Source organism: Coregonus lavaretus, assembly GCF_964263955.1.
Source record: "Coregonus lavaretus genome assembly, chromosome: 30".
In the NCBI taxonomy this organism is placed as follows: Eukaryota; Metazoa; Chordata; class Actinopteri; order Salmoniformes; family Salmonidae; genus Coregonus; species Coregonus lavaretus.
The window spans coordinates 27919066-28063244 of NC_140017.1; the positions used below are offsets into that span (position 1 = coordinate 27919066).

At 43.9% G+C, this 144179-nt stretch overlaps 1 protein-coding gene across 1 annotated transcript; it reads right to left on the reverse strand.

Annotated features, from left to right (window-relative positions):
* Positions 1-43842: 43842 nt before the first annotated feature.
* On the reverse strand, positions 43843-107230 carry LOC311105697 (kin of IRRE-like protein 3; the record flags this gene model as incomplete). Its single annotated transcript, XM_084147916.1, has 14 exons — positions 43843-44313; positions 47791-47877; positions 48565-48674; positions 49299-49406; positions 51832-52030; positions 52905-53005; positions 57634-57760; positions 58376-58503; positions 58671-58819; positions 64848-64953; positions 73509-73659; positions 81595-81752; positions 100849-100998; positions 107092-107230. 14 exons carry the CDS (start codon positions 107228-107230, stop codon positions 43843-43845), a joined length of 2184 nt encoding a protein of 727 aa, XP_084004042.1.
* Positions 107231-144179: the final 36949 nt, after the last annotated feature.

Sequence of the window (144179 nt, forward strand, 5' to 3'; positions counted from 1 at the left end):
TGATATGCCCTAATTTGTTTTAGAGGCTTTCTTTCACTTAATTCAGAGCAACCCTTGCCAAGGCTTAGAGATGCCTTTTATGGCTTAGCTTTTTTCTTTCTTACTCCTCTGTTACTCCTCTGTTAATAGCTCCCTCTCACTCAGACAGTCAATAATTCAGGGTTTCCTAGTGAAGTGATAAGAGTACATGGCTTTCTATGTGCCAGGTACATCCCCAACACTCTCGCCTCTAGTATGTGTTAAATAATTGGTAATGCATATTCCTTCTTAATGCTTTTATCGTTACAATTTTCTACTATAGTGGAGTAAGGTGCTTTCACAAATCTCCCATTCACAGGTTGACAGCTATAGAACATGGCAGAGGATGTGAAAGCAACAGACCCAGCATCCTTTTGCGAAGCGTCCACTGCCAAAGTACAGTAGTTACAACGTATCTAGCAGGGACATTATTGTCATGAAGTATGAGGATCTAGAGTTATTCAGTGAGTCCCTTGGCAAGATGGCTCTTTTTATGGGCGCTACCAAAGCACAAGGTGATGACACGGCATTTGTGTATGGCACCATTTAAGTGCTTTAGCCGAGATGTGTTCTCTGAGTTTAATACCGTGGCGTGGATTGTAAAGTCTATAGAGTAAAGGGTATGAGTTTAATTTCTTAAGCAAAGCCTTGAGAAGGGGGAGTTTTTTTTCCTTTATCTCTCTCTCTCTCTCTCTCTCTCTCTCTCTCTCTCTCTCTCTCTCTCTCTCTCTCTCTCTCTCTCTCTCTCTCTCTCTCTCTCTCTCTCTCTCTCTCTCTCTCTCTCTCTCTCTCTCTCTGTTGTTTGAATAGTGCAGCCTAATGAGCCATGCAAGGTAATTAGCAGCAACAGCAGCCTCCACCAACATTCTCTCCTCGTCCCCCTCTCCTCTCCTCTCCTCTCCTCTCCTCTCCTCTCCTCTCCTCTCCTCTCCTCTCCTCTCCTCTCCTCTCCTCTCCTCTCCTCTCCTCTCCTCTCCTCTCCTCTCCTCTCCTCTCCTCTCCTCTCCTCTCCTCTCCTCGTCCCCCCTTCCCTCTCTTGTCTCATCTTCTCTCCTCTTCTCATCCCCCTCTTCCCTCTCCTCTCCTCTCCTCTCCTCGTCCCCCCCTTCCCTCTCTTCTCTCCTATCCTCTCATACCTGCCATGGAGGTCTTAACTGCTAGTGACGAGAGAGGGCAGTAGGGCCATTCTCAGCAAACAGGCATATGGACAGCATCTAAACAATAATGCCAGCCAGCCAGGCAGATAGATAGAAAGACAGACACATGAGATGATAGACAGACAGACATTTTTACAGCTGATTAACTGCAGGAGGGATCTCTCTTTCCCGAGGGACCTTCCACTAAAAGTGAATGGTAGGAAAATGTGGGGTCTTCACCTGAGGGGTATTGGTATTGGCGAATGTCCTTTGTGGAGAGCAAATCTATTCAACCATGTATTTTCTCATTTTGAAGGCGCATTAGGTTTACATGAAAGATACCCTCCATAGGTGGACCATAAAGAGATTGGCAGGGGAAATGGGGATATAAAAGTGTCCTCTGCACATGGGTGCTCCTCTCCTCCAGTGTATCCTCCAGATAACAAGAGGCCTGGTCTACAGGCGGAGCTAACCAGCCATGCGGATGGATAGACAGGGGTTCAGGACGGGGGTGGGGTGGTGCTGGTGGGGGTGGTGCTGGTGGAGGGTGTTGGAAGTCAAACTGGCTTACAGGGCTGATCCAAAATAAGCCGGGGAGCTGGCCCTGTCCACTGTTCCCACTCCTGCTTACAATTCAGCTATTGATTCCTTGGATCGTAATGACTTCTTCAGGATATGTGGGATTCCCGTCTGGCTGCCTTCCACTCGTTGTGTTTGACTTTTCTTGATGAGACTAAGGGTTGTTTTTTTGTTTATTAGTGTTCGGCCACCCTTCGCCCCGCCATACACTCCATGGACAAGGTTGCTTATGACAGTTTGATAGAATTAGCATTACTCCTCCCATGTCCCTTCTTTTCTTTCCCGTTCTAAGTCTTATTGCTTTTATGACATGTTCACCTCAGCCTCATGCCTAAATCAATATAGATTTCTAACTTTGGATTTATTAGAATCGTCACCCTGCAGCTAGATGGATGCACTGCAGATGCTTAGTATGAGATCTGCAGTACTTATCTAAATCCTCCTATTCTAAAGGTTTGACATCACACAGTCCCTAACATACATTAACATATGTAAGACCACAGGTCTCTTTTAATCTGCCCTTAATGTATGTAGCTCAGGATCTATCATCGTGCCGCTGGCATCACTCTGAAAAGCATTGCAACGAATCATTGCTGAAACCTTTTGGCAGTGGCATATGATTAAGACACCAAAGTAATTTAATCGTGTGCACTGTGAGGGTCCTATGTATGTGAGGGTCCTAGGCAGGGGCACAACTTTGGTTTTAGAAGTGGGGGGGGGGAACATAAATATATATATATATATATATATATATATATATATATATATATATATATTGTTGTATCCAGTTGGATAAACACTCCAAACAGCCTACCCGACTGCTCGGAGGCGTCCGCATGGTCCTAAAGCACACCGTTGCCTCGTTTTGTATCACATTCCATTGATAAAAATGGGGTGGACAAAAATGCAATTTCACAATGTCCCCAGTGAAAGTTACGCCCCTGGTCCTACGTATGTTGAAGGACCGTAACACAGCACAGGGATGTTGGTGGAATTTTAGGAAATGAGGCAGAGGAAGGAAGTATATGTCACTCTGACCAGAGGCTGAGGAGGCATTCCACTGAGATGAGCTAATGTTATTCATATCTAGACGTGTCAGTACACTTTGTCATAGGATTCATGATTTATGGATGGGATGTTTTGGCACCTCTTTTTGGCACCAAGTGTATACAGTTGAAGTCGGAAGTTTACATACAATTAGGTTGGAGTCATTAAAACTCGTTTTTCAACCACTCCACACATTTCTTGTTAACAAACTATAGTTTTGGCAAGTCGGTTAGGACATCTACTTTGTGCATGACACAAGTAACTTTTCCAACAATTGTTTACAGACAGATTATTTCACTTGTAATTCACTGTATCACAATTCCAGTGGGTCAGAAGTTTACATACACTAAGTTGACTGTGCATTTAAACAGCTTGGAAAATTCCAGAAGCTTCTGATAGGCTAATTGACATAATTTGAGTCAATTGGAGTAAAGGGTATGAGTTTAATTTCTTAAGCAAAGAGAGAGAGAGAGTACCTGGGGATGTATTTCAAGGCCTACCTTCACACTTAGTGCTTGACATCATGGGAAAATGAAAAGAAATCAGCCAAGACCTCAGAAAAAGAATTGTAGTCCTCCACAAGTCTGGTTCATCCTTGGGAGCAACTTCCAAATGCCTGAAGGTACCACGTTCATCTGTACAAACAATAGTACGTAACTATAAACACCATGGGACCACGCGGCCATCATACCGCTCAGGAAGGAGACGCGTTCTGTCTCCTAGAGATGAACGTACCTTGGTGCGAAAAAGTGCAAATCAATCCCAGAACAACAGCAAAGGACCTTGTGAAGATGCTGGAGGAAACAGGTACAAAAGTATCTATATCCACAGTAAAACGAGCCCTATATTGACATAACCTGAAAGATCGCTCAGCAAGGAAGAAGCCACTGTTTCAAAACCGCCATAAAAAAGCCAGACTACGGTTTGCAACTGCACATGGGGACAAAGATCATACTTTTTGGAGAAATGTCCTCTGGTCTGATTAAACAAAAATAGAACTGTTTGGCCATAATGACCATCTTTATGTTTGGAGGAAAAAGGGGGTTGCTTGCAAGCTGAAGAACACCATCCCAACCGTGAAGCACGGGGGTGGCAGCATCATGCTGTGGGGGTGCTTTGCTGCAGGAGGGACTGGTGCACTTCACAACATAGATGGCATCATGAGGAAGGAAAATTATGTGGATATTTTGAAGCAACATCTCAAGACATCAGTCAGGAAGTTAAAGCTTGGTCGCAAATGGTCTTCCAAATGGACAATGACCCCAAGCATACTTCCAAAGTTGTAGCAAAATGGCTTAAGGACAACAAAGTCAAGGTATTGGAGTGGCCATCACAAAGCCCTGACCTCAATCCCATAGAACATTTGCGGGCAGAACTGAAAAAGTGTGTGCGAGCAAAGAGGCCTACAAACCTGACTCAGTTACACCAGCTCTGTCAGGAGGAATGGCCCAAAATTCACACAACTTATTGTGGGAAGCTTGTGGAAGGCTACCGAAATGTTTGACCCAAGTAAAACAATTTAAAGGCAATGCTACCAAATACTAATTGAGTGTATGTAAACTTCTGACCCACTGGGAATGTGATGAAAGAAATAAAAGCTGAAATAAATAATTCTCTCTACTATTATTCTGACATTTCACATTCTTAAAATAAAGTGGTGATCCTAACTGACCTAAGACAGGGAATTTTTACTAGGATTAAATGTCAGGAATTGTGAAAAACTGAGGTTAATGTATTTGGCTAAGATGTATGTAAACGTCCGACTTCAACTGTAGCTGTAATGTTATAAATGTAAGGCCAGATAACCCCACCATTAGAGGGTGAAGGAGTTGCCCATCCCTGAGCTACAGGGTACAAGTTATTAAGTCTTCTGGAATGCAACACATCAAGGATTTCCTTTTTGAGGAAAGATTCAGCCAAGTCAAGTACAGTACAATGCAATGAACATACAAATACCTAGACATAGTAAGTCATCAAAACACAAAGCAAGCACATTGTTAAGTACTCTGTGGAATGTGTCCAAAGTTTTTTATTTAATCCCCCTGGCTGTTTTTATTCCACACTGTAAGAAGCCATTGCCAATTTCCTGTTTTGTTTGTGTTCATAATAAAATAAAAGCGTCCTCAGGTCTCCCCTCTAGCTTCCCTTGATGACATATAATTCCTTGGGTAAACAGCATTATTCTCAAGTGGGAATATCATAGATTAATTCTGCAGCACACACATCTGTCTGTGACTAGTTTGTGTTTGATGCCATTTGCCTGTCTGTCTGTCTGCATGTCTGTCTGTTTGTCCCTGGTGACCCTCAAACTCAGATTACCTGCTCCCTCCCTCCCTCCCTTCCTTCCCTCCCTCCCTCCGCCTGTGGCCGGGCTGTTGCCATGGGAGACAGAGGCCCAGCTTTTAGACGTTCCTGTCAGACAGGAACAGCGCAAATCCCCTCCATCGTCCCACAGAGAGGATTTCTAATGTTTCTACTGACATTGCTCCTTTCCTCCCCTGTTATATCCCTCTGTATCATGCTATGAGACCACTGCAGCAGCAGGACATGAGAGGCACGTCAGCCTGTCTGGCTCCCTGGTGCCTGGCTGGCCTTGAACACGGCATCCTCTGCGCCTGGTATGTGTCATCGTGGCTGGAGACACCACGCGGCTGTCTACAAGCCCTGTGTGCTTGAACCGTGTAGTGAAGGCGGCGGTTCGTGGGCACTGTCGAAGCTGTGGTGAGAGGTGGGGGGGCTGGAGCGCAGGGACGCCCCAGCAGTCCCTGACATGGTACCCTACCTGGTGTTTTGACAGCTCCTAGCAGAGCAGTCAATCCTCTATCTGTGTCACTGCGTTCTCTGACCTGGGGCACTCTCAGGCCTGTAAGGATGCACCTAGCTGCACCTAGCTGCACCTAGCTGTATCTAACTGCACCTAGCTGCACCTAACTGCACCTAGCTGCACCTAACTGCACCTAGCTGCACCTAGCTGCACCTAGCTGCATCTAACTGCACCTAGCTGCACCTAGCTGCACCTAGCTGCATCTAACTGCACCTAGCTGCACCTAACTGCACCTAGCTGCACCTAGCTGCCACTGATCCACTCATGCCATGAACATGATTAGGGTTGTTTGTTCTTTCCTTCTCTGGTTGGAAGAAGACTCTCCTTTCCTTTTTCACTTCCTCTCTGGCTTTTTCCTCTCTTCTCCGCATGGTTAGGTTTTTCTGTACAACTACTACCCTTCCACCCTTGTAGACCTAGGATAGTTTTATACACAGTGCTATTTTAATTGCTGCAGTTCATGTATGTAGTCAACTAATGGCTGAGGCATTACTGTACTATAACAACACCAGCTACTTATTGCACAAGTTGACAAGTTGTTTCTGAAGGAAAAGGTGAAACTTTGAAGAATTGGTCAGGCGAGTGCCACACAGTTTAGACTTGTTTGAGAGTTTAACCACTTATTTCTCCAGGGAGTGGGATCAGAGTAATTGGAGAGTTGGACTGTGCAGACAAAGTAGACGTTTTGCTCTCTTTCTGGTGTCTCAGTGAAGAGCCAGGGAAACAACAAACTGCATCGCTCAACCATCTCACTGTAACATCCAGCCACTGGTGGGTTTGGTTCTCTGCTAATGAGACCTGTTTGTGACTGCACTCTTCAATCTTGTGTTTGTGTGCGTGTGTGCGTGCAAGTTTCTAAAAAGAAAGCTGGCAGGGGGGGTATTCTCTGTCATCCGGTGATCTTTACGTCTCTACGACTCTGCCTTCACAAACAAATCCCACTGTGAAGCTATTTTTAACACACACACACATACACACACACTTTTGTGCCTGGGAGGAATTAGAGAGGAGAGCAGAGGAGAGCAGAGGAGAGCAGAGGAGAGCAGAGGAGAGCAGAGGAGAGCAGAGGAGAGCAGAGGAGAGCAGAGCAGAGGAGAGCAGAGGAGAGCACGGTCAATATCAACTCCAACTACTGTACGTCTACATCTCTAAGTCACCTCCCACCACAATACAACAAGTAGCAGTATGGTTTTTGACAAATATAATTTAGATGTGCAACTAACTTTTCCTTTATTGTATCATATCAATGGCGATGAATATGGCAGTTTTTCACTGGAAAGGGGAAAGTAGGATTATTATTTTGTCTTTTCAGCTCAAGTAGGATCCAAACCGAAAGACACTGATCCTAGTATTTGATACTTGATCTCTAATATCACCTGTTATGTTCCCACGAAGACAAACTCAAAATGTCAGAACTAACAAAGAAAAATACTTTGACAACCAAAACAGGTTTTGTTTTTAAAGGGTTCTGAAAGACACACATGGGTGTCCATAAAAAGTTGACAAGCAACTTGAAAATGGGTCCTAAAAGACACCCTCCATGGATGTCTACTAAATTTGCCTAAGAAAATACAAACTAAAAGAAAACCCCACACCAACTTAGGATAGGGAGAAAACAGAAAGTGAAGCAAACCAAACAGGGGAGAACAAACGTTTCAGGCTTTGTCTGACAACTTAAAGTGGAAGAGCTAACCAAAGAATTGCTCTCCCATAATCTATTTTGCCAACAGAAGCACTGGGCCAGCAGCTCTTAAATATCATCTGGGCCAGCACAAGTAAAACACCTTCTGGCTAACGAGGACGACAGGTGCAACACATCCTGCCCGACAAGGATGATTCTGTTGAGTGAGCACCATGCCCAAACAGAACCAACCCTGAAAACGAGAGAAAAAACCAAAGCCTGTAACAAACCACTGACATCCAGACAAGAGATAGGAAGTCTAACAGGAGTCAGTTGGGAGGGAGGCTTGGCTGTAGGCCATAGGACAGAGCCGTGAGGAGCCATGAAGAGCCCCAAGGCCCCTCTGCCTGGCTAACGAGTCTCAGTAGCCCTAATTAGGTCTGTTGTTGCCCAGGCACCCTAGCTTGATCTGCTGTGGCATCCTCCCTGATCTGTTAGGATGACAAGCTGTTTGAAGAGAAGCTCCCTAATGAAAGCACAGAGGAGAGATGGAGGTAAAGCAGAGGATGCAGTCTTCAGACAGAGTTTCTACACTGGTTCATGAATGTGTTCTGGGTCATTCGCCATCGTGGGGTTTCTGGTCAGCCCAAGCTCACGTCTCCGTGACAACCACTCAAAGCGATGTTGACAAACCGAGGGGATATAAGTTCTGTAGGAATGGGAAAAGTGAGTTAACAGGCCTGGATACAAACTGCTGCAGCGGAAAGCAACATGTTTGGTGGGTGGAGGATTATTTGGCCTACATTTCACTGTCAGACCCAAATACTGTATAACCGAAAATACTGCAGCATGGACATAGTCACATCTTTGGGCATGGATGTTAAAGATTTTTATCAACCCACTTCAGAAGAATCAGAGACACCCGTGCTGTAGTTTTGTAAGAATCACATCATCCATCAGGTTGAATAGGTAGGCGTTGCTGTACCTGTAAGTGAGACATTTCCTGGCCTAGCGAGCGTCCCTGTTGTGTGCGCTCACATCGAGAGGGGAACGGCAGAGTGAGGAGTAATGGGAGCTGAAGGAGGAAGTGTTGATTTGATAAATCATTTTTACGGTGCCCAGACGACTCTGGCTCTGCTAAACAACGCTGACCCCTTACTGTGACGGCACGCACTAATAAAATGCGCCGCGAGACACCCTGACCATCCTAATCCTCCTGTGTCAGGCTCGATGAGCAGCCTCTTTAAAGTTGAAGAGGAGGTGTACGGCGTGTGTGTACATGCATGTGAGTTGCTTGGTGTGTGTGTGCGTGAGTTTCTTTTTTTTTGTAAAACAATTTTTAGGGGGTAGATCAGCCTTAATATTGCAGATAGATTGTAACTTCCATCAATGTAATTGTCTGCATCACTTCCAATCCTCCATATGTTTTTTTTTTTCTTGCAATATATATATATATACACATACATATACACAGACCCGTCGCCAGACCTCAGTCTTAAGGGGGGCATATGAAATGCATGGGAGGGCAGGGCACAATTATTATTAGCCTACAGTACGTATATTTAATTATAAATTCGCTCAAGTGGGGGGGCACAAGCATTTTTGGGGGCGGGCCCGGCCCCCTATGGCCCGCCCATAGCGACGGGTGTGCATATACATTTCCTTTTTAAAAATATATTTCCCTTTATTACTTTCCAACCCCACTACCCCTTCCCTAATTGGAGTAAACTAGTGAACAACAATGCATAGGCCTCTACTTCCAGCTTATACATACTATATACATTTTATGGACACAGTCAATTTTACAATAATTCTATTTTGATTGTTTTTCCTCCTGAACTTCCTCTACCCTCAACCTCTCCGATCATTTTCATGATGTCCATCCGGTTTGCTTCTATATGCCATATCTTTCTAACTGTGCTCTTTCACAAAAGCTCTCAACCTATAACCTATATACTTATTATGGACACAGTATGCTTACATTATTAGTTATCTTGTTGTTATTAGTTGTTGTTAGTTGTTATTAGTCCCATCCTTCAATTCCATTCAACACCACCAATCTATCTCTTATATTTTTCAACTGTACTGTGATGTTTTACAAAAGTTCTGAACCTTTCTATTCTCATTGTTTCTACACTGCGCGTGAGTTTCTTTGAGTGTGTGTGTGTTAAATCTGTGCATGCAGGGGGTGGTGACAGGCACAGTGCAGTGGGTTCGATTCCCACGGGGGGCCAGTATGAAAAAATATAATGTATGCACACACTAACTGTAAGTTGCTCTGGATAAGAGCATCTGCTAAATTACTGAAATGAATACAGCCCTCATTCCAGTGATGATGATAAGAATGATCTGTTCTCCAGTGAGGAGATGACAGGTTCCACTGTGTTCTGTCACTTTGTGTCAGTGACGCTAGACACTGATAGGATGACACCATAGCAGCCCACCATGATGTGACCCATGACCCACCTCTGTTGAGAGTAGTGATAATGGCACAAAATGGCAGTTGTTTCAGTATATTGCGACATGGTACACTACATGGCCAAAAGCTTGTTGAACATCTCATTCCAAAATCATGGGCTTTAATATGGAGTTGGTCCCCCCTTTGCTGCTGTAACAGCCTCCTCTTCCATCTGGCAAGGCTTTCCACTAGATGTTGGAACATTGCTGCGGGGACTTGCTTCCATTCAGCCACAAGACCATTAGTGAGGTCGGGCACAGATGTTGGGCGATTATGCCTGGCTCGCTGTCGGCGTTCCAATTCATCCCAAAGGTGTTAGATGGGGTTGATGTCAGGGCTCTGTGCAGGCCAGTCAATTTTTTCCAGACCGATCTCGACAAAACATTTTGCATTGTGCATGGGGGCATTGTCATGCTGAAACAGGAAAGGGCCTTCCCCAAACTGTTGGCACAAAGTTGGAAGCACAGAATTGTCTAGAATGTTATTGTATGCTGTAGCATTAAGATTTCCCTTCACTGGCCTAGCCCAAATCATGAAAAACAGCTCCAGACCATTATTCCTCCTCCACCATACTTTACAGTTGGCACTGTGCATTGGGGCAGGTAGCGTTCTAACTGTCATCCGCCACACCCAGATGGTGAGGCGCTCTTCATCACTCCAGTGAACGCGTTTCCACTGCTCCAGAGTCCAAAGGCGGCGAGCTTTACACCACTCCAGCCGGCGCTTGGCATTGAGCATGGTGATCTTAGGCTTGTGTGCGGCTGCTCGCCCATGGAAACCCATTTCATAAAGCTCCCGATGAACAGTTCTAGTGCTGATGTTGCTTTCAGAGGCAGTTTGGAACTCAGTAGTGAGTGTTGCAACCGAGGACAGATTATTTTTATGCGCTATGCGCTTCAGCGCTCTGTGAGCTTGTGTGGCCTATCACTTAGCAGCTGAGCCATTGTTGCTCCTAGACGTTTCCACTTCACAATAACAGCACTTACAGTTAACCGGTGGTGCTCTAGCAGGGAAGAAATTTGACGAACTGACTTGTTGGAAAGCTGGCATCCTATGACAGTGCCATGTTGAAAGTCACTGAGCTCTTCAGTACAGGCCATTCTACTGTCAATGTTTGTCTATGGAGATTGCATGGCTGTGTGCTCAATTCTATATACCTGTCAGCAACGGGTGTGGCAGAAATAGCCGAATCCACTAATTTCAAGGGTTGTCCACATACTTTGGCCATGTAATATATGTGTTAATTGTGTGGTCATGGTGTGTTTTGAGGTAGCAAAACATGATATTGTTGATGTCCTGCAAATTCCTGCTCTTAGTGGGAAGCTTTGCTACACTATAAGGACATGCTTGTGCCCTTAGAGGTTAATCCAATGGGACAAAAGTTAGGGAGGTGTCTCACTGAGCCACCAGTCAAAAAGTACTCAATGAAGATGGTTATACATTAAACTGACTGGTACTGTTTGCTGTCACTTTATGATGGATGACCAGTGTCAAAATGATCTGTCTAAAATACCAAGGGCATATCCCCCCAAAAACACAAAAACACCACGAATCCTACAAAGTGACATACTGTACGAGTAATATCTTTATAAAACACTGAACTATATCGTAGGGCTGTGACAATACCAGTATCGCAATGTGTTTTCCATGGCAAAAATGAAAACATGAAGCAGACCAAACTCTTTAAAAACCTGCTGTGTGTAAAATATTGTGTGGTATAGCTTGGAATATACATACATGTGACTATGGATGACAACATAAGGATGTTTGCTTTCCTAAATATCCAGTGGGGACCCCCATTGGGATTTGTCCTTTACGTCCATGGCCGCCCTGGGTATGTCATAACTTCTATCTGTCACACTCGAGGTAATACAGTGACATGGTAGAATTGATTGTACTTGCCTTTCCCATTTACAGTCATTGTTATTGACGTGTCATTAACCAGACATAAACACCTCTCCTATTTGCTGATAAGATGCATTTTTACAATGGTATAATGGTAAACCTTTCACCTTGCAGAAATAGCAGGACATTCAGGTAAAGACAGTGAAAGGATAACATATTAAGCTATGTATCCATCCACAGTGCTACTGTTTACTTGTACTACACTCTGAGCTTCCACTCCACTTGACCTGATCTCGTGGAGATGCTAGCAGACAGCCTGCATTAAAAAAGATCCCAATCATGTTGGAGTAAGGCTGCAGCCAGCTTCCCTTTTCCCTACAGAGGTAACTATGTTCTCTGCCTCTGTTTAACCTCTTTGGTGGAGCCGCAGCCTCTCACAGAGAAAGGGCTACAAATGGGATTGAACAGGTGTCACTTTAATTATGGTCCCTCTCAGGCAGGCAGGGAGGCGGTGGCTGCCTTGATTAACCCCGCCGCTATTGAATCACATTGACAGCCCTACGCTGGGTGGGCACAGACAGGTAGACAATATGTCCGCCAGTATATACAACTCTCCAGCTTTTAATTTCAAGTGCCTGGGGAGCACGCTGGCTTGTCTTCCCCTCTCACCTCTCCCTCCTCCCCCCTCCCCCCCATCCCCCTAGATCACTGCTTATGGTCACATCAGTTTCACATCTCTCTCACACACTGCCCTCAGGCCACTCCACTAACTCCACACACCAGTCTAACCCAGACCTTCTACCTGTCGTACATCTTTCCCAGTCTACTCCACTACCTCTAAACAGTGAACAGTGAGTCCCTCGCACTTCCATGAAACCAACCCGCTGTACTTTTCAATGGTATAGTAAAACAGTTATAGCCAATATCACATCCTATCTAATCTTTTGTGATTATGGACTACAAAACTTTCTTCTCAAGAGACGATGCTGGGTGACAGTCTTTCAGTAGCTCCTGACTGACATTATCATCCAATTATAGTGCTCATTATCATACTAGATACAGATGTTCCACCTTGCACGTCTTTCAAAGTTGGTGAGAAATATGTTGTGGATCAAAGCTTACCTCCATGCAACTCCATCTTACAAGCCTTCCATCTAGCTTCCTGCTTTGTTGTTTTTCACAGTCCAGGAGCATGTGTGCTCAGCGTTTTGTTATTCCACTCCACCACTGTACATCAAAAGACAGTATATTTCTGGAGTTAGGGGTCAGGTCGGCTCTCAGGGCACTAAGTAGACTGCTACATATACACAGCTCTGGGTATTGATTGTTTTCTGCTAGCTGGGGAGACATCTCCAGCTCTGTGATGGTGATTCTTAAGGAGGAGGCAGTATTATTTTTCTTCATTTGGCAAGTGAGAGTGGGCAGAGAAAATGTTTAATTTGGAGCTGTTCTGTGTGTTAATACAAAGCTACAAGGTCAGAGTAAATTACTGCTCAACAGGCAGAGGCACGATGTGTGGCTTTTCCAGACATGGTCCCTTGAAATGTAATTTCCACATTCCTAAATACCAAGGCTGAATAATTTATGAAATATTGTTGGATGTCAGTCTCCTAGCAAGAGATAAGCATTTCAATAACATGTTAAAGAATATATCTATAGCGATAAAGAACAAACAAGCCTACACACACACACACACACACACAGTCCCAGAAACACAATAGCCTCCAGCAAGAGGACTCCCTGTGATTCTGGAAAGAGAATGAGCGAGAGAGAGAATGAGAGGGGGAAAGTTAGAGAGAGAGAAAAGTTAGGAGATATGGAAACAGAGGATGCAACCAAAAAGTGGGCTGCAGATTGAATAGAAATCCAAGTGTTTTGAGTGTGCACGCGTGTATGTGTGTGTGTGTGTGTGTGTGTGTACGTATTAAGGTTTCCGTTAGGAAAATGTGGCACTGGACAACATGACCAGCAATATTTTAATTACCGGCCATTTGAGAAATGTAACGGCCCCATATTTATTGGGTGTGTAAACCATTAGGGCGTCCAAACAGGATCGCCATTCTGTGTGTGTGCGTGTGCATGCTTCTGTGTGTCTATCATTTAGCTTGTTCATGTTACACAATGTCGATACCCAGCATCATATATTCATGCATATAATTTGTATTCTACATTTGTTCAGATCACGTCGACATCAAGTCTAGTTTCCAGCAGCTGGAGTTCACTGTCAATACATTTACATTTTAGTCATTTAGCAGACGCTCTTATCCAGAGCGACTTACAGTTAGTGATTACATATTTTTTTTTTATACTGGCCCCCCGTGGGAAACAAACCCACAACCCTGGCGTTGCAAACGCCATGCTCTATCAACTGAGCTATATCCCTGCCGGCCATTCCCTCCCCTACCCTGGACGATGCTGGGGTAGGGGAGGGAATGGCCGGCAGGGATATAGCTCAGTTGGCCGGCTGCAAACAGAGCCTGGATTCGAACCAGGATCCCTAGTGGCACAGTTAGCACTGCGATGCAGTGCCTTAGACCACTGCGCCACTCAGGAGTACAATAATGCCATTCTCCAACAACATCCAATTTGCCAGATTTAAACAGCTCAGAAGTGGATACTAATATATTTTGAGTCAACAGGACATTTCATCATTGTACCTTTGTGTTCAGTAATTGAAGAATGTAGCCTTTCTCTTATCAACACATCTCCTGTCTCCTCTACTGGAGTTATTGAGCTATGGAGGTGATTGTCAGCTGCAGCACACAGGAAACTCATCTTCAAAAGGTCAACAGGCTAAAGAATGTTCAGAAACGGGGTAACACGTTTAATGGTCCATCATGTACAAGGTCATGCCTTTCTTTGAGCTTTGAGCACTGCACATGTGTGTTGGGTATTCAAAACTGCTGATAGTTCTCTATAGTGAGTTTGCCCAAAGTACTGATGATAAGCTAGGTAATGTGTAGAGAATGGAAGACCTTAGAAGACTGTTTTCTGGGAAACTGTTGCTGAGACTGAATAGTAGGGTAGCACAACATTATGTGTGGTGTTGGATGCCTCTCCAATACGCAATAAAACCCTGATTTCCAAGTGTGTTGCTTTTATAAAAGCAGTCATTTTTAGCTGATCACAATGATCAAAGCTTGCTTTTTACTCAATGCTATAGGCCTACTTCCCTGATTTAACAAGATAAACCAGCAGCATACCACGCTGCATCCCACTGCTGGCGTGCCTCTGAAGTTAAGCAGGGTTGGTCCTGGTTGATCTCTGGATGGGAGGCCAGATGCTGCAGGAAGGGATATTGGAGGGCCAGTAGGAGGCACTCCTTCCTCTGATCCAAATAAAAAAATCCCAGGGCAGTGATTGGGGACATTGCCCTGTGTAGGGTACTGTCTTTCGGATGGGACGTTACACGGTGTCCTGACTCACTAAGGTCACTAAAAATCCCATGGTACTTATTGTAAGAGTAGGGGTGTTAACCCTGGTGTCCTGGCTAAATTCACAATCTGGACCTCATACCATCATGGCCATCCCCAGCTTCCAACTGGTTCCCCTCTTCTCCCCTGTAACTATTCCCCAGGTCATCGCAGTAAATGAAAATGTGTATTCAGGCAACATACCTGGTAAAATAAGGGTTAAAAATAAATCAAAGGCACACAAATGTAAACTCAAATCAGATCAGTAAACCCTTTGGTTGTAAGACGTTTGCTGTACTTCTAATCACTCATCAGCACTGTCTGAACAGGTGCACACACTCTCATTTGAATATGATAATTGGTCTCTCTCAATGCACCAGACTGAGGTGGTTTTAAGGTGGAATGGCATCTTGAAATCTTAAGGAGGACTCGATGACAATAACTTCATATTTATTATGTTGATGTAACTTATTTTTTCCCTCTTATCTTCTTTGCCCTGTCTACTGGGACCACACATACATAAAATGTATGGATGTATGAGTGTAAGTGGCTTTGGATAAAAGTGTCTGCTAAATGGCATATGTTACTGTTATTACTGAGCCACTTTCTGTGTGAGTGGCTCTAACAATGTGCATGTGCTCTATAGTCTAAATGCTCACTTCACAAAAGGGAAATCTGGACAGGAAAGCAGTGGGCCCAATATAGACAGTTTTTCTCTCTTGGTTAATTCGTTAACACAGTTTGATGAATTACACGCTGGCGAAACAAAAGGTTAATGCAATTATATATCATCAAACAAATGGATCCTTGCGTGATTTTTTTTTTTACCTCAACAAAGTGAAACCCCATTGATCCTTTCAAGCGTCTTCTCTCTTCTTCTCTTGTAATTACTTCTCAATTAGAGGTGTTTCTTAAATTGCCTAATTAGCTACACTGACTAGGCTTGACATATCATTCTGGATTGCAATACATTTTCCTAAGTTATGCAAACATAATCGCTAGCATTTCAGGTGCTGTGGACTGTTGGAGGACCATTGTGAAAAATAAATAACTTGTGACAAATAACTTGTAAGACAAGTAATAAGATGTTCACATTTTGATTAGAACAGCAGCAAAGGGCAAAGCAGTTACATATTCTCAAATGTGTTGTTATTTCTACACTAAATTCATACAGTGTGTTTGCATTTCTTACTTCAAAGTCTATCAAGACATCCTATATTTGAGTCTGAGATGACCCATTGGCTGTGTTTACACAGGCAGCCCTATACTGATCTTTTTCCACTAATTGGTCTTTTGACCAATCAGATCAAATATTTTGCCAATAATTGGCCAAAAGATCAAAACTGGGCTCCCTGTGTAAATGCAGCCATTGTGCTCTCCATAGGCAGTTATGTCAAACTCATTCCACGGAGGGCCTAGAGTCTGCTGGTTTTTGTTTTTTTACTTTCAATTAAGACCTAGACAACCAGGTGAGGGGATTTCCTTACTAATTAGTGACCTTAGTTCATCAATCAAGTACAAGGGAGGAGCAAAAATCTGCAGACACTCGGCCCTCCGTGGAATGAGTTTAACAGTGCCTTTGACCATACAAAGATACATGTCATAATGTAGTTACACCACACGGGGGCAGTAGGGATTCACTGTGTTGGAAGTGACACAAACACACCATCAACATGTTAATGACCTGCACATAGTCATACACATTTGTACAGAGTTAAGAGTTCTTAGAAGTCTTGGATAGGGAAAGGGTGTTTGATCAAAGCTGAGTTTTACAATCTTTCTCTTGCCTGTCATCCCCACTGCAACAAATCAGATACCTTCTATATCCTCCAACCCAATACCTCTTTCGCTAATAGCACTCACACTTCAATGACGACAAGTTCTATCATCCCTAATACTTCACAATCCACAACCACATGCAGCCACTGTAATAATAGGCTACATCTACAACAACTACATATGTTTCTAGGACTGAAACCGGTTGGTCATAGTTAATATAATGTTGCCAAAGCAAATGCTCTCTAATATGATCGGTTCACGTCTGACTGCACATGGAGCTGTTTTAAAGACAGTATGCTCATTCTCGTTAGGGGATGACTCATTGTTCCCAGAGCCCAGGCTTCTTGACCGCTGGCTTAGCTGCCTCACCCCATGCCCCCGTGTCAATAACTCAATAACTCCCATCTGTGGCACAATTAAGACATTATTAAACCGTCTGTTGGACCTCGAGCTCCAGGCTCAACCAGAGGTGCCTTCCCCTCCACACTCCCCTCCTTCCCATCGTCCACCCTCTCCATCCCCACATGTGAAACCCTGGCAACCCCCTCCTCATCTCTGACCCATTTTGCCCCACTTCCTCTTCCTCCCCCAGCGGGCAGAGCCATGGCATTGTGAGTCATGTCAGTGCCAAAAGCTGTGCAGTGGCTGTCCATGTGGGCAGTCCTCATCTGCCAGAGCGGCGGGGGTGTGCGTTGCCTGATGCGCCACAGTGACATGTCACAAAAAACCCTTCCCCCTCTCCTCTGCCTTCCCTCCTCCCCTTTGCCCCTGTCACAGTGGTCTGTGTGAGTGAAGGTATCTGTCTTAGCCAGTAGCGGTGAGTGGGTAAAATCACAGAGGATGCCAGGCGAGGGAAAAAAAGCGATATTACAACCTATGTGTTGTGATAATTGCGTTGTTTACTCTATAACCTGTTAGTTCATATGCTTTGACACCGTGATATATAGGCCTAAAGGCCGAGACAATAAGAAGACACAGTGGCAGAATAAATTCAACCACACCTTTGTTTTATCACAAAACCGGAGAGCAACATCTGTTCAGTGAAGTCCACAAAGCATATTGCATGTAACAAACAGTTACATGACCTACAGCATGGTCAAGCAAGTTAATGTTTCTGACCTTTTCGGGCTACTAAACAACTATTGATTTAGAACCACGGAGAGCTATTGCAGGTCGCAAAGAAAATAGGAGCTGCCTCCACTATTCCAGCACCATTTCAACTTCAACATTTCAACATCATCAAATCACCTATGATTAGTCTAATACAGTGACAACTAAGATACCAAAAACTATTTAGTCCAATCAACATAAGCTATGTATGATGTAGCTGTCCATGGTTACTGATTTATGTGTGTGTGTGTGTGTGTGTGTGTGTGTGTGTGTGTGTGTGTGTGTGTGTGTGTGTGTGTGTGTGTGTGTGTGTGTGTGTGTGTGTGTGTGAGTACAAGTAGAAAAACATTTTGACTTACCCTACTTGTAGAGAAATAATATCCTCCTCTCTTTTATGACCCTGTCATACAGTATACACTTTTAGTTGTTGTTGTCCTAGGCTACCTGGCTAAAATGCTTGCTAGCTAGCCTAACTTCCTTTCATGTGCAACGATGCGCCAGGCCAGCTAGTTAACATTAGCCTATTACATCTAGCTACATATTGAACTTCCATCCTCTTAGACCAGGGGCACAATGTATGAATTTAAGGCCAGTATGGAGAATTAAGTAAAACCACAAGTCCAAATCCCCATTCATGGCTAATTCAGGAAATTATCAAGGGAAGCCAAATGCTCTCTGGCTGCCCTTGCATTCAATGCTATGGGTGGCAACAAAGTCATACTCTTTTTGACCAGACAGATTCAGATAGATGGCCTACACATACTGAAACAGAGGGGCGTTGTTTCGCTCGCTTGGATGCTTTCGCCAGTGAGATACATTCAGCCTCTTGCGAATTGAAGGAAAATTATGAAACACAGAGAGACAAACAATATATACACTATCCGGTCAAAAGTTTTAGAACACCTACTCATTCAAGGGTTTTTCTATATTTTTACTATTTTCTACATTGTTGAATAATAGTGAAGACATCAAAACTATGAAATAACACATATGGAATCATGTAGTAACCAAAAAAGTGTTAAACAAATCAAAATATATTTTATATTTGACATTCTTCAAATAACCACCCTTGCTTTGATGAAAGCTTTGCACACTCTTGGGATTCTCTCAACCAGCTTCATGAGGTAGTCACCTGGAATGCATTTCAATTAACAGGTGTGCCATCTTAAAAGTTAATTTGAGGAATTGATTTCCTTCTTAATGCATTTGAGCCAATCAGTTGTGTTGTGACAAGGTATGGGGGGTATACAGAAGATGGCCCTATTTGGTAAAATATCAAGTCCGTATTATGGCAAGAACAGCTCAAATAAGCAAGGAGAAACGACAGTCCATCATTACTTTAAGACATGAAGGTCAGTCAATACGGAACATTTCAAGAACTTTGAAAGTTTCTTCAAGTGCAGTCGCAAAAACCATCAAGCGCTATCATGAAACTGGCTCTCATGAGGACCGCCACAGGAATGGAAGACCCAGAGTTACCTCTGCTGCAGAGGATAAGTTCATTAGAGTTACCAGCCTCAGAAATTGCAGCCCAAGTAAATGCTTCACATAGTTCAAGTAACAGACATATCTCAACCTCAACTGTTCAGAGGAGACTGTGTGAATCAGGCCTTTATGGTCAAATTTCTGCAAAGAAACCACTACTAAAGGACACCAATAGGAAGAAGAGACTTGCTTGGGCCAAGAAACATGAGCAAGGGACATTGGACTGTTGGAAATATGTCCTTTGGTCTGGAGTCCAAATTTGAGATTTTTGGTTCCAACCGCCGTGTCTTTGTGAGACGTGGTGTGGGTGAACGGATGATCTCCGCATGTGTATTTCCCACCGTAAAGCATGGAGGAGGAGGTGTTATGGTGTGGGGGTGCTTTGCTGGTGACACTGTCTTTGATTTATTTAGAATTCAAGGCACACTTAACCAGCATGGCTGCCACAGCATTCTGCAGCGATACGCCATCCCATCTGGTTTAGTGGGACTATCATTTGTTTTTCAACAGGACAATGACCCAACACACCTCCAGGCTGTGTAAGGGCTATTTTACCAAGATGGAGAGTGATGGAGTGCTGCATCAGATGACCTGGCCTCCATAATCCCCCGACCTCAACCAAATTGAGATGGTTTGGGATGAGTCAGACCGCAGAGTGGTAAAGCAGCTAACAAGCGTTCAGCATATGTGGGAACTCCTTCAAGACTGTTGGAAAAGCATTCCAGGTGAAGCTGGTTGAGAGAATGCCAAGAGTGTGCAAAGCTGTCATCAAGGCAAAGGGTGAATATTTGAAGAATCTCAAATATAAAATATATTTTGATTTGTTTAACACTTTTTTGGTTACTACATGATTCCATATGTTTTATTTAATAGTGTTGGTGTCTTCACTATTATTCTACAATGTAGAAAATAGTAAAAATAAAGAAAACCCTTAAATGAGTAGGTGTTGTAAAACTTTTGACCGGTAGTATATATATATTTTTTTATTCTTGGTACATTTTTGAGGAATCCAGGCTTCCCTTGGCATCCATGAATACACACAACTGGTCTTAGCTCAGCACGCTGCCTCGGTAGTAGACCGACTTCAACTCTCAAGATTTGTGGTGAAATAGGATGCACTCTGTACCATAACCCCTCTGTCAACAGCAATCACCTCTGTCCATCTGCTTTAATCATCTATTTGTGACTACTGCGTGGGTTCACCCACTCACTCTGTCCCATAAGAGACCCTTTTCAGAGTACTAAACACATTTTACATCTCTTACCTCAACATAAGTATGAGCCAACATATTTGGTTTTGTCATGATGTTTGTTAGATTCTCCTTGGAATGTTGTTCTTTGTTATGGCTTGATCAGTCCTGAGGGGTGTACTACATACTGAGTTTGAGGAGTTAGCTAGGTAACTTTCGTCAACTCTGAGATCAACTCGGGATAACTTGTCATACGAAAGTGGCTCACCTTTTAGCCAGGTACATTTCTATGGCAACAAATCCTTCAGAACTAACCTGCTCCGGGGCAGGCTAACTCATGGCTAACTCCATTTATCCTGGATGAAGTGTCTGAGCTACGAGTTGAGGACCAATGAGATCAGATAACCGACTGATTAAACTGGCCCTCCTGTAGCTCAGTTGGTGGAGCATGGTGCTTGCAATGCCAGTGTTGTGGGTTCAGTTACCACGGGGGGGGGCAGTATGAAAAATGTATGCACTCACTAACTGTAAGTCGCTCTGGATAAGAGCGTCTGCTAAAATGTTTATTTTTTATTTTTACATATTTTATTAATAAAATGTTTTTTGGTGTGCAAAAAAAAAGTAATGTTAAAATACCTATCACATGACACGTTTAGTAAAGACAGCATTTGCTTTCCAAACTGTACATTTTATGCGCAATTGTATTTAGAAATTTGTAAAGGCAAACTAACAGCTGCAAACGACCATAGACATACAATCCATAGATGGCAGTTCCCACTCAAATCAAGACTTGCAGCCATTGTTAGTGTACCCATTAATTTAACAGTGAAATTGCCAGGGTTAGAGGTTCCGAAACCGTTCCATGGATTATATGGCTATGACCACGACGCAACAAGTTGTTCCACAGATAGAAGAAGGAGCGTGAAAAACGTGCTCGTGCATGCATTGATAAGCACACCAAAGCACACCTAGGACTGAATGAACACTAAGTAATAGAATAAAGACTGCACTTCTAAAATAAAGACGCCAATAATTAAAATGTGGCACTGACTCGCCCATGTATTGATGTTTCAGTATTGTTTCAGTGAAGAGTTCGGCGTTCTTTGGATACCCCTATGGCTTTGGTGCCTCAGCTGTCATATTCTCCTCTCAAAGAGCTGTTTGCAATGTCTTCACAACCTTCAATAGGAAATGATGGATTGTGAAGACTTCAGTTATATTCAAGACTGTTTCAATGGTGTACAATGTCTGGCATTACATCTCCAATCGAGAGCTTTGAATTCAGCTCTAAAGAATGTTAAGTTATATATATATTTTTTTTTTGAAGACTGTTGATGCTACCGAGATGTGATGTAACATCCTCAACTCGATTTAGATCTAGAAAGTTGATCTATTTTGGTGTGTCATGAGCAACTCTCTGGTAATATAATGACTTCCTTCCAAATTGAGCAGTATGCAAGTCCGACAAATGGATTGGTGAAAGGAGAGGGGACACTTCAAATGCCACGTCTGCTTGCTACTCCATTTGTTTTGAATGCACTCCAACTGAAAAGCAATTTGAGAGTGCCAACCTTTAGAAAGAGCCCTAGCTGTTGAAGTGCAAAGGCAAACTTAATTTGGAAAATGATAATTGTGCATTGCGCAGTTTCCTTTACATTTGGCTCAGCAACTTTTTCACCACTTCCTCATGCAAATTAAGCGATGCCGCACGTCAACATTTACAAAATGTCAATACATCAGTAGACATTAATATATAAGCAATACTCTGTCAAGAAGCTGCATCTGTCACATCAATACCAGAAGTTGATTTACTGGTTGACACTTCTCTTCTCTTGCTGGCAGAGTGTGTAGACTTTAATGTATGTCCAACGGGAACAATAAGGCCTGAACTACCCTGCTCCCGTCCGCAAGCCCTGTCGAATGCACAACGCATGATGGGAAATGTAATTAAGTTGAAAATCTGCCACGCTTCTGTAATTGCTATTGCTTTTTCCCCAAAAAAGTGTATTGATTTAATTTTGTTTTCTAATTCCACATGTCGACGACAATGTGTTATTAGACTACTTTGTTCAAAATATCCCCCAAATCAATATACACTCTTAGAAAAAAAGGTGCTATCTGGAACCTAAAAGGGTTCTCCGGCTGTCCCCATAGGAGAACCCTTTGAATAACCTTTTTTGGTTCCAGGTAAAACCCTATTGGGTTCCATGTAGAACCCTTTACCCAGAGGTTTCTACATGGAACCCAAAAGAGTTCTACATGTAACCAAAAAGGGTTCTAATATGGGGACAGGCGAAGACCCCTTTTGGAACCCTTTTTTCTAAAGATGTAGCAATAAATCACGCATCAGAATGAGATTAGTGGAATACAGCTTTCTCCAACTTCGGAGAAACCATTATAATGATGATGATGTGCATTAATGCAGGGTAATGTTATACTTAAGCTCTTTAATGACATTTATTTTTGTGGCTTACATTTATTTTGTATATACACTATCTATACAAAAGTATGTGGACACCCCTTTAAATTAGTGGATTTGGCTATTTCAGCAACACCCGTTGCTGACAGGTATATAAAATCGAGCACACATCCATGCAATCTCCATAGACAAACATTGGCAGTAGAATGGCCTTACTGAAGAGCTCAGTGACTTTCAACGTGGCACCGTCATAGGATGCCACCTTTCCAAAAAGTCAGTTCGTCAAATTTTTGCCCTACTAGAGCTGCCCCGGTCAACTGTAAGTGCTGTTATTGTGAAGTGGAAACATCTAGGAGCAACAACGAAGTGGTAGGCCCCACAAGCTCACAGAACGGACCCGCCGAGTGCTGAGGCGTGTAGTGCGTAAAAATTGTCTGTCCTCAGTTGCAACACTCACTACCGAGTGGTGTAAAGCTCGTTGCCATTGGACTTTGGAGCAGTGGAAACTCGTTCTCTGGAGTGATGAATCACGCTTCACCATCTGGCAGTCCGACGGACTAATCGTGGTTTGGTGGATGCCAGGAGAACGCTACCTGCCCCAATGCACAGTGCCAACTGTAAAGTTTGGTAGAGGAGGAATAATGGTCTGGGGCTGTTTTTCATGGTTCGGGATAGGCCCCTTAGTTGCAGTGAAGCCGAAATCTTAACGCTACAGCATACAATGACATTCTAGATGATTCTGTGCTTCCAACTTTATTTATTTATTTATTTATTTAACCTTTATTTAACTAGTGTCACGCCCTGACTCATGGGACTCTTGTATGTTGAGTCAGGGTGTGGATAGTCTATGTTAGTTTTTCTATGTTTACGTTCTAGGTGTTGTAGTTCTATGTTTGGCCGGGTGTGATTCACAATCAGAGACAGCTGTCGCTCGTTGTCTCTGATTGGGGATCATACTTAGGCAGCCTATTGGCATTCATTAGTTGTGGGATCTTGTTCCGTGTTAGAGGCTTGTATTGTGTTTAGCCTTAGGACTTCACGTTTTGTTGTTTTGTTAGTGTGTTTAGTGTGTTTTGCCTTGGTCTGACCCATCCTTAAACGAACGTGACAACTAGAGAAGTCAGTTAAGAACAAATTCTTATTTACAGTGACGACCTACCAAAAGGCAAAAGGCCTCCTGCTGGGACGGGGGCTGGGATTAAAAATTAAAATATTAGACAAAACACACATCATAACAAGAGAGACACCACAACACGACATAAAGAGAGACCTAAGACAACAACACAGCATGGCAGCAACACATGACAACACAGCATGGTAGCAACACAACATGACAGCAGCACAACATGGTAACAGCACAAAACATGGTACGAACATTATTGGGCACAGACAACAGCACAAAGGGCAAGAAGGTAGAGACAACAATACATCACGCGAATCAGCCACAAGTGTCAGTAAGATTGTCCATGATTGAGTCTTTTAAAGAAGAGATGGAGATAAAACTTTCCAGTTTGTGTGTTTTTTGCAGCTCGTTCCAGTCGCTAGCTGCAGCGAACTGAAAAGAGGAGCGACCCAGGGTTGTGTGTGCTTTGGGGACCTTTAACAGAATGTGACTGGCAGAACGGGTGTTGTATGTGGAGGATGAGGGCTGCAGTAGGTATCTCAGATAGGAGGGAGTGAGGCCTAAGAGGGTTTTATAAAAAAGCATCAACCAGTTGGTCTTGCAACGGGTATACAGAGATGACCAGTTTACAGAGGAGTATAGAGTGCAGTGATATGGCAACAGTTTGGGGATGGCCCTTTCCTGTTTCAGCATGACAATGCCCCCGTGCACAAAGCGAGGTCCACACAGAAATGGTTTGTCGAGATCGGTGTGGAAGAACTTGACTGGCCTGCACAGTCAACTGTAAACTTCTGACCCACTGGAATTGTGATACAGTGAATTATAAGTGAAATAATCGGTCTGTAAACAATTGTTGGAAAAATTACTTGTGTCATGCACAAAGTAGATGTCCTAACCAACTTGCCAAAACTATAGTTTGTTAACAATACATTTGTGGAGTGGTTGAAAAACAAGTTTTAATGACTCCAACCTAAGTTTATGTAAACTTCCGTATTCAACTGTACCTCGTACCACTGCACATCGACTCGGTGCTGGTACTCCCTCTATATAGCCATGTTATTTTTACTCATTATTGTTATTCGTTATTCACAGTGGTGGAAAAAGTACCCAATTGTCATACATGAGTAAAAGTAAAGATACCTTAATAGAAAATTACTCAAGTAAATGTGAAAGTCACCCAGTAAAATACTACTTGAGTAAAAGTCTAAAAGTATTTGGTTGTAAATATAATTAAGTATCAAAAGTAAAGTAAAAGTATAAATCATTTCACATTCCTTATATTAAGCAAACCAGACAGCACGATCTTCTTGATTTTGTTATTTACAGATAGTCAGGGGCATACTCCAACACTCAGACATTATTTACAAACAAAGCATTTGTGTTTAGTGAGTCCGCCAGATCAGAGGCAGTAGGGATGACCAAATATATTATCTTTGATAATTGCGTCAATTGGACCATTTTCCTGTCCTGCTAAGCATTCGAAATGTAAAGAGTACTTTGGGGTGTCAGAGAAAATGTATGGAGTATAAAGTACATTATTTTCTTTAGGAATGTAGGGGAGTAAAAGTTGTCAAAAATAGAAATAGTAAAGTACAGATAACCATAAAAACTACTTACAGTAGGTTGTACTTTACACCACTGGTTATTCAATGTGTATTTATTCCTATATTTTTTTGTGTTTTTTATCTTTATCGTTAACTCTGCATTGTTCACATGTTATGAAACATGTGAAAAAAATATTAGATTTGATTTCAGACTATCCCTTGGCCTTGCCAGGGCACTGAAAATCAACTGCCGTAGGACTTTTGGCTTTGTTTTTACCAGGGAATCTGGATTAAATGTTAGGAATAGATAAATAAATCTCCCCTCTTGATTACAAGTAGAGTTAAGAGCAGAATCCCTGTCAACATCTTAAATTGATTATTGATCCTGTGACCTTTCTCTGGTTTAAGGTTTTCTCTTGTTTGTTCCAGCGGTGTTGACTTAACTCACACTATAGACAGTGTTGATTCATCAAACATTAATTTCCATATTAGACTGTCAATTACCCACGCCTATGTTTGCACACAATTTAAACAGGTGACACGTGACAAAGAGGAGTCGCTCTCTCGTAACGCTATCACCTGCTTCTCAGCCTGTTTGGACATGGTTGTACTCTAGTATTGAATTGAATTACTTTTATTTTTCCAGAAGGAACTTCAGCTGTTGGACAAGATAAAGATACAGATATACTGTATAGTAAACATATAAACAGCAACATTCACATATGACCAATACAAATGCTTACATGGTACACTACATGACTCGTTTTTCAACCACTCCACAAATGTCTTGTTAACAAACTATAGTTTTGACAAGTTGGTTAGGACATCTACTTTGTGCATGACACAAGTAAGTTTTCCAACAATTGTTTACAGACAGATTATTTCACCTATAATTCACTGTATCACAATTCCAGTGGGTCAGAAGTTTATATACACTAAGTTGACTGTGCCTTTAAACAGCTTGTAAAATTCCAGAAAATGATGTCATGGCTTTAGAAGTTTCTGATAGGCTAATTGACATAATTTGAGTCAATTGGAGGTGTACCTGTGGATGTATTTCAAGGCCTACCTTCAAACCCAGTGCCTCTTTGCTTGACATCATGGGAAAATCAAAAGAAATCAGCCAAGACCTCAGAAAAATAATTGTAGACCTCCACAAGTCTGGTTCATCCTTAGGAGCAATTTCCAAACGCCTGAAGGTACCACGTTCATCTGTACAAACAATAGTACGCAAGTATAAACACCATGGGACCACACAGCCGTCATACCACTCAGGAAGGAGACGCGTTCTGTCTCCTATAGATGAACGTACCTTGGTGCGAAAAGTGAAAATCAATCCCAGAACAACAGCAAAGGACCTTGTGAAGATGCTGGAGGAAACAGGTACAAAAGTATCTATATCCACAGTAAAATTAGTCCTATATCGACATAACCTGAAAGGCAGCTCAGAAAGGAAGAAGCCACTGCTCCTAAACCGCCATAAAACAGCCAGACTACGGTTTGCAACTGCACATGGGGACAAAGATCGTACTTTTTGGAGAAATGTCCTCTGGTCTGATGAAACAAAAATAGAACTGTTTGGCCATAATGACCATCTTTATGTTTGGAGGAAAAAGGGGGTGGCTTGCAAGCTGAAGAACATCATCCCAACCGTGAAGCACGGGGTGGCAGCATCATGCTGTGGGGGTGCTTTCCTGCAGGAGGGATTGGTGCACTTCACAAAATAGATGGTATCATGAGGAAGGAAAATTATGTGGATATATTGAAGCAACATCTCAAGACATCAGTCAGGAAGTTAAAGCTTGATTGCAAATGGGTCTTCCAAATGGACAATGACCCCAAGCATACTTCCAAAGTTGTGGCAAAATGGCTTAAGGACAACAAAGTCAAGGTATTGGAGTGACCATCACAAAGCCCTGACCTCAATCCTATAGAAAATGTGTGGGCAGAACGGAAAAAGCCTGTGCAAGCAAGGATGCCTACAAACCTGACTCAGTTACATCAGATTCTGTCAGGAGGAATGGGCCAAAATTCACCCAACTTATTGTGGGAAGCTTGTGGAAGGCTACCGGAAACGTTTGACCCAAGTTAAACAATTGAAAGGCAATGCTACCAAATACTAGTTGAGTGTATGTAAACTTCTGACCCGCTGGGAATGTGATGAAAGAAATAAAAGCTGAAATAAATCATTCTCTCTACTATTATTCTGACATTTCACATTCTTAAATTAAAGTGGTGATCCTAACTGACCTAAGACAGGGAATTTAGGATTAAATGTCAGGAATTGTGAAAAACTGAGTTTAAATGTATAAGGTGTATGTAAACTTCTGACTTCAACTGTAAATGATGTAGCAATGTAGGCCTACATACTGTATAAAGCATCTTAACACACCACAACACACACATACATTTTTTTGCACTAACTCTCCTGCCTGATTCTATGCACACATATTGATGCCACACACACACACGCATGCACACGCACACATAACATGCACACACATGCACACTGACACCACACACACTCACACATACAATTTCACACACCACATATACTTCTGCTACTGTCTAATAACAGGATAGATAATAGACAGTAGCAGCAGGGTATGTGGTATGTGAAAGTGTGTGTGTGTGTGAATGTGTGTGGCATCAGCGTGCATGTGTGCGCGTGTTATGTGTGTGTGGGCGTATGTAGTGAGTGTGTGGGTAGAGTCCAGTGTGTATGCATAGAGTTAATGCAAAAAAGGGTCAATGCAGGTAGTCTGGGTAGCCATTTGATTAGCTATTTAGCAGTCTTGTTTAGCAGTCTTATGGCTTTGGGGAAGAAGCTGTTCAGGGTCCTGTTGGTTCCTGACTTGGTGCACTGGTACCGCTTGCTGTGCGGAAGCAGAGATAACAGTCTACGGCTTGGGTGGCTGGAGTCTTTGACAATTTTTAGGCCTTCCTCTGACACTGCCTAGTATAGAGTTCCTGGATGACAGGTAGCTCGGCCCCAGTGATGTACTGGGCCGTACTCACCACCCTCTGTAGTGCCGTTCGGTCAGGTGGCTTGCAGTTGCCGTACCAAGCGGTGATGCAGCCAGTCAAGATGCTCTCAATGGTGCAGCTGTAGATCATTCTGAGGATCTGAGGGCCCATGCCAAATCTTTTCAGCCTCCTGAGGGGGAAGAGGCACTGTCGTGCCGTCTTCACAACTGTGTTGGTGTGTGTGTGGACCATGTCAATTCCTTAGTGATGTGGACACAGAGGAACTTGAAGCCCTCCACCTGTTCCATTACAGCCCCATCAATGTAGATGGGGGCATGCTCATCCCTTCATTTTTCTGTAGTCCACGATTAGCTCCTTTGTCTTGCTGTCGTTGAGGGAGAGGTTGTTGTCCTTGCACCACACTGCCAAGTCTCTGACCTCCTCCCTATAGGCTGCCTCATCATCATCTGTGTTCAGTCCTACCACCGTCGTGTCATCAGCAGACTTCATGATGGTGTTGGAGTTGTGCTCGGCCACGCAGTAGTGGGTGAACAGGGAGTACAGGAGGGGACTAAGCACACACCCTTGAGGGGCCCCCATGTTGATGATCAGCATGGCGGATGTGTTGTTGCCTACCCTCACAGCCTGGGGGCGGCCCATCAGGAAGTCTAGGAGGTGTTCAGTCCCAGGGTCCTGAGCTTGGTGATGAGCTTGGAGGGGATTATGGTGTTGAATACTGAGCTGTAGTCAATGAACAGCATTCTTACATAGGTTTTGCTTTTGTCCAGGTGGGTGAGGGCAGTGTGGAGAGCAATAGAGATTGCGTAATCTGAGGATCTGTTGGGGCGGTATGCGAATTAGAGTGGGTCCAGGGTGTCTGGGATGATGATGTTGATGTGAGCCATGACCAGCCTTTCAAAGCATTTCATGGCTACAGATGTGAGTGCAACCAGGAGACAGTCATTTAGGCAGGTTACCTTGGCATTCTTGGGCATGGGGACTATGGGACTATGGTGATCTGCTTGAAACAAGTTGTCAGGATAGGTTAAAAATGTCAGTGAATACACTTGCCAGCTGGTCAGCGCATGCTCTGAGTTCACATCCTGGTATTCCGTCTGGCCTGCAGCCTTACAAATGTTAACCTGTTTAAAGGTCTTACTCACATCATCTACGGGGAGCGAGATCACACAGTCATCTGGAACAGCTGGTGCTCTCATGCATGGTTCAGTGTTGCTTGCCTCGAAGCGAGCATAAGCTCGTCTGGTAGGCTCACGTCGCTGGGCAGCTCGCGGCTGGGATTCCATTATTTACAAGCCATGCCACACCAATCGAGCGTCAGAGCCGGAATAGTAGGATTCGATCTTAGTCCTTAATGTTGACGTTTTGCCTGTTTGATGGCTCATCGGAGGTTGTACTGGGATTTCTTATAAGAGTCCGGATTAGTGTCCTGCTCCTTGAAAGCGTGTCAGCTCTTGCCTTTAACTCAGTGCGGATGTTGCCTGTAATCCATGGTTTCTGGTTGGAGTATGTACGTATGGTCACTGTGGGGACGACGTCGTCGATGCACTTATTAAGCCGGTGACTGATGTGGTAAACTCCACTATGTTATCGGATGAATCCAGGAACATACAGTCTGTGCTAGAGAAAGAGTAGCTTAGCATCCTCTTCATCCGACTACTTCCGTATTGTGATGGGTGATTTGAAGGAGTCAGGCGCAGGAGGGTAAATCACAGAATACAGAGTTAATTCTGGAATACAGAGTTACGCAGGAATAGCGTCAAACAGTCCAGTGCGCAAAACAGCCGCACTGGAACAAAACAGGCACACGGGGAAAATATACCGCGGCAATACAAAAAACATGCAACCGAGCTACTCTCTCCTCACATTAAACAATCACCCACAAGGACAAGGGGGCAGAGGAAACACTTATACACGTACTAATGAGGGGATATGAACCAGGTGTGTGTAATAGACAAGACAAAACAAATGGAATGATGAGATGTGATGCGGCAATGGCTAGAAGGCCGGTGAAGACGAACGCCAAAGCCTGCCCGAACAAGGAGAGGAGGCAGCTTCGGAGGAAGTCGTGACAGTTAACCACCCCCCCCACCCCCCCGCAACAGGGAGGGATTGAGGATATCTCTCACCGGGACCCAGCACCGTTCTCCGGACCGTACCCCTCCCACTCCACAAGGTACTAAAGGCCCCCCACCAGACGCCTTAAATCCAGGATGGAACGGACGGAGTACGCCGGGGCCCCCTCGATGTCCAGAGGAAGCGGAGGGACCTCCAGCACCTCAGACTCCTGGAGTGGACCAGCCACCACTGGCCTGAGGAGAGACACATGAAACGAGGGGTTAATACGATAATCATGGGGAAGTAGTAACCTATAAGTAACCTCGTTGATCCTCCTCAGGACTTTGAACGGCCCCACGAACCGCGGGCTCAGCTTCCGGCAGGGCAGGGTCGAGAGCCAGACCCAATCACCTGGTACGAAGACCGGGGCCTCACTGTGGTGGCGGTCAGCGTTGGCCTTCTGACGAAGCACGGCACATTGGAGGTGGAAGTGAGCAGTGTTCTGCGTCTCCTCCATGCGCAGAAACCAGTCATCCACCGCAGGAGCCTCGGACTGGCTCTGGTGCCACGGTGCCAGAACCGGTTGGTAACCTAAAATACATTGGAATGGCGTTAGTTTAGTGGAGAAGTGACGGAAAGAGTTCTGGGCATATTCGGCCCATGGCAAGAACACCGACCACTCCCCCGGCCGGTCCTTGCAGTAGGACCGCAGGAACCTACCCACATCCTGATTTACCCGTTCCACCTGCCCATTAGACTCGGGGTGGAAACCAGAGGTCAGGCTGACCGAGACCCCCAGATGTTCCATGAACACCTTCCCGACCTTGGATGTGAACTGGGGACTCCGGTCAGACATTATGTCCTCTGGTACCCCGTAGTGCCGGAAGACATGTGTAAACAGGGCCTCCACAATCTGCAGGGCCGTGGGGAGACCGGGCAGAGGAAGGAGGCAGCAGGCCTTGGAAAAGCGGTCCACAACGACCAGGATGGGTGTGTTACCTTGAGAGAGGGGCAGATCAGTCAGGATATCAATACTTAGGTGAGACCATGGCCGTTGTGGAACTGGTTAAGGCTGTAACTTACCCGCTGGGAGGTGCCTAGGTGCCTTACTCTGGGCGCACACCGAGCAGGAGGAGACATACACCCTCACGTCCTTAACCAAGGTAGGCCACCAGTACTTTCCGGTCAAGCGGCGCACTGTATGACCGATACCTGGGTGACCAGAGGAGGGGGACGTGTGTGCCCAGTAGATCAGACGGTCACGGACAAGAGCAGGCACGTACTGCAGCCCAGCTGGACACTGAGGTGGAGATGGCTCTTTGCGTAATGCCTGCTCTATATCCGCATCCATCGCCCATACTACCAGCACCAGAATGCAGGAGGCCGGGAGTATGGGGGTGTTGTCTCTGGGCCTCTCCTCTGTGTCGTACAGCCGTGACAGTGCGTCTGCCTTCACGTTCTTCGTACCCGGGATGTATGATAGAGTGAAGTCAATCCGGGTGAAGAATAAGGCCCACCTGGCCTGGTGAGGGTTCAGCCTGCCCGGATGTACTCCAGGTTACGGTGGTCCGTCCAGCTGAGGAAAGGGTGTTTCGCCCCTTCGAGCCAGTGCCTCCACATGGTCAGGGCTCGGACAACAGCCAACAGCTCCCGATCACCAACGTCGTAGTTCTGCTCCGCCGGGCTGAGCTTCTTGGAGAAGAAGGCACAGGGGCGGAGCTTGGGTGGCATGCCCGAGCGTTGAGATAGGACAACGCCTATCCCTACCTCGGACGCATCCACCTCCACAATGAACGGTAGTGATGGATCGGGGTGGGCCAGTACCGGTGCTGAGATGAACAGGCCCCTCAGAATACTGAAGGCCCTGTCAACCTCAGCAGACCAGCAGAGCCGGGACGGCCCACCCTTCAACAGAGATGTGATGGGAGATGCGACCTTGCCAAAGTCCCAGATAAACCTCCAATAGTGGTTGGCAAAGCCAATAAAGCGCTGCACCTCCTTTACCGTGGTTGGAGTCGGCCAATTATGCACGGCTGAAATGCGGTCTCCCTCCATCGCCACACCTGAGGTGGTAATGCAGTATCCGAGGAAGGAGACGGACTGTTGGAAAAACAGACACTTTTCTGCCTTGGCATGAAGTTCATTTTCCAATAGTCGGGCCAGCACTTTGCGAACCAGGGACATGATCGGTGCGCATAACAGAATACACCAGAATGTCATCGATATAGACCACTACACCGCGACCAAACATGTCCCTAAACACCACGTTCACAAAGGACTGGAAGACGGATGGAGCATTCATCAAACCGTAAGGCATCACCAGGTATTCGTAATGCCCTGTGGTTGTGCTGAATGCTGTCTTCCACTCATCCCCTTCTCGGACACCTACCAGGTTGTATGCACTCCGGAGATCTAATTTGGTAAAGAAGCTCGCCACATGCATTGACTCAATCACCGAATGAATGAGTGGGAGAGAATAACTCAATCGTGTCGTCTCCTTGTTCAGTGATCGATAATCAATGCACGGGTGCAGACCGCCGTCTTTCTTCTTCACAAAAAAGAAACTAGAGGAGGCGGGTGAAGTGGAGGAACGTATAAACCCCTGGGGCAGGGACTCGTGACATATGTCTCCATAGCCTCCGTTGATACACATGACTCCTGGGAGGCACAGCGTCTACCTGGAGGTTTATCATGCAATCCCCCGCCCAATGAGGTGATAACTTGGTCGCCTGCGTTTTGGAAAACTTGTGCGCCAAATCGAGGTATTCGGGGGGAATGTGCACGGTGGAGGCACTGTCGGGACTTTCCACCGTGGTTGCACCAACGGAAACACCGAGACACCTACCCTGACACTCTCACGACCACCGCGTAGGAACCCCCTTGCGGCCATGAGAAGGTGGGGTTGTGGAGTGCTAACCAAGAAATTCCTAATACAACAGGGAAAGCAGGAGATTCAATAATAAAAACAAGTGACTTGCTCGCGATGAGTCTCGTGGGTAACCATAGTGACTGGTGCAGTAACTTCCCTAACAAACCCGGACCCAAATGGTCGACTGGCAGGTGCTCTGATGGGGAGTGGAATGGATAGGGGAACCAATGAAATGCCTAGACTGTGTGAGAATGACCTGTCCATAAAGTTCCCAGCTGCGCCTGAATCGACTAGCGCCTTACACTGGGGAACTACAACGTAAACAGGAAAGTGGATGGGTAGGGTACAGTGCGCAGCAGAGGGCTCTGAACGAGTGTGGGTGTTTGGTACCTGGGGTGACGCGAGAGTGCCCTGCCTGCCGCCTCCAGACTCAAAAGAACGCTGACGAAATCGTGTGGTGATACAGTGGGGAAAAAAAGTATTTAGTCAGCCACCAATTGTGCAAGTTCTCCCACTTAAAAAGATGAGAGAGGCCTGTAATTTTCATCATAGGTACACGTCAACTATGACAGACAAATTGAGGAAAAAAAATCCAGAAAATCACATTGTAGGATTTTTTATGAATTTATTTGCAAATGATGGTGGAAAATAAGTATTTGGTCACCTACAAACAAGCAAGATTTCTGGCTCTCACAGACCTGTAACGTCTTCTTTAAGAGGCTCCTCTGTCCTCCACTCGTTACCTGTATTAATGGCACCTGTTTGAACTTGTTATCAGTATAAAAGACACCTGTCCACAACCTCAAACAGTCACACTCCAAACTCCACTATGGCCAAGACCAAAGAGCTGTCAAAGGACACCAGAAACAAAATTGTAGACCTGCACAAGGCTGGGAAGACTAAATCTGCAATAGGTAAGCAGCTTGGTTTGAAGAAATCAACTGTGGGAGCAATTATTAGGAAATGGAAGACATACAAGACCACTGATAATCTCCCTCGATCTGGGGCTCCACGCAAGATCTCACCCCGTGGGGTCAAAATGATCACAAGAACGGTGAGCAAAAATCCCAGAACCACACGGGGGGACCTAGTGAATGACCTGCAGAGAGCTGGGACCAAAGTAACAAAGCCTACCATCAGTAACACACTACGCCGCCAGGGACTCAAATCCTGCAGTGCAAGATGTGTCCCCCTGCTTAAGCCAGTACATGTCCAGGCCCGTCTGAAGTTTGCTAGAGTGCATTTGGATGATCCAGAAGAGGATTGGGAGAATGTCATATGGTCATATGAAACAAAAATAGAAAATGTTGGTAAAAACTCAACTTGTCGTGTTTGGAGGACAAAGAATGCTGAGTTGCATCCAAAGAACACCATACCTACTGTGAAGCATGGGGGTGGAAACATCATGCTTTGGGGTTGTTTTTTTGCAAAGGGACCAGGACAACTGATCCGTGTAAAGGAAAGAATGAATGGGGCTATATATCATGAGATTTTGAGTGAAAGCCTCCTTCCATCAGCAAGGGCATTGAAGATGAAACGTGGCTGGGTCTTTCAGCATGACAATGATCCCAAACACACTGCCCGGGCAACGAAGGAGTGGCTTCGTAAGAAGCATTTCAAGGTCCTGGAGTGGCCTAGCCAGTCTCCAGATCTCAACCCTATAGAAAATCTTTGGAGGGAGTTGAAAGTCCGTGTTGCACAGCGACAGCCCCAAAACATCACTGCTCTAGAGGAGATCTGCATGGAGGAATGGGGCAAAATACCAGCAACAGTGTGTGAAAACCTTGTGAAGACTTACAGAAAACGTTTGACCTGTGTCATTGCCAATAAAGGGTATATAACAAAGTATTGAGAAACTTTTGTTATTGACCAAATACTTATTTTCCACCACAATTTGCAAATAAATTCATTAAAAATCCTACAATGTGATTTTCTGGACAAGTTTTTCTCATTTTGTCTGTCATAGTTGACGTGTACCTATGATGAAAATTACAGGCCTCTCTCATCTTTTTAAGTGGGAGAACTTGCACAATTGGTGGCTGACTAAATACTTTTTTTCCCCACTGTATGTCCTCTAGTGCCACCAGAGGGACACTGGCGCTGTCGTCGTTCGCTCTCTCGGATCGCCGCTCCACCCAGCTCCATCAGCTCGTGATCCGAGTCGGGCAGGGTTGGAACGGGCAGACCCCCTCCAGGACGTCCTCTGGCTGCCAGCAGGTTGTCCAAGCGGATGGCCATGTCCACCAGTTGAGTGAAGGACAACATGGTGTCCCGGTAGGCTAGCTCCCTTCGGATGTCCTCCCGCAGATGGCACTGGAAGGGGTCGATGAGGGCCCGCTCGTTCCACCCGGACCCAGCTGCTAGAGTCCGGAACTCCAGGGCGAAGTCCTGCGCGGTCCTCGTCCCCTGCCTCAGGTGGACCAGCCGCTCGCCCGCCTCTCAACCCTCAGCCGGATGATCGAAGACAGCCCGAAAGAGGCGAGAGAACTCCCTGTAGTTGTCCAACGCGGCTCCTCCTTCATTCCAGACCGCGTTGGCCCACTCCAGGGCTTTCCCCGAGAGACAGGAGACGAGGGCAGACACCTTCTCCTGCTCCGATGGGGCCGGGCTGATGCTGGAATTAATAGAGCTCCAGTTGGAGGAGGAATCCCTGGCAGAGAGCAGCTGTCCTGTCGAAATCCCTTGGTCGGGATATATGGATCCCTCTGGGTGCTGGGGTGTGGGTGGCTGGATCCGGTCACCAAGCTGGTCTCGACAGATCGGGTCCTCTCCTCTACAGGCGTTGGACGACCTGGAGAACCCGATCCATCGCTTCTCCCAAGCTGGCAAGCATTGTCGAATGCTCCTGGACCCGTGCCACAACTCCAGGCATGCGCTCCTCTCCCGCTGACTCCATAGCAGGTGGGTGATTCTGTGAGGGGTTATTTGAAGGAGTCAGGTGCAGGAGGGTAAATCACAGAAATTCACAGAGTTAATTCCGGAATACAGAGTTACGCAGGAATAGCGTCAAACAGTCCAGTGCGCAAAAAAGGCGCACTGGAACCAAACAGGCACACAGGGAAAATATACCCCGGCAATACAAAATACACGGAGCTCAACCGAGCTACTCTCTCCTCACATGGGCTCCCGAGTGGCGCAGCGTTCTAAGGCACTGCATCTCAGTGCTTGAGGCGTCACTACAGACCCCCTGGTTCGATTCCAGGCTGTATCACAACCGGCCGTGACTGGGAGTCCCATAGGGCGGAGCACAATTGGCCCAGTGTCGTCCGGGTTTGGCCGGTGTAGGCCGTCATTGTAAATAAGAATTTGTTCTTAACTGACTTGCCTAGTTAAATAAAGGACAAGGGTGCAGAGGGAACACATATACATGTACTAATGAGGGGATATGAACTAGGTGTGTGTAATAGACAAAACAAATGGAATGATGAGATGTGATGCGGCAGTGGCTAGAAGGCCTGTGACGACGAGCGCTGAAGCCTCCCCGAACAAGGAGAGGAGGCAGTCGTGACACGTATTGAGCGCATCACTGGGACTTCCTGTTTGAGTTTTTGCATGTAAGGAGGAATCAGGAAGATAGAGTTATGGTCTGATTTGCCAAAATTAGGGCGAGGGAGGGCCTTGTATGCATTCTTGTGTGTGGAGTAAAGGTGATGTAGAGTTTTGTCGCATAGGTGACATGCTGAGAAAAAAGAGGTAAAATGGATTTCAGTTTCCCTGCATTAAAATCACCAGCCAAGGTGAGTCCGGAACTATGCCGGTTTGTCCTCCTTTTGCCAGTATGTGGTAAATCAAAAAAGTAATTACCATTGTCAAAAGTTTTCGTTTGGTTTGAACTTTGAACATGTTGAAAACTTTTTGGTTCAAAGAGAGAGAAGACACAGGACACCTATAAATGAGTCATTTTATGCCAGCTTTAGTTGGGGGCTTTAGTTAGAGGATCCATAATATACTAAAAGACAGATGTTGGTATAATGAGCTTTCCACTGCAACATCTGTCCTTAAACAAATGACAGTAAGGGAGGGAGTTTACAGGCAATTGCATTGAGGCTACAGCAGCATAGGACTTTGCCAAGTATTGACGTGTTACTCAACTCTATTCAATATCCCATAAAGACACCAGGAGGAAACATTTAGATGAATATTAGTCTGGCATATGCCTACAAGAATAGAATAGATATTGTCACGATCGCTGACTGATGAAACGGACCAAGGCGCAGCATGATAAGCGTACATACTTTATTATACTTAACACACGATCAAAACAATAAACAAACGATACGTGAAGTCCTAGGTTACAACACAAACCCTTTCGGAACAAGATCCCACAAAATACTAGTGCCAAAAGGCTTCCTAAGTATGGTCCCCAATCAGAGACAACGAGCTACAGCTGTCTCTGATTGGGAACCACCCTGGCCAACATAGAAACTAAATGATCTAGAACAAAAACCAATGAAAACTAAACATAGAAAATCCACACCCTGGCTCAACAACTAAGAGTCCCCAGAGCCAGGGCGTGACAGATATATAACATTATTTCCAGAGAACCAAGGTAAGAGGCAGATTTGAGAGAAGTTCAATTAATATTACTGGGTACATCCATTAAGGTTACTGGTATGGACTTAAGAGAGGGAGCACCTTTGTTTGTGTGTATATTTCCGATAAAGAAATGATTGCAGACATAATTTGCATGTCTTCCATGTCAATATCTTTTTGTAGCATGTTACTGAAAGACTAACAAGATATTGATTGGTAGAAAAGAAAATGGAGGGTGTTGTAGCATTTACACCGTAACTGTAGAGATTTACTGTCAGTTTTTCCAGTTTGGTTGGCATCTTCTCATGTGCACTCTCTCAGTGATGGTAAAGATTTGAGAGAAGTTCAATTAATATTACTGGGTACATCCATTAAGGTTACTGGTATGGACTTAAGAGAGGGAGCACCTTTGTTTGTGTGTATATTTCCGATAAAGAAATGATTGCAGACATAATTTGCATGTCGGGCCTCACTACGCAGGCCATCGTTGTACAGTTCCCTCCCTCTTTCCCTCTTTCCATCTCTCTCTGCCACCTCTCATATGCCATGTAATAGCTGTCTGTAGATAATTCTGTAATGGAGTGCTTCAGTGCATCAAATGCTGATTCTGCCATCCGCACCAATTTTGGGCCTTTTGTCAAATTGGATTTCAAATCCAATTATCAGGCAAGGTAATTCACAACATAATAACCTGCTGTAATCACTCATTTGGGAGGATGCAGAGTCATTTGGGAGTTGTTTCGGGAACAATCCTGCATCTGTGGGAATAGGTGATGATGCCCGGGGAGGGTTTGGGGAGGGAGTTGAGGAAGCCCCCTACTTTGTCTGGAAATGTAATAATTAGAGGTCAGTCAGGAATATGTGTTTCAAATGTATTGGTGAGGTGGATGTGGATGACTTTACTGTAATGTTGTTATGCACCGTCTGGGTTGTATTGAATTAGTTTCTTGATGATTTTACTGGTCCAATTCATGTTGTATTTTCCGTACTATGCAGATGCTGTGTTTATCATCAAATATATTTCATGACACATTTTCAATGACAGGTAAGTGTTACATTTTAAGACCACAAGAGAACTTGTCGTGGCATTGGCTTTGAAGAAACTTTCTTTACATGCAGGAACAACAAGTGCACCGTCTGTCTGGTTACCTGTTTGATGTAGAGAAAAAAATGTCTTATTTTTCATAGGCTTTCAGGGCTCACAAAGAGAGATAATGCTGTCTGAGACAGGATTTCAAGACTGCAGCTAACACTGTGAGAAGGAGAATTCTTTGGAACACAAGTGTTCTGTCTCAGTCGCCTCTTTCTTTCCCTTCACACATATTTGATCCTCAATGGGAATTCTCCATCTGATCAGATGGTGAGCTGATTATAGTTTCAAAGACTAAGAAGAGCATTTTTTTCTCAACTGTATAATAATTCTATAGCTATGTAGACAAGCACCCACACATCTTTTTAGTATTATGTTATTTGTTTTTACCCCTTTTTCTCCCCAATTTCGTGGTATCCAATTGGTAGTTACAGTCTTGTCCCATCGCTGCAACTCCCGTACGGACTCAGGAGAGGCAAAGGTCGAGAGCCGTGCGTCCTCTGAAACCCAACCCAACCGAGCCGCACTGCTTCTTGACACAATACCCGCACAACCCGGAAGCCAGCCACACCAATGTGTCATAGGAAACATCGTACACCTGGCGACCATGTCAACGTGCAAGGCGCCCAGCCCGCCACAGGAGTCGCTAGTGTGCGATGGGACAAGAACATCCCTGCCGGCCAAACCATCCCCTAACCTTGACGACGCTGGGTCAATTTTGCGCCGCCCCATGGGTCTCCCGTTCACGGCTGGCTGCGACAAAGCCTGGACTTTCACCAGGATCTCTAGTGGCACAGCTAGCACTGCGATGCAGTGCCTTAGACCACTGCGCCACTCGGGAGGCAAGCACTCACACATCTGACTCATACATAAACACTCACTCTTCTCTCAATGACAAACAAACAAGCACTCTTGAAGGTGAAATCAAGACACGTTCAGAATTTTGTTTTAAATCTTTTATATTTTTTCTTCAACCAATATACAGAGCAAAAGCATCATAGATTCACAGACCAGTACGGGTAAAATACATTAGTTTCGTATTTTTTAAAATTTGTTTTAAATACAGAGGGCCACTGCGTGAAAATAGTGGTTTACCCAGTACAATGTTCACTTTCTCTTTACATTACAGTATATACGTTGAGGATTATTTATATTGACTTTTAAAACTTCCATGTCAATATCTTTTTGTAGCATGTTACTGAAAGACTAACAAGATATTGATTGGTAGAAAAGAAAATGGAGGGTGTTGTAGCATTTACACCGTAACTGTAGAGATTTACTGTCCGTTTTTCCAGTTTGGTTGGCATCTTCTCATGTGCACTCTCTCAGTGATGGTAAAGCCATCATTCGGTGAGAGAAACTACACATAACCTAGTGAAAACCACAATTTTCAGGCAGAGCTACATTATGACAGTATCAGTGTTTGGCATGATATATTTCTTCATATATTTTTTTCTACTATTTAATTCAGACCAAGCAAAAGGTTCTGCAGGGCACAAGTCACTGATGCAATATAGCCACTGGGCACAGAAATCATTACAAAGAGAAATATCTACTAATCTGAGACTAGCTCACCGCTCTCTCCCCTACCCAGAAACAGCCTTGTGGGATGGGGAAAATGTGGACCAAACAGTGGTCTTCAACACCACTGAAAAATAGAGGATTTACCTCCCTGGCTCGATGACCCTGGAAATAGATGTTGTGTTTTATCAGGGAAGGGCAGCAACCCCGTGTTATCGTTGTAGGCATATTTATTCATCTGTTTGGCCAAGGCATATTTCTACAACATGGCAAACAGCACCAGCTGGTGCCAAACAAACACCCATTCTCAGGTCAAACATGCAGACTGGTGTACGTGTACCCACATGGGCTTTGATTCCCACAGCAGTACATGTGATGAGCATGGCACAGGTGATATACAGACTCCCACGGTAGCAAGTTGGCGGTGGGAGGTTGGTAGAGTAGCATTTCATTTATTAATCCATGAAGTTTGCTGGTCACACAAAGAGAGATGTTATTAAACCTTACAAACGTTGTGTGTCTGGAGTTGCTGCACCACAGCCCAAGTCAGTTGGTACCATTCTAACCCATCAGTAAGACAGAGCTGTATCTGGGAAGGGAAACAAGTGAAAGAGAGTCTCTTTTCTCTAGGGACATTCTAGCTCCCATCTCACCCCATGAAGAGTTCCGGTGCCACACCCAAGAGCCAAACAGCTTTGACCGTGTAACTGTGTGAGAGAGACTGCCACAAAGAGATTAAAAACTGCTCACACAAACAACTCGTTTGCAAAGACAAGCTTGGTTGGAGATGTCAATGAATGCTGAGAGAAAAAAAAAGGAACGGAAAATTGATTGTCTGTCTGTACAATATTGATGGTATAGGGATTTGTTTTGCACTAATATACTGAAAACTGACTGAGAAAATAAATAACTGCTAAATTATATACAGAGCGCATTGGAGATTTATATACAGTGTTCTAAGAGCCAAGCTGAATTATCAGCATTGAAACAGACCTTTTTGTGTTTAAGCCGTACAATGGGCACCAATCCATTTGTAAAATTAGTCAAACCACCACCACTCAAGTAGAAAAGCCCATTGAAATGCCTTGAATATAATCACATGTAAAGTGCTTACAGCAACAACTTTCTCATTTGTCGAAGGTACAGTCTAACTCTTACAAAGGATAGTCAATTTTCAGCAAGACAACAAAAGTGAAGGACTAGTTCGTACATTTATCTATTCCATTGGCAGAGTATTCCCGCAGAAGAAGACTCATGTAAAATGATCAGATACGAGAGGACTGTTTAAGATTTGAAAAACAGGAAATTACATCATCATTACAACTCAGTGTCTACTGTATTGCGGTAAAACTGGAATATGTTGTTTTCCTGGCATTAGGCTACATTTTACCCTTCTCTAATATATATCTAATACCAATCAAACTGATGTTAGAAAGCAGGGCCTGTCTGTACAGACCTAGAAGCCACCCACAGGAAAACATATTTTACAGGCTTTTGAAAGCTAACTGATGATGTAACCTATTATATAATTGTGAGGGTGAATTGCAGACGAGTAATATACTGTAACTAACTGACACTCCAAGAACTGCCCTTGATAATTACTGTAATTCTGCCCCACCCTACTTAAGACCTCTACAATGGAGGACTCATAAGTATTGTACTGTATGGTAGCTCAGGCCTGACTATATGGTATGTGGTGATATGTAGTGTGGTGGCAAAATGATGTACTGTATATTTTAGTAATTATCACCAACACAACCACATTGATTATCTCCTCCAATACAGTGTGCTGTACTGGATTAACATTATGGTGATTGGTCTTGCCTGGTGTTATACTACTTGTCCTGTACGTGACATGCCCTGTGTTTCATGTGACCGTGTGGCCCTCCACAGCAGGCTAGCTAGCAGAGAGGAGGAATTGTGGATCTACCATACAAGTCCTTTTGTATTAATCAGTGATGTGGTTTGTTTCTGTGTTTCCCTAATCTCTCGACTAAAATGACAACAATGATAATGGTAAAAAAAGTGAACTTTCATATCTGGTATGAATAATACGCTCACTTAAAACAGTCAGCGTATATACAGTAGTCTCACAGCAGCCAAATGAACAAAATACAGGAAATCAAAACAACAATTTACATCATATATTCCTATCCATTGACATTGATGAGCAGCTAGATCACAGTAGGTATCCAGTCTGGATTGACTGAGCTCCAGTGTTAACATGGTATTGGGAAAGCAACATGATGAGAAGCTCTGATACACAAGAAGAAAAAAGGGGAACAAACTCTACTCTCATTTTCCAGTCCGAGTCCTCAAAACAAGTAAAATCAAACAGCCGAGTAAAAATAAAGAATGCCGAATAAAAGATGCATAATGTACACTGATATTATTCCTTTATCTCAGAGTGGCAAACTGTGAAACGACGACTCAGGCTTTCCGGTTGAGATCACGGGCCTCCTTATCTGCAGAGTTCTGAGGGCCGGGAGCCCGGGGAAAAGACTGGCATCAGTTAATTGTTTGGCAAGTCTGGGCAAATGTTGAGAGTTTTACTCCACCCACACACGGGATGAAGTTAGATCAGCCAAGCTTAACATACAGTGTGTGTGAGGGGAGGCTGGGGGGAGAGGGGATAAGAGAGAGGAAAAGCTTTGACAATTAACACACATTCACAGTTGTGCTTAGAACTATAAGAAAGCAGCAGAATATTGGCTTACACGTACCAAGTGATGGGTTACTTTTGCCACCCATAAGAGAGTGGTCTCGCTTTGTTTGAAAGAGAACTTGCTGTAGACCAAGACTCCTAGCCCCAAGCCACAGCGTTATTTTGCTGTCTTATATGGGATCCTATTTCCACTGAAATCAGTGCAACAACCACCTCCACACTTGAGTTGTGTCCATATTGGCAAAATAATTATCTGTGGCACAACTACTGTATGTTTATGGGTTAGTGAAAAACTGGGCAACAGGAGGTGGTTTCTGATGAGCTTAGGATGGGACGTGGGGGGAACGCAAGGCTTCTTGATCCACTGGTTGGAACACAGAGAAGTCTGAACAAGTCCAATGTGAATTAAAGCCACCTATTTCAAGGCTTCCCACAAACACACAATAAACTTTCAAACGTAGTTCCCTTCTCTGTCTCTGGAAGCTGTGTTTCCCATAGCCCCAACCCATGGCTGGATACCCCAGGACAGGTCAGACGTGGGTCTGCATGCGCTTCTGGAGGGGCCGTGTAAGGTCTGAGTTCTGGGAGGAGGACTGGGAGTAGTGGGATGAGGAGGAGGCGGAGGCCTTGCTGTCCTTGTCGAATTGCACGTAGCCGTCCTGCTTGCTGTAGCTGCTGACACTGCTGTCGCACTGCGTGTCGATGAAGGAACTGGAGTCGCTGAGTGATCCTCTCTGGAACTCCCTCTCGCACAGCTCGATGGAGCTGCTGCCCATGCCCAGCACGAAGCGTTGGCTGTAGTCATACAGGCGGTTTGGCCCGGCACCTAGGGTGGAGTAGATGTTGGTGAAGGACATGCCCGTGGGTACCCGCTGCTTGCCCCCAGTGGTGGCAGCGTTGGGATTCCGCATCTCTGTAGTCTGGTTACCTTGCAGGGTGATGGTGGGGGTGGAGTGGTGCTCCTTGAAGGTGTTGACACTGTAGTATCCATTGGTGGGGTCCTTTTGGAGACATTATGGGAGAGGAGAGGAGAGGAGAGGAGAGGAGAGGAGAGGAGAGGAGAGGAGAGGAGAGGAGAGGAGAGGAGAGGAGAGGAGAGGAGAGGAGAGGAGAGGAGAGGAGAGGAGAGGAGAGGAGAGGAGAGGAGAGGAGAGGAGAGGAGAGGAGAGGAGAGGAGAGGAGAGGAGAAAGTTAAAGTAGTTTAATTTGTTTTATCATTGTCAAGTTTGAAAAAATTACCTGACTGGGTATGCCTTGTTGGCAATGCACAATAGATGAGGCAAAAAGTCTGAAAACCAGTACATCTTTGGAGGGAAACAGAGAAAAGTAAGCAATCCCCTCGTTTATATGTATTTATTATTCTCAAAGCTTAACCTGTGTTAAGGTCAAACTGGCTTTAATTACCTTTCAAATTGGCAAATAAATAAGGAAACAGGCTGCTGCTGCTGCATGTGTCAGGTCTGAACCGGAATGTTTTTTTAGCTAAAGCTCAATATTATGATTAAGTCTTCTTCTGCATAAACCTCTACAATCATGTTACTTTCTAATTAACAAGCCTTGATGATTCACAGTTTGGAATTCAACAAGTCCTCCCAAAGTTCACTAATACCCCAGTTTTAATTGGTCCAAAATGGTTTGTGAAAACAAAGTCTTGAATTTGATATATGCAAAATAAATGACTTGTGTGGAGCCATGGTTGCTGTTGTCACACAGCTCCTGGCTCTTGCCTCGGCGATTGCTGTTGCTAAGAAGCAGACGTGACAAGGCTGTGAGAATGAACGTGAATGTCAAGACCAACGAGCACAATGCTGCCATTGCTGCAGTGCAGAGGTTGAGGTTGTCACACAGCTCCTGGCTCCTGCCTCAACGATGCTGTTGCTAAGAACGTAAATGTCAAGCCCAACGAGAACAATACTGGATCCCAGAAGAGCCATTCTAATCATGGGGAAATGACACAACTATGACAACCTGAGAAAATCCTCATCATTATCCGACTTTGTGTCCCCTTATCTTGTGTCTGGTCCCAGGCGATCTCCTCCCATACACAGACTCATCAATGTGGATCAAAAGAGTCAGGTCCAATGGGAACAGACAGAACACCAGATGAATACTCTCGGGTACTGGGGGAACAATCGTCTGTACAATGGCATAAATAAACAGGACCACCATTTTGTTTTCAACTCCTGATTGGCTTAGGCGTTCTGTGTGTTGAGTCTGCATTGGATATTATTCATAGTGAATTGCTTGTTCCATAGTCTAATGATATTATCTGTGCGTCTTGTTTGAAGGAGGTTTTTATTTCAATATAAAAAATGTTAGAAGTATAACGCCATATCTCCCACACTGTAGATGTGCTAAACTGTGCATGCAGAGTGAGGTAATGGTGCTGTCAGCACAGTGCTTGTCAAATTGAGGAATTTGCATATCTGAGAACCAGGGGGTCTCTTGTTAAAAGACCCCATACTGACTCTTTGCCTGTCTGTTTTAACTATAGCTTCCTCAACTGCCTTATATACCACTCCAAGTGAGAGTGTTTATGTAGAAATAACAAGAATTGGTGTCATGTGTGAGAAGGATTTGGAAAAAAAAGCTTACTGCTCTCCTCATTATCAACATAGAAAGGTACAGGATATCCACCTTTATATTATACAGAGGGAACGTTGTTTAATACTTGTAGCTTGTACAGTAAGTCCAGACAGGTATAGTGCGCTGGATTTTGTGAGTTTGTTATAGTGCTATTAACTTACAGTAATATATCTGTTGTCAGAGTGTTGGCAAATTAAAAGCATCTCCCTTGCGATGCACAGACTCACCAAGTCCTCCAAACCGTATCTAAAGTAGCAGTAATGTGGCTTCTCTGGCATAACAAGTATTGTTGACTGAGCATACTGCAATTCTAGCACACTAACCTTTCACAAAATGTTTATCACATTAAGAGCTCTTTCATTACAGTGAAAATATGAGGAAGGCAATCACCGCACTGATTGATAAATTATTGGTTTTGGTTGAAAATAATGGCTCTAGAAATTTGTTTCCACTTTTTAAGTGATTTGATTGCAGAAATGGTTTAACACTAATTCTGCTTTGCCGAAGTGTGACTATATATTACAATGCATCATACAATTCTCTATCTGGTAACTAATAACTTTATGCATTTATTTTTCCAAACCATCCATCAATGTTTACAAATATAATTTTGCCATACACATACTTTATACTGGTTTTCTTTCTAAGTCATTGGTAACTGGAAATGTCAATGTATTCTACATTCTACAGCATGGCTCCTTCACTTTGAACCTCCAGGGCCAGACACATCCTGATTCCTTATACACCACCTTTGATGACCAACTAATTAATCAAATTAAACCTTAATTGGATACATTTGACCCCTGGTCTTATCCACTCCAAAGCCAAGGTGGACAGAAAATGGTCCTGATTTGAAGATCAATTGGCCCAGTGTCGTCCGGGTTTGGCCGGTGTTGGCCGTCATTGTAAATAAGAATTTGTTCTTAACTGACTTGCCTAGTTAAATAAAGGTAAAATAAAAAATAAATAAAACATTTGATCCCTCTTGCCTGCTTCCTCCCCTCTTACTCCTTCTCCACCTCTATCTCCTTCTGTCCTCCCTCCATCCTCCATGCTCCTGGACCTACCTTGATATGCTGGTACTCCTTCTCCACCTCTATCTCCTTCTGTCCTCCCTCCATCCTCCATGCTCCTGGACCTACCTTGATATGCTGGTACTCCTTCTCCACCTCTATCTCCTTCTGTCCTCCCTCCATCCTCCATGCTCCTGGACCTACCTTGATATGCTGGTACTCCTTCTCCACCTCTATCTCCTTCTGTCCTCCCTCCATCCTCCATGCTCCTGGACCTACCTTGATATGCTGGTACTCCTTCTCCACCTCTATCTCCTTCTGTCCTCCCTCCATCCTCCATGCTCCTGGACCTACCTTGATATGCTGGTACTCCTTCTCTACCTCCATCTCCTTCTGTCCTCCCTCCATCCTCCATGCTCCTGGACCTACCTTGATATGCTGGTACTCCTTCTCCACCTCTATCTCCTTCTGTCCTCCCTCCATCCTCCATGCTCCTGGACCTACCTTGATATGCTGGTACTCCTTCTCCACCTCTATCTCCTTCTGTCCTCCCTCCATCCTCCATGCTCCTGAACCTACCTTGATATGCTGGTACTCCTTCTCCACCTCTATCTCCTTCTGTCCTCCCTCCATCCTCCATGCTCCTGAACCTACCTTGATATGCTGGTACTCCTTCTCCACCTCTATCTCCTTCTGTCCTCCCTCCATCCTCCATGCTCCTGGACCTACCTTGATATGCTGGTACTCCTTCTCCACCTCTATCTCCTTCTGTCCTCCCTCCATCCTCCATGCTCCTGAACCTACCTTGATATGCTGGTACTCCTTCTCCACCTCTATCTCCTTCTGTCCTCCCTCCATCCTCCATGCTCCTGGACCTACCTTGATATGCTGGTACTCTTTCTCCTCCTCTTGCAGCACCTCTAGCTGCTTCAGCACTGACTCCTGCTGGAACTCCCCACGTTCTACCTGCACATAGGCAAAGTACGTTTAGAAATATGAAAATAAGTGTTGGGCTCTCAGCTTCTTTGGTCTCCCTGACGTTATCAAAACAGTCAGAACACAGGAATTTTGCTTTCGAAAAATTCTGTAATAATATTCGGACACATTTCAACTTCAGTGAATCTCCAATTAATCTCATTAGAGAAATGCTGATATGTAAGGTATCACATGCAGACACATTAACTCCCATGAAATGTTACGGAGCATAATATTATCAAAGTCCCCTTGCTGAAACCATAGCCCTGCCCCTTTGCCCTTTCAAAGTACTTATGTAATTCCCCAAAATGATGCAGGTTTTTTTAATAGGCATACAGAGGGCACAATTAAAAATGCCTGCGTCCCCATACGAGTTTCAACATCTCCATAGATACGTCTTACAGCGGCCTTTTCCCTCACAGGGAGAAAGAACGTGGGCCTGTTCTCTAAATATAGGCCAACACAGTGCCTTGATCACAGTGCATACAGCTACACACCTCAGTCCTGTTCCATTATTCAGCAGGTCGCTTTTGTGTCCTAGAACAGTGCTATTAATGCTATCCTAGAGATAATTAACATGAATTATCTGTGAGTATGAAGAGGGCTGGAGGGGATAGGGCTTTCTGTTGTTTTTACGTTGGGTACAGGTGGAAATGGTGGCAGGACACTCACACTCACCATCAGTTGCTTCATGGCGGTGTGCTCCTCGTTTTCCCGGGCCGCGTTGTGGTCTTTGTGGACAATCTCCACTCGGATGTCGTTCTTGGCCGACACCACCCCTTTTAGATCTGGTGGAAACAACAGTAAATTACAGCTCAAGATGCTGAGAAACACAATATTCACAAAGACATTGCACTTCCCCCAATATATTCAATACACTGTACTTAAAATTCCCTTGGCATGGCTATTGAGAGTAGAGTCCCCTTCCTCAACAATACTGAGCAAGAGATGCAGTTTATTTTGTTTTGTTGTCAAGATAAGATTATTTTCTGCGTACATAAACACATCTCAAACTGGCCTGACGGTGGCTCATTTAGGACAATGCAGTTCATACTGTCGTATAACAAAGTCTTACTTTCTGTCTTAATTTTGCTTGCAAGTTCTCTCTGGTGAGCACAGATGGAGACGGGTAGTGAGGGCATAACCAGGTGTGCTTCCTCTGTGGTATACAACAACAACATGCTGAACGCTAGTAAAGGGTCCCACACAGGAACTCACGCACGCAGCAGCACAGTTTTAGAAAAGCGCAATGCCTGACTGTTTCTAACCTGAGGCACTATTATGGATGGAATATGAGAAAGGATGGAAGTAACTGTAGCTAGCAATTAATAGTGAGGTAAGTTATACTGCTCAATTATGAGACATGAGCCCTCACACCCTGCACTGGGTGACACAGGTACAAGGATACGTACTTCTCTGAGAGCGGGTACAACAGAAAGCTCCGATGGTCCCCATGAGGACGATGAAAGCCACCAAGGCCCCGACTGCCACCCCGATGATGACCGCCACCGGGAGAGACTCTGTGGATGACAAAACATTCCCTTCTACAATAACACATTGCAAATTCAACCAGCACACTACACATATATCAATTATACATAAATACAAACATGTAAAATGATGACCAAAGTACAAACAATTCCATTTTAAAATAATAAAGACATCACTTCGTTTTACAAATACCCACATCTCAATAACATATTAATCATGAATATTTTCCCAAATGTTTTGGGGGCCAACATAAGAAAAATCTATGTAAGGTTGATAGAAAACATGATTTGTGAACCGTCTTTGTATTTTTTTTTACCAAAATCAATTTTAACAGACAGTACATGACCAAAAGTATGTGGACACCTGCTCATCGAACATCTCATTCAAGAATCATGGGGATTAATATGGAGTTGGTCCCCCCTTTGCTGCTATAACAGCCTCCACTCTTCTGGGAAGGCTTTCAACTAGATGTTGAAACATTGCTGCGTGGACTTGCTTCCATTCAGCCACAAGATCATTAGTGAGGTCGGGCACTGATGTTGGGCGATTAGGCCTGGCACGGAGTCGGCTTTCCAATTCACCCCAAAGGTGTTAGATGGGGTTGAGGTCAGGGCTCTGTGCAGGCCAGTCAAGTTCTTCCACACCGATCTCAACAAACCATTTATTTGTGCACAGGGGCTTTATCATGCTGAAACAGGAAAGGGCCTTCCCCAAACTGTTGCCACATTGTTGGAAGCATAGAATCGTCTAGAATGTCATTGTATGCTGTAGCGTTAAGATTTCTCTTCACTTGAAGTAAGGGGCCTAGCCAGAACCATGAAAAACAGCCCCAGACCATTATTCTTCCTCCACCATACTTTACAGTTGGCACTGTGCATTGGGGCAGGTAGTGTTCTCCTGTCATCCGCCAAACCCAGATTGTCCGTCGTACTGCCAGGTGGTGAGGCGTGATTCATCACTCCAGAGAACCCGTTTCCACTGCTCCAGAGTCCAATGGCGGCGAGCTTTACACCACTCCAGCAGACGCTTGGCAGTGCGAATGGTAATCTTAGGCTTGTGTGCAGCTGCTCATATATATAGTGTATTTCTTATTACAGTGATGATTCCTTCCATTCACATTTAATGTATAGTCACTTACAGAAGCAGCTGACTGTTGTTTCATTGAGTGGTTAAATAGCAACAGGGCTGTGATTTGAATCAGCCTTAAAGGGATACTTTGAGATTTTGGCAGTGAAGCCCATTATCTAGTTCCCCAGAGTCAGATGAACTCGTGGATACCTTCGTATTGTCTCTGTGTGCAGTTTGAAGAAAGTAGCGCAATTACTAACTTGGCGTTAGTGCAATGACTGGAAATCTATGGGAACAGCTAGCATGCTCCTGTAGACGTTCAGTCATTTCGCTAACGCTACAGTAGTTATCATTGGCTTGCGAAACTACCTCTAACTTCCTTCATACTGGACAGAGACATTAAAACGTTATGTTAGAGTTCATCTGACTGGGGAATTACAGTAGATAAAGGGCTTGATTGCCAACATCTTGAAGTATCCCTTTAAAATATCTATGAGTGTCCCGATTTCACTGCTATAATGACGACTTAGTCACCCACCTACATTAATTACCTCCCCGCACTTTAAACAAATGCAACACAACAGAGTGCCTTTTCCCCAGCATTAACGTCTATTTAATGCGTTCATTAATCAATGTCCCTTTCAAATAAGCCAGCAATACATTATAATTTATGGGGAGTGAATAAAAACAAATCTTCCCCATTGAAGAGACAGAGCCACATGTCCAGCTATGAAGCCCAGCCAAACAAATAAAGGCTTTTAATAATAAAGCATTGGTTTAAATAAAGCCATAGTTATATTTGTGTTGTCGTGTGGTATGACTACTGATGTGGTATGACTACGTGACTCTGCACTTGAGTTGCATCTTTTCTCAACTAGCTAATTAATTGCCTACAAATTAATCACACTGTCATTGAATATATAAAATGAGTGCATTAACTACAAATGCATTGGCTGTTTATTTAATATCTGTCCGATTTCAACAGTCTGGGTCATCCTATTGTCCTAAAGCGAAATAATGTGAAGTGTTGATAAAACAGACACAATAAAAATGTCCCACCCAAATGAGATAGGTGTTGTCAACTCCTAAACACTGAATGGTGCATGTGGGTTTCATTGTGGTTTGTGACTGATAATGATATAATGGTTGGTTCAACACTTGTAAACCCATCAAATCCATTGACATTCATACTGTCTAGTTCTTTTACACGCACGCACGCACACACACACACACACACACACACACACACACACACACAAACACACACACACACACAAACCAAAACACAGCACTACTCTATTTGACACTACTCTACACTACACTAGAACCACGGCCACCACAGTGTTAAAGTAGAGAAGGTGGAACCTGTCGATCCTTGGCTCCCACCTTGTTCCTTGAGGCGGATGATCTCTGTGTCAGACCCAAAGCTGTTCCAGGCTGTGCAGTTGTAGATGGTCTGGAAGTCTGCAGGGACGATGTTACTCATGGTCAGAGTAGATATGACCCCTTCCTCGGTGCTGACCGTCTCCACCGTGTAACGGCCAGATGTCCCTGACTCCAGCACTGTCTCCTTCCATGACCAGGCCTGTAAGGGGATCACAAGTTAAACATGAGGGGGGAGGAGTTCCCCATATTTCACTGGGTGATCTGGAGCAATTGACAACAATTGATTGCAGACGAAGAAGATTAATTGTAAGCACTTTTCTGGTTGTTAAAGCATATTCATAAGCATGAAAGCAAATTACTTTCACATTTATCCTGGATAAATATACCTCTTTAGAACCTGCCATCAAATCAACAGCATAGTAATTATGCAGCAAGGTAATGGCCAGCATCAATACACAAAACACTAATTAGTAGATTACAATTATGCAAAAACACACACACTCACATGTGAACTCACATGTGTACGCATGCACGCACGCACGCACGCACGCACGCACGCACGCACGCACGCACGCACACACACACACACACACACACACACACACACACACACACACACACACACACACACACACACACACACACACACACACACACACACACACACACACACACACACACACACACACACACACACATACACAGTTAATGGAACAAGAGAGGGCTCTGAGAGTAAGCTGTTTATCTAAGGGCCATAAATCTTAATGGGATCTGTGCTAAAAGAGCATCAGCATGCATTCAATTACAAATGAAGTGTCTAAGCTTGCCATGCTTCATACCTTCTCATTCATTCAACAATAAACAGTTAGAATACTATTATAATCATTAAACTGATATCTTTCTCAGTTGTATTGCATGTGTTCTTAGATGGTTTAATCAAATGCTAATAACGCAACAGGAGCCCTGTCAGGTCACCATGGCCGTAATGCAACCCATATACCATGCAATGCTGTGGCCAGTAGAGATAAGTAGAAGAGATAGATATTGAAGGAAGTGGTGTTGGTGTTACTCACGATGCGGTCTGGAGGTGGAGTGCTCCGGATGAAGCACTTGATCTCTCCCTTCTCCCCGTGGAGAGCCTGATGTGTCTGGGTACTGGAGATGGTGGGCGGGCCTGTGGAGAGGGCACAGACGATAACATATCAACACTGTACCATGAAGGCCTGTGGAGAGGGCACAGAGGAGAACATATCAACACTGTACCATGAAGGCCTGTGGAGAGGGCACAGAGGAGAACATATCAACACTGTACCATGAAGGCCAATCACAAACCCACACATTACCACAATCAACCACTTCCAGATTCCTGTGGGTTCACATTCATGCCATGTAACACTGATGCAATCAAGTTGTGCTGCAGTCAATTAAGCGGTATACCCCTAACAGCATTCTTTCACAGTAAACCCTACTTCCAATTTCCAACCGACTCGACATGCCGGCAGTAAACAGTCATTTTGGACTCCCGGCGCTGAGGATTGCATTGTGGTTCGATACGAACATCGCATCTAACCTCCACAATATCACCAAGGGCATGTTAGGGCTGTATGAAGGGCATTCATGTGGGCCCAGCCTTCATTCTGAATTGTGAAAAAGTGGATTTATGGTGCTCTTGATTTCTCCCACTAAGATAAGGGTCATGGTGGCGAGAAGAGAGGCATTTCTATGGGCGTAATCATGATGAAGAAATGTCATTGCGGAGAGATAACACTCCTCCCTGTGTCTCTGCACATTCAATTTAGCTCTCCAGAGCCTTGCACTTTGACCCGCAGCGATGCCATCAATTGGATAACCTCCAGTCCTCCCTCACGACAACAGAGGAAGCAGTCTATCTGCTTAAACAACCAGTAAAAACATTGGAAAAACAATTTATAGTGATTTAAGAGGTTTAAGTATAGAGTAGTGGGGAAACAACTTCATTAGTAAGAAGGTGAGCTTCCTACCAACTCCCCTCCAACCCGTTCCTGTTCTCTCTGCCGATACATAATTGCAGTTTATTACCTGTCTCTTATTAAAATAAATTAGCATTTTAATTCGATTCTGGCAGATGGTGTCTTGGTATGCCACTGCATGCAGGAGACTGGGAGCTAGGCTGCTGCTGCTGTGGAATGATTGCTGCAAACTAACAGCACCGCATTGAGCACTATATGTTGTGAAATTGTTAGATATCCCTTGTTAGATATTACTGCACGGTCGGAGCTAGAAGCACAAGCATTTTGCTACACCTGCAATAACATCTGCTAAACACGTGTATGTGACAAATAAAATGTTATTTTATTTTATTTTATTTATGCCGCAACACCACTGTCTTAGTAGCCTATGGTGGACTGGCATGGGCGGTCCGGTCTATGTGGTTGCATGCATAAGAATGTGTGTGTGTGTGGGAGTGTGTGGGTGTGTGTGGCTGGAATGGGCTCATGTGGTAAACACACTCAGATCTATTCCTCCCGGGCTGCCCAAGGCGAGCGCTGGTGGCTCAGGAGAATCTGCTCTGTGGATCAGGGCTGCAAATGAGGAATATAATTAGATGGTTTTATCTCCCTGCCTCAGACTGCTGGGGTGTGGTGGCTCCTCCAGAGGATAGGGAGGAGTGTGTGTGTGTGTGTGTGTGTGTGTGTGTGTGTGTGTGTGTGTGTGTGTGTGTGTGTGTGTGTGTGTGTGTGTGTGTGTGTGTGTGTGTGTGCGTGCGTGCGTGCGTGCGTGCGTGCGTGCGTGCGTGCGTGCGTGCGTGCGTGCGTGCGTGCGTGCGTGCGTGCGTGCGTGCGTGTGTGTGCGCGTGCACAAACTGTGTGATCAGAGCAAGAGGGAGTTGGTGGGTGGTGTGAATGGCACAACTACACTGCTCCAACTGTCAGTAGACACAGTCGATATGGTAGGAGACATGTTTTTTTTAGAGAGGCGGGGAGGCTATGGAGTGGGCCGCCTCACAATCTGATTCTTTGTTATCGTTTATTCATCACCTTGTCGAAAGAGCCTACGTCAAAGACCGGGCCTTGCATTTCCAAACAGAGTTGGAAGTATAGTCTGAGCTTTGAAAAGATGTGTCACTTTGTGCTTCCTTGCAGCAGCTCATTTCAAAGCACCTCAGAGCTGTTGTACTCTATTAGTTTCTCTGTCACATCCATTTGAATGGCATTTCTCCGCTGAATTATTCATTTGCGCTGGTTTCTTTAAGCTCTGTCTTGGCACTTGGAGAAGGAATTAAATTCTATTTTATTGAGCATATAAAGACTATGTCTGGGAGAGAAAAAAATAACTACAACAACAAGATGCCCTGTGGGGGACAAGAAGGCACATCGGCCCACTTTCTCCATTAATGTGTTAATGTACTCCCTCTCCCTGGGCTGCCTGACATCTGATTAGACACACATGCAGACAGACATACAGGACAGGAACACCAAGAGATACACATGTGGAAAGATGAAAAGACTCATACCTCTACGAACAAACAGACACACAAATATAATATATTCATGTTCATCGATAGGGACACAAACACATGCAGGCTGCAAATCTCATGCATAAATTCAGTCATATACCTACTAGTTTTCTGTGTGCGTACAATGCTTCAGGATGCATTGAACATACAATCAAAAGAACAAGCACCATACAATAGCTTCACTGAAACAAATATTGAAGCTCAGACTGACTGTGAGGATGTAAACTAGGGTGAGCAATATGTATCCAATAGTGACTCCAACATAAACTGCCTCGCCTGATAGCTATTTGACTATAATTAAATTACACCAGTCCCCAGGGAAGGAGAGGATTCTCTTGTCTGTGTTGCTGCGCAGTGGGAGTCGTTGACATGCAACAGAGGAAAGAACATATTGACATATTCTAAACACGTGCATTTTAATTGTTTGGGTAAAATGATCCAGTCATAAGCGATGGGAAGCAAATAACAAAACATCAAACACATACACACACACTCCCCCATACTGTGCATATACTCTTGAGTATTCCTCAGTCTTTCTCACACATGATCAAGGCAGTCTCCCAAAATGCACGGTCATCTGTCATGACTTTCCCTCACTGTCAGAGCCAATTGGATTCTATTGGATGTCAAAGACTGCAGGTTGATGAGGGCTGAGGAGGATGACGCTTCATCTGCCATAAAGACGACAACTTAAAACAATCAAGAAGCAAACCGCGAGTCCTCTCCACGTGCTGCCACTTCAAAGACTCTGTTTGTACTTTCTCGGCTTGACAGTCTGATTCACAGAGAGGACTTGGTAGGGTAGATATGTGAACATTTTGACTGAGGACCCCTTGTGTGGTTTTCAGAAAGCGTGGATTTAAATTATTCAAAAGGTAAAAAATGATGTGGCTTTTTAATGTCAGAGACAGATCCAGGCCGTGAGGCAAGAGAGGTAGAAGAACAGGCTAACATAAACAAATTAAAGAGAAGTCAAAGACCAATAAAGAACTGAACTCTGCAGAGACCAAGTAAACATTTTCCGCTTTGTGTTATTTTTCACGATGATTGTCCTATGAGTTCTGCTATCATATCGTCTTCATTAAAACAATGCATCTTCTCTTTGTATTGTGTTATATACAGAAGTAATGCAATCCCCATAGATAGTTGTACATAAAAGAAAGAACACATCAATTGGAAAAATAAACTTCAACAGAGATTTTGTTTACTAGTCCAGACAGTAAAAATGATGCTGGGATGAAACAAAACTGTTAAGATGTGAATTAGGAATGACTTTGCTCCATAGTATTGGAGCGCTGATCTTGAACAGAACTAGGCTATTGATAGAACAGGGCCTCATAGCACACACTAGTGGTTGTAATCCAATGTCGAAGGGGGCATTTGGATGCTATTCTCTCTGATAAACAGCTACTGTACAAGTTTGAAAATAAGCTCTTGACAAGCAATGTTTGGTACTTGATGTATATTCAGTCCCAAACTAGCAACAACGCTGCTAACGACAGACATTGTACGGTCGCATTCAAGATATCCAATATATTGTTGAGGACAATACCTCATGAAAACATTCATCTCAACATCTTATCTTCTTTTCTTCTATCTACCACCCATGCAAACGGACATGGTGACAAAAAGTCCTTTAAAGAACATGTACATTCTGTGAATGAAAGCTGCTGCAAGTGTAAATGCATGCTCTGTGAATACCAAGTGGTGGTAATGAAGTCATTTGTCTGAGAGTTGCCGGGTCTCCCACTATTCCATTCCCCGACATTCATTAGTCAGTCACTGCCTGAAAACGTCAACCTCCCTCTCCTCAACTCCTTCAGAATCTAATCGGCATGAAAGCACATTTTCCTGTGTTTAAGGAACGTAAGGCTACATGTGTGCTAGCTATATTTATCCATCCATCCCTGTGTCTTTCTAATAAGGACTGATGAAGCGTAATGGAAAATCAAGTGTAAAGGAAATTAATTGTATCTAATCTGTTACTGTGCGTGCTGTTTCAATAAGGCTGTTAATCTCTCTGCTGTAGTCTACTACACTGAAGCAGAGATGTCTGCAGAGTTGAATTTGAACCCTTTTTCTATTGTAAATGCATTGAGAGATGGCCTCACCAAAAACATTTATTCAGAGCTTAAAGACATGGACAGACTGAGGCCCAATAGCAAACCTTCTCCTTTCACTGTTTTGTTGGAGTGTCCTTGGGGTGAAGATGTGTTTTTGTGTGTAAACCAATGACAAATTGCTTTCTTCTTAGCAGATGTGACCCCCAAACCACCCAAAACATTCCTGACCAGTGTGACACTTACCGTTGACGGTGAGAGAAACCTCCTTCTCCCCAGCGCCTACTCGTGGGACCACGGCACGGCACACATATTTCCCAGCATCTTCCTGTTTCACAGCCTTGAGTGTCAGGATGTTCTCGTTACTTAGTACCTGCCACACAGAGGTCAAGGGTCACTGAATTAGCAGCGAGAGGTCACCTTCACATTTGAGGCAGCACAAAGCAGCCCGTGCTCCTCTTAACGACTTAAAGGCCACCCCTCTTCTATTATTAAAATCCAATTTGGGACCAGGCTCATATGAGAGATGGGCGGTTTTGGTCTCCATCTCCAGGCTCTGATGGTTGATGTATACGGAGTTGAGGAATGAGCCTGGCAGATCAATTGCATGCCCCTCTGCTCACCTCAACACATCTCCAGCCAGGAGTCAGGGAGCAGGGGCACTAACGAGCCCAAACCGCTAGCTGCCTCAGGATGTTTGGATTAATGAGACTTTGAAAACAACTGATTTGAGCTCAAAGGGCACTGCTTGGTCACATGAATCCTGAATGACCTCTACAGTTAGATTTTTTTGGTTTTCAAATAGAATAATTAATGAAGTTACTGCTGTGGCCAGCATGATATGGGGGTGGTTGTGGAAAATATATCACTATAAAGTACATGAAATTGAAAGTATCGGCTAAACTGATTGGAACAATCTACAGTGTATTGCACCTACTCAAAACAAATACCAGAAATGATGAAAGACATTGAATATGGGAATACATACCACTCCAGAGCCCCTCTTCATCCAGACGATGGTGAGGGAGGGGTTTCCCGTCCAGGCACAGTTGAACACAGCATCAGACCCCAGATCCACCTGTAAGGACTGGGGCTCTGCAGCCATGCGTGGACCAACTGCAGGAACACAGAGAGACACCCAGTCAGCATCTAATCAATACAACACCACCAGCACCTCAGAAGACTCTATAAATGGTCAGATACAGAATGTCTATAATCTAAATAGGATGCATAACGTTGGCTGGATATCACCACAGAAAGAGCAACACATTAGTAGCACTCACAGTAGACGTCGACATTGCGGCTGATGTTGGTGCTGCCCAGAGGGTTGGTGACCTCACAGGAGACAGGTTCAGTGTAGAAGGAGTGGTCCACAATGACCTCATAAGTGTCCCCAGAGACCTCCTTGATCACGTTGCCTCCTTTGGCCCACCTGTAGTGAAGGGCAATACACAGAGAGAGAGAGAGAGAGAGAGAGAGAGAGAGAGAGAGAGAGAGAGAGAGAGAGAGAGAGAGAGAGAGAGAGAGAGAGAGAGAGAGAGAGAGAGAGAGAGAGAGAGAGAGAGGAGACCTTGCATGAGAGGGGTGATCTGATAAGAAGCTGTTATTCGCAACTTGCTTTGACCTTAACATTGACCTATGGTCACCTGGCCTATGGTGGTAAGGAAATACTCTGCTGATGGCCCGGAATACCTGCAGTAGAAATACATTTTGAACACAAGTTAGCACCAGACCAATATGAAGAATGGGTTGCTTTTGATTTATAACGTTTCAGTCCTGGTCATCAGTGAGGGATGATGGCACCTGTCTGAAGGATGGTAGGATGTGAGGATGAGGGGAGAGGAAGGTGGGATGAAACATTAAGACCGTTTCTCTCCTTCCCTGTCCATGTCACATTGTTCTCAGAATAAATCATTCCTGTGCAGGTTCTCTGCTGGCTTCAGCATGTTTTTGTGGCAGCCATTCATGCTGTGACATCACAAGCGTCTCAGTGACTGGGGGAGCAGACAGCACGTTCCTCATTACGACAAGCGGAGCGGCGCAGAGCGCAGAGTGGCTAAGAAAAATGTATCACTAAATGACAAACAGGTAGAGTCCCCCCCTGATGATGCCGGATGAAACGTACTGTATGCACATAAAGGCACCTGACGTTAATCAATTTACACAGGTTTGCATGAAGAACATCCGTTTGTGTTGGAGCCATGCCTTCTGTCAGAGGGATGCTTTCTCCCAACTGCTGGGTTAATACTTTTCTGATGTCACCGCTTCTGTCTTGCTCGGCACGCCATACTGGATGGTTCCCTGTTGCTGTGGGAGACAGGGACCATTTATTAAAGCGAGCCAGGGCATGAGTGGATATATTGGGCTTTTTCTCTGGAACATTTACAAGGTATTTTGGGACATTCAACTCTATATACTCCTAAACCTCTCCACTTGCTCAGAAAGAGATGTGTTTGCATGCTGATATGGGCGAAGATAACCTTTCAACTTCTAGCTGTCACAAAACATGGATCTATTTTCTCACCCAAGAGCACAGGGAGCACTGTGCAGTATTCCAGGAATAGGGGACTCGCAGTATTCCAGGGATAGGGGACTCATTTGCTATCCATGAGTGAAGCCTTGGTCTATGCTTGACTCAAATAGTATAATTTAAATGAGAATAGACCTCAATCATTCAGAAAGTGAAGTGAAGCACCTTTCTAATTGGCTCCAGTAGATTATTCTCTGCTGCACATTGTGCTGCTGAGGAGACTATGTTTCCACACTATAAGAGCTAGTTCACTGTGTGCAAAATGAAGTCGCTGAGAGCACTGTCAGCTTAATATGCACAGGGACACTTGGGTTTCCAAAAATATTATAATTAGGACAGATGGGTGTGTTTGGCTCATCTGTCCCTTCCTTACATATTTGGTCCAGGAGGAGAATGTGCTGGATTTGGGAAAACATATTATTACCATTGCAGTAAGCTACACACAGCTACACACACACTGTCTGTATTGTCCCTCAAGAAAACAATTCTGTACACAAACTGTTCAATAAAAGATTACGATAATGACTACGATAATGATGATGATGATGATGGTTTCTAAATCTCACAACACACTGTCTATGAATATTAGATAAGAATTCCCTAGACAATGTCAATAAATCCGCTGATGATGACAGCAATCATCAATGCCCTCTGAATCTCAGTGTCGGATGATGAATGACTCCACAGGCTGTGACTGAGAGTGTATGGTTGATAGAGTACTGGAGGAGTTACAGTGAGTTAAGCACAGAAGTTTGGCCAGCAGGTCTCTCCCAATTGGAGTGTGAGGCTGCCAGGGCTGGGAGGTCCACAGTGTAGCGAGAGCAGAGACAGAATGCTAGTGCCTGCAGGGAGTGTGAGAGCTCGGCTGATGTGCTGGTCCCCATCCAAGAGAGTCTAAACATAGCCAGCTCTGCATCCATCAGACACCTGCATCTCCTCTGGGAGGGCAGAGGGGCCAGCGAAAACTTACTCAACAGCTCACTTACCACCCGGACCTATTCAGGGTTTAGGTCACACAATGAGGTGCAAGTCAGGTGTATGCCTCAGGGTGTTTGTGTACGTGTGTGTGTGTGTGTGTGCGCGCGTGGCAATATCAGTGAAATCAGTGTGTAGCAGGGAAAGAACAACCTTGTTCTCTCCCACTGATATGATTAAGGGGATAGCAATGGTAAACTGAATTATATTAAATTCAACAGCTATCTATGTCATTAGCATATAAAATAAATTGTTATTATTATTATTATTATCAGCATGGTTAAGTACACCACAGCACAGATTATGTTGCTCATTTGCATTTTCTTAATGTTGAATATATCAAAAAACTTATTTCAATGGAAAGTAGAGACTTTGAATGAAATGTTTATATGAAATAAGACAGAAATGTCTCTTGGTTTGACATAATATGACAAAAGGCCCAATATTAGAAGGGAGAACAAAAACATTGTCTATAGTTCCAACACAGTGTGAATGACATTCCAATATTCTGTCTGCCATGAGGTAGGGGACATGAGCAAAGATGATGAGACTGTCAGTTTGGTGCCTCACAATTCATATAAAACCAGGAAGTCTGTTTGTCTGGCAATGAAATCACAACATGGTAGAACATCGCTGTTGTACCTTCCTTTAAAACATTACTGGCATTAGCGGCATGGTACCAGTCAAGATAGTGTGCACAGCCAAAGTGTTTATGCCAGTAGAGCAGACAAGATGGATTTAATTTGCTGTGCCTGCTGCTGTTTTTCTTTTCTCTCTCGCTATCCTCCTCGTCGGCTGGATGCACTGGGTGGCACAAAGCGAGTCGCAGGGGAAGCACGGTCATGGAAAAACAAACAGTGGCGGTGCCCACAGACAACCTGATGGAAAGCGCCATGATGTAAAACCTCTTCATTAGCCACCTCAGAGACACAGACGAGGAGAAGGTAGATGATAGAACTGACAAAGAAAATCAACAAACTAGCAACATCATCATCATTGTTAAACTGGGGAAAGAATTGGGGATGGTGTTTGCTGGGCGAAGGAGAGGGATGTCTTTGTTGTCGCGTGGTAGAATGCTCTGACAAGGGACCTGAAACTCCTCTTCTGTCGTGTCCCTCTCTGGAGCGCCTCTTCTTTGAGTAGTGAAAAAAAACCTTTGTGTATTTATGACCAGGGTGTTGAATATGATGTTGATGTATTGTGGTTGCCCCTCATGCTTCCATTAGGCAATGAAGATTCCATAACAGCTCTATTGTTTTACAATTCCTCAATTTACACCAACACACTCAGACAAAAACACAAACTTACTTCCAACAGTACTTCCCTCCCTATCTAGCCTATGCGGAGTCGCAAAAATCAGGTTTTTCAACCTAACTTCCGTTTCCCCTTAAAAATATAAGTGGGAACTCCGCTCAGGCGTCTTTCTACGCCTGCTAAATTAGGTCACTCCCTCTACTCAGTACTATCCCTGAGACACATGCTCTCTCCACCCAGGAGTTAGAGTGCTGGCTCTGCCTGAGAGATATCTGTAGACTAGAGACTTATTTCCATTAGCGTCATAGATCGGCCAATCACAGCAAATAGAAATCACCATGTCATTGTCTCCTCCTCTGCTACCTTGGCTCTGTCTGTGTGCTTATTGAAATGGAGGATGGGATGGCAGTGTGGGCGTGCTGGGGAGGTTGGCAGAGGGGCCATCACTCTAAGGCCTGCCCTGTCCTTGTTCCGTATCTGATCTCCAGAGACAGGGTGTATTAGAGCTGACTAACGGCCACACCACACCGCTAGCTCCCTTCTCTGCACTGCTGTAACTCTCTCTGGGGGACAAGGGGGGTTCTCCTCAGTCAACTCCCCAGTGGAGAGCTCTCCCTGGGAGACATTTACATTTTAGTCATTTAGCAGACACTCTTATCCAGAGCGACTTACAGTTAGTGAGTGCATACATTATTTTTTTCATACTGGCCCCCTGTGGGAATCAAACCCACAACCCTGCAAATGCCATGCTCTACCAACTGAGCTACATTCCTGCTGGCCATTGCCTCCCCTACCCTGGACGAATTGTGCGCCGCCCCATGGGTCTCCCGGTCGCGGCCGGCTACGACAGAGCCTGGATACGAACCAGGATCTCTAGTGGCACAGCTAGCACTGCGATGCAGTGCCTTAGACCACTGCGCCACTCGGGAGACAGGAGTGTCCAACACTCCCCCATGTGGACTGAGGCAGGGTAGAGATAAAATAACGTATGGTTCTTTATGAGAACGTGTGCTAAAAGTATCGTAAACTAATCTGCACTGATGCATATTAGAAAAAGGTTACATATTATCACAGTCCAGTGAACAGAAGTGAAGTGTGGGTTCAGATGTGCAAAGGACTCAACTGAAAGTGGTATTGGATCCTAACACTAGTGAAACCCTTCTAGAAAGTGCCTATTTCAGCCTGAAGTTCAACACCCCTCCTTCTTTCATTACTTTTTCCCATGGTTTCCCAGGCCAAAGGAAAATACATCTCAACCACCAAGGCTCCTTAGGACCCAGGCCCTGTAGACATGTCAGCGGAACATTGATCCCCACTACAAAGGAGACTGATTTCCACAGCGATTGTAGCAGAAGACCTGCCTTTGGTGTATACCTGCACAATCAAACACAAGTCTTGTTTGCCTTGATATCTGTTTTTTAAAAGGGCAGAATCCATCAAAGGACCGTCTCTGTTTTGCCACCTGTGAGTGTGTTGTAGATCCATTTAATTTCCCAATACTGCTTCAGACTCAGTGTCGGCCGGGCAATTCCCTTTGCTATTGATTTTGTTCCACTTACTCTTCCCTTGGTTTTAAAACCCACACAGAAAAGCATGTCTTGACAAATCACCTTGGCATTACACCTCTTCAAGGACCAAGTAAGATTTCATGAGAAGAAATAACTTATATTTCTTCTTTATCCCCAATACTCTCTGAGAAGAAAGGAAATGTTTCTTGTGAGAATTGAAAAACTCAGTGCTCCAAATCAAGTCTCTCAGTGTGTGCTTGCAGTTGTCAGGCAAAATCCAAAAAGGATTGCGAAAAATAATAAGACATGGGTTCTGCGTAGGTTCAGAAGATCAACCCACTCCTTCCACTCAAATATCCATTGGCCCTGCTTCAGTACTCTGAGTCCAATGTCGCCCTTTTAACATGAGACCTTGTAACCTTGACAACCTCATCAGATACAACACAATGCCAGCTGTTCTCCCACTCATGGTAGTGTATCTATGTTCAGGGGATATTGACAACATTATCTCAAAACAAAAGCCATGCAAGTCAATCCATTAATTAGTCTCTAAGTACATGACTGGGAATGAATTTCAACAGACATTTGTCATTCGATTTTCCTCTGTATGGCTCTCTGTGAATATTTTCCAAATTGACAAGAGATTTAATAGTGTCACGGCATCATAAGAATTCTCTGACAGTGATTAATACCATCAATAATGAAGTGCCACATTTCACTTAATGTGAGAAGTTATTAGTTACAAGCAACATAAATCAGAGAGGACCTTTGTATATCATTTGAAATTTGTTTCAGCCTTTTTCTTTCTCATTACGGGGCATTGCATAATACAGTATGTCTGGCCCACATATATTTTTCTATGATACATTTCTCCTTTAGGGACTACTAATGGAGTTTAAACTAAAGTTCCCAGACAGCATGTTCAAAGTCTTGCCAAGGAATCAAGTTCAGAGTGAAAATAATCTAATATAGACTTTCATGAGAGAGGGGTGGAGAGAGAGAGAGAGAGAGAGAGAGAGAGAGAGAGAGAGAGAGAGAGAGAGATAGAGAGAGACAGAGAGACAGACAGACAGACAGACAGACAGACAGACAGACAGACAGACAGACAGACAGACAGACAGACAGACAGACAGACAGACAGACAGACAGACAGACATTAGGTATGCATGTACAGTATAGGTAGGTAATCTCACCTATACAGTGTGACGGGTGGGTTAGCCTTGGCCGAGCAGTGGAACTTGACCAGGTTTCCTTCCAGAATGGGTTGAGGCTCCACTGACAGATTGACAAGTGGCAAATCTGTATGGACACACACCAGAGACAGACGACCAATTATAAAAGGCCCCCGTAACTACCTTACAGGAATCTAGGGCAGTTGCTCCATACAGTAGCTTGTGTTGTGTGATATTTTCACAGGTGCGGAAATACACGAACTAAACCAAAAAAAAAAAGTTAATTAGAGACATTAAAGAGCAGAAAAACACAAGAAATCAAAGCAAATACTACAACTCTTGATAATGAGTTTTTCAGTAATTGGCGATTTGCAAATAAGGATGAATTGAAACAGTGATTTGCCCGCTAAACACTCCATTATAATTACAATAATGAATAAACACAGAGATAGACACTATTAAAACTACTCTTAAAATAGCAAACACATAGATTATGTTAATTCAATAAACAGCAATTCAATGTATCTAAATGAAAAAGGTAAAGCATTCTTTTTGAAGATACGTTTTAATCGCTTTTCATCTCTGGAAGGCAAATAGTGTATCCTCCACTTCGGTCCTCCTTTATGTTCAGATAAAACTTTTCAAATACAGCAAGCTATTTTTCAATTAAGTCCAGCATTGATGAAAGGGCCATTGGGATAGCCTGTAAAGTATGTAAAGGGTTTGGAGGGCCAAAAGGCCTCATCAAATACTGGCAGTCTGAGTGATAAAAAAACAATGGTCTTTCAGTATAAGCTCCATCTCTCAACATCATGGGGCGACTCAAAGGTTGTCTGATATCACTAATGGAACACGGCAGTAATGAGCATGGCCCCTCTCGTCTTTCTCTACGGCTGCTGCTTCAATCCAAATGGACTACTGCCTCTTAACTTCTACTGTGGCAACAGTCCAAGCCTTTTCCATTTCTAGCTTCATATGTAGATTGCTTTTAATTCAATCAAGTCCTTGATTCAACTTTGCTTGATGAAATCTAAAGCAACTCTGCTGGGAAATAGGGTGGCATGGCATAAATGATATGACTAATCATATGTACAGTGGGTTCCAGAATTATTGACACCCTTGATAAAGATGAGCAATAATAACTGTATAAAATAAATAATTATAATACTGAGCTATATTGTATGCTAAGGAAATTGGGAAATTATATTATTTTATACATACACTTGCTCAGAAAAATAGATTTAGTTTAACAAGTGATATTTTTTTTCTCAAAAATCTAGAGGTCAAAATTATTGACACCCCTGAAGAGTTTAGTATTTGTCCCATATTCATACTGTAGCACGCAATGACTACATAAAGCTTGGGACACTTGCATTTGCAGTTCGTTTAGGTTGTGTTTCAGTTTACTTTGTGCCCAATTTAAAAGGAATGGTATATAATGTATTGTGTCATTTTGGAGACACCTTTATTGTAAATAAGAATAGAATATGTTTCTAAACACTTCTATATGAATGTGGATGCTACCATGATTACAGATAATCCTGAATGAATCGTGAATAATGATGAGTGAGAAAGTTACATAGGGTCAAAGAACATACCCCCAAAGCATGCTAACCTCTCACCATTACCAATACCAGGGGAGGTTAGCATGTCTTGGGGGTATGATCTTTGACCCTCTGTAACTTTCTCACTCACCATTATTCATGATTCATAAAGTAAACTTTTGACAACTTTATCTATTTAAAAAATCTGCAAAATTATGATTACAGGATGTTGTTTCCAATGATAAATTTGGCTTGACCCTACAGCCTACAGATGAATATATGAATGAAGAATGATAGATATGTGCAGCAAGATGTTACATCATCATTATTTCAAACTGGAAAGGTCCAAAGCCTCACCAGACCATAGACCTCCCTAGCCTTAAACTTTGAGAAAGTAGAATAATTACACATCTGTCGTTATGTAATTTGGACAGCCTTGGGCACATTAGCAAAAACAGCAGTAGATTTGACATGGAGAGAAATACAGAGATCCCAGGGGTTGGTGCAGGTGCAGCAAACATCCATTTGGATGGTCCTGTCTCCATGTGCTCTGTGTCCAATTACACTAATGTAACATCCAGGGGCCCAGTTATTTGGATGCAGCGGTAACAGTGTGGCGGGCTGTGGGCACAGCCACTGAGAACAGTTAGGCTGCTGTTGCTCAGCCCAATCCTCCCAGCGTTGTAGGAAGAAGCTTACACTTGAGTCATTCAGCAGACACTCTTATCCAAATCATCTTACGGTAGTGAGTACCTACATTTTCATACTTTTATTCCATACTGTTGCCCCATGGGAATCGAACCCACAACCCTGGCGTTGTAAGCACCATGCTCTAACAACTGAGCCACACGGGACCAGGATGCATGTGAGTGATGAGGTGTGTGTGTGTTTCTGTGTGTGTGTTTCTTCTTGCGCGTAAGTGTGCACAGTGGTGGAAAAAGTACCCAATTGTTGTACTTTAGTAAAAGTAAAGATACCTCAATAGAAAATGACTTAAGTAAAATTGAAAGTCACCCAGTAAAATCCTACTTGAGTAAAAGTCTAAAAGTATTTGGTTTTAAATATACTTAAGTATCAAAAGTAAAAGTAAATGTATAAATTATTTCAAATTCCTTATATTAAGCAAACCAGACAGCACCATTTTCTTGTTTTTTAAATTACGGATGGCTAGGGGCACACTCCAACACTCAGACATCATTTACAAACAAAGCATGTGTTTAGTGAGTCTGTCAGATCAGAGGCAGTAGGGATGACCAGGGATGTTCTCTTGATAAGTGCGTGAATTAGACAATTTTCCTGTCCTGCTAAGCATTCAAAATGTAACGAGTACTTTTGGGTGTCAGGAACAATGTATGGAGTAAAAAGTACATAATTTTCTTTAGGAATGTAGTGAAGTAAAAGTAAAAATAAGAAAGTAAGGTACACATACCCCATAAAACTACTTAAGTAGTGCTTTAAAGTATTTTTACTTAAGTACTTTACACCACTGAGTGAAAGGGGTAGGGGGGGGGGGGGCTGTTTGCCCTGTGGATGTACAGCTGCTCTAGGCAAGCTCAGCTGCCGCCGCACCCCAGAGGGAGGGTGGTCCAGGTGCCATGCATACCCCTCATCTACTCCCTCAGCAGCTTTTTAGGACACTATGCCCCCTTACAAACATACAACAGCCCACACACCCGTGCCAGGTCTTTCCGGCAGGCCAATGAAGGTAGGAACAACATGCTGGATCCTGGAATACACCAGGCGATCACTAACATGAACCTAGGCCAAGATGTGAGCAGCAGTGTTAGCAGCAGGGTAGGTGTGTAGCACTATGGCTGGCTAACTGGGCAGACAAAGAGGCAGGCAGAGGGAACTGCAGAGAGGCAGAATGGCAGATGTGGAGGCGGTGGCAGTGTACCCTGCTCCTCTGCTTTGTGGTGGGAGATTTTCCATGGTTTACTACCTCGACAAAATTATCCTTATTGTGTGCTTGGACTCTTATTTTTAAATTTTTCAGCTGCTAATGAGACTGTCTATTTTATTTGCAATTGGGCCAGGGAGTTCTTTCATGTCAATCAGCCTGTGAAGACTGACCCTCCCTGAATGAGAGAAGCACCCGAGTGTCTCTCACTTATGAGACATTGTGGCATATTGCCATTATGTCTTTTGTAAATAATAAGGTGAGCGACTTAGCTCTTCTGCTTGGATAGCTCTGTCCTTGGAGAACCAGGGGAAGGGAGTGATTGCTGCCAAAACGCCCGATGAGAGGGACTCTGGGATGGGATCTCTGGTCACCAACTTGCCGCCTCCTGACCCCCATGCAGACAGACAGCCACTTAATAAAGAAGTCTGTTTGTCACTTTGATGTATAAATGCATGAGTGGGAGTGAGCTCGTTTGAGGCTTCATGCGACAGGTTCATCAATATGCAGGGCCGTTATGTCTTCAGATTCATCAGGAGGGTGATATGGAGAGGGTTGGAGGGGAGCTGGGAAAAGCAGAGCTGGTGATGATGGCAGTGGTGGCGACAACAACAGCATGGCTAAAAAAGGAGGAAGACAGTGTAGACTGCTGACAGCTTTTGATCGGAAGTTCAAAGAGAGGAGCAGATGGCATTTTTTAACAATCAGCCAACTTCTCTAGATTTCTCAGAGATGATGCCAACGTAAATTGCTTTCTTCCCTTTCTAAAAGCTCAATTTCCACTCTCTTTGGGTCATTGTAGACAGCTGTTCCTCCATGAGGATAAGCCTCCAGGAGCAACGGCTGGTTCTGAAGGATGGGGAGTCTGTTTATTCGCTACTAGAGCGGAGGCATATCCCTAGCAATATGGAGATGGATGCTGCCTGCTGGTTGGCCAAGTGTATTACTGGAGGCGAGCACACAGGGGCATACAACTGCAGGTTCACAGCTTGACTAACACACAAAGCCAACACCATGCATTTATTTACCCACTCACACAATGCAGACATATGTTTTTGCCATTCAGACTGTAGGCCATATGTTTGGGCTTTTTACATTTTCAAGTATACCTGCAAGGTTCAACAGTAGATCTGACACATGTTTTTTTTTTCTCAAAAGTTTGAAGAGAAAACAGTGGAGGCAGGTGCGCATAGCTTAGTTGAGGGTTGGTACAGATACTACTGATTTTCATTCAAAACGTGACATGAAAGTGACGATACAATGAATCCAGATTGAGCCACTGCTCACAAATGCATTCCTTATGATAACATCATTACACCATTACGCCCAAAACTAATTCTAACCCATGTTTCCCTCTCTTTTTTCCAGATCAATTTGTCATTATGTGCTTGATTGGGCACCGAGAGCATGAAGCGGAGCTGGGTAACAAACACAAATCCTCCCCCACCACACATCTGCACTGCATGTTTTCTATTAATTAGTCTCAACAAATGGTATTATTTTGCTGCTGCTAGCCAATGCAAACACATGGTAGCCTTAACCCTCACCCCACTCCTTGTGTGTAGGATGCTGTGCCCTCATGTTGGATGCAGCTCAACAGACAGATAAACACATAGCCAGCCAGGCTGAAGATATTATCACAAATCTTACTATATGGTGTCTTCAGTTCAGAGTTGGAGGAGGTGATTTTGAGGCTTTGCCTTAACACTGAAAAAGTCTACAGAGCACAATATAAAGAAAACCCAAAGTCATGGTGTTGTTGTGAGAGAATCATGGGCTAACTCTGCCATCAAATAATTACGGTGAGCTAATGTACTCACTCGCACAACTAAAGTCTGCCCTCTGTCCATGGTACTGAACTCACCCTGCCTCCTGGCAGCACTCTGTCCATGGTCCTGAACTAACCCTGCCTCCTGCTTTAAATCCATCCCATTTGGCAACAGTGGGAAGTGCATGTTTATAATAATAATAATAATAATATGCCATGTAGCAGACGCTTTTATCCAAAGCGACTTACAGTCATGTGTGCATACATTTTTACGTATGGGTGGTCCCGGGGATCGAACCCACTACCCTGGCATTACAAGCGCTGTGCTCTACCAATTGAGCTACAGAGGACCACATCAAATGCTAATGTACTTAACCTTCAGGTCAGATAACTCTGTATGAACTTGTGTTGAGCTGAAAATGCTGAGGCCAATGTAATTCACAAGCACATTAAAGTGACGATAAAGGGAAATAGTGCATAAAATGTATTGGACAATAATTCAAATTCATACGTGGAGACACACATCTTTCCTCTCTTTCTTAAAAGCATTTAAACATAGAGAAACATTAGATTATTTTGTGTCAGTCATAGGTCAATGTTAAGGTCAAAGCAAGTTGCGAATAACAGCTTCTTATCAGATCACATCACCTCTCTCTCTCTCTCTCTCTCTCTCTCTCTCTCTCTCTCTCTCTCTCTCTCTCTCTCTCTCTCTCTCTCTCTCTCTCTCTCTCTCTCTCTCTCTCTCTCTCTCTCTCTCTCTCTCTCTCTCTCTCTCTCTCTCTCTCTCTCTCTCTCTCTCTCTCTCTCTCTCTCTCTCTCTCTCTCTCTCTCTCTCTCTCTCTCTCTTTATTTTGCTCTCAGTTTCTTTCCCTCTCTGAAACACACACAGACACATGCCCTCTGATGACTGTCAAATTTCACTCTGTATGCGTGACAGAAGATCACCATCAACCCTCTCCACAACCATCCTCTCTTTTCCTCTCCCATAATAAGTGGCCTCCATTGAAATAGATAAATAAATCAAAAGCACAACCTAAATACTCAGCGTTCCAGAGAGAATTCCATGCTGGGGGAGCAGACTAACTAAAATAGGACATGGTGTGTGGATGTGTAGCGTTGCTTCACCAGCACCTCAAAGACTCTCTGTACTGTATCTAACCTTCATGAAAGCCTAGGCAGGACTAATAGCCTTCATTCACCTGGAACTGGCATCGATCCTGCCTGCCTTGTTGAAGGGGCCTGGGAACACTTGTTCACCAGTCATAACACATGAGATACAACATACAAAGGCAACGAACATTGATTTTTTCTTAGTACTTGACATGGACTACACAAATGGCTGTAATGTATGCTATTCAAGGCTTTTCATCTAGAGTTTGTCTCTGTAACACAGCAACTGTACTATTAACTTACCCATTCAGGTTTGAATGTTGTGTGGGGCCCAATGGAATATTTGGTTTGAGGAGGGTTTAAAGCAACCCTCAAGAGTTGCAGCGAACATGGTCATGTATTCTCTTAGCTTAGCCTTGATCTGGTGGGTGCCGAAAAAATGAAACATGTTCAATCTACATCATCCTGAAAAATGGCTTGACTTAGTCTTACATCTCTGTGTGTGTCTGTTTCGGTGTGAAAGGGCTGGAGTGGTATTTATTTTGGTCCTTCCTCCACTATTCCACTCCCCCAGGTACCTCCCTGTTCTGTGAGCAGACAGCTGTCTTTCATCAATATTTACCGCCCCCTGTCCTACACTGTCCCCTGTAGAGAGGAAAACAGGGCCTCTGTGGTGACTACTCTGCCAACGGGAGGTTTGGGGGGAAAGAGGATGCATGTCTACCTCTCTCTACCTTGCCAATCGCTCCATCATTTATTCATTCGACACCTGTTTTATTTTGTAGCAATGGGAAACCAGATGGATACCTATCTTTACACACTTCCTCTACTAGAAAATTCTCCCTTTGTATTCACACTCAAGTGGTCTTTAGGCTGTCTATAAATGCTCATTGGAATCTGATCCTATTAGCTCTATCAAGTGTTTAAACTCTCATCACCCACCTCCTGATATATACCTCATTGCACATAGGCTACGTACTCATCGCTCTCATTTTCCTCTGAATTATAATATTTTCAACAATGTATTTTGAGCGTTTCATATCCAGTTGCCGAGGCATGAACCCTATAATCAAATGAGTCAGCATTGGAAGTTATTAAATTGCTACCCAGCACCAATGACTCAAAGTTAAATGAAAGTGCCTTTTATTTCTCATGTGGCTTAATTAGTGTGGATCTCATCTTGAGCACCGGAGACAGAGGCGGGGAACACCAGCCTCGCTACCTGTCCACAGGCTAAGAGTGGAGGTGGAGGTGGAGAGTGGCAGAAGGTGAGTGGGAGGCCTGGGGTTACACAAGAGGTGAGTGGGAGGCCTGGGGTTATATGAGGTGAGTGGGACGCAACATAACGCTAGTCAATTTCCTCCTGCTCACACTCATTTGTTCTTCACCCTGTGAAAAGCTGTAGTTGAAGCCCCAGTTTTGCAAGTTGCAAATATTGTTTTTCGGGATTGTTTGTTAGCAACTACTCCTTCCCTTTGTTAAGCCTTGTGGCACGCCCACAGGAACACCGATGTGGAGCGTGGAGGGAACACGCCCGTCACAGCCATCATACCGTAGCTCCTCACTACTCTCCGTTTCACACAATCACACCACACTTCCTCTCACTTTGCATGACAAAAACATTAGAACAAACTGTGAGGGTTGCAAACACCAACAACTGTTAATCATTTTTACACAGGCGCCTCCATTCGCCTGCATGCTGGCAATGAGCCGGAATGCGCCTCTTGTGGCATATATAATGAAAAGAATGGAGCCGTCACTTGTAATTGATCTCTAAATAGCATTTTCTGCTTTATTAGTCGTACTTAATGGTGTTGAAGGGGGCTGATGCGAAATCCCTTTGTTCAGAATCACACTCTTACTGTGAATAGTTATTGATCAAAAAAGATTCTCTGACAATTGAGGCTCAATGTGTTTTACACGCTGGGCTTACTTTTCCTATTTTGAGGGGAATTGTGCATGCTTTCGTCAAAAAGATTGATGGCATAGGAGAGGAAATAAAAGAGCCAGGGATATGTGCATAATGCTGCGGAGAGATTGTTGGAGCAAAGAGAAAATCCCATTCACTTATATTTCATCACTGGACCAACCCACACAAGAAATGTGAACTCAATACCAATTATGCATATGCATCAGAGCTTATTAAAATGAATCTAGATGTTTATAACTGCAACTGTCAAAATGGCCTCTTTGTGCTCAAAATACCTCGTCTTTCAAGATGAAATGGTAAACATAGAGAGACACAAACAAACATATTATCCATCGAGTCTGGGGCTGATACTGTGGTGGGAAATACCTTAGGGCACACTAAAGTTTGGTCAGGGACCAGGGTATAGGCCTTTAGAGGAGGGGAAACTCACGCTGGATGTCGATATTGACGCTGGTCTCTTTGCCATTGGGCACAGCCTTGTTGGATGCTCGACAGATGATCTGCTGGCCTGTCTCAATGTTGGATGCAGACAGGTAGAGGGTGCTAACCGTACTCTCCCTCCTTCCATCACGAAGCAGTGTCTGAGAGGAAAAGAGAAAAGGAAAGAGTTCAGAGTTCACAGATGAAGTGGTAGTGGACATAGTGGAACATTTTGAATAACATCATCAATCGAAACTCAAGGCCTGGAACCCAAATGCAGCAAGTCACCTGGATGCCCTGGGGACAACAAAGACAAATACCCCTGGCATGCTCAAGCCTGTAGTCTTGCTCCAAGGCTGATTGAGCTGAAAAAAGGAATCTGTTTCTGAGCCTCTTTTGTGTGACTGGAGAGTTGTGCTCTGGCGCATGGCTTGTCATACACCACAAAGGAAATCAATCTTCTTTTCAGTGCTCATCCTCTGAGCTGCAGCCCTACTCGCATTGTGAGAGACATCTGAAGGCCGCCTGGTACAATTCTGCCTTGCCTGGTTCTCAGGGAGGACTGTGGGAGCCCTGCTAACCACCATGCCACAGTGCATGCTCACCCACCAGAACAAATTGGCCATGCCAGGAGCACTGTGTAGCCAACCACAAAGTCAAGACTGACATGGCTTCAAATTATAAACTATTGGTGCTCTATACAAAGATACTGTCCATTACCACGACCTTTGGGTTGGCTTTACAAATAAACTACTGGGATTCACAGTAGAAGCTCTTTCAATATCATATTATTTTCTTGGCTCTGCTGGTCCCACACTATGAAACGAGCAAAAACGTGATGGCCATTCAGTTTTATTTTCACTTATAGAGGTCCAGCTATAGAGGACATATTAGATAAGGCCAAGTTGGGACATGATGCTCTTCATTATATAAATGCCCTTGTTGCTTTGTGTGTGTGTGTTTGTGTGTGTTTGTGTGTGTGTGTTTGTGTGTGTCACACTATAGCCACAAAACAAAATGCTCCTCTGCAATTTCTCTACAGTTTATTCAGGATTTAATGACACAATTCACAAACAAATAGGTTGTGATGAAACCCTTTATTTGCTAGCAGTACTATGAGGAGCTCTGATGAGAAAATAGCACAGACAAGAAAGCTCCTCAAACTTCCTTTGAGGATCTTTATGCACTTTTCAAACCGAGGTTATGACTCGCATGGGAGGACAGTTGAGACATCACAGATGCCCTCTTAAACCGGCTCTCCACAAGTCCTTGTATTATAATCATCTCTGTAAGTTCGCCAAAGGTGAAAATATATATTTTAGCCGCAATAATCGTTACGTATTAAGGTGTCAGAATGAAAGCTATTGACAGGTTGCCGGATAATAGCAGTAAGTACCTCCTAATTTCTCTCCCTTCATGGAAGTTTGAGAATCCTAATGAAACCCAGCTAGATGTGCCACACACTGACTGCATATTAAAGTGTTAAGGAACCTGGTATTATATTAGTTGTGTGGCAGGAGGTTTGGAGGCTTTGACATACATGTACAGTTGAAGTCGGAAGTTTACATACACATTAGCCAAATACATTTAAACTCAGTGTTTAACAATTCCTGACATTTAATCCTAGTAAAAATTCCTGTCTTAGGTCAGTTAGGATCACCACTTTATTTTAAGAATGTGAAATGTCAGAATAATAGTAGAGAGAATGATTTATTTCAGCTTTTATTTATTTCATCACATTCCCAATGGGTCAGAAGTTTACATCCACACAATTAGTATTTGGTAGCATTGCCTTTAAATTGTTTAACTTGGGTCAAACGTTTCGGGTGGCCTTCCAAAAGCTTCCCACAATAAGTTGGGTGAATGTTGGCCCATTCCTCCTGACAGAGCTGGTGTAACTGAGTCAGGTTTGTAGGCCTCCTTGCTCGCACATGCTTTTTCAGTTCTGCCCACGCATTTTCTATAGGATTGAGGTCAGGGCTTTGTGATGGCCTCTCCAATACCTTGACTTTGTTGTCCTTAAGCAATTTTGCCACAATTTAGTATGCTTGTCCATTTGGAAGACCCATTTGCGACCAAGCTTTAACTTCCTGACTGATGTCTTGAGATGTTGCTTCAAAATATCCACATCATTTTCCTTCCTCATGATGCCATCTATTTTGTGAAGTGCACCAGTCCCTCCTGCAGCAAAGCACCCCCACAGCATGATGCTGCCACCCCCGTGCTTCACGTTTGCGATGGTGTTCTTCGGCTTGCAAGCCACCCGCTTTTTCCTCCAAATATTACGGTGGTCATTATGGCCAAACAGTTCTATTTTTGTTTCATCAGACCAGAGGACATTTCTCCAAAAAGTACGATCTTCGTCCCCATGTGCAGTTGCAAACCGTAGTCTGGCTTTTTAATGGCGGTTTTGGAGCAGTGGCTTCTTCTTTGCTGAGCGGCCTTTCAGGTTATGTCGATATAGGACTCGTTTTACTGTGGATATAAATACTTTTGTACCTGTTTCCGCCAGCATCTTCAGAAAGTCCTTTGCTGTTGTCCTGGGATTGATTGGCACTTTTCGCACCAAAGTACGTTCATCTCTAGGAGACAGAACGCGTCTCCTTCCTGAGCGGTATGACGGCTGCATGGTCCCATGGTGTTTATACTTGCGTACTATTGTTTGTACAGATGAACGTGGTACCTTCAGGCGTTTGGAAATTGCTCCTAAGGATGAACCAGACTTGTGGAGATCTACAATTGTTTTTCTGAGGTCTTGGCTGATTTATTTTAATTATTCCATAATGTCAAGCAAAGAGGCACTGAGTTTGAAGGTAGGCCTTGAACTACATCCACAGGTACACCTCCAATTGACTCAGATGATGTCAATTAGCCTATCAGAAGCTTCTAAAGCCATGACATCATTTTCTGGAATTTTCCAAGCTGTTTAAAGGCACACTCAACTTAGTGTATGTAAACTTCTGACCCACTGGAATTGTGATACAGTGAATTCTAAGTGAAATAATCTGTCTGTAAACAATTGTTGGAAAAATTACTTGTGTCATGCACAAAGTAGATGTCCAAACCGACTTGCCAAAACCATAGTTTGTTAACAAGAAATGTGTGGAGTGGTTGAAAAACGAGTTTTAATGACTCCAACCTAAGTGTATGAAAACTTCCGACTTCAACTGTATGCCTTTTCATCTTATTACTTTTCTGCTTTCTCCAGTCAATGACTATAAGTCTACTGCCAAAATGTCTTAATAGGGCGTTGGGCCACCATAACCAGAACTGCTTCACTGCACCTTGGCATAGATTCTACAAGTGTCTGGAACTCTATTGGAGGGATGCGACACCATTCTTCCACGAGAAATTCATAATTTGGTGTTTTGTTGATGGAGATGGAAAGCGCTGTCTCAGGCGCTGCTCCAGAATCTACCATAAATGTTCAATTGGGTTGAGATCTGGTGACTGAGATGGCCATTGTATATGGTTTACATCGTTTTCATGCTCATCAAACCATTCAGTCACCATTCATGCCCTTTGGATGGTTGCATTGTTATCCTATGGATTTTTATACATGAACCTAAGCATGATGGGATGTTAATTGATTAATTAACTCAGGAACCACACCTGTGTGGAAGCACCTGCTTTCAATATACTTTGTGTCCCTCATTTACTCAAGTGTTACCTGTACCTAGCCAAGCAAAAAGACTATTGTCTTGGAGTTAAATAATATTTATGTAAGGAATACGCAAAATAGCATAAAGATGCATTCATATTTTGTTCTTCTGCATTTGCATGAAAACAAAATGCTTTTGTGAAGAGTGTCTCAGATCTCTCCAGGCTACAGAAGTCCTGCCACTCACCTCTAAAGCAGAACGTATTAGCTGTCAACAGTGGGATGTGTCAATGTAATATCCTTTCTGACACAATCAGGATTGTTTCTCTCATAGCTCTGGACATGTCTGAAGTCATTAATCTTGTACAGGCCCAGCTACAGCATAGAACTCAACACCGAGCCACTAGCTGTTTTAAAATAGCCCGAATTACACACGATTTCTCATGTCACTGCCTGGAGCATGTGAGGAGAATACCTTTCCCAAGTTAAGAAAGGAACTGAAAAATGGAGAGGGAGAGAGTGACGGTTGCTCTTCAAGATATGGGATAAGGGGGCAGAGACAGTAGAAGGTCATATTGAGTGAATATGAGTGAATCTATAGTATAGTGATACATTAGTGATGGTTACATTTCTACTGATAAATATGGAGCTTTTTCGATTTTCAGGAATACCTGCAAGTTTTGTAGTCAATAATATAATTCTGACAGGCTGTATATTGTTTTTACCTAACCTTTACACTAATTGTTTTTCTGTTTATTACAATTAACAGGAAGGCTAATAAACAGTGCTCAGCCTGCAGGCATGTCTGAAATGCCTTGATTAGTTTAGGTTAGAATCCCAGTGAAAGGGAATATGAAGGGAGGCTCAGAGAGATCTCTAGTCCCTGTTTACACTAATCATTTGGCTGACATTAATATTCTGCTGTTAATCTAACGAGCCTTTGATATGTCCAAACTTGAAATATGGCTCCAGGTTAAATTAAATCAGCCATTTTTTAATTGCAGACCACACCAGAAGCACATTTCAAATCCCAACACTGGATATTAATTTCACTTAGGAATAAGATATTTTGCATAAGCTTTGTACTATCTATTTCTACAAAATAATATATTTACATCATTTTTTCTGGTCATGGGGTTAAAGAGGCCTTATTTGATTAACTTATCTTATCCTACTACCTGAAAGTCAGATCCTTTCTACCATTCTGTTTAATAATATTCATAATATTACTATTTTAGTGCTCCCAAGGCCTGGTTTAAATTTCTCTTGCACAAAGCCAGTGAGGTTAATTACATTGACAAGAGAGAAAAACAATGGAAGAGCGAGAGACAGATACTTTTTGAATAATTTGAAACAGGTTAAATGTAGTGAGTAATATGGAAATACTGGAAAAATAGGGGGTATTATAGAATAATATGCAGATAAACTACTGGGAACTCTACCTGTCTCTTGAATGTGAAAAATGTGACATGTATAATACATTCTCTGAAGTTAATTAGCTACTTTTTCCCGGAATGATTTCCCCCTGCCTCACTTGGTGGTGAGCATTACTATTGAAAGGAAATCTCTCTAATTACACAGCAAACTTTGCTGAGATGAAGGTTGGGAGGAAAATAATGAAATTGAAAGACAGATAAAGAAGCGTCTTTGAAGGTTTGTGGGGGAGGAATGAGCAGGGACAATATGCAGATCTTCCTTTCTGGTGTCATGCATTTGAATGCTTCACAGAGTAATGGATTCCCTGTGGCTGTTCCTACAGTGACACCCCTTGTGTATTTTCATCAGTTCATCCATGAGGAGCTGACTGAAATGTGGTTTACATTTATATTTACATTATACATTTTAGTCATTTAGTAGACATTCTTATCCAGAGCAACATACAGTAGTGAGTGCATTCATTTTCATACTTTCTTCGCACTGGTCCCCCGTGGGAATCGAACCAATAATGGGACTGTTAGGGTTTCGATATGTTTTCATGATCTGAAGCTTCTACTAGGCCTCCTCAGTGGCTTGCGAAAGCATTCACCCCCCTTTGCATTTTTCCTAATTTAATTTAATTGATTTTTGGGGGGGTTGTATCATTTGATTTACACAATATGCCTACCACTTTGAAGATGCAAAATATTTTTTCATGTGAAACAAACAAGAAATAAGACAAAAAAACAGAAAACTTGAGCGTGCATAACTATTCACCCCCCCTCCCCCAAGTCAATACTTTGTAGAGCCACCTTTTGCAGCAATTACAGCTGCAAGTCTCTTGGGATATGTCTCTATAAGCTTGGCACATCCAGCCACTGGGATTTTTGCCCATTCTTCAAGGCAAAACTGCTCCAGCTCCTTCAAGTTGGATGGCCATATTCTTTCCATTTTTAAAAATGAATTTGATGGTGCTCCGTGGGATGTTCAAAGTTTCAGATATTTTTTTATAACCCAACCCTGATCTTTACTTCTCCACAACTTTGTCCCTGACCTGTTTGGAGAGCTCCTTGGTCTTCATGGTGCCGCTTGCTTGGTGGTGCCCCTTGCTTAGTGGTGTTGCAGACTCTGGGGCCTTTCAGAACAGGTGTATATATACTGAGATCATGTGACAGATCATGTGATACTTAGATTGCACACAGGTGGACTTTATTTAACTAATTATGTGACTTCTGAAGGTAATTGGTTGCACCAGATCTTATTTAGGGGCTTCATAGCAAAGGGGGTGAATACATATGCACGCACCACTTTTCCGTTATTTATTGTTTCAAATTTTTTGAAAAAAGTATATATATTTTTTTACTTCACCAATTTGGACTATTTTGTGTATGTCCATTACATGAAATTCAAATAAAAATCAATTTAAATTACAAGTTGTAATGCAACAAAATAGGAAAACTGGTAAGGGGGATGAATACTTTTGCAAGGCACTGTTCATCCGTAGCTACCAGGTCCAGCCCATACTCAATGCCATTCACATGCAGTATAACCAGATCTTTTTAATGACTGCTTCATACAGTAAGACCATACCAGGTCCAAGTACTTACCACAAAGTAACACCTTAATGAAAGATAAATGGTAGATAATTTATCCATAAGGATATTGAGGGAGGTGATTCTGAGACCTATAGGGGTCAAAGCCATCCTGGGAGTGTAGAGGTTGCCATCATCAGGAAACTCCCATCTCACTCTAGCACATTTGGCCACATTACCTCCCATCATCTGTGGGGTGTGGAGCGAGGCAAGGTACCGAGGTGAGGCAGGATGGCCAATTATCCTCTCTAAACCTCCATTATTCAGGAGACAATCATCCGCTTTTAATTGAACGCATTTCTTTTTAATGGTAGTGATATGAGGGGAGGGCAGTGCCTAGAGACTGCATGGCTCAGCTGCTGCTTCTATCCATCAGCTGGGCGACAATGTCCCACATCACTGCTGCTGCTGTTTCAGAAAGAGGAAGTGCAGGCAGGAAGCACGCTATCCCCCTACTGTTAGCAAAAACCACCTCTGGCAATCGTTTTATTCAAATGGATTGAGCCGTATCCCAGCACAATCAATAGAATTGATCTGCTCTTTGGAAATAGCTGATAATGGAATGAGACAGCAGAGAGAGAGTTGGTGCCCGCTCACTCTCCTCGTTTATAAAGAAATTCACACAGCGGTGTTCATTAGCCCGCGGGTTATTGTAATTGAAGTGCCAGAGGGGTCAGATGGCAGTGTGGTGTGGCATGACGTGTGGTGGAATGAATGTTGAGTTGAAGGCTAGGGTTGGTTGGCAGAGCATCTTCTGTGAATACCACAGATCAGGGACGGCTTCTCCAACAGAGAAGTGACCGAACGGATCTCTATATGGACTCCTTATAGACCCTTGATCTCTATATAGACCCTGGATCTCTATATAGACCCTGGATCTCTATATAGACCCTGGATCTCTATATAGACCCTGGAACTCTTTATAGACCCTGGATCTCTATATACACCCTGGATCTCTATATGAACCCTGGATCTCTATATATACCCTGGATCTCTATATGAACCCTGCCACTGAAAAGAGAGAAGCAGGGCACCTAGTAGACAGCAAAGGTGCTGGAGAGTCACCGACTTTCATTCTTATGGTCCCACCATCTGGTTGTTTGAGTAGAGGAGAAACATCCTTTAGATATCCCAGAGAAGACCTTGGATTTTCAGGGGATTTTATTCCAACCAATCCAGGCTGAATGCTGAGGCACAGTTTACAGATGGCACAAGTAAACACCCGTCACAGATGGTAGTGCTCTTAAAGTGGCTATTCACAACAAACTTCAAGGAAAGGATTGACTAGCTTCAACTGGAATTTGATGAGTGACATAAGCTATTACATAGAGTAAAATATTGTTTGGTTCACTTTGCCGGTGATAATGATTGAGGTCTTTTGCTTTCTATCTATGGGAATGGGTAACTGTCTAAAAAACCCCTCAAAAACCCCAGCCCTCCCTCCACCTTTAAAAAACAAACTGTGTATTACACACCTCGATGCTTACCTTGGAGTACATGGCTCCATTGAGTACCTCTCCATTGCGGATCCAGATGATGGATGCGGCTGGCTTGGCGTTGTCAGCATGGCAGGTCAGGTTTAGGGGATCTCCTGCTCTCAGGCTCACCACCGGACCACCACTGATTACTGGGTCCTCAGGAGGAACTGGAGGGAAAACAGCAAGGCATTATGTTGTAGCTATGTTATAAACATGTAATGGCATATACATGTATACAACAACAACTGTTGTTTTCAAGTCAGAGTGTTATATGTTCACTGATGAATGTATTGGTCAAGCCTCAGACTTGTCCATTGGATTGAAAGAAGACATGTCTTGGACTTAAGAAGGTTCATATAAGGTGAGCTCTGCATCTGTGTGACTACAGTGGGGGAAAAAAGTATTTAGTCAGCCACCAATTGTGCAAGTTCTCCCACTTAAAAAGATGAGAGAGGCCTGTAATTTTCATCATAGGTACACGTCAACTATGACAGACAAAATGAGAAAAAAAATCCAGAAAATCACATTGTAGGATTTTTAATGAATTTATTTGCAAATTATGGTGCAAAATAAGTATTTGGTCAATAACAAAAGTTTCTCAATAGTTTGTTATATACCCTTTGTTGGCAATGACACAGGTCAAACGTTTTCTGTAAGTCTTCACAAGGTTTTCACACACTGTTGCTGGTATTTTGGCCCATTCCTCCATGCAGATCTCCTCTAGAGCAGTGATGTTTTGGGGCTGTCGCTGGGCAACACGGACTTTCAACTCCCTCCAAAGATGTTCTATGGGGTTGAGATCTGGAGACTGGCTAGGCCACTCCAGGACCTTGAAATGCTTCTTACGAAGCCACTCCTTCGTTGCCCGGGCGGTGTGTTTGGGATCATTGTCATGCTGAAAGACCCAGCCACGTTAAATCTTCAATGCCCTTGATGGAAGGAGGTTTTCACTCAAAATCTCATGATACATGGCCCCATTCATTCTTTCCTTTACACAAATCAGTCGTCCTGGTCCCTTTGCAGAAAAACAGCCCCAAAGCATGATGTTTCCACCCCCATGCTTCACAGTAGGTATGGTGTTCTTTGGATGCAACTCAGCATTCTTTGTCCTCCAAACACGACGAGTTGAGTTTTTACCAAAAAGTTCTATTTTGGTTTCATCTGACCATATGACATTCTCCCAATCCTCTTCTGGATCATCCAAATGCACTCTAGCAAACTTCAGACGGGCCTGAACATGTACTGGCTTAAGCAGGGGGACACGTCTGGCACTGCAGGATTTGAGTCCCTGGCGGCGTAGTGTGTTACTGATGGTAGGCTTTGTTACTTTGGTCCCAGCTCTCTGCAGGTCATTCACTAGGTCCCCCCGTGTAGTTCTGGGATTTTTGCTCACCGTTCTTGTGATCATTTTGACCCCATGGGGTGAGATCTTGCGTGGAGCCCCAGATCGAGGGAGATTATCAGTGGTCTTGTATGTCTTCCATTTCCTAATATTTGCTCCCACAGTTGATTTCTTCTAACCAAGCTGCTTCCCTATTGCAGATTCAGTCTTCCCAGCCTGGTGCAGGTCTACAATTTTGTTTCTGGTGTCCTTTGACAGCTCTTTGGTCTTGGCCATAGTGGAGTTTGGAGTGTGACTGTTTGAGGTTGTGGACAGGTGTCTTTTATACTGACAACAAGTTCAAACAGGTGCCATTAATACAGGTAACGAGTGGAGGACAGAGGAGCCTCTTAAAGAAGAAGTTACAGGTCTGTGAGAGCCAGAAAAATCTTGCTTGTTTGTAGGTGACCAAATACTTATTTTCCACCATAATTTGCAAATAAATTATTAAAAATCCTACAATGTGATTTTCTGGAGAAAAAAAATCTCAATTTGTCTGTCATAGTTGACGTGTACCTATGATGAAAATTACAGGCCTCTCTCATCTTTTTAAGTGGGAAAACTTGCACAATTGGTGGCTGACTAAATACTTTTTTCCCCCACTGTATGTGTAAAACTGCCTGTTCTCTCTTTTTTAATAATACCTGTGCAAGCCAAGGACAGGGATATTTCTTCAAACACAATACAGCTTTGTGAAGGACAGGTAAGGTGAATGGTTTCAGTTTTTTTTCCTTTTCTCTCCTGTGAAATTGAAATCTCTTGTGTCCATATGCACTGATGCAGCGATGTCATAGGCATATTTGGCAGACTTTGGTCTCATAATATGTGTGGCATGTAAGCAACAATGGAATTAGAATAAGATGCCTCAGAAATCCAAAACACCGTTCAGCTTTGTGCTGTTACTGACAATGTGAATGGATGAAACAGACACTGCTGAATTTTAATCATGACTTTCATATGTCCATACATGGAGGCAAATGGAGCAATCAAACCTTTGAATAGAATTTACAGATTGCTCGGGAATGGCAGTCAGTCGTCATCTCATTCGCAGAAAAGAGACAGATAGAGGAAGAGTGTGGTGGATAACTGTAGAATGCAGGCCCCTGAATGCCACTGATTACACTCCTCTTTTTACACACATGCTGATCACCCTGTTTTTATTCAAACTCAAGTGAATTATTGATTGGCCTGCACGCTCATTATAGTGCAGATCTGGGGCATGATGAAATCAAAGGCTACTAGCAGCTGGCATATTCGACTGTGAGGGTGAGAGGGTCGGAGAGAGTGGGCGGGGGTCTTCTGTCAAACAACCAAGGGTTGGTATGAAAAAGGGGGAACTATGGATGGAGTGCTACACTGATTAATTCTTTTATAGATAATGGGGGTTCTTCTAAGCTATATGGAATTGGTTTAAGAAGGTCATACAAATGATAATTTTGCTATTTGATTTTGAATTTTAAGACCCCTTGAAGTATAATTTTAATTAAATTTAAAAAATGATTTGATGAACATTTTTATTTGGCCTTACTGCTATTAGCCCATACAAATGCATTGAATAACAGATTCACTATATGGAACAACAGATAGTCCCCCCAGAAAATCTAATGGAAGTTTGTTATGAAGTGTCTGTCCTATATCTGAGAGATATAAGTAAGATCAGGATTCTTTGTTTGTTTATATATCCATACCAGTCAAAAGTTTGGACACACCTACTCATTCAAGGGTTTTTCTTTATTTGTACTATTTTCTACATTTTAGAATAATAGTGAAGACATCAAAACTATGAAATAACACATGGAATCATGTAGTAACCAAAAAAGTGTTAAACAAATCAAAATGTATTTTATACTTGAGATTCTTCAAAGTAGCCACCCTTTGCCTTGATGACAGCTTTGCACACTCTTGGCATTCTCTCAACCAGCTTCATGAGGAATGCTTTTCCAACAGTCTTGAAGGAGTTCCCACATATGCTGAGCACTTGTTGGCTACTTTTCCTTCACTCTGCGGTCCAACGTCATCTGATGCAGCACTCCATCACTCTCCGTATTGGTCAAATAGCCCTTACAGAGCCTTGAGGTGTGTTTTGGGTCACTGTCCTGTTGAAAAACAAATGATAGTCCCATAAGCGCAAACCAGATGGGATGGCGTATCGTTGCAGAATGCTGTGGTAGCCATGCTGGTTAAGTGTGCCTTGAATTCTAAATAAATCACTGACAGTGTCATCAGCAAAGCACCCCCACACCATCACACCTCCTCCTCCATGCTTCATGGTGGGAACCACTCATGCGGAGATCATCCGTTCACCTACTCTGTATCTCACAAAGGACAGATTTTCACCCGTCTAATGTCCATTGCTTGTGTGTCTTGGCCCAAGCATGTCTCTTCTTCTTATTGGTGTCCTTTAGTAGTGGTTTCTTTGCAGCTATTCGACCATTAAGGCCTGATTCAGTTGATGTTGAGATGTGTCTGTTATTTGAACTCTGAAGCATTTATTTGGGATGCAATCTGAGGTACAGGTAACTCTAATTAACATATAATCTGCAGCAGAGGTAACTCTGGGTCTTCCTTTCCTGTGGCGGTAATCATGAGAGCCAGTTTCATCATAGCACTTGATGGTTTTGCGACTGGACTTGAAAAATTTTAAATGTTCTTGACATTTTCCAAATTGACTGACCTTCATGTCTTGAAGTAAATATGGACTGTCATTTCACTTTTCACTGTTCTTGCCATAATATGGACTTGGTCTTTTATCAAATAGGGCTATTTTCTCACAACACAACTGATTGGCTCAAATGCATTAAGAAGGAAATAAATTCCACAAATTAACTTTTAACAAGGCATACCTGTTAATTGAAATGCATTCCAGGTGACTACCTCATGAAGCTGGTTGAGAGAATGCCAAGAGTGTGCAAATCTGTCATCAAGGCAAAGGGTGGCTACTTTGAAGAAACTAAAATCTAATTTGATTAATACTTTTTAGGTTACTACATGATTCCATATGTGTTATTTCATAGTTTTGTTGTCTTCACTATTATTCTTCAAAGTAGAAAATAGTAAAAATAAAGAAAAACCCTGGAATGAGTAGGTGTGTCCAAACCTTGACTGGTACTGTATGTATTTAACCCTTATTTTTGGCACTAAACAGTCTCCATATACTGTAGGTGGATGCGGTGGATTGAGATGCATCCAATGCAAAAAAACTTATCTCTAGCTTAAACTGACAGATTTTCATGAGGATTTTTAAATTATACTAATTACATTCCCGCTGGGAATGCAGTCCGGGATGCAGTCCGGGATCTGTTCGAATTGTATTTTTAACATACCATATGAAATTGCTAAAAAACATACATTGTATTTAAAGAAATGCAGGACGTAATATATCATACGAAATAGATGATGTAGTACACAATTGGATGAAGTACTGTAGTGCACAAAAACAGGGACCTCTTTTGGCTCGTGACTTTCAAAACTACTGGATGAAATTATACAAAAGTTCCAGACATCACTTTAATGGTTGGCCTTCCATTCATGACTGAGCCTTACAGTACTAAACAACCCACTTTCAACAGGATCGACACTTACAACCATTCCTCAGAATCATGGAGCACTGCCTAGTTAACATCCTGTTTGAGTCATAGCAGACTGTGGATGATCAACAAGGACTGTGTCACCGTCAATACATCTACAACTTCTGACGTAAAATAGAGCTAACATCCAAACTCAGGAAGGAAGCTCATACAGGTTAATTTAACTGCCTCTAGTTAATTTCATTTTTGGGGTTATGGGAGGAAAGAAAACTGCAGACTAAATATAACTGATGCTTTCCCCTGTTTCCACCCACTTCCTCCTTCCTTGGGACAAGCAATTAAAAAGGCAGGGCTGTATAGTATCGGTGACAAAGTGTGAGATTGTGCAGCAGGGGAGCACTGGGGGAAGGGCTGCTTTTCTGCTTTGCCAGTTGAGTCCGGCTAAGCCTTGTGACTCAGCTCCCAGTTGATTCTCCAACCTGTTTCTAGACCAGACCCATAGACACATTCCTGCCTCTTCAGATGCCTCTGGCATATAGTGTGAAAGGTTTTGTTTGTACAGAAAATATAGTGGTTATTTCATGACCTTTTGATCTGTTGTTCTTCATGATGTAAAGTTTGTGGAAGATATAAATACTGGTTCTTATTTAGAAGACAAAGATATTTGCGGATCTGAACAAATGGACGTACATTGTGATATGGTAATATTGTGGTGTAAGATTGGAAACAAGGTTTATCCTTCTCTTTGTCACCAGAATGAGAAAAGCCCTATCTGATCAACTTCCATACTGGCCAACCAACCCTCTCATTTGTTTATGAATATATGAATAACAGTGAGGAACAGAGATAGAGAGATGACAGTTGCTTCTAGAGATCCAGTGTTATTGGCTTGCTGTCAGTGCTCACTCAATGCTGCTGAAACATTAATTAATTGTCAAGTTTTTTGAGGTATGCAAAGCTCCCGTCTTCTGAAGGGGCAAATTGAATGGAAAAACTGCTCCATTTGGAGTTCTCTGAGAGCCTAACACTATGTGACTGATGACAGCACAGACATGTATATTAAAGATGGAGTAAGTGGGTTGTGAATTCAGGATGGTATTGGCTGTCACCACTCCAGTCAAAATATCATGCCATCAAGGAAGAGCAATGGCTGTGAACTAATCCAGGTAAAATGTGTTGACTTTCTTCCATAGAACATGACAGCTCAAGGCTTCCAGAAACCAGCTACCCACTGGGCACACACTGGTTGAATCAACTTTGTTTCCACGTCATTTCAATGAAATTGCATTGAACCAACGTGGAATAGACATTACATTGATGTCTGTGCCCAGTAGGTACAGTACAGCCAGGAAGTGATGCGATGCCACTACAGAATATCAAAGAGTGTAATAGTTTAAAGGCTATTTTCAACCCCTCTCCTAAACCCCTACAACTTATCCAGAACGCTGCAGCCCATCTGGTGTTCAACCTTCCCAAAATCTCTCATGTCACCCCGCTCCTCTGCACACTCCACTGGCTTCCAGTTGAAGCTCGCATCTACTACAAAACCATGGTGCTTGCCTACGGAGCTGTGAGGGGAACGGCACCTCCTTACCTTCAGGCTCTGATCAGACCCTACACCCAAACGAGGGCACTACGTTCATCCACCTCTGGCCTGCTAGCCCCCCTACCTCTACGGAAGCACAGTTCCCGCTCTGGCACCCCAATGGTGGAACAAGCTCCCCCATGACGCCAGGACAGCGGATTCACTGACCACCTTCTGGAGACACTTGAAACCCTACCTCTTTAAGGAATACCTGGAATATTATAACAGTAATCCTTCTACCCCCACTCCCCCACCCCCCATAAAAAATAAATAGGGAGCGGTTGTCCCACTGGCTATCCTAAGTTGAATGCACCAATTTGTAAGTCGCTCTGGATAAGAGTGTCTGCCACTTACAATTTTGTTTCTGGTGTCCTTTGACAGCTCTTTGATCTAATTTGATTAATACTTTTTAGGTTACTACATGATTCCATATGTGTTATTTCATAGTTTTGTTGTCTTCACTATTATTCTTCAAAGTAGAAAATAGTAAAAATAAAGAAAAACCCTGGAATGAGTAGGTGTGTCCAAACCTTGACTGGTACTGTATGTATTTAACCCTTATTTTTGGCACTAAACAGTCTCCATATACTGTAGGTGGATGCGGTGGATTGAGATGCATCCAATGCAAAAAAACTTATCTCTAGCTTAAACTGACAGATTTTCATGAGGATTTTTAAATTATACTAATTACATTCCCGCTGGGAATGCAGTCCGGGATGCAGTCCGGGATCTGTTCGAATTGTATTTTTAACATACCATATGAAATTGCTAAAAAACATACATTGTATTTAAAGAAATGCAGGACGTAATATATCATACGAAATAGATGATGTAGTACACAATTGGATGAAGTACTGTAGTGCACAAAAACAGGGACCTCTTTTGGCTCGTGACTTTCAAAACTACTGGATGAAATTATACAAAAGTTCCAGACATCACTTTAATGGTTGGCCTTCCATTCATGACTGAGCCTTACAGTACTAAACAACCCACTTTCAACAGGATCGACACTTACAACCATTCCTCAGAATCATGGAGCACTGCCTAGTTAACATCCTGTTTGAGTCATAGCAGACTGTGGATGATCAACAAGGACTGTGTCACCGTCAATACATCTACAACTTCTGACGTAAAATAGAGCTAACATCCAAACTCAGGAAGGAAGCTCATACAGGTTAATTTAACTGCCTCTAGTTAATTTCATTTTTGGGGTTATGGGAGGAAAGAAAACTGCAGACTAAATATAACTGATGCTTTCCCCTGTTTCCACCCACTTCCTCCTTCCTTGGGACAAGCAATTAAAAAGGCAGGGCTGTATAGTATCGGTGACAAAGTGTGAGATTGTGCAGCAGGGGAGCACTGGGGGAAGGGCTGCTTTTCTGCTTTGCCAGTTGAGTCCGGCTAAGCCTTGTGACTCAGCTCCCAGTTGATTCTCCAACCTGTTTCTAGACCAGACCCATAGACACATTCCTGCCTCTTCAGATGCCTCTGGCATATAGTGTGAAAGGTTTTGTTTGTACAGAAAATATAGTGGTTATTTCATGACCTTTTGATCTGTTGTTCTTCATGATGTAAAGTTTGTGGAAGATATAAATACTGGTTCTTATTTAGAAGACAAAGATATTTGCGGATCTGAACAAATGGACGTACATTGTGATATGGTAATATTGTGGTGTAAGATTGGAAACAAGGTTTATCCTTCTCTTTGTCACCAGAATGAGAAAAGCCCTATCTGATCAACTTCCATACTGGCCAACCAACCCTCTCATTTGTTTATGAATATATGAATAACAGTGAGGAACAGAGATAGAGAGATGACAGTTGCTTCTAGAGATCCAGTGTTATTGGCTTGCTGTCAGTGCTCACTCAATGCTGCTGAAACATTAATTAATTGTCAAGTTTTTTGAGGTATGCAAAGCTCCCGTCTTCTGAAGGGGCAAATTGAATGGAAAAACTGCTCCATTTGGAGTTCTCTGAGAGCCTAACACTATGTGACTGATGACAGCACAGACATGTATATTAAAGATGGAGTAAGTGGGTTGTGAATTCAGGATGGTATTGGCTGTCACCACTCCAGTCAAAATATCATGCCATCAAGGAAGAGCAATGGCTGTGAACTAATCCAGGTAAAATGTGTTGACTTTCTTCCATAGAACATGACAGCTCAAGGCTTCCAGAAACCAGCTACCCACTGGGCACACACTGGTTGAATCAACTTTGTTTCCACGTCATTTCAATGAAATTGCATTGAACCAACGTGGAATAGACATTACATTGATGTCTGTGCCCAGTAGGTACAGTACAGCCAGGAAGTGATGCGATGCCACTACAGAATATCAAAGAGTGTAATAGTTTAAAGGCTATTTTCAACCCCTCTCCTAAACCCCTACAACTTATCCAGAACGCTGCAGCCCATCTGGTGTTCAACCTTCCCAAAATCTCTCATGTCACCCCGCTCCTCTGCACACTCCACTGGCTTCCAGTTGAAGCTCGCATCTACTACAAAACCATGGTGCTTGCCTACGGAGCTGTGAGGGGAACGGCACCTCCTTACCTTCAGGCTCTGATCAGACCCTACACCCAAACGAGGGCACTACGTTCATCCACCTCTGGCCTGCTAGCCCCCCTACCTCTACGGAAGCACAGTTCCCGCTCTGGCACCCCAATGGTGGAACAAGCTCCCCCATGACGCCAGGACAGCGGATTCACTGACCACCTTCTGGAGACACTTGAAACCCTACCTCTTTAAGGAATACCTGGAATATTATAACAGTAATCCTTCTACCCCCACTCCCCCACCCCCCATAAAAAATAAATAGGGAGCGGTTGTCCCACTGGCTATCCTAAGTTGAATGCACCAATTTGTAAGTCGCTCTGGATAAGAGTGTCTGCTGAATGACTTAAATGTAAATGTAGAGATGTTATTGACCCATCTTGACCTGTAAAACTGATAATAGTTTATTCTTTAAACCATCCATAAGGTTTCCCTCAGAGAGGACCTGAGTGCCGCTGTAGCGAAGGTTAAACTCTTAAGGATCTAACCCTATTTTTCAATTTTCGCCTAAAATGAAATACCCAAATCTAACTGCCTGTAGCTCAGGACCTGAAGCAAGGATATGCATATTCTTGATACCATTTGAAAGGAAACACTTTGAAGTTTGTGGAAATGTGAAATTAATGTAGGAGAATATAACACATTAGATCTGGTAAAAGATAATACAAACAAAAAAACATATTTTTTTGTTTTTTTGTTCCATCTTCTTCAAAATGCAAGAGAAAGGACACAATATAATATTGCAGTTTAGGCGCAATTTAGATTTTGGCCACTAGATGGTAGCAGTGTGTGTGCAAAGTTTCAGATTGATCCAGTAAAGCATTGCAATACTGGACTATTTTGTATCAAGTCTGCCCAAATGTGCTGAATTGGTCAATTGAAACATTTTCAAGTACATAACTACAGAGAACATACAAAAATGATATGGTAATACAAAATGTATGGATCATTAGCTTATACACTAACTTTCACACATCTAGATGGCCAGGCGGGGTGGGTGTGGAGCCAGAGACAGCAGGGGTTGAAACTGTAGAACCCAGTTCCTACATTTGAATATAAAAATGGATTTTATCAAACAAAACTATGCTACATTTTATCTCTGGGACCCTTAGGATGACAAATCAGAGCAAGATTACTGAATGTAAGTACATTTTATTTTATTTATTTATTTAATCCGCTTTATTTTATTTATTTATTTAATGTATCAAACCAGTTGCCGTGATAAGTTTTTTGTTTTTGTGCACTCTCCTCAAACAACAGCATGGTATTTTTTCACTGTAATAGCTACTGTAAATTGGACAGTGCAGTTAGATTAACAAGAATTTAAGCTTTCTGCCCAAATAAGACAACTCTATGTTCTGGAAAGTTTACTGTTACTTACAACAATCATGCTAATCACATTAGCGCACGTTAGCTCAACCGTCCCGTATACGGGACACCGATCCCGTAGAGGTTAAGATTTAATTAATGGTAATCTCCATGGACGCTGAGGACCATGGCAGCGCACACAGATATTCATTACGCTTTCAGGTCGTGTGCTCAGCTCTGGGAGACAGGAGGTGATGTGTCAAGGGTGGATGGAAAACAGACAAAGAGAACGACTAGCTTGGCTGCCTCCGACAGGGCCTTTTTCATTTCCTCCATGTGTCTGATGTCTGTCACAAGGATGACGCCGAGGATCTCTGTGTAGAATAAGAGCCAGTGTAATCTCTTTGCTAAGTGATTGGTACAGGTGGCATGCTCTCCATCTGCACACCTCAAGCTCCCACTGTGGGTTCCCCATTTAGGGACGCAGGGGCAATCCCCTCACAAAACAAAAGGCTCATTCAGACGTACTGTAAGTGCTGCCTGACTGAACAAGGAGCAGGTAATTTACCTTAACCCCTCTACCTTACATGCCATAGATCTACGATTGTACATTCTTCAATGGACTTTTTACAGTGGACATTGAAGCAACATTAAAGAGTAGCCTATTCTGAGTCACAGTCTAACTGCCAGGACAGTTATAAAAGGAGGTGTAATTCCAGTTCTCTCTCTCTCTCTCTCTCTCTCTCTCTCTCTCTCTCTCTCTCTCTCTCTCTCTCTCTCTCTCTCTCTCTCTCTCTCTCTCTCTCTCTCTCTCTCTCTCTCTCTCTCTCTCTCTCTTCATACAGGGCTGCTGTTAAGCCATCTTTCCACCACCACCGTCCCTCTTGTGGGCCGGTCTGACAGCCACACAAAGGCCTCGAACCACGCCAGTCATCATCATTACAGGCCTGTTTGCAAACTCGGCAGCCCCTAATGGTTCCAAATTAGCCCTTTACTGCGGCCCCGCGATGAATTTCTCACGAGCCGGTCAGTGGCTCGGATTGATCGCTCCTCTTTAATTACCAGCTGGCTCGCTGAAATACTTCCTCTTTCCCCATTTCTCTCTGGGAGAGTATAATGCAATCTCACACCACACACTTCCACACACATACTGTTCAATAGTTTCGCAACTCCTCGGCTGGAGAGCAAAAAACATCCTCTTGTTGTCTGAGATAGGGCGTGGAAGAGAGATATTCTGTGAGTTTTCTTTAAAGGAGTATATTAATCAAGAGAAGATTAGTTCTGTAGTATGTGTTCTCGTCTTACTTGGCTCATACTGCTAGTTTCCCTGTTTTTCCTCTCTGCTCTGGAAGAGGGATTTCAGGCATGTATTAACATTTTACCTCTAAATGTACTTTGCTTATTACTTTTCCTCCCCTTTAATGATTATCTGGAGGGTTATGGTGTGCCTATCTGTCACTTTTTTTGCGGGCCATCACAGGTGTACCAGTTAATTTCACATATTTATGCTCCAAGCAATCTGTTTCAGGGAGTGCGACTACTAGACAATGTGTGTTTTGAGGGGGCATGCAGTCTGTCACAACTTACATTAGCCCAGCCCTCCGCCTCAGATAAGAGATTCCATTGAAGTTCATTAAAGGAGCACTGGAGTTTAATGGAATTGCATCTCCCCTTCCTGAGAGAGATTACACCAGGGGTTGTTTCATGTTTTGCCCAACCCAGAGCTCAGAGCCATGTTTTACCACAAAACTCAGAGCAGGCTAGGGAAAAGAAGTCAGGTCCGATTGATTGTGTTTTAGTGAGATCATTGACTTTTAGTGTGTAATCAATGATATCTATAAACGAGACTGAGGCATACAGTATGGATTTGTAATTAACCCAACAATGTGGGGCAGTAAGTCTGTCATGGGCAGGGCTTGTCCGAATAAATCTTAAGTATAAACCTGCCCTGTGTCCTGGGAGACATTTCAATACCTCAGAACCTCTGGGATTAGCCTGGTCTGAGAAAACACCTTGATGGCGCCATAACTGGGAGAGAAGTAAAGCCAGTCTATTACCATTGGGGCTCTGCTGATGGCGGACAACCTGAGATATAAACAGCCTTCCAGGAGCAGGAGAGTGGGTTGAAAAGGCAATTTGGAGGTGAGTGAATGAGAGGGATAACCTCAGAAGGAGCTCTGAGATGGGGGAATGTAAAAGGGAGTGTGGGGGGGGGGGGGGGGGGGGGGGCTGGAAATGCAGTGCTGTGCTTCTGCCGAAGTGTCTGGAACAAAAATGGGTTGGCTCGCCTCATCGGTTTTGGTGGAATACTCACGCCAGCCACCTGTCACCTCAATGCGACGGCGCCGTGGCAGCTTGCAGAGGTTGTGTTCGATAGATCACAAAAGAGAAGGGCGAAAAAACTATCCATCGTAGGTGGAAGACATATGTGTCTCACTGGCCCAAATCACAGGCCTCTTCAAGTGCTGTCACCATACACCTGTTTGTAGGCCTCAAGATTCTGGCTCACACAGACTGTCTCTATCTCTCCCACTCCGCTAATACCATCTGTGTTAGTTTTCCTTTCTTTTTTATTTTCTCATAGATGCATGCATGAATGATGCCTATCCAAAGTATCATAGTGGACACTTTCCATATGAGAAGACAGATGATCAGGGATAGAGATTAATGTGAGTAAAGGTTTGACGGTGTGTGTGTGTGTGTGTGTGTGTGTGTGTGTGTGTGTGTGTGTGTGTGTGTGTGTGTGTGTGTGTGTGTGTGTGTGTGTGTGTGTGTGTGTGTGTGTGTGTGTGTGTGTGTGTGCGTGTGCGTGCATGTGTGTGTGCTGACCCACACAGGGAGAGTGAAGGCAGGGATGGGGAGGTTTTCTGGAGACATGGGAGGAGTGGTGAGATACCAGAGCTGTCAGCAGCACGCAGAGATGGCTCCGTCACAGAGCAGCGATGTGCAGCGCCAAAGCTGCTCTCCACAGATTGGGAGTGCACTGACATTGCCGTTTTTGTGTATGTGTTTGTGTTTGTGTGTGTTTGTGTGTGTGTGTGTGAGTGTGTTTGTTTGTGTGTAGCTATGTGGCTGTCATTTTTCATTAAATGTAAAAGCAGGCTCCAATTAAATGTTATGGAAATGCTTTGTTCCTTATTGTGTGTCAATCAATCTCTCACCTCCTCCAGTTCTAGATTTGGCAATAATAATCATTTGTTTTATGATAATTTATTACTGAACATATCATATGGAATTGAAAAGATTTTCAAAACACAGCTGTGTGTGTTTGAAAAAGTACCCCCTCCCTATTAAAACTCACTCAAACCAAAAAACATGCCCTACCTGCAATCTGTTGGTATTAACATACAGCTGTTCATAGAGTCACTGATGTTATAGATGGTCTCACTTAGATCTCAGACAAGTCAGTAATGTACTTCAATGTAAATCAGGGTAGTGTGAGCAGGATAATATAAATGGTAGAGCCATATTTCTAACAAAATGACTGCTGATCAGGGGTTCCTATCTGGCCCTACTTCAGCGGAGATGCTTGGCTAGAGCCCAATTTACTTTTGTGAGAAATCAATTAGTTACATACAGAACACTAGGTCACTTACACTGCTAAATGAGGTGTTTAAACATTTTCTTTAAAGACTTTGCAATTGTGGCATGCATTCAGAGAGAGAGAGAAAGGGAGAGAGAGCTGCATAAAACCAGTTCCATTAATTTGTTGGAACGGTAAAAGTGGTGCCGATTGAAATACTGCTCCCATTGTAACGGTTACTGGAAGCCAATCAACTTGCATTCTCGCCCTTGTGCTTCTTCAGTAAGGCATTCCCTTCTGCTTTCATACAGTACATCTATTTTGAAACGTTTGATTCAGCAAATCATAAGTGGGATTCAGTGGGTTGAACTACAGGAGACCTAGGGACAATTACTGCTTCTTGTTTGTGTCTTGTTATAAAAACACAATGCTCCCCATGAAGTTGCCCTTCGGTTTAGTGTCGAGATTTCAATAGAGTTCCTTGAGCGAGACAAAATTCTGTTTTCCCTTCAACAACAACAGTTGAAGGACACTTTTTCATTAAATTGTTGAGCTTTTTGTTCCTTTGTATATCAGTGTTTTAAAGTTAAGCTTCATAAAATAGAAATTGCAATGTAATAGAATAAACATATGACTGAACATTTTTAAAGTTACAATTTGATGCACTTCAGTAGAGAGACTACTCAATCAGATGTCATGCTAAGAAGACCCTGCAGTGCAGAGCAGCATTGTTTGGTCCAACACTATTGGAGAAATCTAGTGGATGACCTACACTCCCCAAGGTGTGTTAAAGTCAAATAAGTCATTGGCTCCTTCCCCTGACTGGACAAGTAAAAAAAATTCTGAGGACAAAGGAATGACAGGATGAAGAGGTGGATTTGAAGGTAAAAATAACAAAGGGTCATGCTGAACAGACAATCAACCATTTCACCACAGGACGAAAAACTAGACATAAGACAAGAGGTGAGCTGCAAGCAGTAACAGGAGGATACTTGGAAGCAAACTATCTGTGCACAGTTAGATACAACTTCATTTTCTCCTTCCAACGTCATGCTGAGAGGCACACAATGACCCCTTGCACTGTGCAAGGCTAGACCAGCCGGAGAATAAAAATCAACAAGCTTTCATGAAAAATTTGATTTCTGCCTCTGAAAAACACAGATTGTCAAAGGCAAGTCAGAACACAACATAGCACGTCCTTGTCTTTGGATGCTCTAAATAGAAATGTTTAGCCATTTGGAAGGAAGTGTTTTGTCAGATCTCATATCTTACACTCTTGCAATTAAAAGTTAATAATCGGAGTACCTCAGGACGCTCTCTAATGTGACAAACAAGGGCAGAAGACTGTCTGGGACATTACAGCTCTAAGACCTGCTAATAACCTACCGTTATTAATTCTATGCTAAGGAAACTTGATCTTCCCATAGCAGTGTGACTAATTAATAATTAGCTTGACAGCAAATGAAAAACTGAGGCCAGATCAAGCTCTGGTATTTTCTTTGGAGTTAATCTGCAGCAAAGTAAATATTTCCTAATGGGCAATTTCAAAACCTAAATTCCCAGAGAATACTTTTGAATGTATTAGGGCCTTGTGGCATTACTTTGTATCCCTTTAATATAGTTTTCATCTTGGATTGAATCACATGTAGTAATCAGAGAGGGCTACGACCTTACATTAACGAGCAAGACCTAGCGAGGAACAGGAAGGAACAACAAGGGAAAGATAAAAACATAAGCGATTGATGAGGACTGAAGGTTCATTAGAAGACCTGTCGGTGGAGGAATGTCAATGAGCTCTAAATGTCATGGTAGAGTCAACAGCAGACCTCATCACTCAATGTAGGCCTAATCTGAAAACAGCAGCAATAACTTCTTCTCCATCGCTAAATGGTAAATGTTGCACATTTCTCTTACAAAAGACTACCTGGTCTCACAGACCTTATTCCAGAGAGCCCATGCCTTCCCCTTTGCTCCTACCCCAGACCAAGGTGAACACAATGATGCATAGGTTTGGCTGCCTGCTACCTTGCTGCAGGAGATATAATTAGCCTGAGGACTAACCCCGGACCATAACCCCTAGATCACTCTCCACCTTCATGCCTAATTCAGCAGACCTCAGCCTCCTTGGCCTCCAGGGCTCCATGGCTGCAGCCTGGATCCCATGGCTGCACTCAGATATGGGGTTCAAAGTTCAAGGATTATTATAAGGGGCCATATTTTCTTGAAACATTTCTGAGGAGGGATGTTGATGCCTGGTTGCTTTATTGACTACCCTTTCATTCCTCTATGGTGTTTCCCGCCATACCGCATTTATTTGATAAGCTTACTTTTTACTCCAAATGCTACTCACATCAGACACTCCAAACTCACCAACAAATTTTTTTTGCTAATGTGAAAACAGGAGAAGGGTCAGGTTAGAGACTGTATATCCTATTCTTAAATGCCTACCAAAATTGGATTTGCTAGTGTAACAGGGTTGGTTATGTTTCCACTTGCCTCTAATGAAATGTGTATTTAATGTTCAAGCACTCTTATTGGTTGGTTCAATTCCGATGACAATAAGGCGTGTTGTTATTGGCCCCGCTTGCAGATAGGAGGAGATTGCGAAAGTCAGGTCTCCCCAGTATGAAAATGTGATGCAAGGGGTAGGTCTTCTTCTGAATACTGTATTCTATTTCTAGATTTTACAATGTGTACAAGTTTGCTGTACATTCCTGATTTTATACCTGTGTGGGTATATAATAATATAATATGCCATTTAGCAGACACACTTATCCAAAGCGACTTACAGTCATGTGTGCATACATTTTTACGTATGGGTGGTCCCGGGGATCGAACCCACTACCCTGCCTTTACAAGCGCCATGCTCTACCAATTGAGCTACAGAGGACCACATATGGTACCTGTTAGGGATTGAGGGGCTTTCTGGGATGTGCTTTGGTATATCATTGCTGTATCTAAGTGTGTTAGCTAGGATGCACCGATGTAATGGTCACATAAGCTCACTGCTAGCACAGTTGTTTTCATGCTACAGATTTTACCATCGACAGCCATCAACATCATTAAGCCCTGCACAACTAACGTGCTGTTTCCTATTTAATCACAGGTATTTACACATTATATTTTGTATTGTATTTTTGTATTTTGTTTATGCCCCAGTATGAAAATGTGACGCAAGTGATTTTACTGTCGACACCCATCAATATCATTAAGCCCTGCACAACTAACATGCTGTTTCCTATTTAATCACAGGTAATAAATAATGATCAACTGAGACCACTGGCTGGGGTGATTTCTTTTAACTAAACACAACACAAGTTATTTCAAGGATTTTGTGTTTGAACATAATTAAGGTGCAGGAGTGCACCAGTCCTGGAATTGCCTGTAAGACAGAATTTCAAGGCTTTCTGTAATAAATGAACATATTGACACAGTACCATTCTTATGGGAGAATATCGAGCGACAAAAAAGCACTCAAAATCTGGGTCTTTTATCTGTAAATACCAAAGTCATAAAGAAAATGGTTCCCTTTGATATAGAACACAGTAGAGCTGGGACAGATATTGATGAGAGAGAGAGAGAGAGAGAGAGAGAGAGAGAGAGAGAGAGAGAGAGAGAGAGAGAGAGAGAGAGAGAGAGAGAGAGAGAGAGAGAGAGAGAGAGAGAGAGAGAGAGAGAGAGAGAGAGAGAAGGGGAATGTTTTTAGATTTATTTGACAGTCAGGTAGGTAGGAGAGAAGGGAGACTGTTCCACTCTGTGGATGGACCGTCGCTGTCTTCCGAGTCGATAGACACACTCTGTCACCACTGGCGGGTAATTGACAGCTTAGAGTTTGCAGTGACACGGGGCTTGCATATATTTATTGCATTACCTTGCATGTGTGCCTGCCTGGGGGCCCTGCTTTGCAATGTATTCAGGAATCAGCCAGCTAGGCAGGGGATTAAACAAGCATCTTTTGGCGGGGTTTATGAGAAAGGATGATAAGTGTTTCACCCTCAAATAGCCAAAGAGGAATAGAGACAAATGGCTCCCCACGTTTATTGATGATTAATCATTTTAATGGGGCTTGAACAGACAAGCCCTTTCCTCTAAGTAGCCAGCTTTACTTTGTTAGAGAATGTGACTACAGCTCAACAGGCCTGGGTTAGAAACATATCAACTGTTGCATTAGTGTACTGAGCAGAAAAAGGATGCGTTAGTTAAACTCAATGTTTAGCAAGCCCCCAAGAAACACTATCATCAAGAGTCAATTAATCAAATCCAACAGAGAGAAACCACAAATAAATGGAGGGTATGGCAATGCATCCTAAATTATTAATGTCTCATACCTTTCTCCTCTCCTTGAGGCCTTGATCAAACAACTTAGCTGCTGTGAACGGCGGGGTTGGAGGAGGATGAACTGGAGGAAGGGGAGGGGAGGAAGGGGAAGCGGGGTATAGCTCCTTTGACTCTCTGCAAAGAACTCAAAATTATTCATTCATATCCATTTGCAGGGGGCGCGGCAGAGTGAGAGACGTTGGGCCTCAATTTGTCTTCCCTCTCTCCTTTCTCTGGCTGCCTCCACCCCTACAGATCATTAGTTTCACTTTTCATTAGCGGAGATCAATAAAGCGGATCAGTCTCTCATGGCGAGGATACTCAGCTCCACGGACCTCCCACTTGCCCTCCTCCTCTCCCCTCAGTCCTTCTCTCTTGTTCTCTGGTTCTGTCATTGACTCCAGCTCCCCCTCATATTACCCATCATCCTCCACAGCAGAAGGGTATACAGGGTGGAGGGCAGAGAGAGTGGGAGTGAGCCTACAGGGATATAGAAAAGAGTGAGCAGTGATTTTACTAATGCTGCCCAATAAGGCAGAACTGGCAATGTTGAATGATAACCCAATAAAGTTTAATTAAGAACCAGTAACCTCTCAGGCTTAATAATGAAGATGGCTGGGTGTGTAGCAGGACATGAAAGTTAAAACATTAGGGACTGGCAAAGTTTAGAGATGCTATACTGTTTCCATTAGCTGTAGCATTATCTTGATAGTTGCTGTTATGCTGATAAAAAGCATAACAGCATCTTGAGGGAAGGGAGGAGCACTACAGATATGACATTGTGGTTGGTTTGAGGTGGCTGCTAAATCACTGCCTGCCCCCATTGCCATTTTATCTGTGCACATTCTTCAAATTGTGTCTGTGCGTATATGTGTGGTGTGGAGCCTCCTGTAGCTCAGTTGGTAGAGCATGGCACTTGTAACGCCAGGGTTGTGGGTTCGATTCTCACAGGGGGGCCAGTATGGAAAATGTATGCACTCACTAACTGTAAATCGCTCTGGATAAGAGCATCTGCTAAAAGACAAAAATGTATGTGTGCATTTGTGTGTAAATGTAATCCTCACTTACCCAGCACAGTGAGTCGGGCGGGGCGGGACCTCATGGCTGCCTGGATTGCCTGGCACTCAAAGACCGCGTCATCCATCAGCTCCACACGTTGGATCCGAAGGTGGTGTTCTCCTGTACTGTGGTCCCCAATCACTGTGTAACGAGGGTAGCCTGGAACACAATGCAACATATGCCCTGTCAGAACCTGGAGTCTGGTCTTTCAACCTATGTCAGCACCATTCAATCCAATTGACCTTTTATAAAAGGTAGGACTTTTGTGAAACATCACAGTACAGTTGACAAATATATGGCAAGTAGAAATCCAATATGGATGGTTTTAAGAGATAGATGGGAAGTGTTGAATGGAGCTGAAGGATGGGACAACTAACAACAACTAATAACAACAAGATAACTAATGTAAAGCATACTGTGTCCATAATAAATATATAGGTTATAGGTTGAGAGCTTTTGTGAAAAAGCACAGTTAGAAAGATATGGTGTATTGAAGCAAACCAGATGGACATCATGAAAATGATCGGAGAGGTTGAGGGTAGAGGAAGTTCAGGAGTAAAAACAAACAAAATAGAATTATTGTAAAATTGACTGTGTCCATAAAACGTATATAGTATGTATAAGCTGGAAGTAGAGGCCTAAGCGTTGTTGTTCACTAGTTTACTCTAATTAGGGAAGGGGTGGTGGGGTTGGAAAGTAATAAAGGGAAATATTTGTTTTTAAAGGATATGTATATATATGTGTGTATATGTATTTATATTTCGAGGAAAAATACATATGGGGGATTGGAAGTGATGCATACAATTACATTGATGGAAGTTACAATCTACCTGCAATATTAGAGCTGATCTACACCCCCCCCCCCCCCCCCCCCCAAAAAATAAATAAATAATAATAATAATAATAATAATAATAATAATAATAATAATAATAATAATAATAATAATAATAATAATAATAATAAAAAAAGGTAGGAGATATCAAAGCATGGTACAACAATGCCAGAATGCAGGCAATCACAAATGACTGAAGGATCAGTGGTGCAATATTGATTGTTGACTGCTGTGTTACTGGGCATTTTAGGTCATTTGAGATGAGACCTTATTATACCTGTCTCAGAATTCTTAGTGTCACCCACGTCAAGCCAGATTTTCTCATTACATGGGTAGAAGTAGACATTTTAACACTGGATGAAAACGGGAATTCCGTAGATGAGAATAATGATAGGGGTTGAGGAGGTTTCTGTATTTGGGAGAGCGAGTATGTTTTATTGCAATGGTGAAGAGACACGGCTAGAGATTGAGATGTGTTTCAGCAGGGCAATGGTGTGAGATTAATAGTTTAATAATGCAGGAAGAGGGAGGTATGTCCAGGAGTCCTGGCCATTTTACATCATGGAGTAGTTGGATAGCTCTAAAACTCCAAAAAAGAAGTGAGAAAGGGATATGTTTGATTGTGAAGCTTTCAATATGAAAAACTTGAACAGCTCTCTAAAGGCTGAGCTCGGTGTAACTATTGGATAAATGTGAATTGAAACGAGATTCTTTGCTTGTGAAATTCTCCAAAATGTTCAGTATTTCTTGGCAGTGATTGCTTTCTCTTCCTAAGGTTCTTCTGCAATTCACTGATGACAGAACACGATAGAGTGGAGAGTTTTAAAGCATAACCAGGCCAACAGTTAAACATTTTATCCGATGATGTGGATTGTCAAACTGAACTTCTACATCAGATGGTGTTCCACTCTAACCAGCTACAATCTCTGCCAACCTCGCTGTTGAATCACTGCCATTAAAAGTCTGGATGAAAAATGATTCCATTGCATCCATCAATGAGTCATGTTCTTTCCAAAGATATTCCAGTGACTTAGTATAAAACACTGGGGATTTAAAGAGGTATGTTTTAGCACATGCCACCCAAAATGAGTATAAGAGACTAGGACTAATAGACTAGGAGATATAATGGCTTTTAAGTCCTTGAGTTCGGCTATTGAGACCACTGTGCTCCGAATGTCCAATTATCGTCCATTGCTTTACTGGATCCCATTCACTTTCATAGACCATGAAGTGGCCCTAATTTTCTCATAGCGGGATGAGTTACAGCCATTTAAACCGCTCTGCGTTTCATCTCCCCACATAGCTTTTAATCTTTAGGAGGGTGGGGGGTGGAAGCAGGAGGGAAGAGTACACATAGCCGTGGGAGGTAGGGGTGCTGAGGGTGCTGCAGCAACCCCTGAAAAATCACTTTATAAAAAATCTTAATATTTTTTACAATTATTATTATTACTATTATTATTTCACAAAAGCAGTGCACTGGGCCTTTAATAGTCCTGTATTAGTGGACCAATATTGGCGTCTGCAGCGTCAGCGCGGGCAAAAATATTTGTCCAGGCACTTACCTCCCCCCGTCGACAAAACGTACTCAGTACCCCCCCCACACTTCCTTCGGCTATAAGAGTATTTAGCATAAACATAGAAGGTAGGAGCAGCATACAATGAGGTACCAAACAAAGAGAGGAGGGGGTAGGCCATGTGAGCTCTGAGTGGTTCCTCTGTTTATAGGATCGTCAGATCCTCAAATAGAGAGTGCTATCTCCTGCCCACATACCGCTGGCAGTTATGGGTCTTATTATTCACATTGATACATAAGCTTCCATACAGGGCCAGAAGAAGGTCAAAAAGGTTACACATCACTCTAATATAGTGTTGATCAAACTGAGCAGCACTCGCTTAATAACGTTAATGACCATTGATCTTGAGTTCCATGTGGTTGTTGATTATGCAGCCAGTGAGTCAATGGCTTCGTTGAACTATTTATTAGCAATAAAGCACAGCTTGACTGAAATATTTCTCTGAAGTTGAATGAGACTCCATTCCTGAAATATATGCTTTGACTGAAAGTCCTTCCATGTTGTGTTCAAGTACGAGAACCTGCTTAAGCACAATGCACTGGTGTGACCCTGTGTAAGCTCAGGAGAAAAAGTATGTATGCGCACATGACTGTAAGTCGCTTTGGATAAAAGTGTCTGCTAAATGGCATATTATATTATTATATTAAAAAATACATTATTTCTCCACAACAAGCAGGCATTGTAAATGGTATGACCTTGAGGTGACCCCGTCTATCCAGTGGAGGAGCTTTCTGTCCTAAATATGTACTGTAGGCATATTGTGTTGTCCTCGTGCCCTCTAGCAGATTGAACGTAATAAGATGTCCTGTTGTAATACAATAAAGCTTGCTAACTGAGAGTAAATGGAAAAATACCTTAGCATAAGACCAGTTTAATGGCATTTAAATGCCTTTTAAATAGACATTGGTGTATTTTGTCCCTGTGGCATAACTGGGTTACGTTTATGTCAAACAGATCACACACACAATGGCATTCTTATGTAGAGTGTAGAGCATGCAAAAACATTGGTTTATTGTATGGGAGGAAATTGCAGGGACGTCACTGTTGTATAAATATAACTCACATTGATTTCAATGAATCTCAAAGACAACGTGTGTTAACTAAAGCAAACAATGTAAAATAGCCCCATTAAGGGTAATGAATCCATCAGGACAGAAATTGATTTGTCTTTATGGTGGATCAATGGCAGGGGAAGGGACGATGAATAAAGGCAGGGGGGTAGTGATTTACGCTATTCAGGAAGAACACGTCTCACACTGACACCTCCAGGGATGGAAATTGGGTAGTTGGTGTTGGGAAATGGATGACTAATGTTTAATTTGCTGTCAGGGGACAAGCCAGAGGAGCACACGTGTCAGGTAGCTTCCAATGACTCTACACCACTGTCTAGAATGTTAAGAACACTATCTGGAACATTCTAAGACTTCGGTTTTCAATCATTCCATTGTGCCCTCCAAAAAAGTGCTCACCAGTGGGCACTCTCCATGGACTGCTTGGAGATATAGTCATGCCATTCATGCATATTCATGCCATTCATTTGGTGCAGCTTTGGGCCGGTGCATCTCTCTCTTTAATTAGAATAGAAGGCGCTACACAAAGAGAAGGAGCAGGAATTCAGGGAGCGATAGGAATCATCCTCTTTTGTCCTCTGATTTATCAGACTAAATAGTGAAAGATTTCTCTCATTTTAATCACTGTTCCCCTGAATTGAAACAGGCCCAGGCGGAGCGAGCTATTGCAAACGCAGCTCCTTCTATGAATAGCAGAGGGGTTCCTATATTGAAATGCTCTGCACAATATTTGACGCCTCACACTTTTCTGTATACAGCTGCTTTCCTTGTGTATATAGCCATGGATATGCCATCATTCTTAATGGCTGACTGTATTGCTTGTTGACATAGGCAGAGACGATAAAAAGAGCAGCTGTGGTACACTTTTTTTCAAAAAGTGACATTCATCTTAATCCACTGCTCTAAGACCCTGTCCATGCTATGCTTTTTAATAAAGATCTCTTTCGTCGATGTATCTCATCGACACAGGCTGTATGGAGAAGGGCTTTCAGATTCTGCCCATCTCTGAGCGTCCTGGCCCGGCCATTGATCCAAATACAGAGTGAAGTGTGGGTTCACAGGGGTGGAGACACGATGAGGTCAGTCCACAGCCTCCGTTCACAGCCTCTCGCCCATGACCGCTAAACTGCTGCTGATGTGCCGTTAAGAGTCGCTCTCACCCTCTCTCACCCTTTCACCCTCTCACCCTCTCTCTCTCTTCTCGTTATCATAAGTCCTTCTCCCTCTCCTCCCTCTCCTTCTCCACTTCAAAACTGTTGTGTCATTGTTTACTGTCTTCCCCAGCCTCCCGGTGGCCTGATAAGGGCCAGACCGGTGAATGGGATGGATTTATTGGGACACCGTCGTCCACTGAGGTTTAATTAAGGAGCTCTATCGGTGACAGAAGGCAGGCAAATTAGGGCAGTCACTGAAGGTCAGAGGGTAGAAGACCCCATATCTCTAGTGGAATACATATTTAATCGCCCGGATCATAAGAGGCCCCGCTTTTAAAGGGCTCCAGTTGGGTTTTTTGTCATGACTTGAATGGCAAGTACTCTGAGAGACAGGCTAGAGATCCCTCAGTGATGGAGGAAGAGAGGTGTGAAAGGAACTTGGCTATTTTCAGACTCATCGCCCTTACTCCCTGTATAAGGCCATAGAATGTCTTGGAATCCCAAGGATTTCTAAAGACAATCGGGGGGATAAAATATATTTTAATAAATAATGCAGATTTTCCAAGCTATACGAATTTACTCTCCCAATAGTTAGTTAAAGTTGTAAATATCTATTTGGTAGAATAGATAGTCATCATGTCTCATGAATATGGATCAGGCGCCAACGTCAAGTGGAGAAACTGCAGGCTACTAAAATGACAGTGCAGCAGTAAGTGGTACTCCAAATTAAACAATTAAGGTAATAATACAAGAGCCACAATGTAATTCCGATTGTGAGTTACTCTTCAAAAGCCCATTTACAAGCTAAAAGAACTTGAAATGTGACCCGTGGCTATATTGATTTCACACTCAGTGTTGATTTTCGAACTTCTTTGCCCACCACAAACTGTTATTGAATTAGGTTTATCTTTCTATTAGATAGTAATGAGGCCTTGTCAACATTTTTGTGGTAGTGCTAAAATGAATACAACTGTCTGGGGTATTTCACTGTATATGTTATTGGATGCTAGATATTTTGGGTGGAAAATGGAGTGTGGTAATTAAATCTTGAGTCCCACTGTCACGCCGGTGTGTCATTGGATTCGACTATGTCTTCTGCATCCGCTGATATCAACCATTAGTATGTGTGATTATGAATACATTTTTTATCAGGGTTTTGTTTGGCAGACCTTATTTGTTTATTGACATTTGTAAAAAAAAAAAAAAAAAAAAAAACTCATGAATGTAACTGTTTATGTCAAATTGTTTTCATGTTCTACTTGTAGCCCTGTTTGTCCTGAACAGAACATTGTAAAACACTTCAATGTTAGGCTAAATACGAAGACAGAGCAGGCAGATGGATGAAAGTATTGAATTTCAGCTTGTTTAAAGCTTAATGCAAAGTAGTGCATTGTTATAGGATTGTGCTGTATGTTTGTCTACCTGCTGGGTGATATTTCTACAGCGATGAGGAAGAAGACTTAAGCTTTCAAAAGTTGAAAATCAGTGAAGGGAGAAATCCCACATTGACAGATATATGACAGCGTGTAAGTAATATAACTAGTTGTAACAGATTGGAAAAGGGATTGGAAACAGACTGATTAAGAGAGTGACATATGGATTGATAAATGTCTTTCCTTACCTGATAGGTCTCTGCCAACGCCTAGAGCCAGGCCATCTTTGATCCACAGGACAACACCATGGTAGCCAGGGATGGAGCAGGGCAGGGTGACGGGCTGGCCGGCCACCACCACCAGGTCCTGGGGCTGCTGGGAGAACATGGCCTGGACCCCTGGAGAAACACACAGAAAGATAGAGGCACGGTAAGATACTATGATCCATAAGCCCTGGGTAACCAGTTCTCTAACACATTCAAAGACATTGCCTTCAAAACACCTAACCCAAAAGAACTGGTGCAAACACCAAACCTAACAATCCCCTAACCCAGGATTTTCAAAATTCAGTCCTGGGGCCCCCCCCCCTGGGTGCAGATTTTGGTTGTTGCCCTAGCACTATATAGCTGATTAAAATAATCAAAGCTTGATGATGAGTTGGCTATTATTCAGCTGTGTAGTGCTAGGGCAAAAACCAAAACGTGCACCCAGCGGGGGCCATGACCGAGTTTGGGACAACCCTGCCCTAACCCAACAAGATACGTGCATTAGAGGTGTTCCACTTTTCTGAAACTCTACTCGGCAAAAGCAAACGAAGCATTTTCATTTACATATGATTTCACCCATGCAGATTGACTGCTCCTATGACACTCACTAGAAATCACAGCTCTGTCTGCCAACATCACATCTCTGGCACACATTAACTCACACTCACACTCATATACTTCAGCCATTCCTGTTATTAGCCGCACGGTGCTACCAGAGCTCAGGCACAAAGTGTGGTGTGAGGGTGGGTAGGGAGGGGGTGGTGGGGTGGACAGGGGGTACTGGAGGCACAGTGGGGTAATGGCACTTAGTGAGAGGTGTCACTGACATGCAGTGTTGGTGAGCGTGTTGAGGCTCTGATATACCTAAACAGCAGCCCCCCCATCACCCTCCTCCTGCTTGGCATCCTACCACACTGTAGCACAAAGACCGTTGGGTAATTGAAAGGCCTTGTGAGAGGAATAGCGGGGAGAGAAAAAGCTTTTTAAAGTCAGCCTGTCATCTGGGCTATAGCTCTCACCTCCCTGCGTCTCGCTGCCACCATCTGAAACCAGGGTTGACTGAGATGTCAGCCTCTCCAGCACATTGTGTTTACCAGGAGCTAAAGCGCGGTCCTACGGCTTACTTTAATGTAAAGACAGGCAATGCATCTTGGGGTGTTGGGATAAAGCAGGAATCTCGACTGAGGTTAACAAGTGACCCTTGTGGTCTCTCAGATCAATAAGATGGACTCTCGTTTGAGTTCTCTCCTGTTTCCTTCTTTTTCTTATATCTTTTTTAAATTGTTGTGCGAAGCTTAGGATGGCCTTGGCTAGCTTGTTTGTGTTCTCTCCCTCTTATGGACACACATCAACCACCCAAACCCCCCCACACACACACAAAGAAAAGAATGAAGAGATATGTGCTTCCTCCCCTGATAATTCTGTTGCAATATCTCCAAGGGGAGTAAACGCAGCAGATAGGAAAGGAAATGTAACGGAGTTCAATAACAACAATAACAGAATACATAGTAAATGATGTTGCTGTCTTTAATGCACCTCTATCCACACAACATGTTGGATTTGCTTACAATATTCATGTTCTTTTTATGCTTTGGGTTGTTGTTTTCCTATTTTCTGATAGTAATTACAGAGGAGAAACAGATTAGCTTTGTTTTACAATGTTAGTACAAAGCAGAGAGAGGGACAATAATAGATTATGGAAATACAAACACAATGTCTTTAATTCAGTGGAGATATTACATTAGTAAACACATCAGTCATATTCAGTCCTGCGGCCAGTGAAACGTGAGTGAGACTCCATATTGATTTATACAAATTCTCCCCCATTGTATGCCGCGTCTCCTGCATGCACCCCCATTATTAAATCAACATCTGAAAACATGTGCCGGGAATCCTTAAGCATATATTGGACTATTCATCTTCGGGAACCCGACGGGCCTCTCCGGCATGTTTTCCTGTGACGTTTTTGTTGTGTTGGCCTTGGGTATACTACCCAGACAGCCTTGTTCCGACTCCCCTATGAGGGGTTTATCTTGGCTGCACGCAGCGAACCAGTCAGCGCTCAGACACATGGTAGGAGAGACAGCGGCTTGGCGAAATCTCTTGGCATGTGTCAGAACAAGAGAACGCGAGAGAATTCACTTCTATTCTGCTCTCTATCCTCTCAGTCAGGATTGCTATTATCAACCACTTCAACCTGTGCTGTAATTGATTTAATGTCGGAGGTGTCTCCGCCTTGGCAGCACTAATGCCTCCATACTAGCTTCTCCCCCTTCTAACCCCCTGTTCAAATCCCTCCTCCCCACCCCGTCAAAATCCTTCTCGTCATTGTAACAAATTAGACAGATTAGGATGATTTTCTCAGAGGTTGTCACAGCCTCCCTTCCTCCTGCGTCAGGTCTTCTAATTATTATTATTCACATCCTAGCATAATTATTTGAATTAGCGCTAACATCTAATTAAAACGGTAATGAAAAATAATACAACGCTAAAATAACTCCTGCCAAACAAACATGCTACCCTAAATATTCCCTTCTGGAGATACTCTGTTTCAAGACAGTAGCTAGGTTTCCATCCAATTGGCAACAGATTTTCAAGCAAATATTCTAAAATCCACATGAAGACAATATCCACTCTACCACTCAGATTATGCACAATTCCAGCTTCACTAGGTGAATGGAAACTAGATCAAACAGCGCCGAAGCCATTGTTAACTCCCCAGTATTAATAAACAACCCATTAGTTGATGAAAGAGCCATTCTCCACAGACAGAAATAAGAGAGCACAGAGGTTTCTCAAGAGTACAGCCTCTCCTAGACCCTTACAGACACAGGAGGGCTACAGAAGTCGGTGGAAGAGAGAGAGAGCGAGAGAGAAGCTGGGAGATTAAAAAATACCCTCCCACAGAGAAAAATACAGTCCACCTGGTGTGGCCACTTGACCAGCAAAATGGCGATCTGCTTAATTCACGTAAAAAGGCTATCTATGGAAGTCCACATATGCAGGTCAACAGAGGAGCACTGAGAACAGGTTAGGGGTGGGGGTTAGGGAGGGTGGGTTGGGGGGGCAGAGTAAGCCCATATCAGACTAGAGGTCCTTTAGCAGTGTTGGTGAAGTCACAGCCCTGTGCATCGTACAAGGCTCCGTCGCATCTGCCAGCTTTCCGCTCTGGTGGACGGCAGGGCGGCTTTAGCGGAGCTCCCTCGTTTACCTCCTCCTCTTCCTCCCTGGGCCAGCCACAGGGGCAGCTGAGCATGACGCGCAGTGGAGTGGAGATAACAGATTCCTCTCCTCCTCTCCTCCTCCTCTCCCCATGCAGAAGAATGGGGGTTCAATAACACCAGATGATCAAAAACGAGGAGTGAGAGACAAAAAACTAAAGTGGAGCAAGAAAAACCTAGGCAATTTTATAATAACAAAACAGTGAATGAAAAAGTTGTGTGGGGTTTGGGAGGCGCTGGTAGCCGGTAGTAGGAGAGGGAACTGATTGCAGTGAGGCTCAGGTGCTGGAGGAGATAGAAGAGATCAAAGATCCCTCTTAATAACGCTTTATTAACTTGGAGGAAGATGAGAATGAGTCTTGTGAAACATCTAGACAGCAATATGCTGAGATAAATGGGGCCTGATTAGAGGGGTCAGGTGTGTGTGTGTGTGGGAATGTGTTGGTATTTGTAGAGATAGTGTAGACACCAGGTGTCTATCACTGAGGACACTGAGGGTAGGAGGGAGGGAGGGACTTGGGCTTTCCCACCTAGCAACAGCTCCTCAAGCTAACACTTCACCTGTTTTCACAAACATTTTGTATAAAAAGCGCTGACCGGTAAGTCTCTATTATTCTGTAAATGGGAGGTATGTTTCTCTCAGATGGAGATATCAGAGTGCCACTACATGGTACCTTGGCTCGGCTCTGTCCACAGCAATGGAATAAATGGGGTCTATCCTTTGTTGGTTTTCAAGTAGGGCCATACAGAACATGAATACCTCTCACCATTGACCCATGGGCCTCCAGACCACTGCTCACCCCCTGAGTAGCCTTGCAGCTGCCTCTCTCCCTATTTACCCAACACAAATCACTGCTCATTCACACAACACCTTCTGATTGAACACCATGGGTCAATTGAGGAGGTAAAGGCAGCAGACCTTTGATTGGGAATGAAGGGCTGAGGGTTCTGGAGGAAGCAGGCTGTTAGAGGTGCTGAGCTGGGCCACATAATGCCTGTACGAGCACTCTGCCTTCACCTAATGATTTCATTTCACTTCAGATAATTAGTTTACCATTGGACGGCGACCGCGTTTCCAAACACTCCAGCGCTATTTTCACCCGGCACTAACGGCCTCGCTGCGGCCCCCAATCTAGCCACTGTGCCAATCAGCCCTGGAAATTACCTTTAGTTGCACATCCAGTCCACTTGAGATTACTAATCAGAGCGTCGGCCGCCCAATGCCTGCCATGCTGTCCGTGTTGCCTGGAGCTCAGCTGAGGCTCATAACCAGGGACTATTACCCCCCCCCTGGTCTTCACATTTCCTCAGGCCTGAGAGAGCTGGAATGTACAATAAGGAAGGAGTGTGCAAGGTAGTTTTGTGATATCTTTGGCCGAACGCATGGTGTGGCTTCCCTGATGGCTATATTGGCATGGATCTGCCTTCACCTGCCCCTCCTCCCATCCCTCCCTATACCTCCTCTCCCACCCACTGGGCATGCTGTTTTGGTTTGTTCATTTGCTGGGGGCGGAAGCGCCGTCTCCTATTCCTGTGCCTGTTTACCACGGGGACTGTCTGCCAAGCACAGCTACCTCTAATGAGAGTGTAAAATGAATGAATGAATCCCATCATTATTGTGTTTTCCTTTTCAACATCCAAGGCAACCTCAGTCACATTAGAATCATCATCCACTCAGCTAGTGGGCCCCCACTGTTCCATTTCTTCCTGCCCAAAGATGAAAAGCGCCCCACTGAAGACAGATAGGCAAATTATCTAAGCGCAGCGACAGGCTTTAAATGTACGTGTACCGATGCAATGTGAGTTATTTGAGGACATAATAATGGGTAAAAGGACTCCAGCAGTTCTCCACTAATCCAAGCCCGAGGACCAAAGTAAACACAAACCCAAGCAATATGGATTACTATATCTAAGCCCATCTCTCTCTAATTGAATTCTGCCTATTGGGCCCAACCTGATGGCTGGATCAATCTGAGCTCCCCATCTCTCTGCCTATACCTCCATAGCCAAATGTTTATGTACAGCTCATCCTTCCGGCTTATCGCCCAATGCATCGCTTTGGCTCCCTAATTCTCCTCACTCAATCCCCAACAAGGCACCTCTGTAAAAACAGCTCAAAACAACACAAGTTCAAACCGTGCACCCCTATGTGTGATGTGTAGATTCCACAAAAAATAAAGACTTCAGAGAATATGGAGCAGCAACACAGGGAGGTCAGTGGATGAAGGTTAATCTTACCCTGGACCAAATCCGGCATTAAAAGCACTTCTTTCAGAAGGGCAGACATCACTGAATGAAGTCTTGCTTTAAAAAGTAATCTTCCTATGCTGGAAATGTGATACAAAATTGCATAAATATGACAGCACTTCCATGCATTGGATTTCTCCACGTTGATAACGTTGTTCCCTGCGCGAAGTCTTCAGTACAAGAGTCCCCACAGTAGCATCAAGTCAGGATTTTTGATGAATCTATTTCAGTGTATTCACTTATGGGTTTTGAGGGAATAGGATAACAAGAATACTAAACAAATTACTTGAATGTGATTCTCAACTGTATACAGTTGAGGGCGTCATAAACGTTACACATCAGTAAATGCTCTTTGAAGCCATACTAGACTACACCATACACACAGTACACTCAATTCTTTGTCATTTCTCCTCGAATGGCTTTGTTCCAATCATTTGGCCTTCAACTTATTCAAGTGAAATGCCACATTGTGATTGACAGCAGAGATTTACAATGCATCCGCCTCCATCTCGTCGCAAGTCATCCTTCCTCCTGGAGACAGAGACACATGCTCTTGCCCTTCATCGCCACACGCTGATCAGTCACACACTAACCACTCCACCGCTCGCTCTCCGACTGACCGTGCCGGGTCCGTGATTGACGCACTTAATTATCTGGAGCGCTATCACTAATTCGACAAGAACCGTGCTGTGAGGTGCATCAATTAATTAGTAGGGCATAAAGCAGAAAGCCACAGTGTGTAATACTCAAAGTCATGGCATTTTCCTGAGTTTCTTTCATTAGGTATGAGAACAAGCTAGCTAGCTGCTTCGCTATACTGACTCGCGGCACTACTTATCAATCTCTTTTGTTTCTACCATTACTTCTAGACTGGACTGTGGGGACTAAGAGGCTGACAGGAAGTAAGGTGAGGCTGGACTATTATTAGGATGGGGTGCATGAAGCATTTGACAAACGCTTCATGAACCACAGCAAGGTGAGGCAACAGCTGAGGCCCCACACCCATTTTATCTCTATTATGCTAACAACCAATCAGAGAGAAAAAGAAGGGTCTTCTATGGAATGATTTCAATGCCAACAGAAATTGTATTTGAATTCCATAATTTTTTATTAGGATATTGAATTTGAATGTAACATTATTTATTTTTAAATGTAGAAATTGAATAATTGAATAAATAAATTGAACTTGAATTTCATGATTTGAAAGTTAATAGAGTGAATATTGCATTCAGTTTTAAATTCAATTACAATTTAATTTAACACTCAAATTCAATATTTATATGTTCAGTTTCCATATGGTTGATATTGTGTTAATTGTCTGTGTATCAAGTTTACAAGCTATTATTTCAAGTTCATCAAAGTTTCAAATATTCAACTTCTCTGATGCATTCAGATTCTGTTTTCAAATTCAGTTCTCTAAATTCAGATTCATAACCAGAGACAACATCCTGGTACTTTGCCAGCCAGGAAAGGTAGGAGAGAATCAAACATGTCACTGTGGTAAACAGAAGCTCCTGGTGGTCTCTGACGCCAATGTGGCATGTTTAATTTATTTTCTTCCTATGAATTTGGCTCTAGCATTTGAACCGTTTTGCTAAGACTCTGTGGAACATGGGCGTGCCTTCCGTTTCCCTCAATGATGATCACAGGTCGCGCTAGAAGGGAGTGTAAAAAAAACGCAATTTGGCCCACATAAAAATTCAGTGGTAAATATCCCTGTCATAGCCCTTCTAAGGATAGCCTTTCCACTCCCTAATTAATGTTGCTCTTGTGACTGACTGGGTTCGAACCGGGTCTCCTGCATGTCATTATTCTCTCAATTCAGTTTAAAATCATGAAATACAAGTTATGAATTCAATGATTCAATTTGTGCATTACAAATTCAAAAATATGAAATCCTAATTCACTATCCTAATACAAATTCAAAAATATGAAATCCTAATTCACTATCCTAATACAAATTCAAAAATATGAAATCCTAATTCACTATCCTAATACAAATTCAAAATTATGAAATCCTAATTCACTATCCTTATACAAATTCAAAATTATGGAATTAAAATACAATTCTGTTGGCACTGAAATCACTCCATGACATTTCCTGACACCCCATAAAAGACTGACTTGTGGACTAAAATGGATGAGTTACAGATTTAATGGATTCCTTTGTTATGATATACTTAGCTGCATGACATCATACTGGGGCCTGATTGTAAGTCATTGTGTTCTGAATGTTCAACTTCAAATCAATGGTCATTAAAATGTAATATAGTATGATAGTATAATAATGAATGACGTAGGAAAATAGTTATGAGAAGATTACGGGTCACTACGTAAGTCCCATATTAACTTTTCAATTATTTATCATTAATTTACTTCTTCATAGAGATTAATATGCAAATTATAAGGTCACTTTCCTGATGTTTGGTCACCTCGATATTGCATTGCATTCCCACACGCACAGATGTACACACAAGTATCATAATATGATAAGTCGAGAGCTTGGTTCTATCTGCATTTTTGTCAAAATGTAGTTATTGACATAGCCTTGTTCTGTTTATTTTATTTTCTGTTTATTTATTTATTATTTAACCTTTATTTAGCTAGGCAAGTCAGTTAAGAACAAATTCTTATTTACAATGATGGCCTACCAAAAGGCAAAAGGCCTCCTGCGGGGACGGGGGCTGGGATTAAAAATACAAAATAACACACATCACGGCAAGAGAGACACCACAACACTACATAAAGAGAGACCTAAGACAACAACATAGCATGGCAGCAACACATGACAGTACAGCATGGTAGCAACACAACATGACAACAATGTTCAAAGTCTGTTCAATGTTTGATACCTATATAGTACTCTAAATATCCCAATTAATTTTGTTAAATTCAAAAGAACACAAGACACAAATTGTTGACACCATTAAAACCAATGAGTGTTCAGAACTTTAAAGCCAATTATCTCAGAATCATCTTTTTGCAGATAAAACCTTGTAGTCCCAATCTCTCAAAGTAGCTAATAGTCTTTACATTATGTTTGCTTGAAAGCAGGATAAGACACTTTGCTATTCTTCACACTTTTCTCCTCTGAAATATTATGGATGTCTTCAGAGGGATTCTTTGAGCACAGAATGTCTAGGGCAGACTGACTGATTGACTCTTCAAATGAAAGGGCCTGGAGATGGACAAATGGTTAGCTCGCCAGCCAAGAATAACTCACTTTTGATATGCAGTCAGAGTATAGTAAATGAACTGGTATTACACCTGAAGCCTATGCACCGGAAGGCTTTAAGTGTGCTGTTCAGAAAATCTAAAACATTCTGACAGTAATTGCTTTTGTCCTGATCCAAGTTACTGAAAATTACATTTAATGTAGAACAAGCATTTTGAAAGACTGTCCATGAGAAACATTTACTGGGAATTAAAAGGAAATTAGGCTAATCATCATGGAGAATTTGTCCGCGCCAACAAGGAAAGAATCCACGTCTTCATGACAAAGCTACAATTCTATGTATTAGTGATGATGGGCCAAAACTATGAAGTTTGAAGTTTGATTTTTGTATAGGTATTGGTTCAGCCTAGCCTGAAGGTTTTTTTCTCCTCCCCTGCCTGAATCATTAGATTAATTGTCTGAGCTGCACATTACATCATGTGTTGACTTTTCTGGATACTTCATCAATGTGGACAAAATTGAATCCCTCAGCCACAGATGGCAAAGTTATGACAATAGTTAGCAATAATGAATATTTCATAAAGTGGCTGTGGAATCCATTAGATGAGGCATTGCATTGCTGTCTTTATCTTCCCCTATCAGAATGTACAAACCCATTTTCCTCACCCGGCCACTCCTAAAACAAATAAGCCGATATATGATCAACCAGGCCCTCTCTGCAACGTAATGGCTGCTGTTCTAATGAAGATTTGTCTCTGAGACTGTAAATACATGGAGCAGGAAAGATGAACATCGCAGCTGCCGGAAGCATGTGTATTTATGCCCGCTCTCACGCTGCGCATTAGTGGAACAGGATAGTTGTGCTGTGGCACAATCAAGACGGATTGCTTCCAATGATGAGTTCTATCAAAATTATAAATGGCAACGGGAGACACTCTCCATCATCAGCCACAGGGGCAGAAAGACCCCCTAAAAAATCACAGACAACCGACATTCGAGTATCAGTGCCAGAAACCTTCATTAAATCTTTCTGGCCTGCATTTTTCTTTCAGTTGGCATACAATCAAGTCAAAAGAGCTTTAAGGCTTCAAAAGCCACAGAATACGTTCTTAAGTCCTGCTCTGTCCTATGTTAATTATGTTTCCACATTTTTATAATAGACGGGAAGGAGGGCTTATGGAAATGGCTGGCCAGACAGCCTTTTGAGTTTTTAAGTGGTCAAATGTAGTAGAGATAAATACAAAGTAGGCCTATCATATTTTATTAGGGCTTTTTGCTGTAAACAATGGGACTAATCTGACCAGCGATTGTAATTACTATCATGAAAAAGAGAATACCGCGGGTTTGTTTCCAAGGTAACTCCAGTTGAACAGACATAACAGTTCACTTAGAATAGAATGCAATGTAACACAGAGCAGCCTCTCAGGGTGTGTATTGATTGAAAATACAGAGGCTCTCTTTGTTTTTTTTATAGAAGCTTTAAGTTGTGCATAATGACAAGTAAGAACATTAAATAGATGCTAATGAAAAATGGGGTGAAGGAGTGTGAAGTTCAGATGTGTATGATTGAAATGGAAGGGCCCCTTCTGTTTCCCCAGCATTACATTAGGTTCTCTCTCTATGAACTTCCTCCACTTCACTTCCTCCCTGGCTCTTCAGGCCTCTCCATCACAAAGAGGTGTCTTTGAATGCCAGTGTGTAATGGCAAGACTTCAAGGCGATATCGCAATGGGGTTGTAGCTGAGACATTGAGACCTAGCATTGTCTTGGAATAGTAATGTGGTGAAACGCTTAATGCTTTGTAAATGGAATACGTTTTGCTAGAGATGGACCTTGAAAGGTCCAGTCACAGTGTGATTTTATTGGGATTGATTAGATCCATTATTCTGTGGAGATCTTTGGCCAGCCTCGGTTGAGTTGCTTGATGGATGTGATATAGAGAGGGCCTTCCTTCAATGGGCACATCATACATTTAGAGGGAGAGCCCAATTTTCCATAACATGCTGTGTCACAACAGGTAGAGAGCCACACTGCACTGCCCTTTCTCTAAACATAGCTCGTATGTTGTGGGTTGACAAGATAAAAGATATGACTTTTAAGACATATGACTTTCAAGGCACTGAGCAATTCTCTCCTCTTTGACAAAGATCGAAAGATAGATCAAAGTGTTTTGAAATAAGCCCAAAGGCATAACCGCTGTGTCATGAAAGGTTAGGAAATGTGTACAATTCATATTCAGGGTTTAATAAATAGAGAAAAGCTAACCAAGTTAACAATATGTCAAGTTCTGAAATATATGCAATGATATTTGTTCAGCTTTAAAAAGCTGTCAACTCCAGGATTGTAAAGATAATTAAATATGATCAGCAACATGAATTCTTCTATGTGGAAGGTGTTGTTTTTTTCTATTAAATTGATGTCCTCAAATGTTGCTTTGACACTTGTCATGCAATGACTTGTCATGATCTTGGAGCACATGCAACACATTGTCTACAAGTAGTTTGTTTAGAAAATTTATTCACTCTGAAAAGTAAATGTTTTGTGAGTCTTTTTATTGAGGAAATAAAGAGATGACAAAGTCAGCGAGCTGGAGAAGGGCAGTCATTTTTCAGCTGTATTTAATTGTTAGAGTAGACAGGAAAAGGTTTACTCGGAAATATGGAGTTTGTGCGATAAATGGTATCAGCAATTAAATGTAAGCGTTGCTGATGGCTCTTTAGTTCAGCTTTATAAAGCTAGCAGTGCTCAACATAGTAGTCTCCCGAGTGGCGCAGTGGTCTAAGGCACTGCATCGCAGTGCTAGCTGTGCCACTAGAGATCCTCGGTTCGTATCCAGGCTCTGTCGTAGCCGACCCATGGGGCGGCGCACAATTGGCCCAGCATCGTCCAGGGTAGGGGAGGGAATGGCCGGCAGGGATGTAGCTCAGTTGGTAGAGCATGGCGTTTGCAACGCCAGGGTTGTGGGTTCGATTCGCACGGGGGGCCAGTATGAAAGAAAAAATATATAATGTATGCACTCACTAACTGTAAGTTGCTCTGGATAAGAGCATCTGTAAAAATGTAAGTTGTCCCATAATGGGTCTCTCCCTTGCTGACTTGTTGTATTGTGCCACAATATGTATCTACTTGTTGTGTTGTGCCACAATATGTCTTTCCTTTTCAGGCTTGCTGTGTTGTGCCATAATGTCTCTCCTTTTCAGACTTGCTGCGTCTAGAACAACATTGGGAATACAATATTGCTGTATTTTCTGCTGCTGTGAAGGCCTGGTTTGTCCCAATGACAATTAAAAAGTATGTTGGCCTTGCCAAATGTAATTGATTGACACCATTCTCGTGACAAGTGAGCATTGTTTGAGAAGTGCAACACAGAAGGGTAAATGCAGCTCAAGTTGTTGACCGTTTTCTACAATACAGTATGCTGTTGATGTGTCATATTCTTCATGTTTTTCTCTCAAACCTAACATTTGGAAGAAAAAAAAAATCACAGCAAGCTGTGGATAATTGCATTCTGTTCTCAGTGAAAAAAAGTGTGCTATGTCAGACGCTGGGTTCAGTCTGCCTAGTGTTTGGCAGATTGAACAAGAGTGGAGGGCGTAGGAGAGAGAGAGAGAGAGAGAAATGTATCCTCAACTACTTTGATTCCTTCGATTGATTCTCCTGCTGCAAGTACAAACGACTCTAAAACACAGCCCAAGGCCGCCAGCCAGGGAGGAGGGAGAAAGAATGGGCACAACAAAAATCTGAGCACAACTTTACAAATCAAAATACGTTTTTTTACTCTTATTTTTATAACAAAGCCGGTTGGAGACGGCTCAAGTTAATGCATCTCCTGTTCAGTGTGTGATCATCCCAGGGTTCAGGTCCATTAAAGCACATCTGAGGAATTCTGAAAGGTTCCTGGGTGGCTCTACAGGGGTCTGCTACAATGAATTATTGTCTGAGAGGAAAAAGAGAGAGAGAGCACTGCAACTAATATCTTGCTGGTGAAATAAGGCTGTTAATACATACTCTGATGCTCCAAGAGAAATGGGATTCCAATCCTGGCCTGGTTTCCTCATGGATGTCATCGGAAGGTGGAAAGATAAGCGGGAATAACTGACAGCTTGTTACGTGGCGAGGGGATGAGATGGAATGGAGGGTTGATGAGGCATGGGTGGGTGTAAACCATTCAAACTAATGCTCCCTGCCAGAGCTAGCCAGTAGCCAGGTGTACTGTAGTGAAGGTCAGGATGGTGGTTACATCACTGTTGTTGCCAAGGCTCCTAATTGTCTGCTCAGGAAGCCTCTCTCCCCATAGATGGCCTTTCCCTCACACTACCAGAGGAGTACCTATGACAACAAGGTTGATTAACACAAGTCCATGCAGTCTAAACATAACGTCTTATGATGAAGGGAGCAGTAACGTGGCTTATGCTATTGTTTATATCATGTAAATAGAAACTGTATTACCAAGCTAAGATTGAAAATGATCCTCTGGCAATGGGATATGGGACTCATTAAAAAAGATGCTTGCACTGCTCACGCTTTCTCTTGCTCATAAAAAGCCCATCTAATGCCCTCCAGACAGCGGAGACATCCATTTTCCTCTCATCTTCCCCTATCTCGGCTGCTCCCTTAGCGAGGACCTAGTCTCGTTTTTTTCCGCTGGCCGCCATGACATTGAGAGAGACCCTTAATCAAAACATTTGTCTTTCTTTTAGCCGGCGCTCAGATCGGTGAATGAGAGCTGACACCAGAGGGAGACGTATTTGTCCCAATCAAGGCCCGCCGCCATGTCACCACCAGGCGAATGTTCCGTGTCGACGGGACACTGATGAATCCGCCACTTAGCATTGATTTGGAGGAGCTGCTCCAAACCAAGCAACCATCCCATCACCATAACTCTGACATAATGATCCCACGCTTGTTTATTGTCACATATGCTGTAATTAGGATTTTTATATTGTGCATAAAAAATATTTGTTTTCTTTGCTTTGGTGTGTGTGTGTGTTTGTGTGTGTGTGTGTAGCCGCCACCAGGTTATGACATTAACAACACTCAGCCTGCAGTCCCTTTTCTTGTCTACGTGGCATTGTGTGGCATTAATATAAGCACAGTATTCCATCTCACTGCACATCACCAAATGGACCACATTACATGGTGTCATCCTTTAAGACAGCATGTTGCAACACTTGTGTTGTCAGAGCAGCCAAACACTAAATGCAAATGCTCTCCAATCTAGTCGTGATGCATTTGTAACGCTTCACTCTCTCCCTGCCAGTAGGAATTTGACTTCCCTCTTGTGGCAGAGACAGAGAGAGAGGGTTCTGGGTCAGAGTTCAATGACATTGTCCTGATGACATCGTCATGAGTCTGTGTATTCCATTAAAGCTCTCTTATCTTATCTCAAGTCTGGGGGTTGAGGTGTCAGACTCGCATCATATAAAGAATGCAAGTGATGGAAGTGTCTCTAATGTACTTCTTTGACTTGAGCAGCGTGCAGCATCCATCTCCCCAACACTATCTGTAGCATTAGAGAGGAAGATGAGAGGCAGACTGCAGGTAGCAACCTGTCAGAGATAGGGCTGTTATTACAGGACAAGGGGGGAGAGAAGGCTTTATCAGAAGGTGTGTATGAGGCTGCTGACACGAGATAGCATCCTGAGTCAAAGTGGCATTACACCACTTCGCTAAGAGGAGTCCATTGAGTTCAAAATAAAGAGATCCATTTCAGTCGGGTGCTGCTATAATACATGGCTAAAGAAAGTCATTATCCCTCAAGTGAACACTTCACCATTAGTGTGCAGGTTATAAGGCAATAATAATTTAATTTGGACCTCCTTTGTCTTTCTGTCACGCCCTGGCTCTGGGGACTCTTATATGTTGAGCCATGGTGTTAGTTTTTATGTGTAGTGTCTATGTTTTGTTTTCTATGTGTTCTTTTCTAGATCGTGTGTTTCTGTGTTTCGGGTGGTTCCCAATCGGAGGCAGCTGTGTCTTGTTGTCTCTGATTGGGAACCATACTTAGGCAGCCTGTTGTGCACTTGTCATTTGTGGGATCTTGTTCCGTGTAGGTTTGTGTTTATGACCGAGGACTTCACGTATCGTTTTGTTGTTTTGTTATTGTTAATAGTACTCAATAAAAGATATACGCATTTCACGCTGCGCCTTGGTCCGTTGCTTACGACGATCGTGACAGAAGATCCCACCATAACAGGACCAAGCAGCGTGTCCAGGAGCAGACAGCCTAGACTTGGGAGGAGATCTTGGACGGGCAGGGATCCTGGACTTGGGAGGAAATCCAGGCCGGAATGGATCGGCGTCCGTGGGAGGAGACGGTGGAGGCGCGCCATAGAGAGGAGCAGCGGTGCCAACCGTGCCGACGTCGGACACGCAAGAGGCAACCCCAATACATTTTTTGGGGGGGCACACGGCATGGACGACGGGGCTGCTGGAGGCAGCTACAGGGCGAGTTTGTGGATTAGGAGAGGAGGCCACCGGGTTTGGGGGGCTGGAAGGGAGGTTGCCGGAGCCTAGATGTAGAGCAGAGCCAACTCCCCGTACTCAGGCTAGGCAGCGTGAGACTGGGCAGGTTCCGAGGTATGCGGAGCTGCGTACTGTGCCGCGAGTGGTCCGGCACAGTCCTGTACGTCCTGTGCTAGCACCACGCACGTGTCGTGCTAAGGTGGGCATGCAGCCAGGACGGAGTGTGCCGGCTCAACGCTCGTGGCCTCCAGTACCCCTCCTCGGTCCCGGATATCCTGCGCCAGTGCCACGTGCTGTAGTGCCAGTACAAGTACACAGCCCTGTACCTCCTGTGCTGATGCCTCACACAGAGTGTGTAAAAATAGACATTCAGCCAGGACGGGTTGTGTCAGCTCTTCGCTCCAGATCTCCAGTCCGTCTCCACAGCCCGGTCCGGCCTGTTCCTGTTCCCCGCACCAAGCCTGTGGTGCGCGTCGCCAGCCCGGCCCGGCCTGTTCCTGCTCCCCGCACCAAGCCTGTGGTGCGTGTCGCCAGCCCGGCCCGGCCTGTTCCTGCCCCTCGCACCAAGCCTGTGGTGTGCGTCGCCAGCCCGGCCCGGCCTGTTCCTGCCCCTCGCACCAAGCCTGTGGTGCGCGTCGCCAGCCCGGCCCGGCCTGTTCCTGCCCCTCGCACCAAGGCTGTGGTGCGCGTCGCCAGCCCAGCCCGGCCTGTTCCTGCTCCCCGCACCAAGCCTGTGGTGCGCGTCGCCAGCCCGGCCCGGCCTGTTCCTGCCCCTCACACCAAGCCTGTGGTGCGCGTCGCCAGCCCGGCCCGGCCTGTTCCTGCTCCCCGCACCAAGCCTGTGGTGCGCGTCGTCAGCCCGGTCCGGCCTGTTCCTGCTCCCCGCAACAAGCCAGTGGTGCGCGTCGTCAGCCCGGTCCGGCCCGTTCCTGCTCCCCGCACCAAGCCAGTGGTGCGCGTCGTCAGCCCGGTCCGGCCCGTTCCTGCTCCCCGCACCAAGCCAGTGGTACGCGTCGTCAGCCCGGTCCGGCCCGTTCCTGCTCCCCGCACCAAGCCAGTGGTGCGCGTCGTCAGCCCGGTCCGGCCCGTTCCTGCTCCCCGCACCAAGCCAGTGGTGCGCGTCGCCAGCCCGGTCCGGCCCGTCCCTGCTCCCCGCACCAAGCCTGTGGTGCGCGTCGTCAGTCCGGCACAGCCCGTGCCTGTTTCACCGGTGCCTGGTCAGGTACCGGTCAGCTGCTCCACACCGGAGCCTAAGCAATCCGCTCCACCGATGTCCAGTCCAGCTCCAGCCAGCGGGGCCAGACCAGACCAAGGGTGCTACGAGGGGGTAGTTAGAGGGTGGTGGTCACGCCCGGAGCCGGAGCCGGATCCGCCTCCGAGGCGGAATGCCCAGCCGGCCCCTCCCCTGTTGGGTTTAGTTGGCGCGGTCGCAGTCCGCGCCTTTGGGGGGGGGGGTACTGTCACGCCCTGGCTCTGGGGACTCTTATATGTTGAGCCAGGGTGTTAGTTTATATGTTTAGTGTCTATGTTTTGTTTTCTATGTGTTCTTTTCTAGATCGTGTGTTTCTGTGTTGGCCGGGGTGGTTCCCAATCGGAGGCAGCTGTGTCTTGTTGTCTCTGATTGGGACCATACTTAGGCAGCCTGTTGTGCACTTGTCATTTGTGGGATCTTGTTCCGTGTAGGTGTGTGTTTATGACCGAGGACTTCACGTATCGTTTTGTTGTTTTGTTATTGTTAATAGTACTCAATAAAAGATGTACACATTTCACGCTGCGCCTTGGTCCGTTGCTTACGACGATCGTGACACTTTCTTTGAATCATTCCCTGACAGCATTGTATTAAAGTTTTACTGAAAATGGATGAAGGTGGGTTAAGACTCAGGAAGCCCTTTTGAAAATTTGTACACACAGTATATCCTATTACTGAAAAAAATACAAGATGATGGACTTTCCATGGAAGTGTGGACTTGGTCTAGCATTTCTGTGCTACAGAGGAGGTGATGTGGGCTAAGGTTATAGAATGAGATGAGGTGACATCAATGGCAGAGAGTTGTGTCACAGAGAGGGCTAGACAGACAGTATTGGCAGCTTTCTGGCAACTCCTTGGATGTCCTCTACAACTCTGGGGTTTTCCAGAAGTACATATAATTGCCAAATGGGACCAAAAACATTTCCCTTTGGATTTGTTTTCATGCTGCTACCTTGTACATAACACTTTCATAAAAATCACTCAATCAAAACTGAATTAGCATTTCAAAGTAGCGACTGTACAGCTATGGTGAGGACATAAAATCACATCTGCCTTCAAATAAATAAATGGGAACTCAAAATGGAGTAAAACATATTTTATAAAAGAGGGAGCTGGCAGAAAACAAAGCCATTTATATTTTATGTTGTTTACAGTACATTAACAAATGCCATAAAAGTGCACAGCTGTGCTGTATTCTGTGGGCACAGCATTTAGGAGACTTAAGGCAGTGATATAAACGAGAGGGTAATGATGGAAAAGGTTTGCCAGAGACTCTGTGGGCAAACAGCCCCAGAATGCATCAGTATTAATCAGACGTGTAAGAGATCAATGGAAACACTCCTCTTTATTTTTGCATTTTCACCTGAGAGATGCGCGCTTATCCTACCACTTCCAGGGTGATCTTCAAAAAGCTGTTTATCAAACTACTGCGTTTCAGTGAAGGAGAAAACATATTATGCAATAGCTGAATTCAGGGAGAGAGCAAAATGTCACTATTTAGCTAGATGAAGGAATTGCTCTTAAGTCAAACCCACCCTAAAAAGACTTTGCTCTCAACATAAGAGTTATCCTCTTTATAAATAAACACATACCAATTGTATACTATTAAAAGTGGAATCTGCACTATAGATTACCAGAACACCACTTCTCAAAAAAGGCAGGGCCCTGTATCTCACAGCACATCTCAATCTCCAGTCATTTCAAAGGTATTACAACACCCACACTTCTCCTCCTTGACTGCATGGTAGCAAGCAGAGCCCTGGGGGCATCTGGAGACTAAAGAAGGAGCCAAGACTGGGCATTGTCTGGATAATAGTGAACAGAGAGACCAAGTCCTCTGAGGAGTGCTGGAGGTTTGATGTCGTAGCTCAAGGGAGTCTTATCCCAGGTTACCCTCACTCACTCTGGGCTGCAGGCCTTCCCTCTGGGGCCCATGTCAGATCCCCATTAACACACCCGTGAATTGGAGTGTGAAGCCACAGGACAGCTTTTTTGCATGGTTCCCCTCCTTCAACTCCCGCCTCCTGAACTTTCTGTTGCCAGCAGCACTGCCTTGGGCAATAATTCCGCTCCCGAAAAGTCAGAGAGTTTTGAAACCCATCTACAGCCTCTGTAGATGGGTTTCAAAACTTTCTGACTTTCGTGATTCACACACAGCTTCCAACAAAGGTCAACTTTAGCTTTGTTGGGTCCTGTCTGACTAATGGTATTGAAGTGATTATATACTGGGGCACTTCCCCGACCAGCTGTGACGGAGGTAGCCCAGGCAGTGCAGGACCCAAAGCAGTGTTCAGACACTCCATGGGCACCACTTTCTACCTCAGCGGGCTTGGGAAGTTCACTAACTGTCTCATACAGACTCAACAAGTGCTAATTAACTGTATACCTAACAATGGTTTAAAGTCTGTGTGACCGAATGGGCCCACGGTTCCAGTCTCATTAAGACTGCAGAAGGAGGCTGGTCCCTGGTGAAGACTCCTGCTCTACTTGGGCTTGATGAGGGGAAGAAAAGGCCAGGAGTGAACAGTGAAGTGGGAAAATTTTCAACAATGGCCTTGGCTTTATCTAAAGAGAGCGTAATGGGGATATACTAACTGTATCCTACTGAGAATCCTGAAGTAAGTCTTAGATATTGTGCCATCCACTTCCCTCCCCAGAGGTTAGATATACCTCATTATGTCACAATGAGATCCGCTTAAACCTGTTAATGATATAGCAATACTTGCTCTCCTCTCCACTGCAGTGCCTACTGGGTTATGTGGCATGTCTAAGTAGTGATGATGACATGTGTTCTAAAGCAATTAGAGGGCTTCACAAGGAGAGGGCGACCATTATGACTGGCTGGAGCACAGAGCGCTAGCAGGCCTGCTAATCTCACTGGTGACTGGACTCATTCTTTCACACTCTCCTACACTACACTCATCCACTAGGAGGATAGTACCCTTCCTCGGTGTCGCCCAGGTTAAAGCACGTTATAGCCCTGCTAACAGGCATGACGCCAGCTATCACACCCACAAGTGGGCAGATTCTGCATAGCATCCCTGGTGTAGCCGTGTAACCTCAGGAGTCGCTAATGGCGCTAACATAGCCTTAGAAAGGTCAGGTGGAGAGAGGGAGATTAGAACGCGTGCCCTGCTCTGACAGCTAGTCTGACCTTTAGCAGGCTAATCCTTGCGGGAAGGACCCTGCCCAGCCACGTCTTTCTGGCTCTCCTTGCCTAGCGACATCTCCAACGCCTCTGCCTCCCTCCTAGGCATGGGGGCACTCACCTCACCTCAACCCAAATGGGGACTGGCACACAGTGTGAAAATGCTGCTGTTCCAGCCAGGCAGAGTGAGTTGGACTGGTGCCCTGGGGTGGACTAACACACCTCTGACACACCGCTGCCCCAGTCCCTGCTGTGCTGCCTTCCACGTGTAGGACATATGTGGCTTGTCTACTGTAGGTAATCGGCTAGAGCACAGCTAGGTGAAATTAGCAGTGGGAACAACAGGCATATTAACAGTGATTAGGATGCTCAGTTAAACTGCCCAGTGGTGGCATATGCTGGTATTAGCGCTTCAGCTCATGTACTGTAGGATTACAACATTAACATAGCTACCACGTTTCAGTCTGAAGCCATTAAGAGGTGTTAGGACTTGAGGAGCAGTGGGAGGATAATGATGAGTGCTCTTACTAGAGAACAACTCAGAGATAACAAAGATGACGACTCTGTCTGCTGAACAATTCATTAAATGGCCTCCCAGACTATTTACATTGCCCCCCCTATTTACATTGTTTTTACACTGCTGCTACTCGCTGTTTATTATCTATGCATAGTCACTTTACCCCATGTACAAATTACCTTGACTAACCTGTACCCCCGCACATTGACTCGGTACCGGTACCCCCTGTATATAGCCTCGTTATTGTTATTTTATTGTGTTACTTTTTTTGTATAATTTTTGTTTTACTTATGTTAATTTAGTAAATATTTTCTTAACTATCTTTTCTTAAAACTGCATTGTTGGTTAAGGGCTTGTAAGCAAGCATTTCACGGTAAGGTCTACTATACCTGTTGTATCCGGCGCATGTGACAAATAAAAATTGGATTTGATTTGTCACTGCCACAAACCATGCTTTAGCGATGTACTGTAAATGAGCAGTCTATTGTATGTGGCTGTTTACAGTGAGAAGCTGGAGTCTCTGTTAGTCCATTGTTTGTATTCTGTAAGAGGATGCATGTCTATGTTAGTTCCCAGTGTGTGTCAGGGAGCAAGGCGAGGAGGAGGAGAGGAAGGAGCAGAGAAGGAGCAGAGGAGAGGAGATGTGTGTGACTCTCCCTGGCTGTTCCTATTCCCCCGCAGACTGCAGGCTAACAACTCTCTCCCACACCTGCATGGCTGGAGAGGAGCAGGTTTTCTCTGTAATTAAAATGTCACAACCTAAGCTCTCTCTCGTACTCTCTCTCTCTCTCTCTCTCTCTCTCTCTCTCTCTCTCTCTCTCTCTCTCTCTCTCTCTCTCTCTCTCTCTCTCTCTCTCTCTCTCTCTCTCTCTCTCTCGCTCTCTCTCTCTCTCTCTCTCTCTCTCTCTCGCTCTCTCGCTCTGTTTCTCTCTTACACCCAACCTCTCTCTGTACAGTCGTGGTCAAAAATCACACATATATTGGTATTCGCAAAGTTCGCTGCTTCAGTGTTATGATATATTTTTGTCAGATGTTACTATGGTATACTGAAGTATAATTACAAGCATTCCATAAGTGTCAAAGCCTTTTATTGACAATTACATTAAGTTTATGCAAAGAGTCAATATTTGCAGTATTGACCCTTCTTTTTCAAGACCTCAAGTTCTTGATGATCCGATAAATGGTTGATTTGGTGCAATCTTACTAGCAGCAATATCCTTGCCTGTGAAGCCCTTTTTGTACAAAGCAATGATGATGGCACGTGTTTCCTTGCAGGTAACCATGGTTAACAGAGGAAGATCAATGATTTCAAGCACCACCCTCCTTTTAAATCTTCCAGTCTGTTATTCTAACTCAATCAGCATGACAGAGTGATCTCCAGCCTTGTCCCCGTCAACATTCTCACCTGTGTTAACGAGATAATCACTGACATGATGGCAGCTGGTCCTTTTGTGGCAGGGCTGAAATGCAGTGGAAATTGTTTTTTGGGATTAAGTTCATTTTTATGGCAAAGAGGGACTTTGCAATTAATTGCAATTCATCTGATCACTCTTCATTACATTATGGAGTATATGCAAATTGCCATCATCAAAACTGAGGCAGCAGACTTTGTGAAAATTAGTATTTGTGTCATTCTCAAAACTTTTGACCACAACCGTACTGTTTTACCTCGCCACCACTCGACCCCCTCCCTCCTACTCCCCCGCTGGCCCTGGTGTGACCTAGTCATCCACAGTCAAAGTGACAGGAGGTGTGATAACTGCTCTCTTCAGCCCCCAATTAGCAGAGCTTACCCTTGGCCAACAGAAGCCAAACGTGTACTGCAGGTGTGTAGGGGGAAGCACAAGATGCAGCTCAGCTGTCCTCCACATTGTGCCACTAGTGAAAACCACATTGCTTTTTTTCTATCTCCAATGATCAAGGGAAACTAGAGGTGAGTCCTAAATGGTAAGGCAAGGTAACCCAGATGACATGTGACACCATCATAAAGCCATCAAACCATACTACCCATGCAAAACTAGATGTCGTACAGTTAATATATTCCTACCAAACCACCCAAAATATTGCATGAACTAATGTATGCTGCACTGTTCCAAACCAGATACAATGAGGACTTGTTCCTGTGAAGTGCTAAAATGTGTAATTTTGTCATCGAGTTTCAAATTGCCTTGCATCCATATGGACGTGTCAGGTTTTGATTTACCTGTCAGGCATCTCTAGGGCCAAACAGAGTCCCAGTCAATAACAAACACAAGCAGGATAATGAAACAAATAAAGGACATAAGAGTGGTTATCTGATTGAAATGCTTGAGTATGCAGGCGGGGATTCTTGATAACATGAGTGTGGTGTGCATTAACATATAGCCCCTTGTAGTGGCGTCCCGATTACCGAGGTGTCCTCTTCACATTGCTCTTTAACCTTGAAAAAACTGCATGAATAATGGGTTTCAGGTCATTAAAATGTGTGTTGTGCTATCTGGTGTTAAGAATACCTTCAAAGACATTACACAGATGGAGCACTAGACATAGCGTGGAACCCCGTATTATCGGCATATTCAACAGCGTTTAAGAAATATATTACCTTCAACAGTGTTATCTTGTGATCAAGCCATCAAGGTTATGTGATTATTGGTGTCGTAAAAATGTTAGCTAACGAGTTAGCAATTAGCATGTTTGACATTTCAGTGGAAATACTACTGTTATCAGCTTTTTGAGAAGCGGTTGATCAAATTAATACGTACCGTATTATCGGCATACGGTCCCCAGTTATTGGCCACCTTACTATTTTGTTCAATTACAAGATATATCCGTTTAATTGTGTTCAAAAAAGAGCCACCAACCATGTACCCGAAGTGTTTACTAGATAGTTGACTAGTTGGCTAGCCTTCCGGTAAAAAATAATGACTTGCCTGTCGCCCTCCTGTGGACTCTTAAAAAATGGTTCTTCACCAACACATTCAGTGTTGTAACCAAATAATGTCTCATAATTTGTTTTACAGGTTAATCTTATGTTTTGAGAAAGTAGATAACAGTTGAATACTAAAATATGAGTATTAATAATTTACATCAAATAAAACTTTAATTTCAGTTTTGTGCATTGACATAAACAATGAAAACACTGTTGGAGTTTGTGTTGCAGAGATGCACTTGGAAAGTAAAGGAAGAAATACACAAGATGGGTTGAATAAATATATATATTATATTTTAGACATTTATTTTTGTACAAATAAATAATTTCATATGAACACAAACAAAACAAACAATTAAATCTCGACCTCCATCCCTATATTGTCACAAAAATCACAATACAAATCCAGCTCCACCGCTGCCTCTGGATCCCACTGCACACACCTGCAGTGGAACCAGTACTGGCAGAAGTCACAGCACACCCATGGCACCTCGGATCTACACTCCTGAGGGGAGCTTGCAAGTGGATAATGCTCCCCGCAGCGAGCACAGCAGGTGGTGTCTTCTTTTATAAAAAAATTAATAATAATACAAATTGATTAATATGTTTTTTTTTTATGTAGAAGTTATTCAACAGCAATAGTAATTGATACAACTGAGAGAGAGAGAAAAAACAGATTATGAAGTACCTGAGAGTGGTGCCATGAGTGGCGTGACAGATGTGACCGGTGGAGCTTTTCTCTTCCTTTTCTGTGCTGCAGTTTGAGAAAAAGTAGTGTTAGACAGAGCATGTTGCATGAAAACCCTTTTCAACTTTTTTACACCAATACCTCTGGAGGAAGCTGCAGAGGTTTTGGAGGAGGTGGAAATGACTTGAGGGCTGATGCTATGGGTTTTATAAAACAGATAACAAACAGTCATTTTTTCATAATTTAACGTTTAATGTGTTTACCTGTGGAGGTGGCGGTATTCAAATTGCAGGGGGCAGGGACACCAGACGAGGCTGCTATGGTGGTGTGACCAGGGGAGACGAAGGAGGCAGTTGGTCCATAGGAGGCCTTGTTGGTGGTGACAGACAGGGGGGGTGGTGTGCATCGTGGTGGTGGTGGACAAACCGCCGACGATGGCTTGGAGGAGCTGGTGTTTGTAATGGTGGGGTTGAGGGGCCGATGATGGTGTGGCCGGGAGAGTAGGCACGTGGCCTTCTTCTGCAGCTGGGGACTCCGGCGGCTCCTACAGGTGTTGCACACTGGGAGGCACTGGCAGTGGTGATGCAGCTGTCAGGAGTAGTTCCAGCAGGGGGTCCAGCAGAGGCGATGGCGTCAATGGTCTCATCCATGGCAGCCCTCTCCTGTGCCCTCTGTGTTCTGAGGGCTGCCCGACGCTCTTTCTCCTCTGCCTCGGCCCTCTCTTTCTCACCCCTCTCCTGCCACTGGCACGTGTATTCCTCCCCGGTGAGGCATGTGGCGACCACAGGGAGTCTTCTGTATCGGTCCAGCTGATACTTCAGGACAGTCTATTAGGGGTGCTCTTCTAGAGCTAGGGCTGGGACTGGAGCAGGGGCTGGGACTGGAGCAGGGGCTGAGGTTCCTCCTGTGGTCACTGGAGAGGAGGTGCTGATGGACTGCACAGTGCTGCTGGTTCCAAGAGAGGCGGTGGTGGGACCCGGTAGGGACCGAGACGGCATTAAACGGGACCCTTCAATGGCTGAAGGGTCAAAAGGGAAGAGGCCATACTTCTTAAACCCTTCCACCACATAGCACATGTCCTTGCATTGCTGGTACGGGTAGCAGAATAATCTGGCAAATTCTGATTTGTTTACCATGTAGGAGTGTTCAAAATGGCTAAGGTCTCCAGCTACCTTGGAGAACTCAGCCTTTAAAGGGCCAAAGTATGCCACGTCCAGCGGCTGCAGGACATGGGTGCAGTGTGGTGGAAGACAAAGAAGTATAACCCCTTCTCTTAGTGCCGTTGCGAGCACCTCCGGGTCCATGTGGCTCTTGTGCCCATCGAAAAGGAGAAGGAGAGGGCGCTCTTTCACTGCATGCTTAATGAAGTGCTGAAACCACTTCCTGAACAGGTCCACGTCAATGTAGCCACTGCTTGACCGTCCATACAAGGCTTGGGGGGGGGGGAGGGGGGCCTCCCACCGGGGAAACACTTGTGGTAGATGATAAATGGGGGGACGTCCTCCCCAGCTGCGTTGAAGCAGGCCAGCACTGTGATGTGCTCCTTGGTCCCCGGAGCCTGCTGGTACATGTGTTTTGCGCCCCGGGGAGCCAGCACTTTGTGCCTGCTCTGGTCGCTACGAAACCCAGACTCATCGCAATTATAGATTTGTCTGGGTTTCTCCCTCAACCCACTCTCCTCCAAGTGCTTTTCATAAGAAGTGAAGAAGGTGTCCATCGTCGGACGTGTGGCACACTCAGCTCTCCCCCTGTCCAGGGTGTCCAGCCTCCTCATGCTCAGATTCTTGTGCCTCCTCCTGAACATTTCCCACCACCTCTTCTCCATTGGTGGGATTGTTTCCCCTGGGTGCCGAAACCTACAATAAAATATAATCCACATTTACATCACACACATTGAGAACAGTCAGTCCACCAATCTACATACATAAACACATAGACCACCAAATACCTGCGTATTTTGTCGGCGTATTTCATCAGCCTCTGTCTGGTGAAGGGGAACCCATGGCTGGCGCAGTAGATACAGTGCTGCACCAGAGAATTTTCATCCTCTGGTGCAAGCAATGTGGGTGGCAATGTGGGTGGTCCACAGCGACAACCATGGGTCACCCGGCCGCTCAGCCTGCATTGAAAGTTGATCAAAGTTTTCACAATAACTGAAAGTGTACCCACGTTTTTTGTTTGATGTTATCTGTAATGAAAATTAGTGTCCCAATTAGTTTAATATTGATGCATACATTGTAACATTTGACTAAATACTGCCTCTATGTACAGTGGGGGGAAAAAGTATTTAGTCAGCCACCAATTGTGCAAGTTCTCCCACTTAAAAAGATGAGAGAGGCCTGTAATTTTCATCATAGGTACACGTCAACTATGTCAGACAAAATGAGAAAAAAAAGATCCAGAAAATCACATTGTAGGATTTTTAATGAATTTATTTGCAAATTATGGTGCAAAATAAGTATTTGGTCAACAACAAAAGTTTCTCAATACTTTGTTATATTTCCTTTGTTGGCAATGACACAGGTCAAACGTTTTCTGTAAGTCTTCACAAGATTTTCACACACTGTTGCTGGTATTTTGGCCCATTCCTCCATGCAGATCTCCTCTAGAGCAGTGATGTTTTGGGGCTGTCGCTGGGCAACACGGACTTTCAACTCCCTCCAAAGATTTTCTATGGGGTTGAGATCTGGAGACTGGCTAGGCCACTCCAGGACCTTGAAATGCTTCTTACGAAGCCACTCCTTCGTTGCCCGGGCGGTGTGTTTGGGATCATTGTCATGCTGAAAGACCCAGCCACGTTTCATCTTCAATGCCCTTGCTGATGGAAGGAGGTTTTCACTCAAAATCTCATGATACATGGCCCCATTCATTATTTCCTTTACACGGATCAGTCGTCCTGGTCCCTTTGCAGAAAAACAGCCCCAAAGCATGATGTTTCCACCCCCATGCTTCACAGTAGGTATGGTGTTCTTTGGATGCAACTCAGCATTCTTCGTCCTCCAAACACGACGAGTTGAGTTTTTACCAAAAAGTTATATTTTGGTTTCATCTGACCATATGACATTCTCCCAATCCTCTTCTGGATCATCCAAATATACTCTAGCAAACTTCAGATGGGCCTGGACATGTACTGGCTTAAGCAGGGGGACACGTCTGCACTGCAGGATTTGAGTCCCTGGCGGCGTAGTGTGTTACTGATGGTAGGCTTTGTTACTTTGGTCCCAGCTCTCTGCAGGTCATTCACTAGGTCCCCCCGTGTGGTTTCTGCTCACCGTTCTTGTGATCATTTTGACCCCACGGGGTGAGATCTTGCGTGGAGCCCCAGATCGAGGGAGATTATCAGTGGTCTTGTATGTCTTCCATTTCCTAATAATTGCTCCCACAGTTGATTTCTTCAAACCAAGCTGCTTACCTATTGCAGATTCAGTCTTCCCAGCCTGGTGCAGGTCTACAATTTTGTTTCTGGTGTCCTTTGACAGCTCTTTGGTCTTGGCCAGAGTGGAATTTGGAGTGTGACTTTTTGAGGTTGTGGACAGGTGTCTTTTATACTGATAACAAGTTCAAACAGGTGCCATTAATACAGGTAACGAGTGGAGGACAGAGGAGCCTCTTAAAGAAGAAGTTACAGGTCTGTGAGAGCCAGAAATCTTGCTTGTTTGTAGGTGACCAAATACTTATTTTCCACCATAATTTGCAATTAAATTCATTAAAAATCCTACAATGTGATTTTCTGGATTTTCTTTCCTCAGTTTGTCTGTCATAGTTGACGTGTACCTATGATGAAAATTACAGGCCTCTCTCATCTTTTTAAGTGGGAGAACTTGCACAATTGGTGGCTGACTAAATACTTTTTTCCCCCGCTGTAGGTGTTGTAAGATGAAACATAGCCAACAGTGATAGGTGTCAAAAAGTTCATGGTTCAAAGTTCCAAATACATTTTTGCAGATTGTGCAAAACACCTCTGTCAGAGGACTCCAATCTTGATACGGTAAAGCTTGACAACATTCAGCTGTTTTCGTGATATGTATTATCTAATGCTTACAATTTCTTTCCTTTTTGCTGTCTTATCAGTTCTATCAACATTTAGCAACTATGCTAGCAACATTAGTAACTCTGTTAGCTATATTTCAGAGGTAAAAATGTGGATGTTAAATGATGTGTGGTCTGTCGCGCAGTCGTATTTTACAATATGCAGCGTGTCCCACAAAATGTGTACATATATAACTTTTTTGAAAACTCTCAAAACCTAACTTCACTTACATAAATTGCAATGAAAATCGGTGGTCAGCTAGCTAGAAGGATGTCTTTAGTCGCAAAACTTACCGTTATTTTCCAGTCCATTTAAATGTTGAGCTCGAGGTGATTTAGTCCTCCAACCGCTAGAGAGTGTCCGAAGTTAGAGGGTGTCCGATGTTGGGGGGAAATTAGCTAATATTTGCTGGTTCAATTTGAAGGTGCAGTTTTTTTAATTAATCATTGTTGCCGGCCTCTCCGCTCCTCCGCATTAATGAAGTGTCCATGCTGAGAATGGGGACCAGAGATTTGTGATGAGCTACAATAACGGGGGCCGGACCACTAGGCCTAAACTGATGGCTGATAAGGATAAGGGAAAGTGGACAAATTAGCTTGAGATTTTAATAAAAAACATGAAATGATTTATTGAGGTCCACTGCCCACAGATTTAATTTCTATTGACCAGAAACATATCCATCCTTATGGTTTTCTGACTCTTCTGTAACTATATGCAAGAGGTATGTGATGTAATTATGCATAACAACATTTGTAACCCAGAAAACATATTTTTTAAATAAATAAAGCACACATTGATATATTCTGCTTAGCTTTAGTGGCTGGTATGAATGCTCCTATCGGAAAACCATCTGGTGTGTAGGTAGGGAGACATATTACATTTTTGACTGGTAAGTGTTTAAATAAAGTGGAGAAGGAACACCTAATATGATATACTCCTTTATGTGTCATATCGCTGTTGCAGGCATATTCATTGTCCAACCACCCTGCTGTCTGAGGGAGAGACGTTGTTTACTTTCACTGTTCTGTGCATTTTTATCTCAGCAGCGCTAAGTCTTTTGACAGACAGTGTGCATGCGGCCGGAGGGGAGAAGAAAAAGCTCTAGTGTTTGGGAAGAAACAGGCTAGACAGCTGGAGAGAGAGGTGAGGCTCCATGACAATTAGATCCGCGTGGAGAGTCCAGATTGAGAATCAGAGGAAGCCCCCCTGTGGTCATATGAGGCTAGCGCTGAACGCTAGCTGCTCTGCTAACTGAATGAGCAGCAGGCCAGCAACACAGGGCATGCATACCAAGTGTTCTAGGGCTAGCATGATGGAGCGCAGCCCTACAGGAGGGAAGCCAAGTTATTTACGTTCATAAACTAGCTACTGGCCCTTTGACAGAGAGACAGACACATTCAAACATGATGGGATAATAACAGCAAATGTGTTAATTCTGACCGTAGGCTTGAAGACTGATGTGACAGACGTAAATCCACTCTCTGCCTCCCAGGGGGCACTAGGAATCGTATATGTGGTCACAAACCACCTCTGGGCAGTAGATCTCTCCTGCTCACACACAATTCTGTTGGCTGCCATGTCTCTGCAACAGCTCTGGGCAGTGCGTGTAAAATGCAGGGCTTTACATGATGTGACATTTCATCTGGAGCGCAGTCACATGGTAGGTGTAGATGATGTTCTATCTCTCTCTTGCTGCTGTTCCTCATCATAAGCCTCTGGTGTAATTTTTTCCTTCTGGATTTCTATGACCAATGAATCAGTGTGTTATTAAATGCCAGCCTAAGAGTGCAATTTGTCATCCAGGGGAAGTGTTCTACTTTCTCCAGTCAGGCACAGCATATTGTCATGATCTCAAGGATCAAGGGTTTCCAATGGGAGACTCCATAGCACTCAGTAGCTATATTGTCTGACTACTAATGAGGCCTCTGTATCACTGTTCACAGTTACAAACGCATGGAACTACAAACCTTTACACTGCCGATTGAGCTGTGACCTGGCTAAGCTCTGTCAAATCAAAGGCTATCTTGAGTTCACTCATTATTTATTTGTGACAGTGAGCACAGATCATGATTAAAGGAAGCAAAATGAAATAGAGGAAGAAAACAAATACAGTATAGATAGTTGGAAGAATGCATCAAATATAATACTTCAAAAGAGCTGAAGGTCACAGATGCTAATAAAAAGGAAGAAAACAAATAGCCACGTCTTTATGCCTTGCCACAGCAAGAACCTTGAAGGAAGTGCAGCAAGAAAGGAAAGGAAAAGATAAATGAAACCTCATCATAATGACATTAGTATGATAAAAAGTGTGTGTGTGAGTCACTTTGTCTGAGTTTGTCATCCAACTATGTTACTTTGTCAGGGCACATTTTGGGGTACATTCACTTATTATGCCCCCTGCGTTCATGGTTTTAAAATTAGGACAAGTCATCCTCAGTTGAAAAGGTTGGTCTCGTTAGACAATGGCGGAACGCATCACTATTTCTAATCAGCTGCAAATTAGCTTTGGGGAAGAAGGTTGTTTGGAAAGATGATCCTCAAAGGGAATGATTGTCAAGCCTTTTCCATAGAGAAAAAAATCCAGCATCTTCCATTTTCCTATCCCATTTGCAGCATAATGACATCTCAAACAGAGCCGCTTTTCCTTTATAGCCTGTAAAGACGTCAGGCTGATTCCTAATGAACAAAGGGAAGCTGAAACTAGTAATGGTTCAGCGATGATCTGATGCCAGAATGAAGAAGCTGACAGTGGGTTTTGCATTATCAAAGCTTTGTTGCTCGAGCATATGTTAGTGCAGGCAAACATCCACGCAGACACACTTTAGTCATTAAAAGAAAGCTTTTGGGCATCAAGGCAAATATTTCCTGGAGGATAGTCCGAGGGAGTGGGCACTTGGGGAAAGAGAGTGACTTGCCTGTCCTCGGCAATATCAAGAAAGCTTCATTAGGACTCCAGCTTTTCATTAAGGCCGCCATTAACGTCAGCTCGGTTAACGTAAACCCAGCCAGAGTGCCACGATGGAGGGAGCACCACAGCCATTACCCATACACCCTCCACTTCCTCTTCCCCACACCGCACAGCTACCGGGCCTTTATGACACGTAACGGGACAAACTCCTAGCTAGCACCATAATTAAGAAACGCTGGGCCGGGAGGGGTGACTTCGCCTTTCTTCCCTCGCAGGGGGTCAATCTGTCATGTTGCGCTAATGTGTTTAGTGTACAATACATGGCAGATGGATTTTGAATAAAATCACAAAGGACACTTAGATTGCCGTTACATGGAAGTAGACCTCCAAATATAAACTTCCCCGGTGTGTGTTCATTTCCTGGAAATTACTTTGGTCCTTTGTTGTGATGGTGTACAGGCGATCTTTCTCTCCATGCACCAGAGCATACTATAGCTTAAAAACGAAAGATGTGGGATGCAAGAACATCTTAATTCGATTATTGACTTGGCTGAGATGCAGCCACATGCTGTATCTCAGGAGAACAGTTTCAGATATAGAGGAAATTAAAACTGTGTGGGAAGATATGCATGTACAGTGCACTGCTAATTTGCAACATGGATGCTAATAAGGTTAAATGTGTTGTGTTAATTGTGATGTTATTGGCTAATATTGTGAAATATGTTAGTCAGTCTGAGCCTGACTCTATCTAGAATGCCAGATGTGATATATATGTACTGTATGAGTAAAAGCTCAGTGAAAAATAAGATTCTGCTTAGTGTCAGTTAAAGCTGAGCCACTGAATCTCTTTACGCCAGCCGGCGTTACATTCTTTCCAGCCAACTGATCTATAAAAACAGTTTTTGAGCCGCCGTGTCCAGGGACCACAAGAGTGACACAAGTAGAGGATGGGAGAGAGGGAGGGAGAGAGGAAAAGAGAGAAAGAGAGTGACGTAAATTCATGTTTGATCTTAAGTGACGATTTGCTTTGGCGTTTTTCCAGGAGAACGGACCCTGATGAAAGAGTACATAAATAAGGGATGCAGAAGAGATGTCAGAGAAGGGAATAGTGAAAGAGACAGAGGAAGAGAAGGAAAAGAGGGGAGGAGAGAGGATTGCACCCCGGGCTAGATCCCATTCCCATTACAGACTCTGGATCAGACTTCACATGTCATTAGAGGCGGTGTAAATCAACAATTAGCCGCACACATGAAGAAATGTCAGCCATTACCTGGAGCACAACAGGCCATCAGACTCCGTCACAGAGCGGTGCTGCACACACACACACACACACACACACACACACACACACACACACACACACACACACACACACACACACACACACACACACACACACACACACACACAGCCACACACACACACACACACACACACACACACACACACATACACACACACACACACACACACACACACACACACACACACACACACACACACACACACACACACACACACACACACAGACACACACAGACACACACACACACACACACACACATTCACCCAGACAGACACCCAGACTTAGAAAACCCTCCCCCTCCATGTCAGGGGCAGTTGACTGACTCTGGCAAGAAGGTGGCACTGAGGCGTGTGGCTCAATTAGAGATATTTGTTGTAGTATAGGCATGACAGCTGTCCCGAGAGGACCTGTAGAGACAGCATCCACAGCTCAGGCTCTCAGCTAAACACAGCACAGTGGAGGGTGGAAGAAAGTAAGGAGGGGGAGGAGAGGGAAAAGAAAGAGAAATACAAAGAAAAAAGGAATGAGAGGAAGAGAAGAGAGCTATTTGATGCCTGTGATGCGCACGTACCCCCAAGAAAACTTTGATGAAAGGCAAAGCCTGAGTCAGACACAGAGAGGTGAAAATGGAAATGCAGGGCTTCTCAACCTCCCTTTTTCCTCAATCCCATCCCTCGCTCCCTGAAGGCTGGGAATATTTTACCTCGTATAAAACCGGATAAACCGTGCCATTTCCCCATCTCCATTCACATACATACGTTATTAGCTGCAGAACCTCCGTGTGCATGTTTTAACTCTGTCCCGTTTCACATCAGAATACCTGAACACTTGACTTTATTTGCCTTAGTCTTGGCTCAAAACCACTTGCCCTCATTCAACGCCACCCGTCTATCTGAAACCCATTTAGGTACATTGGACATAACATGAGCGGTCCACACACTGGAAGATGATGAGGAAAAGGAAAAGGAGGAGGGGTGTTGAGCAGCAGGCCACTTTCCAGCACAGTCAACAGACTGGCCTAATTATGCAGCCACCCAAACAGAGGGCGCTAATCCGCAGGCACACTGGCCTGTCAGCTCCCCACTACATTCCAGTACACATCCAGTGCCCTGCTTCCCTGCCAACAGGCAGCAGGCATCTACTTAAGGGCTAGAGAATTACACGAGTGCAATAAGATCCAACATGAACACTGGGTGCCCCAGATTCCTCCCTGTCCAAGGGTTGCCAGTGTGTTAGGGATGCTGTTGTAAGTGGAGGAGATAGATGCACCCAAGACCTCAAAAGAAGGAGGATCCCTTTGGGGATTTGCTTACAGTTAATGTGTGTTATTTCACCAAATATCTATGGTTAGCCATGGGGCAGTGGTGTGAAGGGAAAGAATAGCAGAGCAGAGAGGCATTAACATCCCACACTGACACACTCTATCTGATGTTGCTCGCTATGTGGATGAGACCTGATATGACTTCTGTCTTCTTCTGTGTTCATCAGAGCTGTAAAAAGCAACCGCCAGATTCTCTTTGTAATTGGTATGAATTCCTTGCTAGTAGTAATACGCAATTCACAGAGAGACTTGGTAAGAGCCAGGTGACACCAGATGACACCTCATAATGAATGGTTGTTTCCTGTCTGTCACATCATTTTACCCCCGGAGCCACCACCACCTCCTCTCTCCCCCCATCTCTTCCCACTCTACAGCACCTGGTACGCGCTGGCTGTAAAGGAGCCTAGTGCTGTCGTATGGCGCCATGTTGGAACAAACCAATTTACCCCTGTGGCAGCAGGCTACAGGTGTGGAGTGTGGTGTGGAAAAGTGTTACCTGCAGGAACGATAGCAAACGCTACCCCAGAGAGACCATCACTTTATCAGGCTGACTTGTTCATTTGCGTGAGGGCTGGTTCAGTAAGCAGGAGGACTCCAAGTCATACAGAAATAATGAAGCCAGACTTATGAACAACAAATTACATTTCCCTCTCTACACTTTGGAGGGGCCCCAGTCTGCATTTCAAAATGTTGCCATAACGTTTTTTCCTCATAATTGAGTGTGTGTGTGTGTGTTTACGCAGGTTTGTGTGTGTACTTGTTTGCGTTAGTGTGTCATGGTTAGTGAGGCAAAGACTGACGAAAATTAGAGGTTTGCTGACTGGGTGTCTGCTCCTTCTCTCTCTCCCTGACATTTCCCATTTAAAGAAACAGAAAACTGTCAGGACTTGAAGACAGTGGAGATGACTGGACCGGGGGGAAACAACAGGCATGTAGCTGAAGGCAGCAGCTCTCCAGATAGGGGAGATGTATTCTGTTTCCAGGCCAAGCCTGGCTGTGTGAATAAACCTATGGCATTCAAAAAGCCAGCATCTCTCGCAGTAGGAGCTGCCCAGCAGATCTCATTGCTATGGAGAGTGACTTCCCGAAAATAAAGCCTTGTCGCAGCACAGCAAGGCTCACCACTTCTCACCCAGCCCCAGTTAAGTAAGCACAGCTGTCTGAGTGACTTTTTACCTTCGCTGAAGCCCCTTCTCCTGCCAGCCAACTGCTGTTTGTCTTATTCCCACTGCTTTCCAAAACAAGTCATTTTTGGGGGTGATTTGAGCGCTCTCTCGGGTGGGAGTGTTTGGGGCCGGGTGCTGGCTTCCTGCGACCAGTGTGTGGGAAGACATAATGTGGCAGAGCCCCAGCAGAGCCCCCTACTCCTTGCAAAGCCATCATCTGTAGTGCCCGCGGGCTGCCAGCACAGAGGGAGTAGGAAGCTGAGCTAACTCGCTAACTACTATCTTCAACCCCCCCACCACCAAGAGAGGGCTTTATATGGTAATGAAACTCAGCAGATAAGCAAAGACGGGCAAATAAAGCAGGGGGCATTAAATCAACCCAGCATTAAAGAATAATAATAATGGCTTAATATTGTGTAGTGCGTATTACCGAACAGCTAGACGTCCTGGTTATTGATGTCTCTTTTAAAACAAACCTCCATTGAACAGAGTAGGACGTTAATGCCTGCCCTGTGGCAGGCTGGGGAATCAGCGCCAGGGAATGTTCATTTATTTGCATAAGCGAACAAAAGTATGCTCAGTCAAAAAACATATACTTTAATAATTTAAAATCCAATTTAGTGCCGTTATGAGGCTTGGGAGCATACGTCAACAATAACACTGTCTCTCACAAGTGATTATTCATTATTATTTTGTTTTTGGTTGATGTCAGAGTGTATAGCTTTGGAAAGTGGGCCATAAAAGCACTTATAATTAACCTGATATTGGGGCAGTTTCTCTCCCCCTCTACTGCTCGCCCACAGCCTGATTGTGGCACAGTGGGGAGAGACAGATGCCCCAGGTGCCACAGAGTGACAGAGGGGCTCAGATGGGCCTCGCTCGACCACCATTTTCCCGCCCCGTTGGCAGTGCTTTGCCTCCATATGCTGTGGAGCGCATGGGCGATTCGGGGCAGTCAGCTGTTGCCTGCGGAGGTGAGGGTTGGAGTCTGTGAGTTCAGGGCTGGACGGCCGGGGACACTGCCTCTTTGGTGTTTACAGCTTCTGCAGTAATCTGGTAGCTCATATAAGCCCTCATCAACTGAGCTGGAGAGCAAGGCTGAGAATCCCAGAGCACAGGCACCAACTGGACCTCAGGCTGCAGCAGCCATGGATGGAGATGGACATGAGGAAGTGTTACCTCAGAGAGAACTCAAAGAGGACTCAATTACCACATAGCAAGTATGCATATTGATTGTGTTTCTCCAGAATATTTATCTGTCTGTCCTTGCTGTTGTTGTTACACACTGTGCCTATAGCAGAGGACAGAGTATCCTTCCTTGTAGAGCGAGACGTTCTGAGAGGTAGCTGCCCCATCACATTGGGATAGGACTGGGAGAAGGTCCTTTTCTCTCGACTCCATCTCACCACCACTGACCGAGGAGAGATCCTGCTGATTCCAGACATATGCATGGCAACCACTGACGTGCTCACTGTCATCATCATCATCATCATCATTAGCGCTCTTCTCTCTCTGTTCCAGTACACTAAGCCGAGCTCCACAGCTGAGGTCCCTCTCCTCTCTGTACTCATCCCAGTAGCTCATCTGTCCTCCGGCCTGGGTCTCTCTTCATCCCAGTACCACATCTCTACTCCAGCCTGGGTCTCTCTTCATCCAATTAGCTAATCTCTCCTCCAGCCTGGGTCTCTCTTCATCCAATTAGCTAATCTCTCCTCCAGCCTGGGTCTCTCTTCATCCCAGTACCACATCTCTTCTCCAGCCTGGGTCTCTCTTCATCCCAGTACCACATCTCTCCTCCAGCCTTGGTCTCTCTTCATCCCAGTACCACATCTCTCCTCCGGCCTGGGTCTCTCTTCATCCAATTAGCTCATCTCTCCTCCAGCCTGGGTCTCTCTTCATCCCAGTATCTCATCTCTCCTCCAGCCTGGGTCACTCTTCACTCTGCCCCCTCCAGGCCCAGAGCTCGGTCTCTAATCCCCCTCAACCCCTGTTAGCCCAGGGCCAGGCTGAGAGGTCCTCCACCAACACAATTGGAGCAGAAGAGCTTTCATTCTCCATGCGAGACGGGCAGCATCATCAAATGTGTTTGTGCGGTGGGAACACCAGGCATATTAAATAGCATCTTTGTGTGTGCTTGAGGGAAGATGCCAAGATCCTCACGAAATGCCAAGTTTTTATGTTAACAACCTATGGCTATCTGTGTTAGTAATCAATATTTTCTAAAGCTCTCCAACATCCTCCACTTTTCCAGTGGTGGGTGGACATGCAAAGTTAGTTGATTTCATTTTTTCCTTCCTTTTGTGAACATGATTGTTGCAAACCAGCACAGCTGTGACAGATTTTTAAACCAGCGGGTCAATTGGTTATTGGGAATGGCACAGAAACGGTAATGCATTGAATCACTTTCTGTATAGCGCTGTGGCGTTAATGGGGGGCAAGGGTGACTGCACTGCCGTATGAAATAATAGTCTTGCTGTGTACTGGCTTGTTGTTGCTGCCTAATGGATTTTTTATATTCATTGCCGGGTCGTTCCGGACAGGTGGATATGGCTGTTTAGCCACTATGTCCTTGAAGATAGAGTCACTATGGCTGAGAGGTTGAGGGCTTCGGGAGAAGACAGGGTCAACGTTAACTTAATAATTGTCTGCGGTAAGTCGGGCGCTGTCTTGCCCTGTCTGGGTGACTGGAACGTCTCCATCTGCTCTGTGACTAAAAGGTTT